General features: G+C 29.1%; 2 protein-coding genes and 1 pseudogene across 4 annotated transcripts; 2 read left to right on the top strand and 1 right to left on the bottom strand.

Annotated features, from left to right (window-relative positions):
- The first annotated feature begins 26,972 nt into the window (after positions 1-26,972).
- LOC142322839 (uncharacterized protein CG3556) lies at positions 26,973-114,714 on the top strand. The gene is made up of 8 exons (XM_075361914.1): positions 26,973-27,151; positions 94,278-94,565; positions 95,918-96,055; positions 98,875-99,035; positions 100,243-100,420; positions 105,161-105,467; positions 111,320-111,474; positions 113,882-114,714. Exons 1-8 carry the CDS (start codon positions 27,040-27,042, stop codon positions 113,941-113,943), a joined length of 1,401 nt encoding a protein of 466 aa, XP_075218029.1. The 5' UTR covers positions 26,973-27,039; the 3' UTR covers positions 113,944-114,714.
- Positions 37,923-89,422, bottom strand: LOC142322838 (uncharacterized). 3 transcript variants are annotated; one of them, XM_075361910.1, is made up of 5 exons: positions 89,272-89,422; positions 87,669-87,795; positions 81,351-81,427; positions 74,934-75,092; positions 37,923-38,202 (listed from the first exon to the last, which is right to left on the bottom strand). In XM_075361910.1, exons 3-5 carry the CDS (start codon positions 81,399-81,401, stop codon positions 38,023-38,025), a joined length of 390 nt encoding a protein of 129 aa, XP_075218025.1. In that variant the 5' UTR covers positions 81,402-81,427; positions 87,669-87,795; positions 89,272-89,422; the 3' UTR covers positions 37,923-38,022. The 3 variants fall into 3 exon arrangements, with proteins under 3 accessions (XP_075218025.1, XP_075218027.1, XP_075218028.1); XM_075361912.1 differs by having other exon boundaries at positions 87,678-87,795; XM_075361913.1 differs by lacking the exon at positions 87,669-87,795 and having other exon boundaries at positions 89,272-89,421.
- On the top strand, positions 102,656-103,722 carry LOC142323054 (uncharacterized; annotated as a pseudogene).
- Positions 114,715-139,496: the final 24,782 nt, after the last annotated feature.

Here is a 139,496-nt window from a genome sequence, read left to right as displayed (position 1 = left end):
TGACGGCATCCATTATTTTAATGAAAGCTACTCTGATAAAACAAGAGCCTTGCATGTTTAAAAATATTAACACATGTTCATCATCATTGTATCTCCCATCACTGAAAATACATTCATAGTTGTTCATGCTTTTGGATATCAACATATGGAGTAAAGATTGTGAAACACAATTTACCATATGGGGTAAGATTCATGTTGCCAATGCTAGGGTAGGTTTGGCGGACTGAAAAACAATACACTTGTCTGAAAAAGTCACTGTTGACTAAATTATTCTTAGGTAAAGAAAACGCTTGGTTGACTATTTTAAAATAATCTAATCTACTGGGAAGAAAATCACAGGATAAAATTAAGAAAATATATGAATGAAATTAAAAAAAAAGATAAAAAAACAGGAAACAAGGCCATAAGTTGTCACTTCCTGTATATATTTTTAATTTTGGATGTTAATAAATGAATTGATGACATGAAAAGTAGCAGAGTTTGAAGAATAGAAAGTAAAAGAAAATTTTCATAAGTTTGGTCTGAAGCTGCCTTAAAAACGAACCAATATTTTTTAAGTGTAAATAAAAATTCTCTTTATTCACACTCTTTTAAGTAAATTCTGATATGGATCAGTATTTGTGTGTAGTTTTTTTTTTTAGTAAATAAATTGATAAGTAAAAGAGATGCTGAATAAGGTAAAGATTTACTAATTACTGATATTTTATTCACCTCATTACAAGTAAATACTTAAAAAAAAAAAAAACAAATAAAAGTAATTCTGATTTTTTACTCACTTTTTCTAAAAACTAGTCATCTTTTTAAATATTTTTAGTGTGTTTAAAATTAGTTTAATACTTTAATATTAATATAATAACTAAAATTCCTATTCAGTGCTCTTGCATTGATTAGTGAATCACCTTAATTACTAGACAATAAATAATCATATTTATGCATTAAACTTTTGTTTTGTAATGTTTCTTTCTTGAAGTAACTTATGAAGTTGTTCAAAGTTAATTTAATGGCTAGAAGTAAAAGATGTCGTAAAACAGCTTATCAGCAATGATGGTAATAATAGGAGGTGCTTTTACAGTAATCCTTTGCTGATTGTAGGGGTTGTTATGTTCTTGCAGTTGCCTGCAAATAGTAAAACCTTTGCTTCATGATAAAATAGGGATTAAGTTTGAAATTATTGAAGTTGTTTAATTTAAAATATTTTGCATCATGGTGTGTTAAAAATACCTTTTTCCTTTCTTAAAAGTTTTGAGGATTATCTTTTAGAAGAATGAAGAATAATCATTGATAAGCCCTTTCATTATAAACACAACATTTACTTTAAATTAAAATTGTATTTGTTTTGTTAAGGTTTAACTAACAGTGTGTTTAAAATACTAAACTAATTATACACACAAAGTAAAAGAAAAAACTGAATACGTGTTCTGATTCTTAAACATTTATTATCGGTTGTTACGATAGAAATAGGAAAATTATTCTAAATTAAAAAAAGGTAAATTTAAAAATCAACAAAACATAAAAAAATCATATTCAAAGCAAAAGAAAATTAAGCTTGCTTAATTTTTTTATAATACAAAACAAGTACTAAAAACTTAATTAAAAGATAATATAACTTTGGCTGTAATCCAAATAGACAGATTGAATTCTTACATTCTACTCAACACGACCTAAACTTTCTTGTTAACTAGCCAGGTGTATTATGCTGATGGGTTGGCTTTTCCAGGTGGAGAAGCTGTATTAAAAGCTAATCTTTTACCAACAGAAAATTTTTTAGTTTGAGTTTTCAGTGTCTGTTTTGCTTTATAAGTATTATCATTTAACACAGCTTATTTTATGTATTTAATTTCAAAGCGTTTAAAATTTTATTTATAAATCATAAGTGATTCGGTGAGAAAAATTTGTTGGCTTAGTTGTCCACCAGTTAAAGGTTTGCAATTTTTTTAATAACTTTTAATTTATACAAATATCACTTCACTTAATGCTACAGTTATTTCAATCTTTTTTTATATTTCATTTTCCTATTCTGAATGGGTCTACCGCAAATCTTAAATCAGATTATTGTATCAATAAATGAAACATTTTATGAGGCAATAAAAGTCGTATTTCTTCATTATATTCTGTATTAACCGGTTCCATTATTAATTCCTGGTATTCTTTCTATGTGGTTTAAATAAAACTACACTGAGTGGATAATATTATTAAATTAATTTGGTAGCCTATTTTAATATTTTGTATGTAGTCATTTAATTAACAAGACTTCCTTAGTTCCAGTGTTTTTATTACATTTCAGAATATATTTATAATTAGTAACAGTGGTTTGAAACATGATGTGGACATTAGTGAAATTTTAATTTCCTTAAGTTTGTATACTATTCAGTACTTTGCTTTAATTATAAATCTGAAGGTACACGTTTATAAAAAAAATTAAATCAATTTAATTGATTTCATAAAAGAGTAATCCTTATTATATATATTTAAAATATTTACAAAATAATTACATATTATGAATACTTTTGAGACTCTCTTATTCACATTAATCGGACATGGGGGAAGGGTGCTCAAATACCATAAATTTAAGATATTTAATATAGTCCTTCACCTTGTTTTGTTATAAACAGTTATAAAACTCTAAAACATTCACAGTAATGGTTGTAACAAAAGAGCAAGCTAATTTTTGGCTAACTTTAATAAAACTATTACAGCATTTAATAATAAAAGAGTTAGAAGTATCTCTACATAATTTGCAAGTTAAATAACTGGGAAAATGTCCATACAATATAGTAAAATAAATACTAATTACACTTCTGTGATATGTGTGTGTATATATATATATATATATATATAGACTACAGTAGATTAGTATATAAAATTTGTCTTATAAAATTATTACTTTTATTCACTTTAAATGATGGTCAAGGGGAATATAATCGCAGCAATTTCATATAACTAGATAGCCCAATGAGGATTGCTTGTTCCAAGTAGGTCAATTCTTACAGATATTAGTGTCCCTTTTAAATGGTTTGCAGACCACTTATCATTGATCTCATAGTTATCTTGACGTTACCCTTCATTTTAATAGAAGTTTTTGGATATGTATATGACATTTTCATCATTGTGAATATGTGAAGTTCATTTATTTCTGTTTTATTACATTCTTCAATATCATTTTCCATTATATTCTTGCATCCTTCAATTTTTTTATTATTGATGCTAGTTGATCGGTGTAAGATGCTTTTGGAATTATACTCTGTTTACCAGCAGATTTTTATTCAGACATCTGCTATATTGTTTAATACTGCCCACAACCATAGCTTTGTTTTGACCATCTTGTGCCCACTATCAATGACTTTATCATTTAGTCTCTGATTTATAATATCTTTACAACATAATGTATTAACATCCAGACTAAATTTTGTTTATTTATTACTGCTAATTGTTGTACCATGAGCTATTACATATAGAAACTAGACATTTAATAGAGTTCAGGTAAGAGAGTTCTTACTGTAAATTACATTTTTTTTTTTTTTTAATAGCTTTAACTTTCAGACAAAATTCACTGTCATCGTTTTTTTTTTTTTTTATAAAATTTTTTTAACTATATAGAAACATTTATTTATTCTACAACCAATACAGAATGACATAATAAATGCTTTCAAATATGCATTTGGGAAATTATACAAACTGTTGAATAATATTTGAGATTTTATAGTTCTGATGTTTTTCATGAAATCCTGTCTTCATAATGTTATATCCCTGATATTGACATTATTTGGGAATATTAACATTATATTATAAATATATTCATACTTAAAAGATTGTTTACATCTAGTTGATTGCTATATTTTCTTTATTATGTTTATTTCTATTGATATTGATTACTATCATAAATAATCTATAAATGCCATCACTGTGTAAGTATTCTTCCAGATTCGTTGTTAGAACAACTTCAACATTTTCCTTTAGAGATAAGTAAAGTCATTGTTATTTCATCTTAAGTCGTGTATGATAGCCAGTTAAATTTGGTCTTAGCTGTTAATATTTCAAAATTTACTTTTGTAGTATGCTACTCTTTAATCATTCCAGATGCAAAGAAATCAGTTTGGCTGTAAGTTGTATAGTTTATCATTTTATCTAGGACTTGATTGATTTACTATAATTATACATCGAACAAAATTTTACTATAAATAGGTGAAACATGATCAGTGAGGGGTTGTTATATTATAATTATTAATTACTTGTAGCTGACATAAATTGTCGTAGGTTGTTGTAAAAAATTACTCTCAAATTCATTTCAGTACTTTAATATAGCAAAGGAGAAATTAATTTGAGATTTATGGAAAATAATACACGACTAATTAGTTGTAACCGCTGTATTTGCAAATGCTTTGTTCCAAATTCAAGCTCTTTCATTAATATATCATTAGCCACGCTTTCACATCTATGTGGGTGTTCATTGTTTCTAGTCATGGAATGTTATTTTACTATATCACATTGAATATAATACATATGCATCTCAAACATTTTATTTTTCTAAACGAGGAGTTTAAATTGATTATTTTGAACTACTTAGGTCTGAAATAATTGATTTTTGTACTTATTTAAGTACAAAATTACAAATACATAGTGTATTTCTAATAATTAAAAATTAATTAGAAAACTTTGTGTTTTATGACAAAATGTTGCAAATTTGAATAGTAATAATCTACTGTTATAGAACAGCATTGTTGTTAACTGCTTACATTTATACCAAAACTAGCACTGCAGTTTGTTGTGTGTGGGCCAGCATATAAATTTTTGATAGAAATTAGTAGTTCATATAAAATGACCATCATTCGCCTGTCCAAGTATAGTAGCTTTACCATCATCTCAGTCCGGTTAGCTGACATGTTAATTGTTTTACTATGATAACAAGAGACAAAACAATTAGTGTTGTGTTCTTTGTGCGTAAAATTGCAAATGCAGCATATTACACCATAACAGATTCAATCTTTTTCATCTCCAAACTTATATAAAATGGACATGATTGTAATCTGTTAGCCAAATCCAGTGCACTTTAGCTGTATAATCTGTTTCAAGTGCCGATGCTGCCAATAACTTTTCAATTCAGTTTTTTTTATGTTTGCAGTTTTTATTTTGTTAAGAAATGTAGTACCACCCCAAATCTTTTCAGTGTGTGTTGTATAAATGAGTGTGCCTTATCTTTTAATATGATAAATTTAGTATTATTTTTATCACATAATAAACACTGTTCATTCACATGATAATGCATATAACATAAACATTCATAAACAAAAACAGGACATGAAGCAAACGTTTGTTTTTGTGGGTGTATCAGAACTCTGTTGGCTATATATCTAATTTGTAATAACATAAAAAAAAAACTGTAAGAATAAATCATTTGTTACTAATATAAACAGGTGGTGTTTTTATACATAAAAGATAAAATAAAATTAATATAAATAGATTTTTTTGTAAGAGTTTTTTGTATTAATGCTTAATACAAGTAGTTTTTTTTTGGTGTGACATATGTGTGGTAATAGTTTGTGTTACAGTGTAACATCACATTCCTTTTTAGTGGCTGTAGCTTTTTTTAATGGAATTTGTTTAGTATCATTGCTTAACTACATAAATTTTAAATGTGATGTGAGCAATAAAAAATTAATGTCATTAAATTTTTTAGGTGTGGTTTTATTATATCTAAGGTTGATAGCATACAGTTAATATTATCTTGGTTGTATTAATCTGTGTGTTTTTGTTTTTAACTGTATTTCATTTCAGTAAAATCTCTGTCAACTGAGAGAGAGGCATCCTAATTTTAGTTTTGTGGAAAATTTTGTAATTTACATGTACTAATTTCTATTGTTAAACAAAATTTTTTTATGTATTTATTGTATGAAACAGTTTTCTGTAATTAACCTCCTAATGAGCAATTACAGCCTGAATTTGTACATTAGAGAGAACATTTTTTTAATTGGTATTGTGCAACGTTCATTACCTAGTAAAAAATGCCAACAAATTTTAGTGAACTACACCAAGTGTTTCTAACTTCCGTGGTCTGCAGGAACAGGTTCTTTAAATATGGCTTTGGCCATTGGCACTTTACCTTACTTCACATTCTTCAATTTTGAAGATGCTTTGAGATTTTACACATGTTGCAAAACCCTAAGGTTATAAGGAATACAGTTATGTATTTTGTATCAGTACAGGTTAGCATCCTACCATGTACTCAAGAGAAAATATCTAAAAATAATTTTGTTTAAAATTATTTCCTAAAATATTTTTAAGAGTTAATTCCTTTTAAGTTCATATAGTGAAGTTATTATTTTCATAGTTATTGCTATCTGTCAAGCATTTCAGCACCAGGATTATTAACATATTTTTCAGATTCTATTCTTTTTTTATCAGAATATGAATCGACCTTAAATTAATTTAACTTATTTTAATACTTACAGAGCCTATAGAGACCTGTTTATCACTTTAAAATTAATAACTAAAAGCTTAAAATGCTCTCGTATATTAATTAATATCTCCATGTGAAATATTGAAGCTCATAAAAAATGAGACAATTTAAAAAGTTTTATGTTAAAAAAAAAAAAGAATTACTTATATCTTTATCATTATGTATATTTTGATATGTTTTATCTTAATTAGAAGAGTATGTTGTTTTCATTAACCTGGTTTTACCATTCAGGTAACTGAGGATTTTCTGTAATTCAGTATTAGCTATTTTAACTAATGTGATTTTGAAAACTAACTGATATTATTGATTTACATTTTTGTGTTGAGGCAAGAAAATTAATGGGATCATTTTTATTTACTGTTCATGTTAACCTTCACATAAAATATTAGTTTGTAGAAAACTATTTTTAAAGCGTTATTTCTGTAGATATTTTAATGAAATTGGGGTTTATTAAGAAGTGCTTTTATAATTTTATTTTCATTTTTATTTAATGATGGTGTTAGCAAGTATTTTCCTATTAGTCATGTTGATTGAGAAAGGCATGAAATTTTACAATAATCTTTTTTCCATTGCAATTTGCATTTATGAGTGTTTCTGATCTTTTTGGTTTATTTTTTATTTAAATTATTTTATATTGAATTATAATTGATCTAAATCCAAAAGATAAGTCTGTACTATCATTCAAAAAAACTATTAGTAATTTTTTATTATTATATTATTATGTAAAATGTGTCATATTATTTAATACAAAAAAGTTATTGAGCTAAATGTATGCATCTGTCTAATTTTTATTAGACAATCTTCCTTTAGTAGCTACAAATTCAGGTGGTAGGTGTCTATTTTTTCTGACAATCTCAACATAGGATATTTTCTTGTTTTTTCATAGGAATTTTCAATCAAGAGATCCGTATCAGTAAACCAATTACCAGCTGTTATGTTGCATCTAAATCCAAATAAGGGCTCAGTCATCCTTTTTACTTCACTTGGCTGGTTGCTGATAAAGAAAGGCCCTTCTGGTTGTTTTCCAACATAAATTTCCATAATAAATGTATAATACATTTTAGCATCAACAAGGGCAAAACATTTTACACTGTGTTTGTTTGGTTTCTATGGTATGTACTGCTGAAAAGGGCAGTTTCCTTGAAAACCTGGAAGCATTTCATCAATTGTTAAATTCTTCCCAGGAGTGTAACTCTTCTGGCAGCTTTGCAAAAATTTATGGAAAATTTCACAAACTGGAGCAAGCTGATCTAAATTTTTTCTTTCTTCTCTTGTGTTTCAGTTATCAAAATGAATCAGTGTCTTGAACCATTTGATATTCATCACAAGGCCAAATGTTTCAATGCTGTCACCGTCTCTCCCCCAAAGTTCCTTGAGACTTTGCAATTTCCTCTGTACGCTCCTGCTAGTTACAGCAATCTAGTAAAAGCTCTTATTTCAATTACATCCATGGGTTTGATGTCCCTGATGGTTTCTGTATACTGGTTGGTATACCTTATTACCATCTCTAATATTTATTCAGTAAATTGGCAATTTCAACAATCATCAGCAGTCTTAGCAGCCCTCGTGTTTCCTTTGACTCCTGGTAAGCAAGTAATCTCCTACATACACTTCTCAGAGGTGGATGTCGATTCCACTTGGTAATCTTATCTTTTTCCTGGTACCTGCATGAGCAGCATCGTCTTCATCGGTCTCCCCCTCCTGTTATGTTTGGCAATTATCATCAAGCTCTTCTATCTTATCCTTGGAAGCAATGTTGCCTTTCTCTCCAAAATCTTCATACAAGGTCAGATCATAATCATCATCATTCCTTAGGAAACCCACTATTTCTTCTACATCTGCTGGGTTGTTAAAACTGTAGAATCTGCAAGATATACTTGCAAAAAATCTGGAACAAATGAAAGGAATAAAAAAATTATTGAAAACCCTTATATTATTTAGTCTTAAAGTGAAGGTAGTAAATAATTTTTATGCAGGTATTTAAAAAATACACATCTTCAAAAATGTAACAAGTTTGGGCGCAATGAGCTTCTCTGAACAAAACTTGAACAACTTCTCATAGTTAAAGTCAAAGACAAACTTAGTGAGAAGGTTGCACTGAGCACATCAAAAAAGGCAGCTAATGGGAGTGTCAGGTGCCAACACCTCCTAGTTGTGTGGCAAGGTGACAAAATGGCTGAGTTTTATTTGTCAGGTCAAATGTGCCCGACGTATTAATTTAGTATTTATTAAGAATTAACTTATTTAGATTAAAATTGAACTATATAAACTATTTGGAAATATGAATATGTGTCCTTCCAATCCAAGAAAAAACATTCTAAGTGCAATGAAACCAGAACCTAGGCAGTGAAAGTTTTTTGTATGATAAACCAAACTTTAAAACTTAATCAAAATTTCTTATGAAATGATAATTCTTAATGGTACATTATCATTTATTTGAATAAAAAAAATTACAATACTAATTTTTATAAGATGTGCTCAATTTATTATTATTATTATTATTTTATTATACAAGCAGTTGCAATGTAACAAAAGATTTTAAAATTAAATTGAAAAATATACACATAGACCTATAGGAATATATATATATATATATATATATATATATATGGTATATATATATAGTTTAATAGAATAATACATAAAATTAAAATAATATAATAGTTATTAACAGAATAAAATATAATAAAAAAATACAAAATGTTTTAAAAAAAAGTGCACTACCTACTACAGTACTTATTTAAAAAATAATTCTGTTTTATTTTGATTATTTTCTATAGTCTAGCTTGTTTTGAACTTTAAAAAATTAAGTTGAAATGATATCAAAAGTGGTAAAAGGAATAAAGGAGATCAGTCTATATTTTATTTTCTTGGCAAATATAACTAGATAGCAATATTAAAGGGGAAAGTGTGGTGATGATGTGAAAAATAGGATATCGGGTATTTCAGGATTGACCCGCCCAATTTTCTTCAAATTTGGCTCAAATATTTTTTTTTATATGGGGCATTGATTGTATTAATTTTTTCAAAATTTGTAAACTGGGTTTGGGGGATATGACAAAAAACTCAATTTTGATTTTATTTAGAGGCATTTTAGAGAAAACTTTATTGAAGCAAATTTTTTACCTACAATGCACGTATAAATAATAAAAAAAAAACTTTTTTTTCAAAAAATCAACCTCAACCTCTTAAAATTGAAATGTATGTTGATCTTTTCCTCTATATCCATTTAGTTAAAACATTTTTTGAAAGTTTATATTTCATATATAAGCTATAAAGAAATGTCTCAATTTTTTAAAATTATAGACCCAGACCTAAATGCACTAAAGTTTTTTGAAACATTTTTTCTTATTTTATCCATTATTGAAGAAGTTAGATTTATAGAAAACTTTACTTGAGCAAATTTGTTAATTTTAAAAGTTAAAAATTAACTCTTAATTTTTATTATTAATAACCTGGAAAATCATTTAATACTTTGCCAGCTTTTTTAGGTAGATTTCATAAGAAAGCTACCTATTGTAATGGGTACCATGATTCAGCTTCTGGAAAATTTCGACATATCTTTGCATTTCACATCCCCCAGACCCTAAAACCACTGTCACCTCAAAAGTTTATATATACATTACATATATATATATTTCACTTTCTTGTGGACATGATAACTGCCGTAATTTTGTGCCAATCACTTTCAAATTGTTCCTTAAAAATAACTCATTTCAAAATCTCGATCAAGTTTTTTAATGGCCAAAATCGTACCATGGGAATTAAAGTGGGAGGGGCTTTTTTGAAAAAACAAAATATATCGCTATAACTTTCTTATTAAGTAAAATATAGAATTCGTTTAAAGTTCGTACTATTCTTTGGATAAGGGCCTAAAACTTATCTAAGTAAATTTGTTTGTATCACCAACCATTGGCCCATGGGGTTGAAAAAATGGGGTTTAAAAATCAAAATAATTCATACCTCCCTTAATAGGTACAGTATCAAATTGGTTTAAAGTAGTCATTAGTCCTCTAAACATTACCTAAAACGTTTGCCTCAAATAATTTTTGATATGACCAATCCTTATCGCAAGGGATAACCAAAATGTTGCTGGATTTGTAAGAAGATGGGGTTTGTTGTATGCTAAACATGTGAATCTTTTTTTCACATGCAACCATTGTCATATTGAGTAAATTTGAAGTTCTTCTTAACTTTAAGGTGGAAATCTTTTTTATCCCCTACTTAGCACCAGTGAACTTTACCTCTGCCTTCTGGAGTGCGAAAATGGATTTTTTTTAATAATTTGTCAGAATATTATAAAATTTGAAAATTATTATTTTTCATGTGACATGAATGCTGCTTTATTTTGTTCATAGTACATTAGTAAACATTTTTTATTCACAATAATACATCTAATAAAAATGTGATTGAAAATTTTTTATAAAAATGTAAATCGAATATCAAAGTTTTTTGGAATGAAGGTTGATTAGTCATATGGATTTATTCCCTTGAAAAAAAAAACAAAATTTTTATTTTCCTTACTAATTTGTAGTACATATGCAAAAAAGTAGCGTAGATGTATTTTTATTTTTACATTTTTTTGTTGTTTAACTTACACACAACATAAAACATGATTGTGTAGAGGTAAAATTAAATATAAAAATGTATTTTTTTTAATTAAAATCTAAACATTATAAATTTCTAAGATTTAAGATTCCACTTCAAAAATCTTGAATTCCAAATTCAAGATTTTCAGATCTTTTCCAAGATTCCATTTTCTGGATGTATTCTTTGATGGCAATACCACAGATTTTTCAAAAATGGACTCTGCTCTTTATTTTTCTTACCCATTATAGGCTTATTTACTTATTACAAAATAAATAGATAATATAATAATGCAACAGAAGCTGTAGGGCCTGCTTGAAAATAAAAAATAAACTAACTAAAAGGCTTAAATAAATAGATACGTAAATAAAACTGACAGCCTTTTATTATTATTTTTTTAAGCTATTTCTTTTTCAACTTTTAAAATAATTTAGGGTTACAAAGAAATATATATACACAAATAAAATATAACTACATCAAAAAGTTGTAGGCCTACTTGAAAAATAAGACATATCTAACGTTACTGATAATTAAATACATAATCTTGAGTTAAAATGTTCAACTAAAATCGACAGTCCTTTATATTAAATTTCTATTAATTTTATTTGTATAAAAATTAGTCTATCCCTTTTTTAATATTCTTTTTTATAGCTTTTTTTAATAGTATGTAAATGCTGTTGGAGATATCTGAAATACACTTGTTCTTCAAAACACAAAAGTTAATTAAAATTTGTAAATTTCATATTTTTTTCTCGTTAACTTTAAAAGTTCATTGTAAGAATAGTCTACACTATGGCTCAAAAGCTTTTCCCTTATACCATTAGTCTAAATTGACATGATCTATATAACATATTTTTATGTACCAATCAGAATAAAGATATATTTTATTAGCTTTTGTTATAAAGTATTTCCAGGATGTTCATAAGTGAAAACTTGTATAGTTATGGAATTACTAGTATAATACTGTTGCATGCCCTACAGTTTCTGTTGCATTATTTATTTATTTTGTAATTACTAAATAAGCCTATAATAGATAAGAAAAATAAAGAAAAGTCCATTTTTTGAAGAATTTGTGGTATTACTTTAAAAAAGTACATCTAAAATATGAAATCTCAGAAAAGATCTGAAAATCTTGAATTCCAAATTCAAGATTTTTGAAGAGAAATCTTGAATGTTAGAAATTTATATTGTTTAGAGTTTAATAAAAAAAAAATGTATTTTAATATCTAATTTTACCTTTACACAATCATATTTTAAGTTGTGCACAAGTTAGACAATAAAAAATGTAAAATAAAATACATCTATGCTACGCTTTTGCATACGACTTGTATTAGATTGAAATTTTACTTCTTTTATTGGCCTTGTTGCGAAACCTGTTTTCATATAATATTCCAGTTCACAAAGATATAACTATAAATGTTTGAAAAAGGTTTGCCTGACATGTGAACAAATTAAATGGAGAAGGTTTTGTTCTAGATGTAAAAATATGTGTAATCCGGTCCTGTGAAACCTCAGTCAAGTAATTTTTTGTTTAATTATTCCCATATCTATCTGGTTCCATATATAAAGGGCCAGGTACAGGATAGATACGTTTTGTGGATTCAAAATGATTAAATGTGCCTGTAAAATTAAAACATGGTAAAGTTTTTATTTTGACCTGGACAGGGATTAGGGAAATATCAAGATTTTTTATTTCTCAATTCAAAAATATTACAAAATGGTATAACTCAAGCAAACATTATAAGCTTCCTTTTTAGTCCCTGTGTGATCATACATATAGAATACAACATAGTAATTTCAAAGTGCATGAAAATTAAAGATATGTAAACTTAGCTGTTGCTGGTGGTAGTAGTAGTAGTAGTAGTAGTAGTAGTATTAGTTAAATTAGGATGTATCAAATTTTTCATGAAACCTAAACAAATACCTTCATAATGAAGTGACTGTTTTGCTTTATGTCTACCAGTCCTTTTATGAACATAAAACACTTTTTACAAGTTTTTTTTTAAATGAATCTTGGTTGCAGTCAAAATTTTAAATTCATCTAATTTTGATGTTTCATTTCCTAGCTTATTATTTTCAGCTTTGAATTGGTCATATTTAGAACAGCTATCTTTTCTAAAATATCCAGATCAAAAATTGTACTCATTGTTAAATATGTTCCTGTAATACTCATGAACACAGTTTTTTCTGGATACATATCATAGTACATATTTTTAATTTTTTGTATATTGAGTTCCTCCGGCAGTTAAGTCGTACTAGATTTTTTCAAGCTATAATGTGAGTTTCACCCTTTCAAAAAAGAGAGATGTTCAGCATCTTTATTTTTTTGTATCTTCATATTTTGTATGTTTTCTGGTTTCATTTTGTATACTTTGCTCAGTTATCAATGGGAGCACTGGTAGTAGTTATCTAAGACTTTTTAGTGGTATTAATAAATTTTCTGGCATATTTGTACCTCTTCAGTTTTTCCATCTCTTAATATTGTTACTTTACATTCATAAGAACATTGTAGAAGAGAGATTGATCTTCTCCTTTTCTAGGACATTGCTTAATTGGTAATACAGATATTAAGCTAGTTAATTGTTGACATTTGTTGTACTCGCCAAGAAGTTTAGACTGCTTTCATGTCTTTGTAATGTTATGTGTCATAGCTCAATTTTTTTTTGTGCAATATCAGTCATTCTACCATAACTTTTATATTTTCAGGTTTAATATTATCATTCTCACAAAAATCTCTTTCACTTATTTTTGTACAGCATCGAACAATAAAAAAAGAATAAACTAATTTTATAAAACACTTAGCTAAAGAATAACATTAGCACTATAAAACTTGGAATTTTTTCCCCTTGTGGTCTTTATGTATGTATGTGTGTGGTGTGTGAATATATTTATATAATTTTAAGTTGTGTAATAATTGTTCATCGCAGTAAGTGAAGGATTATAATGTTTTTCAAATAGCATCAATAACTATACTCATAGCCACTAAAAAGTATTTATTGTTTGTGTTCATTTTGGTAATATTTTATCTGGCAGGCAGTTAATGATTGTATTTCTAAATTACAATATTCTCTCTTATTAAGAGTCTATTTCTTTTATATTGATATTAGTAAAATGTACTATAAACTTGATACATCATTGTTATTAGATTCAATTTTGGTACTTTGTATTAAAATAATATACCCAACACACACACACACATATATATACTATTTATACATTTTGTATAATGTCCAGAGATGTTTGTTATTTCAATATGCAATAATATTGTACTCAGTCCTTCATGTTATGTCAGTTACCTTCAGTTAATAAGCATTACAATTACATTGTATTATTGTGCAATTTTGGTGTCGGATTTTCTATGACATTACTTAATCAAAAATGTTTAAATAAAGGTAACTATAAATTTAATAATGGTGTAGTAGAAAGATGAACTACAGAGTAACTAGAAATTGTAATGGATGTATATGTGTGCTCATATATGAAGGAATAAATTTAATGGACTTTGTTAATTTTTTTTTATTATATAGAGTGGATTTTAAATTATCAGGGGATTTTATATTGTATTAGAGCAATTCACATAACTCGAGATCTTGGAGAAGGTTGTATTGGATGATATGCATTGTTAAATTGGAAATGAGTATTTTTTTTATAGTAATACATAGATCTGTTATTTATAACAGATAATAGCAGATTTTGTTTCATGTTTCATGATTATACAATTAATTGTTTTATTTCTATAGTCTGTCACTCATAATATACTAATATTGTGACTTTATTATTTTCACTAATATTTTCTTTTTTAGAAAAAAGTCGTGCTCTTAAAGTAATAAAAACTGCATCATGCTCTTGGTATAATGTCTGTGTAGAGAAAAAGAATTGCTGCTAATTCTAAGATTGTGAAAATGTTAGGTTGTGAGGATAGAGTTTTCTTCTGGACTGGTAGCTATATACTGCTACTACGCTGTGTTAATAATAAAAAAAGTGTTGTTACCAAAGTAAAGTTTTGAAAAAAAAAGACTTTGATACACTGAAGAAACAGGCTACAAAGATGGTTTTATTTAATTAATAATTAATGATCAAATACATCATTCATTTTGTTTTATAATTTTATTTCTTTATGTGTAAAAGTTGTTCTAGTATTGGTGTTATTTTCATTCTGGAATTTAAAAAGAAAAATGGAAAAAATGATGTATTCTTATCACAAAAATGAATATGTTTTACTTCAGTCTTACAAATATTTCATCCATGTTTCTAAAAATTCCCTTTATTCATTATAAATTACATTCCATTTTTAAAATGTTATCATTCCATTTTGTTTTATAAATACGTAAAATATTTTGACTGTTAACACATTCATTTTTCTTATTTGCTTTGGTGGTTGCTTTGTTTTTTTAAGTCATTGGTTATGAGATTTTTTGTATGGGGCCAATGTATATTACTATAAGGTTTATGCACTGTTTAGTGCAATCATTACACAATTTTTACAATTACTTATCCCAAAATAAGCAGGGACAGTATCCCTTCAACTTACTGGGCATAATATCTACTTATGATGTCCCTTACTTCCTGTAGGCTTAACATGTGCATATTCACACCCATGTATACATGTGTACACAGCACACACATCCACTTTTATTATGGGCAGTTGTATGTATAAGTTTATAGATAAAGCATACAAGTAGGCGTACTTGAATCAGTTGACCTTTGTTTTGTAACTGTGTGTATACACATTCATTAAATGTTTAATGTGATTTTATTGTGAAGAATAAATCTGGTGAAAATGTGATTTGGACTCATAGAGTTACCATACTTAACAGAGAGAGGTTGATGCACTTGAACCTTTGAAGGAATAAGACAACTAATATAAAAAAAATATTTAAACATAAAATCTCATTTCAAAGTGTATGGATTTTTAACTATGCTTTACATTATCAAAATCTTTGGGATTATCTGTTATTTAGGACCCATACTATATCTTGTATTATTTCTTTTAGTTTATGATACCATTGTATCATAATAAGAAAGTATCAAACCTAATACAATTTACAATGTAGAGGCAAGCTAGCTGAGATACAGGCCTTTTGTAGTAGTAATAGTAGAGAGGGTATACTCTGCTTGGACTTGGACTATTGGGTGAAGAAAGAGAAATTCTACAGGTTGAGTAACAGTAAAAATGTAGTAATTATGATTACACTATGCTATAGTAGTCAGTTTCTAGTACGAGTACATAAAATTATGTTTAGTAGCATTGTAATTTATCATATTTTAGTAATTATAAATAAAACATAAAATTGTCAGTATTAAGGGATTATTTTTTCATTTTAATTAAGTTGAAAGTATTTTTTAATAATAGTGTATGTAGTTTTGTGTTAATTGAAATTAAAAGAAAAAATTATTTTGGAGGTATTACTGTAATCTCATGATTTTTTTATTATTAGATACACAATAAATAATGTTCTGTAGTTGTATAAAACACAGTGAATGAGAAAAAAGTTAAGTTCCTCTAATAACATATTTCACAAAAAAGAGGATCTATATTGGTTCATGCAATATAAACAACTTGTCACACATGTTAAAAAGATATAATTTGTAATTTCTATTCAATTGTTTTAAAATCTTTCTCAAGTAACATAGACCCTTTTTTGGCTGATCCTTTGAATTTTATTTACTTTATTCATAGCTTACTTAATGAACTTGTACTTATTTAATTTTTAATGAAATCTGTGTGAATGAAATATTAGAAAGATTGTTTACATTATGTGTTTTGTCTGTTCAGTAAAAAAAAAAGTTGGCATTTGTTGTAAAACATTTGAAAAGGTTATTTTATTATTTTCATTCAGAAATTATCTCCTGATTTAAAGCCAGATTTTTTAATTAAATACAAATAATAGAATTAACTGATTATGAAGTATTACCAGTAATAGTGAGGTTGTATGTTTACAATGGAGGCTTCAGTGTAACTTCTGACTAAGGTAAACCATCTATGCTGAACGACAGCAGTGGAAATTTATGTGTTAACTATTTCCATTATGTATGTTTATGTAGATAAAATTATTCTATGAAACTAGTCAGTTTATTTATTTTATTTTATTATTTATATATGTATTCAAAGACATTGTATTTTAATTATATTATTTATGTTTCTTTAAAGTAATAATCTTTATAAATAATAATGTTAGTTAATAAAATTCATTGATTTAGAGGCTGATTTAAAAAGAAAATTTGTTGTTCCTTTACATTATTATCGACATTTCTGTAAATACTTGGGTGCAATATTATTTTACAATAGTATTATTATTTATAATATTACTTTATAGTTTCATATTGTTGAATTTGTTTTCTGAATTATAATTAATCATTTGTTTATTTATTATATTTTTTATTTATTTATTTTTATTAACAATGAATCATGTACCAAATATAGTTTTTGCTTTATTTCTACAATTACTAGCAATTTTGTATGTTACCTCTTTAATGTATAATGTTAAGATAAATGAACAGAGCTTTAAAAAGTTTAAGTTTTGTTTGGAGTTTATAACGATTCCTTAAACTACACTATCTTGTTTTAAAAATTATTGTATTTTGGAAGTATATTTTGTTAGTAATTTATTTAAATATTTAAGTGTTACAGTACAACATCTGTGAGTAATATTAACATGTGTATTTCTGGTATAATTAAATTTTGAAACAAACGTTATCTTATTTTGTATAATTTTTGGTCAGTTTGGCAGCATATTTTATTATTATTGTTATTATTAAGAAATGTAGCATTGTTGTGATTGTCCACTATCTAATGTTTCTTCTATATAAACTGTCTATTTTTACTCACTGTCAAAATTATACGTTTTAGCATCAGCTCTGCTAATTAATTATATAAAGAAATGATTTTTGTTATGAATTGATAATAAAATTACAAAAAGTGACTTTTTTAATTTTATTGCACCTTTTGTTGTGAGGTTTTTTCCTGTAACTGAAAAAATTGTGTCTATATTAGTGACTTGATTTTAACATGTTCACATGAAATGGTTTTTTTTGTAATCATTTTTACACCTTGTAACTAGGGGTATGGTGACTCAGAAGTTATCCTAACCATAACTACAAATTACTATTGTCAAGTGTGAAAAATTATTTTACAGATTAAACATATTTTTTATTAAAAAAAGCCTAAGATTTTTCAAACAAGTTTGTTTTTGCATATGCGTTAACATCTTACGATTTGACTCTATATATTCAAGCAATATTTTATGGATTCCCCAAAGTTAGATTATCAAAATAAGTTAATCATCTTTTATTACAATTACTAATATCAAAATTTAACTGCTGTGTATTACAGAGTTCTTTAGATCTATGATATGGTTAGGTCCACTATATAATTAAAAACAAGTACTGGAAGTGGTATGTTGGCTGGAGCTGACCCTTACAATGGGTGTCTTCTTCCTTCATTGTTAAAGAAGATAGTATCCAATTTCTTTTATGATCTTACAGCTTCTAATTTATCATTGCTTCTTAAGTAATAAAAGAATCATCATTGAAATTACCAATCCTTATCACGTGCAAACTGAATTATTCAACTTTTTCTTTCCATTCATAGTAAAATCAGGAATGGGTTTTAAATAAGTAATTATATTTTACAATATAATAAAATATTATATTGGAAAATATAATATTTTATTATATTTAAATGCTTTACAAAAGTTAAAAAATTCTGTACATTAGTTAAATAAGGAGAATTTTTTAACTTATCAAAGCTAAATTGAATTGTAGTTAAATATATTAATCGTATATAAAAACAAACAGTCATAACAGATTTAAAATTTTCTTTTTATATATTTGTATGTATATATATATATATATTTAGACACACTGATGTCAATAGAAGAAGAATTCAATAAAACACAGTCAAGAGACTACTACAAAACCTTAAAAAAATCAGCTCCAAAAATGAGAACCCCCAACCCTACTAATAAAGAATGAAAACAGTAAACTGGCCCATAACAATGAAGACAACACAGAAATCCTAGCTAAATATTTCAACAAAATCCTAAATTGCAGAGAACTGATAGAACTCCTAAACAAGAACACCACCAGAAAACATCAACCTTCCTGCAATAAATGAAGTCTACTAAATGCTGGGTGAGATAAAGAATTACAAAGCAGTGGGAGAAGATCAATCTTTCGTAGAGATCTGGAAACATACAGGAAGATCAACAAAAGTTGTCTTTCATTAACAGCATGTCAACATCTGGATCAAAGAAGAACTACTGCTACACTGGACAACAGCCCTCATCCATCCACTGCACAAAAAAGGGGGCAAAACAGACCGTAACAAGAGGGGAATTCACTTCCTACACACGACATACAAAATTCTTTCAAGAATCATCCTCATCAAGATCGGTTTACAATTCGAGAAAGAACTAGGAGAATACCGGGGAAGTTTCAGACCATGGAGGAGCTGTCCAGGTCAGATCATGAGTCCTCATCTAATAATGGATTACAACAGGAAAAGAAACAGAGACATGGTGATATCATTTGTAAATCTCAAGAAAGCTTATGACTGCTTCCACAGAGAATACCTACTAAAAATTCTAAGACACCTTGCACTGCAAACCAAATTAATAAATATGATAAAAGTAACCCTCACAAACACTAAGTCGAAGGTAAAATTAAGAGGCAAGCTCTAAGAACTATTTGAGATCAAAACAGGACTGTGCCAAGGTGATGGCTCTCACTGTTATTATTCAACAGCGCTGTAGAAATGATAATGAGGTAATGGCTCAAAAAATTCCTCTAAAAGTAAAAATAGACTGAAAAATCAAAACAAGCTGTCTTGGTTTTGCCAACAAGTTGGCACTGCTAGCAAGCAACATTGATGAAGCTAAATCATAGATATTAGAACTTCAAAACGTTGCAAATAAAATTGGCCTCAAAATATCATTCAAGAAGACAGAAATTATGTTCCAAAAACCAACATGGTTAAAAGAAGTAAACATAAACTGTAATAAAATCAAAATAATAATCTAATTTAAATAACTCTGAGAAATAGTAACAACAACATAAATGAAAAAACCTTGATCAAAATAAGAAGAAACAAAGTAGCTAAAACTCAAAGACTAACCTGGTACATTACTATAAAAAATGCCTATCAATAAACACAAAAATAAGACACTACGACCAGTTAATAAACCAGAAGCCACTTATGCAGCAGAGACTCTCTTCTACCTGAAAAAACAATCAAAGACATCAGTAAAAAGTACCAGAAAGACAAGCAGTGGTGGATTGTGCCAACAAAGTCGTCGTGTGCAGAGTTAGAATCCATCACCGATACAATGTGTAAGAAGAGACTAGGATTCTTTGGACATGAGAATGCAGGATTCAAGACTTCTGAAACAGCTAGTACAGTACAATCTCAACCCAAAACTACCAAGACAGGATGCAGATGGATCAGATAAATAAGAGAGGATCTGAAGGAAATTGGCCCTACACCAGAAGACACCACAGATAAGATAAAATTAAACAAGAAAATCAGGAATAAAAACATTCATAAGAAAAAACTCATAACACGAACATTTTCTGCACAAAGATCAGAACATATGAAAAAGTACTGGAGGACTGCAAAGCCCAAATAGTCTCATCAAAGAGACTTTGATAATGGACTGACTAAAGTGATCCTATGTGGTGAAAAAAGATAATAATAATAATATATATGTATATATACAAAACTATATTACATAAGAAATTAATTAATTCAATTATCAGTCATTGTATAGATTAAAATAGATTAGCATTAGCTGAAAACTGTTTGAAGGTGCTATATTCAAAATATAAATGTATATTATTTATTCACTTCCTCAGGTTGGAGATAAGAGAAAGACTACTAGCATGATGGTTAGTTGCAAATAAGGAGTTAACCATCATCATTAAGTTGAACAAATAGTTGCAGAGAGGCAGCAGCAGTATCTGAAATATGGTGCTTGGTTCAAACACTACTCCTCAAGAGACAGTTCTTATAAAAATGTTACAAAAAGCTACTATGTTGCAGATAAGTGTTGGTCACTTGTAAATAAGCTCATACCATACCCCTTATGCAGAAACTTGCATGCCATTGAGAAATGATTGGCCATTCTGTAGTTGCTACTGACAGGTGGGTATATGAGGAAAGGACGTAGACAGAAAGATTTTTGTAAGGGGCAACAGCGGTATTGCATTTGTTGAGGGTTCCAGTTAATTTATGGTCAGTATGACAAACCAATAATCTAAAGCGTAATTATTTTAGGCTTTGAGTCCCACATGGCTGAAAGTAATGAAAACTATAGCAGTATATTCAGAAGAAATATTTTCCATTTTAATTAATCTGAATGGTATCTTCTTCCTCTTGAGTAAAGTACTCTAGAGGTATTGCATTCTCTTGGTCAGATCTCTGGGTGAGAATTATGCAAGAGGAGGTCATTAGAAAATATAAGAACTTGTACTTTGAATCAGAGCTTGGAATGTTAGAAGATTACAAAGTGGTAGACTAGATTATTTAAAACAAGAAATTCTTAAAACTACATATAAGAGGAATTGGTGAAATGTAATGTAAAAATCAAGAAGATTTTTGGTCAGGGAGTTGTAAGAAATTAAAACAAAATCAAACATCTATGAAAGAACTATTTTAGTAAGGGTTGGTTTAAACCTCAACTCTAACAATAATGCAGATTTATGTGCCACCCTTGTAAGCAGAAGTTGAAGGGATAGTAAAGATGAAGAAATAAGAGACTAGATGCCATAAGAGGAGAAGAACAAAGTTGGAAATTATTGATAGGTGAGGGACATAAAGAGGAAAAGGACAGAATTTCGCATTAAGAATAAATTAGGAAATTGTGAGTATCCTTTTTAAAATTTCACTAAGAATAAATTAGGAATTATGAATATCCTTTTTAAAAATCATGAAAGATGAAGATACACATGGGTGAGACCAGAAGATACAGTTATTTAAGCAGAAATTTCAGAAATAAATTGTGGACTACAAAACATACATGGGAGCAGGCATTAATTCTAACCACAATTTGATAATGATGAACTCTAGATGGAAGTTTAGAAAAGTATCGAGAAAAAGGATAACATGGAGGTGTGATATAGATGATAATGTAGAGATATGATGTGTGCTAAAGAGAATGATGAAAAGTTTAACAAATCAGGTAAAGAGAATATGCTAGAAAAGAAAACTGTAAGTGATGAATAAAGTGAAAAAAAAAATGAAAGCAAGAAATGAGATTAGGTAGACAACCATGGATTGTGAAAAATATATTATGACTGATGGATTTATGGAGAGAAAGTATAAAAACACAAAAGTGATAGCAGAAAAGTCTATTGACATGTAACAAATGAAATTAGTAGAAAGTACTAAATGGCGACAGAAGACCTGATTGAAGGAGAGATGTATTAATGAGGTAGTGGAAAGGATGATCTCTAGAAATGTAGATATAACATATTGAAAAATAAGAGAAAGGTCTGAGGAAATAAAGCCAAAATCTATTAGTATGGGATTTCTAATGGAAAACCTTTGTTAAAGATGGAAGAAATCTCTGTAGATAGGAGAAATACAAAGAAGAACTTAATAGGGAAGAATCACCTGATAAAAATGATACAGGAAGAAATGAAAATTTATCATTTCAGAGGAAACTATGCAATGATTTGATAGAAATCTGAAAGATTAAATCAGAATAAAGCTACCAGAATTGATGAAATAGCATCTGAATTACTATGCTGTCTAGAAATAGGACTGAATAAGCTTTATACTATAGAATTGAAAACTAATGGGACTGGAGGTCATCCTCAGATTTTAAAAAGAATGCAATTGCTACCATGCAAAGAAATTAGGAGCAGATTATACTATCAGTTTAATCTCATGCATAAAAAATCTTATGTAGGCATGTTAGCTGAAGAGTAGTTTAGTTTCAGAAAGAAGGAAAGCAGCAATCTTGGCTCTCAGACTAATTTAAGAGCAATAAATCCACCTAACTGGAAAAAGTATACGATAATGTAGATTGGAATGAAATATTTAAAATTTCAAGAAAATTACTTTAAAATAATGAAAGAAGAGTTATTTGTATAAGAATGAGGAGTAGAAGATAGTAAAATGCAAGCTCTGATTCAGAAACGAGAAAGAGAAGAATGCAGTCTGTCCCCAGTGCTTTTCTTTTCAGCTTGTATGTATAGAAAGCAGTAAAGGAATTGAAAAATAAGTTCACCAACTTTATCTTACATCCATGTTATAAGATCTTATATGGAAAAACTCTTACTCATGAGTGGATAAAACAATTTTGTTCTCATTCTTCCACAAAATAAAATTAATGTAGATAAAAATAAAAAAAAAAAGCTCAAACGATAAAAAATTGATGTAGAGAATTCCTTTCAGATAAAAACAAACCACACACACACACACACACACACATGTTAAACTTAAGTTCCACTAATCTGCTCTAACTGCATTAACCCTTCAGGGTGTAAAAGCAATAAAATGATCATAAATAAAGTAGTTGTAGTAACACAGAATCAGTATTCACTTAATCAAAAAAGATCACAAATATAGTAATTTCAACAACACTGATATTCTAAATATTAAAAAAAAAACACATTCAATAACATAAAGATTCAAACCCACTTGACATTGGTGTAATAAGTAAATCCATTTCACATTATTTTATTTGAATTGTATTAATACTTGGTCACATCCAACATATATATCTTCCTAATTAAAAAATTACCAACAGTTACTTCAGTTGGAATCACAGTTCAACAGTAATACAAAAACACTAATTTCTGATAGAGCTACACACATGGCTTAAAATATTTTGACAACTTGAATTTATTATCTTTCAAATTTTATTTGTTTTTCCCCAAGAAAAAACAATTCACCAAAATATGTGAGTCATGAATATTTTTCTTGAAAAAAAAACAGTTTGTAAATGTTTATTAAGAACTTTTCTTCTTTTAGTTCTTTTGCAAAATTATATTAGCAGATCCAAGATACCAGGAACCTGTAGCTTAGGCATGGGTGACTAGCTTCTAGAGGAAAAGCAGGTTTGTTGAAATATATATTTAACGTGAGCTCTGCAAAATCACTGACCCATGGGTCAATGATTTTGACATTTTTTAATGTTAGCCAAAAATTACCATTTTCTACTCAGATCTGTTTAAAAGTGCTGATGTGAGGGACTGTAAGCAGCAGGATTGGTATCCACTGCCTGCAATGGGCCTTGAAGTATTCCTTTGAGTAAGGTTAGTTTTTTACTCACGCTTGCTATAGATTCTGATTTGAGATATTGTAAGTGTCAGGCTGGGCACCTACCACCACTTTGGGCGGGGGTTGTTAGTCTGTGTACTTTTTTCCATGTGCAGAGCATCCTTTTTTAACATCACTACTTCTTTAACCTTTATCCTTTGATGGATTAAATTTGGTGTTTAGTTCAGGCTTCTATTAAATCCATACTGAGTATTCAAAGATTTGTGGTGCTTGTATATAGTGGTTTCAATTTCTGTTGTGGACATCTTCAATAGCTGTTGCTGATTTATTCACTATGGTGTCATTTGATATTGTGTTGACAGTTAGGAATACCATATAAATATGTTTGTAAACAGTGGTTAGATATGAATTTTTTTCTGTTCATTTAGTGTATTTTTGTTATATGTTTTTCTGTATTTAATAATGTTCATCTGTGTTAAGAAGTGGTTCTTTTTTGTGTATTTGCAGAGTATGTAGGTTGCACAATTGTAATGTGCTTTTATGAGTCCTACATTTGAAGCTGCTTATTATTTTTCCAGGATAGAACATTGTATGCAAACAGTGAACTGCTGTTTGTTAGTAAAAATAGTAAATACCAGATACACAAACATAAACCCACCGGGTTGGTCTAGTGGTTAACGCGTCTTCCCAAATCAGCTGATTTGGAAGTCGAGAGTTACAGCGTTCAACTCCTAGTAAAGCCAGTTATTTTTACACGGGTTTGAATACATGGATACCGGTGTTCTTTGGTGGTTGGGTTTCAATTAACCACACATCTCAGGAATGGTCGAACTGAGAATGTACAAGACTACACTTCATTTACAGTCATACATATCATCCTCTGAAGAATTATCTAAACGGTAGTTACCGGAGGCTAAACAGGAAAAATAAATAAAGAAACACAAACATATAGCAGCAGCACTAATCCCTAGAGTGGCTGAAAGAGTATGAGGTGTGTTCAAAATTAAAAAAAAAAAAATTAAAAGTCGATCTGAAATTAATTTGGTTTGGTATGTCATAAAAAAAATTAATTTTAAGTACTTCAAAACTACCATGGGTAAACGGATTTCATATATTTAAGCACGTGTTTCCATAATATTTCCAATGCATGTTGTAGATCCCACAAATTACAGTGATTTCTTAAAACATCAATATTGAAGTTAATAATTGTAGAGCTTCAGTTTATCATTTGCAAATAATGTGATGTCATTTATTTCAACTTTTGCCAGTGGTTCAACATACTAAAAAGAAAAAACATAAATATTACATATTTTTATCATTCCTCATTGAAACCAGGCTATGCCTTGAACCCTCTTACCCTCGTAGGGTGTGATAAAAATATTTTTATTATATTTTGGGAAATCTTTGTTTCACCATATTTAACACTGTCGCAGATATGGAATGTCTCTTTCACTTATTAGAATAAATTTACCTACCCATTCACAAATAATGTCAGATTTTCTAGGTTGCTCACCACTGAAAAAAAGGCCTTCGCCTGCATCCAGTGAGGACCACCAAAAAAGATTACTAAATGATTGATAAAGCTGCTGTAATTTAGAAAAATTATTTATATAATCATTTAACAGATTTCAGTAAAAATAGCTGTAAGTATATTTAATAATTTTTTGTTGTATGTAACTGAAAAATATTATTTAATTTGAAGCATAAATCCATACAGAAGTTTTTGTCAAATTTTTCATTTACATTTACTTCTAAATCAGTAGCCAGAATATTTTTTTCTGTATTTACACATTAGCGTATTAAAATTTGACAAATATATCTTTATTTTGTATTTTTATTTAAACCATATTAAATCTAATGAACAATGATAACCCTAAATGTATGAGGATGTAACAGAGTAACAGTAATAAGCACCATTTTTTTTTTGTATTAAATCTTTTGAGAAATAGTGAAATATTGTGAAAAAAAAAATTAGGAAAAATCTATTTAAATTCTCCAAGAGACATGCTAAAAGAAGCTTGGTACAATGTTGTCGCATATTATATTACTGTTTAAGATATGAACCAGTGAAAAATTTTCAAATTAGACAATTAGTTCTTGCAAGTTGCTTTAGAAACTAAAATAAACTCTCTTCATTCATTTGTTCAGATGCCAGAACTTTCTGTCAACCTTTTTTTTTTTTTTTTTAGCAAAAAAAAGATCATCTTACAAAATCCCATGTAAATTTTGGTATAGCATTTAATTTTGGAAATTAAGGTTAGCATTTTGGAAAAAAGACACTTTATAAAAGTAGTACTTACAAAAGTAGTATTTTGGCAGTCTGATATAAATTTACATTAGCTCAATTAATAGGAAAAATCAATAATCTGAATATAACTCTTCCCCATAAAATTAGGGCTAAAGCCTATTTTCTAGGCTAACCCATACTTTATTACAAATTCATCTACTTTTTCTTATTTATCTCTATTTTAATTAGATTCCAAACCGTTATCGTTAGGTTTATCATAAACTCTTTTGATAATATATGCTGTAAGTAATACAGATTTAAAGAACGGTTCAATAATTTTGTTAATCCAAGGTCCTATTTAAAAGCGCAGCGGTTCGTGGACTATTGTACAACTTCCCCGCTAGAGTGTATCCTAAGGACACGGACCATTTTTATCGAGCGGCTGTCCATTTAGACGGCATTTGCTGTCTGCCGCACCCCGCTACGCCAAGCACATCGTTTCCAAACCGTGTTCTTCCTTTCTACACAGTAGTGCGTTTTTTGACCATGTCTAAAAGCTTAAATATTTTTGCAGTATGTATATCCGTAATGTTATTCGGTTTGTGGGGTTCGGTTTTCGGCCGAGATCAGGATACAGCGTCTTCAGAGAAAAAGACAGGTAAATTTTAAGTTTCGGTAGTCTAACGTGTATATTTTATTCAGCTAAGCTATGCGCCTGCATAAGACTAATATAGATTAATTGCAAAACCTTTGTATATATCCGACCGTGTATTAAATTTAATATCACTGAGTTTTTAGAAACATATTAAAGGAAAAATAAACGATTAATTTTGCATGACATGTCAATATCTTATCCACCGATTCATTTTTTATTGATTAATTTCGTGCTCGAATTATCTGATAAACAGGCTACTGATATTTACTAATGATTTATTAATATCAGCTTTATGATTAAAGAAAAAATGTATTTAGTATAATAGATTATTTTACTTATATATTATATGTAATAATTATAATTTATAAGAACTGATATTAAATTCAGAGCCGACTTTATTTAGTAATAATTTTTCCTAACTTTCGTGTACCATTTGCTGATATCGATTTTAGATTTAATTTATTTTTAGTAATGTGTTCAATTGTGTACAACTTGTAAACTGATGTAAAGAAAAAAATAATATAATTTGCTTAAATACCGGTAACGAATAATAATATTTTTAAAAAAATCTTGGTTCTTTAAGAAGATTTTTCTATTATAAATAATGTTTAAAACTTTTGTTGGCCGATCGGAATCGTAAGAAACTGAAAAATTCAGGGAGTAATTTAATACATCTTTACTGATCTATTTAATAAATGATAAAAGTACCACAACTTTACTTAGATTAGCAATATCTTTTAAAGAATAATAAATTTAAGAGAAATCAGGTTGAAATCGTATTAAACATTTTTTTTTATAAAACATTTTCTTCGGCCGTCTGGTAAGGTCACCTCCTCATGTAGTCGACAAATAGTTTATTACTACTGAGTTGACGCCTGCGATATTCTATTCTCTTTCGTTGATCTGTAATTTATTTTTATATTGTTACGGAAATTTGGCCGTGGCGATTTCTGGACGGGACGGGGTTTCCGCAATATTATTTTTTAATATTCTGTAAAAATAAAGTTACTGAGTTTTAATTTTATATATACATTCGTTACTGAGTTTAAATTTGATATTATACATTCGTTACTGAGTTTTAATTTGATATATACATTCTAGCGTTTTTATAATACCGGCTACACTAATTCAAAATTAAAAATTACATAAAAAAATACATTAAATCCCTTCTAATATTTTGACCTTCGTTTTTCAATCCCCCATCAACCTGGCCGACCAGTTAGTCAAAACATAGAGGATATATTTTCTAGTATACATTTTTTTATGGAATTAATGTAGCAATTGTTAGTTGTTCTGTGTTTCTGATGGAAAAGGAACTGCTTACTGGACCATAATTTTTTCCAAGGATATCTTTGTAATTTCCTAAGCTTTATACAACAGTTGATGTTAACATATGTGGGCGGACTAACCTTTTTATGGATTATTGTACGTAAAATTACAGTAATCTTCTCTTTTGAACATTTAAAAGAGTAATCTTTAAATCTAGACTGAAGAATAAAATTTGCTGTTCACTAGTGAAATTAAATGAGTTTTGAAGTAAACATTTTTTCTTATTTTTACATGTACATGATAGATTCATAAGCAAAATATCACTTCCCTAATAAAGTTTGATATAAAGAATTTTTAAACCATTCTCTCTGAAAAAAAGTTTTTTGTGCTTCTTGTAATCAGCAAGATTAAGCTAACATTTAGCCTGCAATCTGTAGGTGTATTCGTAGAAGGAGTATTATAATAACTGCAAATGTGACATTTGATATGAATTGTGGGTTAAACATTTTTTTTTTAATCAGAAGGCTTCGTTAATAATTCTGACTGCATTCTTCTTGCCTGGTGATTATGATAATTAACATCTAAGTCTTCCCCGTATTAGTTACAGTAGATAGTGAAATAATTACTAGCTGTTCATTGTAAATCAGATTATAAAAGTGTTTACTTATTTAAAAAGGAGGTGCTATTAAAATTACAATTGAGAATTTTTCTTAGTTTATTAAAGACAAGAGCAAAAAATTCAATCAGAAATTTAAACCTATTTAATATGCTTAATAGGCTTTTATTGCCAGTAACATAGAAAAATGGCACACATATTAGAACATGAAAAAATTTCAATCTTCGTCATGAGTCACTTGTAGTTAAGGAATTCCCACACCTTAACTCTCACTTTTATGCTGTGTAATACATCTTTAATGTCATCAAAGCTTTATGTAGCAGTTTATGATAATTTTGGAAAACAGCATGTACAAAGAGGTATATAAATGAATGGATTTAATAACTTCTTCCTCATGTAAATCTGATTACAAATTAAAAAAAGTAAAGATGTATAACAAACAGTAAGAGTAAGTAATCTGCAAAGCTTAGGTACATATTCTCCAGGGATGCATTCCCTCTTTGTACAGTCAAAATTTTTACATGTTTCCTGTTTTAAAATAGTCTTCAGTCTTAAATATTCAGAATTGTTTTTAGGAGCATTATGATAACCCCTCACAGCCCCATTACACTATCATAGCCTTACTCTTTGTTAATTAATTTTTTTACATTTTTTAACCGTTTACCTGTTAAAAGAATTAAATGAAGTTACTGTAACAAAGTTATTGGCGTATATAAAAATTAGATTTTATTTGCTGGCTGAGATATCAATCTAAAGGCTATTTAATTTTCAGCAATATATTTGTATTTTAAATTTTAGGAAGGATTAAGAGAGGTCTTGGCTTAACCTGATAGAGAGTTGAGCCATTTGGTATTATGCAACCACTGGACTGAAAATAGAGTCTGTAGGTTGATCTGTTGGTTAGATCCATCACCAGAACATACCAAGAATACTGGAAGGTATTCTACAGAACATGTCAGTTCTATTGATGCTGACATATCTAGTATAGATTTTGCAGGGTCAAACCTATTCCCTTATGACTTATAGTGGAGAATAAGGGGCCAATGATAAAGAAGAAGGTGGTGAGAAAGTGCTATTTGTCCTTGAGAGAACTGCAGAACTATTCTAGTAACCCCACCAAGAGGAAAGCTCAAGGATCCTTCAGGCAGCAGGCATGTACCTTTGCTTACAATCTCTTAGGATATTGGGGCATTTTACCCAGATGAGAACAGCAGATCTCTGGAATTTTGAACAAGGCAGGACAGGGAAGGTATGATGATATAAATTAAAAGTATTCTAGTCGGTAACTACTTCACAATAAGTTTTTAATCGTGTGTGAGAATTGTTGATTTCATTAAGTTATGCGCTCTAAAATTAAATTATTAAATAATAATTCAGAAGTACGCATTCTTTTGTTTATTGATCTGTGTTTCTGATGGAAAAGGAACTGCTTACTGGACCATAAATTTTTCAGCCGGTAATGATGCTTCGAGAATAAAATCTTTCATTGGGCACGTAACTTCAAACATGCAGTCGTGGCCATACACATTAAGTGTCAGTATTTGATTTCCTCACTTCCAAATGTTCTAAATCAAATATACAGCCAACTATAAAAATTAAAAAATTCTTGATGGATCGTGATTGCATCAATATCATCTTTAACTTTATCGATTGAATGAATAAATTTTATTGTGAATAATGAGACAGAAGCATTAACTATTTTTCAAAACAGTTACAACTGATAAAATTATTATTAATTAGTGCATTTGTTGTGGCTGAATGGGTCATTGTAATTTATAAATAAGCAGTTTCCGTAATTGTAATTATGAAGTAGAGAAAAGGATTTAGATTAAGTAAATTGAATTATTTAAATTAAATTATTTAATTCATTAAAAATGAAATAAGTAAAATATTGTACAAAAATTTACCATTAAATTCTTAAATCAATAAATTCTTAAAAAATTTATTTAATTGATTTAAAAAAAACCTTAACGTTTAAAGACTATAGTTCATTCAAATTATTTTTAAATAATTCTTTCTCTTTTTCTAATATTCTTACTCTTCTTTTAACCTTCTTACTTTTTTTTTAATATAAGATTTAGAAAAATTAATTAAGTGAAAAATATAGTAAGTATGAAAATATATATTTTTCATATTAGATTTTCATTCTGTTTTATAATGCTAATGTATACAACACAATTATGTCCATTTCTTTGTTAAAAATTACTCCATTTTACTAACATTTAAAAAAATTTACAAAATTTAATTTTATATAAATCATTTATGTTTTTTTTTTCTTTTAAGAGATGTGACATTTGAATTACTTTTTTTGTTTTCTTTTACATACTTTCACTATCTGCCTTAGATTGCTAGACTATATAGATACGTATATTTTTATTAATGTTTTCTTCATTCTTCTTCAGGACCATTTGAACCCCAGCTCACCAATAAATATAGCAAAATTAGCTTTACTGTTATGAGTTTTACCCACAATTATAACTTATTTTTCCTTACAAATCAGACTATAGTTGATGCATCCAGCTTTGCAGGATGCTATGCAACCACTTGGCCTACATTATTCTTGTTTCTTAATAATACTGATAAATTTTATGATGAAAAAATTGTTTTAAACCAAACTAAATAATGGGATTTACTATTCAATATCTATAGAAAAAAATTTATGCTTTACTTTTATTATTAAAAAATGATAAGAAGACTATTTTGAAAAAATTAATTCACATAATATGAGTTACTTTATAAAATGTCATGCGTACAAGTTCCACCATCTAGGTATCTAGATAAAAAATGGGAAGTTAGATAGTAGAAACTTCAGATATTTATAACTGGTGTACATTTACAATAAAAATTTAATTCTTTCACTGTCATATTTCATAACCAGCTTGGCACTACTCCTAAAAACTGGGTACGTAACACAGAACTGCTTAATTTTCCCCTCAAAACTTTAAAAAAATAGTGGATATGATTTTTTAAAATATTTATGCTGGGTAAGAAAACATAAAAAACCGATTTTGCATTTAGTGAGCCAAGCCCAAGAAAAAACTTTAAAGTAAGATATGTGTCCAAGAATTTAGGCTAAGGATAACTTACTTATGAAACATTAAGATAACTAAGTTTTATTGAAATTGGTTTGATCGTTTTTTGAAATCTATATTATATGCCATAACCACATTGATTGTAGGTAATGTGACATGAGATACAACTTGAAACAAGCCTTGCCATTCTTAAGAGTATTATGCAATTATGCATACTTTGCCCGGCTTACCAAAGAGAGATGTGAAGTGGTTTCCTATTGCCTTCTTTGTTGAACCAAACATACTGTTGTATATCAACACACCAGCCCAGTGAAATGTTGATTCAACCCTACAAGCAACTCCTTCATCCTGTTTACCACAGGGAAACTTGACCTGTGAACATTATTACTCTCTTGAGTATTGATCTCTTGAACATTATTAACTGTCTTGCGAACATTATTACTCTCAGGGAAAGCTACTCTGATTGGTCCTACTTGTATCTCAGGTGCTTTAAATGTATTACAGCAATAAAAAGAGATAAGATCATATAAGAAAGCTAGCATAAAGCAAAGAAATGGATAAATTGAACGTATAAGATTCCATACATTAGAAACACCTCAGAAAGTAGCATTATAGGAATGAAAGGATTTGAGGAAAGAATAAATGCAGTTTGCCCAAGCTGTCTTTTGAACTCTGTTCATACAGGTAAATAAAATTTAACAACTGCTGGATACATTGCTTTTTGGATGGGCAGTTGCATACTCTTGGCATTTAATGGCTAAATTCTACTTGAAATTACCAAAACATAAAAGCTTTAGAGACAGGGTGTGGTTCCAAAAAATTTCATGGAAAGTAACAACAAGAGTAAAAATTGTATAAAAGTTTGTTTTAAAATGAGTTGAGAGAAAGCATATACATTTTTTTAATGGTGCATCTTGTGAAATAAATAGTATATGTCAATCCAGTATTTTGCACGATTTGTTAATATTTTCCAAAAAAAATCTAATTAATCTGTTTCAGTAAAACTGCTTCTATATATATATATATATATATATATATATATATATATATATATATATATATATATATATATATTCGTGTATAAAATTAGGTGAAATTAGTATAATATATTCAATATTTCATTAATTAATTAAACAATAAGTGAGGTAGTAACATAAAATTTTAACAAGAAATTTAGCAGTCATCATTTCAGTAAAATAAATTGTGTTCTGTCAGACAGTTTTAAAGGCCACCTTCATGTTAATGTCAAATCAATACAAAATTATGTCTATGTAGCCTTATTCTTGGCACATCATGTACATTTATAAAAAATATGCCCCTATTTTGAAAATTACTGTAATTTCTATCAGAAAATTTTTAAAGGTCATCTTGTGTTCTGCTGTTTTAAATTAATGGAAAATGATGTATCTTGCTATGGAACACCAAATATAATATATATTGTGGACTACCATTTCGAAATATGTATTTCATATACTTCAATCAAATCGTTTTTATCATTGATTGTTGTATTCAGCTTTTTAAGTGATTGTGTGCAGTAGGAATTAATGTCATATGGTCATGTGCTGGACATTACATTTATTTTTTTGTAAGGGAGATCTGCCCTTACATCATGAAATAGTACCTTATCTAGTATCGTACATCATGATAAATTGAATTCAGTATTTTCCTGTTGCAACCAAGGTATGATACAACAGTTATGGACAAAGAGAGATAGAAATGTAAATGTGAACTTTTTCATGACACAGGAATGATTTGATTTTATATTTACCATTAAAAAAATACTATAGGTTTCATTTGCAATCTTTTAAAACAGTACGTAATTTTCCAATAAACCAACCACATAATTTATCAAAAAGATAGGCATTCTTTTTTCAAAAATGACTAAAATTTAAAATCTGGTATCTAGTATCCAAACATGCGTATCATAAAGTGGTGTCACTTCATCTCCCAACAAGAAAATAGAAGTTTACAAAATAATCATCAAAACGTTTTATATAAAGATTATTCTTAAATTTTTTTCAAGATCTTGAAACAATAAATGGCTTTCATGATAACTTGACAAAGATTTCAGGAGGAAGAAATTTTTGAAGATGGAAGGTGACAAATAATTAAGATGAATGCTATTTTGTTTATGCCAAAAAAATTGTACCATCAGTGTTACCAAGTCATTCTATTTTATTATAAAAAATAAACAATTTTCTTATGCTAAGCAAGTTTACTATAAAAGTTATTTATCTTTTTAGGACTACTTACTAAAACTGTACCAATCTCACCTTATTTTATAAAACATTTATTGTCTTATACTTCCACTATTTATTTTTCCAAATATATTTATACTTTGGCACAGCCACTCCCTTTGGCAAACAGTGTGAAGTTGTCACATTTAGAACAAAACATCTACTTTTATATGGATTGATATGTTAACACTTGAAAATATGGTTGGCTCAATGAAGAAAGTTATGAGAAACCCCTTCAGTACTCAATTTCCTTAGTAAATTTTCTTCTGGGTACTTGTTGGCTTGAGAATGGCTATGCTATTTTTAGGAGTGATTCTTATTTCATGCCCGGTCACCCACAACCTGTATCATTATGTTGCCTAACATATATATATATATTCATCATAAATTTTGAAAAAGTTTTATTTTCTAGGTAAACAATCAAATTTGCAACAAATATATTTCACTATCTGATAGGGAATATAGTTAATTTAACAAGATTAATTGTGGCTTGCATTTTCTTATGGAAGATGTAAAATTCCACAATTTATCTGTTTATTATCTTTGGTAGTAAATTTTTATTCCAAATATTATTCAGTTACTGTTTACTTGATTATGAAGTTGTACATATAGTGAATTATGTCATACGTAAATCTGTTTATTCATACATATGCTTCTGTAAAATGTCAAAATAAATTTTACAATGATTAGAGGAAAATCTGTTTTGGTACTTCACTGCTGCTATTTGGTTTGTCTTGATTTATTTTATTCATTAGTTATGTTTATGTTTTTATAGTTATTTTAATTAGTTCTTTTGTAGCCCTTCAATTTACCCTCCTGAGGGGAGACACTGCACACAATGCATTATTTTCTATAGAAAAGGGATAATTTATTTCTTTTACACTATTTGTCCCAGTATTTCTTATGGGTGTGATGCATCTAAAGCATCTAAGATATGAGAAGAGTTGATTTTTCTACAAGTAAGGATTTTCATTATATAACCAATTGCAGTGGTGAAAAGAGTAAGAGTATCATGTGATTCAGGTGGGATTATCATGCTTATATGCAGTAATATATTAAAATCAGTGAAAAACCGACAACATAAAACCACTTCATTTCTCACCTTCCTTAGTGAACCAAGCATGAGATTCATTTTTCTTGTGATTAGGTATGTTATTTTTGCAGGTACAGGCGCCTAATTTCAGATAACCTACTATCATTTGGTTTCGGCAGTTCATACATATGTTATTGCTACTGATTTTTTAACAATCAAGCTATATTTACACATTTTTATCTTTAAAAGTATATCCTTTATATACTCTTTTGAGCTTTTTTCTTGACATTTTATTTCCCTAACTGTTTAGCAAACTCTTTATTTGTCTTAAACCAAATAGTACATAAAAATTACTAGCATTTACATGTCAGTAACTTATATGATAGTAACAAAGGTTTCTATGATAACAATAATAATCTGTTTTTCTAATATTTTTTTTATTTTTAAAAGGTTTTGTATTTTATAATTTGTTTTGTGTTTGTATTTTGATAATACTTCATACATGCATCAGAATGATAAATAGTTTAATAACTATAGTGAATAATGGATATATGTTAAACTTTAAGGAAGTGATTCACCCAGTACTTTTTTGCAAAGTATACATTTCCAGTGGTGCACTGGCTTGTATAATAGTTGATGGCACTATGGAATATATATTCTAACTGATCTATAGATCTCAATTTATGTATTCCGAGTCTATAAAATTACAAATCATGATGGATGTAATGTAATGCAGCACATCTTTTCTATGTTTCAATGAGTGTACTATTTTTTTTCTATGAAAAGATGCTTGAGCATTTATTATTTTTTTATGGCATTTATTTTATTTAATATAATTATAATCCTATATTCTATATAGGTTGTTGATAAACTATGGCAACACTTAAATAACTTTTCAACCATTAAAAATAGAAAAATGAAATTTAGCAAACGTGCCTAACTTGAAACAATCGTATTACAGTATATCACAAGTGCATCCCAAGCACCCATCTCATACCAAAAAAATAGTTATTTTTAAGGTAGGAGAATTAGATAAATTTAATTTTTTTTTTTTATTGTTTCACTGTTTAGCAATTACTTAAGAGGTAGTGTTGATCACTTTTGAAATTAACTGTGAAAAAAAACTTTAAAACACACTTAAAAAAAAAAATTAAAAAATGGGTTATCCAGTATAGATAAATAGAAAATAATTTTGATTTCAACAAAATAATATATATGAAGTTGTCTATTTTCACAAGACCACAATGTAAAGCATGTGGCGCGACCTCACTTCTATTTTGCACTGTAACTTCAGTTCATCCAAAGAGATTTACTAGTTATTATATATCGAAGCTATCATTTTAATTTTGTATCAGAACCTTTGTCATATTTAAAGAATTTATTTAGATGTTGAATATGAAAGTGCATCCCATGCTTTTCATTGTGGTCTTGCAAAAATAGACGTTATACATATTATTTTGTTGAAAGCAAAATTATCTTCTATTTATGTTTACTGGGTAATCCATTTTTTAGATTTTTTAAAAGCATGTTTTGAAAAATATTTTATTTTTACTTTTTATTAGTATGATTTTATATGCATTTACGAGTATAAATATAATACAGGAGTTTTCGATACTCATACAAGGGTGTTTGAAGCGTTACGTTGGTTGATCGACTACGTTGACGTTTATCTCAAAAACCTCCACATTTGTACTATTGACATTTGAAGTACTCCACCTTCTGTACATGTGTGCTACTCCTTTCCAACTTCTACACATTAAATACATTTCAGCAAGTGGTAACCGGGAACAAACGTGAGCTAAACAAAAAAGTATGTAAAAAAGGTATTAAATAATGGCTATTATTATTTTTTTTTTGCGACCTGCCCCCCTCCAAATGATAGGCTGAGACACTACCACTCTGTCACAGAGATTATCATAATCTAAAAATTTTTTCATCATCATAATTTCTAGATTTTCAATGCTCTTAAAAATTATGTTCTACCCTTTTCATTTAACATTTTTGATTTACTCCCTCATAATGGCTTGGGATGTATAGTGGTCTTATACAAAAAAAAAATAAATTGTTTCAAGGTAAGAGCATTTGCTAAATTTCATTTTTCTTTGTTTAATGTTTGAAAATTTATGGGTTGCCATGCTTTATGATGAACACTCTGTATGTAACATTACTATGGTTGATGTTTCTTTATAATTATGCATTAAATAATCATGCTGGATTTTCATTGAACTGATCCTGGGTTTGATTCCTAACAGAGTTTAATGTTTTACACATCTCATTATCATTATTACTTTCATAAAAAATGTATATATATATATATATATATATATATATATATATATATATATATAATTCTCAATATATTTGTACATGAGATAATTACTCAAGACAATAGTTATAAAAAACTTAATGAAAATTTATAAGAAAACAGTAAGAGTAGTTATTATATAAATAATGCATTACAAACTAGCATTTTAATCACAAGTTCTTTTAACATCACCATCTTTTCAGAATAAATATAATTCTTGTTTACTGTTAATGAATAATGTTTATACATATTTAAAACATTAAATAAATTGAGTCAACAGAGTAGAAAACATTCTTCATTTCTTATATTTTAAGAATAATAATTTAATTCTTTACTTACAATGAAAGATAAAAAAGAAAAATCATAAAAATTTACACTGATATCAATCTTGGAAGTACATAATAATGTAGTATGTATCTCCGCAATATACAACTCCATTTAATATAGCAATTAGACCAGCTGCTAGAATTCGTATTGATATATCCAGTCTTACAAATTCTACAACCATTATTATTCCTGATATAATGAATAAAATTCCTCCACTTCCATTTATAAGTAGAAACTGTAATCATAAAAAATTCATGTTATAAAAAAACACTGTTTTAGCACATATAAAACTAAGATCATTCTGATGTAATTGTACATATAGAATAATTAATTTTGTTATTCTGGCTGAGACGTTTCAATCTTTAAATTGTGTTATGAGAGTGAGTTTAAGTACTCTATTTTTTGAGGGATTATGGGCAGAATGGGAGCACCTTAAAGCAAACCTTTGACTCAGGTTTTCTTTTATACCACAGTACTCGTCTTATGACACATCCTTTTATTTATCAGTGATCAGTTTTTCGCCGGTTTAGGGTGTGTGAGTTCAGATACCTTCAGCCCATATCGAGCATGGAAGGATTTTTAGAACCAGTATATTGTGCTCTTATAAGGTAGAACTCTGGACTTTTCAGGGGACTTTTTTCTTGTCTGTTGGCTGTACAATGAGCCAGTGAACTTAAAGTCAGTGATACAGGTAGAGCTGCTGGGCCTCCTAATTTCGTCGCTTTTAATACAACATGATTTCTACACAATATATGGAGTAGCCTTTGTTGTAATTGATAAATCAGACATTGTAATTTGTTTTATTACAACCTGATTGTTTATTAGGTCAGGGAAGCTTTCTGTATTTCACAGTACTGTAATCTGTGTTCTTATTCTACATTTACTATTTTGTTTCTTCAATTATTTGGTAAGCCACTGATTTTAATAGACTCACTATAAAATTATCTAAAATTTTCTGTTGTTGTCATGCAATATTAATTTTGATATTGAGTTAAAATGTTTGTTTCAGCACAATTTAAATCTAACACACACACACACACAATATAATTATGCATATTAAAGAAAAAAGTTCAAATTGTGAATATAGCAGTGAAGTCCCATTTATCTGAGCTATTGTGGACCAAGATTTCCGTAGAAAGTGATACAACCTTTTAATTTAATAACAACAAAAACATTGAACTAGAAACTTATGTTAATTAAGTATAAATAGTATTATTCATCCATAGTCAATGCTATAACTCGTAATTTTATGGAGCAAATTCAACGTAATATATATATTTAATGAAGGGCCCACTCTGGTTTCTTACTTGAAATCAATTAGTTGAGTACATACTCTTACGTTAAGTTCTATTCATTACACTGTTTCATAAAGACTAGCTCCAAAAAGACTGCATAGCTTTCTGAATAGAAAATTTCTCAATAGAAATAAAATTGTGCAGTGATCTAAACTAGCTAAACAATATCATATTAATTTATTTTACTTTCTTTAAGTTTTATTAACCGTGTGATTATTATGCAAGGAAGTATTTTTTAATCATTACATTGTTCTTCAAGTGTTCCAGATAAAAAGAAAAACTTGGATAAATAGTCGCCTTTTCAATAATTTAAATAATAAATTATTGATTACTGAAAGTTATTTTATAACATGAGCACTTCCAGATTTTTTGTTTTCAAGTTTTTGTGATTTTTATAACCTATGTTTATAATCTGTTTCAACTGTTATTATTTTTTTCAGAACTTTATCTAACTCTGTGAAATAATTATTTGGTCACAGTAAAGTAGAAATTATAACATATAAATAAATTTAACAATTTGAATCCAGTTGTTTATTTATTTAATTTATATTATTTTTAAAAATTTATTTCCATTTACAATTTGTAGTATTAATAGTTATTATTTTTTTTGAATTCATTTTTTTTTAATTAGTTATTAGAGATTACTAAATATATTTTTCTTAATGTTTTCCTCATATCCTTTTTTAATTTTCATTCTAGTACACTATAAGATACATATTAGTTAACAGAACTGGACTACAGTAAAAAACTTTATTTTACTATTAAAATAATTGTGTTTCACCGAATAGTAATTGAACATAAAGATAATAAAGTCTTTATTATTTATAAGTAAACTGATTGGAATACTAATTACTTTCTTTAATGATCCACTGATCACTGATAGATAAGTAAGCATGGATAAAATATTTTTTTATATAGTTTTAAAATATTTCTTAACAAATTTAATATATTAAATTGGAATTTTATTAGTATTTCATTTGTTTATGAAAAAAAAATAAACATAAATATTAATTTCCTTATCCGCCAAATTAGTTTTTTAGTGAGGCAGAGCCTAGTCCGCGTGCTACTTATGAAAAGTCCATGATTCAATTCTGCTCATAACACATTCACAAAAGCATCTCAAGATGTTCACAAAAAAATGCATAATATCAGTTGTTCTTTCATTAGTTCTAACTGAAAAACTAAAATAACAATCAACATATGAATCCATCTTAATGATTAAAAGTACTTTCTAAATAACAAATTGCATGTGGTTTTGACATACTTATCCCATAAACAACACAGTTCACAAAATAATCTCATAGTGCCTTAGAAAATAAAAACACACCCAAAAACTTTTAGTAATTAAGTGTGTTTTTGTTGATTTTAACTGAAAAAGTTGATGGCAATCCTGTTTTTGACACTTCTGTCTCATCATCCTAAAAAAACTGGAAGGATGACAAAATACACAATTTTTTCTCTCCAATGATGAAAACAATGAATTCAAATAAAACTCATCAACAAATTTATGTTTTTACAGAACTCTCAATAACTGTATACGATAAGAAAAATAATTAATGTCATATAAGTTTCTATTTATAGTGAGCAATTTTGAAAGATATTTTAATTGTAGAATCTTGTACAACATCAGAATTTATAAATTATATTCCATCCTTCATTTTTTCATTTTTCTTAACCCTTAAACATTCCACTTTAAGTTTTAAAGTTTCTGGTCAAGTTAAATAATCTCATGGTTTTTAAATATGATACCATATTGAAAAATATTTTACTAAAACTAAGTACTTATTTACATTTTGTAAATATTTAACAAATCATTCTGATTATTTTAGAGTTTATTCAAAAAGGTATAATTTATTCTCCGTGGTATATCGGTTTCCCAGAATATTTTTCATACAGTTTCTACAATATTTTGGTTCTTATATACAAGTGTATGGGTTTATTATGGAACACCCTCTGGATTATCGGAAGAAATTGTGCTCAAGGCTTCAATAAATACTTTAATTTGTAAATACATAACACAAATAAAGATCTATGCTAAATGGTTGCTGCAATAAATTGAAAAACAAGATTATATTCAAAAACCATTTCCAAAAGAAATCTAAAAATAAATTTAACAATCATTAATAAACAAGTAAAAAAAGTATGTATGCAGGCGATTTTCTCGTAAAATACGCACAATAAAAAAAAAATTACCTAAACAAAAGTTACTCATATTGGAGGGGGATACCATATGGTAACCCTGAACTTGACCGTTATTTAAAGGTTAAAACGATTTTTTTTCAAATTAAATGACCTACTTTGACCTCACCAATGAAAAGAGCAGAAAATTTTACATTGAAATATGTGGTTACACATTTGACCTTGAACCTTTTTTGAAGGTCATACGGCTAACAATCATAGTGTTATACGATAGTGTAAAGTCATTTTACGCTCTTTCCCATAGTTTGCGAGATGAATGACCTGAAATATAAATATTTCAGGGATATTGTATGACCTTCAGAAGCGTGTAACTCGTATAACACTATCTCTGATGGTTAGCCGTATGACCTTCAAAAAAGGTCTAAGGTCATATGTGTTACCATGTATTTCAATGTAAAATTTTCTGCTCTTTTCATTGGTGGGGTCAAAAACAGGTTATTCCATTTGAAAAATTCGTGTTAACCTTGAAATAAGGTCAAGGTCAAAAACAGGTCACCATTACATTAAAATCACATTATGAAAGTATAGCAATTAATTGTTTTTTTTTTTTTTCATTAATATTGCTCATCGTACTGTACTTCTCTACATAGTAATTGCCTGTATTGAATCATTTTTCGAAGCGGCCCACGAGCTTCAAAATGCCCATGTCATACTCGTGCTGCTAGTAATCTTGGTAGAAGATTTTACCAAGAACTTCAAGAGAAATCAATTTTAAATTCGATATGATGATATAACAATATTTTTCTGTTTTCATAATCAACCCACCTCAAGTAGTTAGGAATAATTAAGGGTCCTCCAGAACAATATTCTTTTACTGCGTTCGTTTTACAGTGCCGAAAAATGTTATGATCATTTTAGGTTTTTTTCATTCATCACATTAAAACTACATGCAACAATTAAGTAATTATGAATTACACGGTTTGATTGTACAAAAAATATCACCGCCCAAATTCCACAATCAATGGCAAAAAACGAAGTTCTTCCGGACTTTCATAACCTATTCTACTCGTGAAAATAATGGAAAAAGAACGTATAAATATACGTATATCCTAAAATGCTTTGTTTGAAAATTACGGCTAGTGAAAGATTTCTCTCGGATTTCAGCTACCCCGGTGATATGAGGTCGTATTGAGATTTTTAGGATGTTAATTAAGAGGTAGAATTAGTGATTTCTTATGTTTTTTAACTTGAAAATTTAATAAAATAGATCCCAGAACCGTATCTGCAATAGTTTTTGAGAAATCTGGGGTGAAAACCAATAAATTAGGGTAAAAAACTCTGCTTTTTATATTTGATGTAGAATAACTTTGTTAAGTGGATAATAAACACATAAAATTTGTAAACAAAACTTGTAGAGAATTTAATTCTGAACAAAAGAAGTAAAATAAGTTGAATAAAACAAAGAAAAGTTAGAAAAATTCGAATTCTATTTAGAAACAGTACACTACGTCAAAGTGCATTATACTTACCAGTTTATAATAAATGTTCACAAATGAGCCCACCGTTTTCAACACATTTCTTGGCACGCTTCAGTGCTACTTCTGCTACTCTATTTTAGTTCTTTAGGGTTGTTCTTATGTTGCTTAGCCGTATCCATAATGTGGACGATTAATTCCTCACAAAATGTTTTTTTTTTTTTTTTATACAATATTTTTCGTCCTTTCCCAGACGCAAAAATCTAAAGGTTTTAGATCAAACGATCTTGGTGGTCAGGAATATTGACCCCCACGGCCTATCCATTTCTCAAGGAAATGATGATTTAAGTGAGTTGAAACGACACAAGAGAAGTGGGGAGGCGCGCTATCGTGCTGGAAGTACGTATATATTGCGTCTCAGCGTTAGAGGAACTTCTTTAAGCAGCATTCTTCTTCAAGAAAGTGCAAGTAGCCTCAGCATTTAAGAGGCCGGGTTATATGAACGGTCCAAACAGCTGATTGTGAAGAAGGCCGCACCATACATTGACGCTAAATCGGTGTTGAAAATTGCCTTCCACCGTTTCATGAGGATTTACTTTTGCTCATGTATGCTCATTGCGTAAGTTGATTACTCCATCTCGAGTGAAATTTGCCTCGTCGGTAAGCAAACATACTTTTAGAGTTGATTTGTATTCCATCAGTTGTAGTTGTAGAACTTCAGCTAATTGGAACGTCTCCTGGGTGTAATGTTGATTAGCTATTTATGACACGGATAAAACTTGTTTTGTTTAAGTGTCTTCCAAACCTTCGAATGGGAAACAACCATCAGCTTAGAAAAACATAGTGTACTGACGCCTGGACTGTGCTGAACTGAATCGATAATAATTTTATCAATAACAGCGTCGTGTTGGACAGATGTTTCGTACCTTGTACGAATGTAATACTAGATATTGAATCTGTTTCCCGAAGATTGCCAAAAGTCGCGCTAATTTTTTTGGTATCTGGAACATATTCCAGATACCTTCGGACATATTTAATATTCTACTGCAGCAGCTGTAGCATTACCATTACACACACCGCAAATGAATACCGTATCAGCGTATTCCTCTGTTGTAAATAAGTACGGCAGTACTTCATTGGCAAACCGATTCACATTCAAATTAAAATTTACAGAAAACCTTCGCTAACGACAGCGCATTTCACAGTACTCGATGTAGTTAATGTACTTTACAGAATGAGTACAGAATGTACTTTACTTTAAACACTAATGCAGTATTGCGCATTGTTGATCAGCTGTTGTTATTTTATTGCCAACTGTGAAATAATAATTTTTCAAATATTTTACTGTATTTCTGTCATAAATAAAAATATTATTAAATAAGTAATTTTTATTTTACAATTGTTGTGTATTTCCATTTTTTTTTTTAACAGTAAATTTTTTTTACAGATTTTCACATCAAAAAATAATTTTGTTTTTGTTTACATTCTGACAAGTACTTTCTGACAAGTGTAGTAATCTACTGTTTCTAAATAAAATTCGAATTTTTCTAACTTATCTTTATTTTATTCAACTTATCTTACTTTATTTTGTTCATAATTAAATTCTCTACAAGTTTTGTTTAAAAATTTTGTGTATTTATTATCCACTTAACAAAGTTATTCTACATCACATATAAAAAAAAACAGGGGTTTTTACCCTAATTTATTGGTTTTCACCCCAGACTTCTCAAAAACTACTGCAGATACGGTTCTGGGACCTATTTTATTAAATTTTCAAGTTAAAAATCATAAGAAATCACTAATTCTACCTCTTAATTAACATCCTAAAAATTTCAATACGACCTCATTGCACCAGGGTAGCTGAAATCCGAAAGAAATCTTTCACCAGCCGTAACTCGCAAACGGAACATTTTAGGATATATTTTTATGTAAACTTTTTCCATTATTTTCACGAGTAGAATAGGTTATGAATGTTTTAGGAGAACTTCGTGATACACTCTGTATAAATAATCGTAAGGAAGCGATATAAGTGATGTAATTCAGTGATGTCAATAAACAGGTGTACTAAATTTTCGAAGAGACATTACCGGTTACTTTCTAGATAAATCTTAAAATATTAACCGTTCAGTAATTTCTCTTGAAAACCTTTGTATAATCTCATCAAAATAAATCCATTATTAGGAGCTCCATTTGTAACAGTTTATTTGACAATAACCAGATTATAGTTAGAAATTATTTTAAATAAAAAAAAGAAGACTGAAATTTTTACAGGAGCAGGCAATATTAATAATAAGATGGTATTTATTCATAAAAAAGGGTTAATTTTGTTACAAAAGTTTAAGGTTAAATAACAGTAAAAATTACAGAAATGTTTAAATTTTATGAAAACCGTTCACGAGGGAGAGATTGAACTGGAATATTGTTTTTTTTTTAACCTAGTTATATATTTGACTTCGTTGAGATATAAACGTAAATGTTAAACACGAAAGGGGCATTTTAGTTACCCTTTTGACTTTAGCAGTTCTCGTTTAGTTGAAGCCATTCTACCTTTTACAAAATTAAAATATTCCGTTTCTTTTTATGGAACATTAGTTTAATGTAAAAAATAAAGGTGGATGAAACTTGTGTTTTTAACGTTCAATTTTTTATATATTCAAAAAAGTGTATTCTTTACGTAAATTAATAGTTTTTTTTAATTTGGAAAATTAAAAAAAAACATCAACATCAGCATGAGTTTTAAAAGGAGTTTCTGTTCAAATAAACTGATGTCGAAGACACATAAAATAATATTTATTACTAACTCTGGAACAAATATAACATTTTTCTTGAGTATTTAATACATACATATAAAGAAAAGTTTTATTTGTTCTAAACCTGGTTAACAGTAGACCTGCAGTAAAAAAAAGTTAAAAGATGGTGGTTTGTTCTTAAAGAAAAATTATATATATGTTTTAACAATGGTTTTAATTATCAACAATCCAGTTTAGACAGAATTTGGCATTCACATTGTTTTATCTACGACAAAAAAAAAGTTAGGTTAGATTTTGTGCCCTCTCGGTCAATCAGTGTTTCACTAACATGAGAAAACTATTTTTTTACATAAACATAGAAGATAAGTTGCCAGGAAATATTATATAATTACCAACTTAATTTAATATATTTTTAAATGAGTACGAAAAAAGAAAAGTTTTTTAATTCAAATTATTAAAATCTTTTTTAAAGAATATTCATATCTTACCTTTACTAAACATACCAATTTCGCTGATTATTATTTTTTCATTTTGTAGAAAAGGTGCTTCTAGTGAGGCCCTCAGTAAATTCCTTCCTTAAATAAAATTGTTTGACGTCGCTATATTAGTATTATATTGTTGTAATGTAATGCTATATAGTTTGATATCGTTCAGATGTAGAAATTATTTTTTATATGTGAAATTTCAGGAAGATCGGTTGAAAAGTTTAAAGTAAAAAACAGAGAAGTTTAGCTTCTCATAATTCAAAGAGCTCACACACGGCAATATTATCATTACTTTCTTTCTCAGCATTTCTTTTTCTCATTTTCGGCTCGCGTATAGGCATTGCGGAACTGCAGCATCCCCTATCACCATTTGATATTATCGAATATTAACATTTAATAAAATGAGTCCTTTTTTCTCTAATTCTTTCTTTATACTTGTACAATATATAATCTTTAAGCTTAATGTCAGTAGCCATCACCCAGTTTATAAAAAAGATACAAAAATCTTTGTATGGAACTGTGCGCTTCACAGTTCCAGCAGCGTGGTGTTTGGCTGTTGTGCACATGCGCACATAGGAAGCTGCATGCGAGGGAGAGAGAGCACTGTCGCCCCCTCAATGCCTACTCTGGCGTGCTGGTGGAAGGTAGTTTTATTTTTACTCTGCGTGTGTATTAAACGTTCTTTGTTTATTCCCTTTTTTAGTTTAATCGGTGGAAGGAATATGAAACCGGTTGAGTTGTTTTTTCAGTAGTGATCAGAAGATGGCGGAAAGCAATGACTCTTTGATTGCCAAATCTGTCCAAAAACACGCTGGAAGGGCGAAAGAGAAGATAATTAGTAAAAACTAATTACGTATTTGTTTCTGTGTACATAGAAATTTAAATTAAGCATCACTGGACTATATCTTTTTAAGCGGACATTTTATTAAGTTATTAGATAATAATACTAAAAAAATAATATCTGTATTGACATTTTATTATTTATTCGGTTAAATCAAATACGGTTTTAAGCACAATATACTTAAAAACCGTGCACCATATTCTTGAATGTGATAAAGTGTAGAATTAGGTTATTATCCTGTTTCCAGCTATTCTATTTGATTCATTTTTTCGGTTCTTTTATTTTACGGAAAACTTCAATCATGACCTTGAAAAGGCCGAGAAAAAAGTTTCTGGAGCAGCATCCCCACTAATTTTAGCTACGAGCCGCCACTGCTCATTTTTTACAAGACGTCGGTTTCTTGCTTTCTTTGCCATCTTTTTTTTTTATTAAGATTATGTAATATAAACGTAAAAAAAATAAAAATAAAACAGACTTAAAAACGCACTCAAAAGTTAAAAAAAATAATATTTTCTTAATTTTTCTTTAAATATCGACTTTTTAACGTGAGCTCCAAAAGTTAAAATTTGAAAAATAAAAAATAAAAGAAAATTTAAGTCAGATGTATTTTATTTAATCTTTAATATAATCTTTAATCTTTAATATATATATATATATATGTTAAGTTCGTTTGTGTACGGCTTCAAAAACTCAAAATGTTCTGAACCGATTGAGCTCAAATTTTAGCACGATATATAACCCGCATCAAAGATTGTTTTTATCTATTTTTTAAAAATCTATCTATCTATTTTTAATTTGTACAATTTTTTAATAAGTAAGAGGCTAATAAATCAGATGGAAATGTGAACAAAGGAAAATCAATCAGATCAATGCAAGATGGCGGCTGTCAAACACAACGACCAATCACAAAGAGCCCGTATGGCCGTTGCCAATGTAAACAAAATCACAACTGATTAAGTAACAAATTTCTTTGAATTATATTTAACAGCTAAAACATCTGTATTTTATTTAAAAAAAAACCAACAAAACAAAAAGAAAAGCCATCAAGAAGGATGACTTACAGTAAATAAATTAAAACACCCAACTTTCTTATAGGCCAGATAGACTTAAGACTATGCAAACAAAAAAAGTCGAAATAACCAAATACGCAGAAAATAATATCCCTACATAATGACCAAAAAATCCTTTGTTAGGTTATTTTTTTACATATATATGACCAAACAATCGTTTTTTGGTCATTTAGCGTTCTTTGCTATGTAAAAGCAAAGAACAAAATTCACAAACAGTAAGACTGAAACCACACAACTAAGTATTCGTTTTTTTTTTGTTTTTTCTAACCTCCGAAATAACTGTTATGCATTGCTTCAGATGATGATGTGAATGATTTATAGCGTATGAAAATGCCATGCCTGACCGGGATTCCAACTCGGAACCACCGGATTAAAGTCCGAGACGTTACCACTCGCGCCACGGAGGCCGGCAAACATATTCGTTAGAAGCCGAATAAAAACACGACTTACCAATATGGTGTTGTGTGTCAAACCAATTTTATACGGACTATAATTACTTTTGATACGCGAAACCCTTATCATTGTTTTTCTATAACACGGCTGGAATTCTTTTCATTTAATGATAAGAAGCGTTGTCGAAGACAATAACCGAATTCTCTTCCAAAGGACCATAATACACCGCTAAACTATTTCTAAATAATTCAAATTCGTGTAATTTTTTTACGAATCGCGTTTTAATCAAAATCTCACCTTTTTCTCAATTGACCTGCGGGGTTTTGTTTTCTTTGGAGACCGTAATTTATTAGTAGATTCATACTCGAGAATCACGTTGTACACTGAAGCAGCACAACTTCTACTTACGTTAGCAGTTTATTAACATCTGAAATCAACGCCGTTTGATTATTCTGTAATTTGTAAGCATTACTCTGCTTTTGAAAGCATTTAAAATGATGTGTGTAAAATGATGTGTTTTTTCGCACGACTTAAGGGCTTTTTTTCGCAGCCCACAAATCTTTATATATAAAAATGTTAAGTTCGTTTGTGTACGCTTCAAAAACTCAAAATGTTCTGCACCGATTGAACTAAAATTTTAGCACGATATATAACCCGCATCAAAGATTGTTTTTATCTATTTTTCGCATCAGTTGCATACCCGCGACCGCGAGAAAACAGTTTTTTTAACGGTCAGCTGTGTACCAGTGACCGCGCCATCTGCCGGAAGCGAGGGGAACACTCGCCATACTATCTAACGACAACCCCAATCACATGTGAAACAATACCTGTTCCCAATTACATTGTTTATTAACAAAAAAAAAAAAGTATCCACTTGCATCTGATTCAGATTATTATACAATCTGAATTAAATATTCACTTTAATCGAGGTACTTTTGTGTGATCGTGTCGTGATTGAGCTGCGCCTTTCACCAAACTCTGAATTTATTAGAAAACGACCAACAGTGGGATATATGTATTAATGACGCGTGCAACACTGCACATCGAAACCAAATTCGCGCATTATTCGCAATTATATTGACCGCTTGCTTCTCTTCTTCTCCCACAGAGTTATGGGAAAGATATCTATCGCATATGGCTGAGGATATTTTGCATAGAGTACGCCTAGAAAATACCAATATGACCATGGAATTTACAGAAGGAATTTGCAACGAAGCATTGATAAATATTGAAGACAAGTGCTTAGCTATTGCAAATAAAGTTCTTAGTCAATTGGGCATGCCAGCACCCACCCGAGCTGCGATTGTTTCATTTGATGTGGATTTACGCCGTGAACAGAGTTACAACATAAGTGATCTTCAGTCATATGTCCAATCAAACATTCCCAAATTAACGCGTGAACAGAAAGGCATTTATGATCGCATAATGCAAATGATAAATGACGGAGTTGGGGGGACCTTCTTCTTAGATGCGCCAGGAGGAACTGGGAAAACATTCCTCATTAGATTGATTCTAGCAACAGTTCGATAAAAAAATGACAATTATCCTGTTGCGGAATATTAATCAGCCAAAACTCTGCAACGACACGCGACTTGCAGTTAAGAAATTGATGAATAACGTAGTGGAAGCAACGATTTTAACGAGGCCTTTCAAAGGTGAAGATGTCCTCATTCCTCGAATACCCATAATCCCGACCGATACACCATTTTAATTTAAAAGATTGCAATTCCCAATTCGATTGGCATTTGCAATCACAATCAATAAAGCTCAAGGTCAATCTGTAGAATTGTGTGGTTTAGATTTAGATGCGGATTAGTTCTCACATGGGCAACTGTATGTTGCGTGTTCCCGAGTCGGCAAACCAGATAGCCTTTATATCTACGCAGACAGTGGAAAAATAAAAAATATTGTATATCCACAAGTATTGCAAAATTAAACTTCTATGAAACGTATGCTTTGTTTTGTTTCTCATTTCTCATCCATGCAACCACAATGTGCCACAGCGAAGCGTGGCGGGTAGAGCTAGTTTTTAAATAAATTTATGAAGAAAATCAAGCTCTGGTTGACATCAGTTGTAAGAATGACCAATATCTAATAATTGTACGGGAAGGATCACCAAAATTTTAATTTGTTAAAAACGGTTGATTTTCAAAAATAAATAATAGTTTCGGGTGGTCGATTCAAAACCTTTGTTTAAGTACAACAGCAAATCGTACAAATGTTTCCATCTTGAAGCAATTTTTTTTTAGACTGATTTTATTTCTTTTAACCGGTAGACAATACCGCTGTATATTTACAAGACAATTAGTTAAAGGGATTAGAAATTATTGCTTTAGCAGTTAAAAATGCATTTACTAAATGGACTGTAATTACTTAACTTTAAATATTGGTAAAACTATTGTATATGCTTCTCAATTAGACGTAACATTGCGTGGATAGAATTACCATCGTCGATTATAATATTACTTTTACCCCGCACCGTGAAAGTCGCACATCATTCTCACGTTGCTTTTCATTATTACTAAATGCTTTTTTATGATTATTTATATTCACGTTTAAAATATAATATTATATATTTTGACTATTTTAAAAAGCAAAATTAATTTTCGTGATACAAAAATGGGCTGTCAGACTAATCCAATGGTGTTGAAGATCTTCCATCATTTAAAAATAAATATATTTGTAATCTCGCACATTTGTTTAACGTATAAGTACTTAAATATGTATTGAAAATATATTTCCAAATTAATACTCAGTATCTATGTTAGTTATTTTCTTCACGTAATTGTACACTATTAGTTCACGTAATTATTATTTTTATGTATTAATATGAGCAATAAAAAAACCTGTTTTTAATTATTATTAATTAATTTGTGTGTTGGGATGAGACACATCAATCAAGATTTGTCCGTAGTTTTGTCTGTTCCTTCCAGTAATATTAGAGCAGTTTATTTTTATTATCTGCGGCAAAACTATATAATTGGATATCCTAATTCTGATATTTAAGATTATTACCACGAAATTATTTAAACTGATAAAAAGAATTAATGCTTCACGTAACGAAATTAATATTTTATAAAAAAAAAATGTTAATATGAAAAATGAAAATTAATAAAAACGCTTTCTTAGGAATAAATTATTATCTAATTATTATAAGAAACTCATAAAACTCTAGAAAAAAGACCAGTTTTGTGAAACATGTTCTTTCAGGTAATTCATAGTTACATTACTAAAACCAGTCATCAATGAAAAGTTTAGTAAGACTTTCCCGAACGAACATTATTATTAATGTTGTTATTATTATTACCGTTTAATTATATTCCTAAGCGATTAATGATATTTGAACAATAATTAATTAATTTTTAACTATAAACTTTACTTTCACTAAAAATTAATAATTTTTAATACTTGATAAGCTAATTATTGTATATTAAAGTTACATAAATCTTTAAGAGATTATTTTTATGTTTTAAAGTTCCTTTAAGTCATGTGACCATTATTTGATGACCAATCAAATCAATACTCTCATATCAGGTTAATCATAATTTATAATCTTATACGACGTAGGTTCCTTTTCAATATCTGTTACAATTAAAATGTTACACATTTTTTAATTATAAATTTAAGAACATTTTTTTTAATCTGCAGGTGGCATAAATGAGTCTTTTTTATGACTAATAAATCTCTATTGGGGGTCCTACATACACTAATTTAATATAATTTATTTATCTCGTGTTTTGGCGGTTTTATGAGATACTTTTTTCAGTTATTAAAAAATTAGTTTTTTCCGTCATTTTGAGGTCTTACACTGGATTTAAAAATGTATGTATTTTAGTAAACCTTACAATAGTGCGTTTGAATTAACTTGATAGCTTACACCGTCATTGCGTGATGATTATTAAAAAACTTTAATAACTGTGGTGGCCGTTCTGAGGTGAACCAGACGGCCGATTTCAGCCATTCATGTATTTTTGTAATCCTCTAATGATGTATAATCCGAATCCGAAGTCAGTAACCTAAATCCGAGACAAAAAATGTTTTCACACATACATATTGAGTAGAGTAACAAACTATTTGGTTTATTGAAAATAAAATTGTATCGTACATTTTTTTTAGTTTTTTTTTTGAGAGGCATCGACTATTGTGATCATTAGCCCATTTCCACGTAAAAAAAAATAAAAAAGAGAATATTTCTCTCCTCTCTGATAAAATACTAGCGACGTAATTAGTAGATTAATTTTGTCAGTACAGATCATCTAATAAATAGACTTGATATGACATATTACGATTAAAATCCCAAAAGAAGCACAATATGGCAAGGGTGTAAAGGGTCCTTCCCACTTAAAATAACTTAAAACTTATACTTTAAAAAAATTTCAAAACACGCAAAACATTTCCAACGAAATGTTGTCAAAACTTCAAATGCTGCAATAATGTCACACGTATATTAAAAAAAAGAAAAAAATATCATATATTCATTATAAAATTTCTGAAAGTTCATAGAAACTCCTTTTTTAATGCTATCGCCTAGGTTTACTCTTGGTCCATTGTTTTTGCTTTTTTTTTTCCATCTTCGTAAAGGCTTCGATGTCCAACTCCAGGGTGTCAGAGGCCTCGGAGATGGTTTCTTCTGATCCTCCGCAGTAAATCATGGAGGGACTCCTGCTGTCGGCATCTGATGATACCGGCTCGGACGCTGAGGTTTGCAATGCATCAGAGTCGTGATTTGATGCACTCTCCGGTAAAGCCTGTAGGACAGCTGAAGTGCTCCCCCTCTCATTTAAAGGCCTTCGAGCGTTCGGAGGTTCCATTGTCGGTCGTTCAAAGTCTTCTTTCTCCAGTAACTTTACTTGGGCTTTTCAGTTCCCTTTGTGGGAATTCTCTGTATTTAAACTTTTATCGTCGGTATAATTTGTTGAGATATCTTCAGCGGTTTAACATCTGTTTATTCTTCACTTTTTGATTGGTCGAAGGCTCAAGGCCTGGATTGTGTTACAATCTTTGATTTGGAGACATCATGTTTTTTTTTGTGTCGGTTTAGGACTGCTTTCTCTAGACGGTTAACCCTTCAATTTTTCATTAATAATACATTCAACCATACCAGCCAGAGCTGGTGCTAGTTGCGAGACTGCATCTTCTGGTTTACAGGGAGCTGCAGCAACCTGTGCGTAGGACGCAGTGCTTAGTGTTCTGCCGAGTATAATTTTTCTGGCTTCATAGCAGTTTACTTTTGTACTGTCTTGATTTCTTGAACAAATACTTCTTACTTATAATTCTGGGCAATTCTGTGGTCTCACCAAATGACAATTGACACAGACAGTTGGATCTCTGCACGAGTCATCAGGGTGTAACGGCTCACCACACACACAAATCTGCGTCTCAGTACATCTTGCTGCTGTGTGTCTGAATCTCTGACATCCAAAGTACCGCAATGGAGTCGGGATAAACGGACAACGTCCAATCTATTAAATACAGCCTTTATTTTCTCTGAACATTTCAGTCTGTTGAACTTCACACATGGGACGCGGAGGGTGTGACTTCTCCGTTGCGACTTGTGTTTAGTCGCTGACATGCTACTACTCCTTGATTATGAAGTTCCTCGACGATTTCCTCCTCCGTGCAGTTTAGTAAAACCCTGCACAAAGCCATTCCGTTTAAGGTATTTAACGTTCCGTGTGGTGAGACATCGATGTCTATGAAGTCGTAACGATTGTGAATCGTTGAATGTTTCAACAAATACTCCAACACTATTTGTGCTGGAGTATTTATCCTTGTCTCATTTACAATCCCTTCTGCAATTTCCGCGATGCCTCGTGCTATCACGATAGGACTAACCTTTGAAAAATCACTTTCCTTCCTCTTGATCACTAAATACTTCGGAATTGATCCGATGCTCTTTCGTCGAAACTTAGTTCAATTCTTTTTTCCTGGACTCTACACTCTTCCTTATCGCTGATTCTACGCTCTTCCTTCTCTTCGCTTCCAAAGACAAAGGCTCTCTTGGACGAGGGTAGTTACGTAAACCCTCTTCCACGGACGTTGTGGAAGTAGAAATATTCATAACCTATAGAATCGTCAGTCAATATGTCGTAAGGTGCGGGCGAAGAGACGGTTGGGCATGCCCTGGATCATCATTGATCCTACCTGGGTTTCCCCAGTCAGTCCTCCCCCCACAAATTTAACCCGAGCCGAGGGGTCAGGTACTACCTGACCGTCTACATCGACACCTCAGGGCTCGCACGTAACAGTAAGGGTTCCAACACCCTTACCCAAAGGACAATTCCTGGCAAGAGCCGAAGTGACTGACTTACGCTGAACGGCGCAAGACTTCGGCAGAGCTAAGCTCACAGAAGCCTACCCTCAACCCGGCTTCATAACCGGGAAAAGGGATGGGCACTCCCCGTCCGCACTCCGTCCAGCGTCGGTAAAATAGATCACGGTTATGCCTGTCACCACCCCGCTGATAACAGCGAAACCTAGAAGCACAACCGCAACTAGCTCGAGACCACCAATCCCGTACTCCAAAGGGTAGCTCCTGAGAAAAACCATTGCCTCGTTGGCCTACATAAGCAATGAGTACCGAAACATTATACCGTTGCCCGCCCCCGACGTGTGCGTAGATGCTATTTCACGGACGTGGGGTTGGGTTTTATCCGGAGCATTATTATTATTATTATATTATGACGTGGTATTTTACTTCTTTTTATCATTTTTATCAAAATATTATATCAAATATACATACAAAACAATAATGAAGAGAATGAATCACAATAGTTTCTTTCTTGTCGTTTTCTTTATTTTCTACCTTTTCCTTTTTGATTAAACTTTAATTTTTAGTAAATAAAAATTCAGATTCTGAATAGAAAATTTACTCAGAAATACAGTGTTAATTTAATGTAAACATTTTAAGTAAATAATTATAATTTCCTTTTACTGGATAACTACTGTTTAAAATATATTGCATTATAGTTAGATGTAATTTGAAAATGAAAATATTGTACGTAATTCTAGCTTTTGCTAGAGTTTATGCGCTACCTGTAATCGTTTTGAAATTCTTACTTAACATTTTGTAATTGACTTTATTTTAGTTTGGCTATTTTGTAGTAAGAAATAGATACTGTACGTAGTACTTGTAATTCAGTAGAGAATTTTATGTTTACATCGATCTATTCATTTTTTTTAACTATTTATCCATAAATCAGTTTATTATATTTATCAATATAAATATTTTTATTACTAAACTAGCAGCTTCTTGCTGCTATGCAGCGTTATAATTACAAAGTAATAAGTTATATATTTCAAAAGATCAGCTAAAAATTTATTGAACTTACAACACTTCTCACCTCCAACCCCCAGTTTTCTCTCTTTCCTTTCCTACTACAGGTAAAATACGTGCTGAAAACATATTTCCAGTCCGTCCAGACATTCTACTGGACGGATGGGGATGATTTTATTTTTATTTTGCTCGGAATGGCCCGCAGATATGTCATCAAGTATCGACAAACCTTCAAAGGGATTTTTCTGTGAATAATAGTCTTGGAAACTTCCTAAATTAAGGAATAAATTAAGATTTTTTTGAGGAATTCTCAAAGGAGACTTAAGTTTGGAGTCCGATGACACTTGATGACATATCTGTGGGTTATTCCGAGCAGAATAAAGAAAAATCAGCCAGATCTGTCCAGTAGAACGCCCACACGGACTGGAAATAGGTTAAGTCCAATTTTTTTAATAAATAAGGTAATAAAATTGAAAAATTAAACCATTATAAGCGATTTTTATATTTTATAATCTATATTATAACTAGCAGACCCAGCAATGCTTCGCTATTGCTGAGAGAGAGAGAGAGAGTTTAAATGAACACAATTGAAAATTTGATAAACAAATTAAAAAACTGAACTTCACAAATGTTACCTTTCACTTATTCTCTTTCGCCCTTCTCCCTCACCCCTCTCCCAGTTTCCTTTTTACCCTTTCCCGTTTTCCCCTTTTCTCTTTCCACCTCTTCCCCGTTTTCCATTTTCCCATTTTTCCCTTTTGCCCGCGCGTAAATCGGTCCATCATTAGTTTTTTGGTCTTTAGTGGAGACACATACGAACATGCCTTTTATATATATATATATATATATATATATATAGAATAAAAAAGTCTGATTGTATATTTGTTTGTTTGTTTCGTAAATCTCTCGACACCGGCGCCACCTAGCGGGTATAGTTTTTGCAAAAATATTTATTTTCACGTAACTAATATTCATATTCTGAATATGAACCAAATCGGTCCTTAAATTTATTTTTCTAAATATCTCAACCCCAGAGCCATGTAGCGGATTCCTTTTTTGTAGAGATAATTCTTTCCGTGTAAGTAACATGTATTCTGAATATGAGGCAAATCGGACCATAAATACAATTTTTCGAAATATCTCGACGCCAGCGATACTTGGCGGGTCCAAATTAATTCAGAAACCTTCCCTGGCATGCGTCCAACCATTCCCCAAAGTTTTATCGCTATCGGATAAACGGTTTAGGAAGGCATGAGACATACAGACAGACAAACACTCATTTTTATATATATATAGATTATAGTATAATTAATACTTGTTTAATCAATACTATATTTTATTTTTTTTAGTTAAATAAATATGCTCAGAGATAAATGTTTTTTTTTTTTTTTATTAATTTGTCTTGTATAAATTTTATTTATTTTTTTATCTATGTTTATATATACATGTTCCCTTAAATGTTTTACTTAGTTTAGAATATGAATATGTTATTTGAGGACAGTGTATGGTTAAAGAGATGGAAAGGATTTTAGATTTCGTACTGGTGATGGACGTAAGTTAAAAGGATTCTGAACCGGAAGGAATGTTTTTTATTTTTATACATATTATAAATGCTATCTCAAATGAAACTACGCACCAGTGTTTACTAACATTTAATCTAGTATATTCAAATAACAATTATAGAAACGGGAATAATACCTACTAGAATAAATCTTTATTTACAGGAGATGCTCATTATGGTCACCGTTTTGCTCCATTCACCACGTTTGAAAATACACCAAAAGGTTTTGAAGGATCCCATTTACAAAAGAGTGATCCCATTTACAAATTCAGTAATGTTATTTTTTAGTTAATCCAGAGTATGAGGATCTTTCTTATAAACCGAAACTTTCATTGTTCTCCATAAATAAAAAATCTGTAGATCTCGGTTGACAGATGTGCTTTGAAATGAGTCTATCCCCTAAAACTTCACGCATAAAGTTTAGAGAAACATTGTCGTTGCTTTATCTTGTTGGAAGTAAACTTCACCGATTTATTCTTCGTTCAATTAGCCAATAAAGCGTGAATTATTTCAATAACTTCAATAACTTTCCGAGTTCACTATATTCTGCAAAAAAAATTGAATTTTTCAGCTTACGTGATATAGCACACCAAACTCAAATTTTTTTGTCACGTAATATTGCACAGTTACGCTTGGGATATCAAATATTAGATTATGATATTCATAGAACTGTCTGATCGTTAACCCATCGAGTTCATTAAATAATAACTTTTTCGGTTAGTGATGACGTTTACTAAAAGTTGTTCTTAATGAATTCTTTTGTACTATAAATAACTTTGAGTGTCTAAAGCTTTTTCCTAACTGCGATTCCATATGGTAGTATCAATCGAACATTTGGTAAATATATAATTTTAATATCTCCATCGATACCTTTCATCTTGTTAATTTTATAAAATTATAGTATTAGATATTTCAATTTTGAGTTGAGATAACCAATATGAAAAATGTATTTTGTGTATCGTTAAAATGTATCCGTAAATTACTTTTTTGTGTATTTTTTAATAATTTCGGACACCGGTATGGTAAATTATAAATATTGGGTTTCAGGAAAAGTATAGGGACAAGGGAAGCAATTTTAGGCCTCTGATTAATAGTAGAAGGAAGATTAAAGAAAAACAAACCGACATACTTGGCGTTTATAGACCTAGAAAAGGCATTCGATAACGTAGACTGGAATAAAATGTTCAGCATTTTAAAAAAAATTAGGGTTCAAATACAGAGACAGAAGAACAATTGCTAACATGTTCAGGAACCAAACAGCAACAGTAACAATTGAAGAACATAAGAAAGAAGCCGTAATAAGAAAGGGAGTCCGACAAGGATGTTCCCTATCTCCGTTACTTTTTAATCTTTACATGGAACTAGCAGTTAATGATGTTAAAGAACAATTTAGATTCGGAGTAACAGTACAAGGTGAAAAGATAAAGATGCTACGATTTGCTGATGATATAGAAATTCTAGCCGAGAGTAAAAAGGATTTAGAAGAAACAATGAACGGCCTAGATGAAGTCCTACGCAAGAACTATCGCATGAAAATAAACAAGAACAAAACAAAAGTAATGAAATGTAGTAGAAATAACAACGATGGACCACTGAATGTGAAAATAGGAGGAGAAAAGATTATGGAGGTAGAAGAATTTTGTTATTTGGGAAGTAGAATTACTAAAGATGGACGAAGCAGGAGCGATATAAAATGCCGAATAGCACAAGCTAAACGAGCCTTCAGTAAGAAATATAATTTGTTTACATCAAAAATTAAGTTAAATGTCAGGAAAAGATTTTTGAAAGTGTATGTTTGGAGTGTCGCTTTATATGGAAGTGAAACTTGGACAATCGGAGTATCTGAAAAGAAAAGATTAGAAGCTTTTGAAATGTGGTGCTATAGGAGAATGTTAAAAATCTAAAAATCAGATGGGTGGATAAAGTGACAAATGAAGAGGTATTGCGACAAATAGATGAAGAAAGAAGCATTTGGAAGAATTTAGTTAAAAGAAGAGACAGACTTATAGGCCACATACTAAGGCATCCTGGAATAGTCGCTTTGATATTGGAAGGACAGGTAGAAGGAAAAAGTTGTGTAGGCAGGCCACGTTTGGAATATGTAAAACAAATTTTTAGGGATGTAGGATGTAGAGGGTATACTGAAATGAAACGACTAGCACTAGATAGGGAATCTTGGAGAGCTGCATCAAACCAGTCAAATGACTGAAGACAAAAAAAAAAATCTTGTCGCGATTTTTTATATTTAATTTTAAGTATTTGAAAGTAGGTTTGTATCCAGTTAGAAAGTTATGAAATTTGACTATTTTTAAATTTAGTGTTAGTGTATTACGATGCGGTCATTGTTTTATACTACCGAAAGTTTTGCCGAACTGAAAATATTATCCCGATTAATATCTGTGAACACGAGTGCTGTATGGTCGTAAAATAATATTTTATCGTAATTATTTATTAGTAATTTCGTTAAATAATTCAAATAAATTAAATATAGAGCAGGTAGTACCTTGCGATACTACCATAAGGTAGTTGCATACCTTACGGTAGGCCATAATCATCACTGCTACTGCTGTGATTTCATCTCAGGTTAAAGTTTTTAAGGTAACTGTTAATAGCGTTAAATAATTCCATTATTTTACAGTTTGTTTAGTAAACTTTTGGGAGGTATGAAGATATTAGCGAGATTTAGAAAGAGTATCAAGGCTTTTTTACAATTTTTTATCAACGTTATTAAAATTATCTCTACTAGCTTTCTCATTTCGTCTTGAGTGCGCTGAAATTCATATCGTTTAATTTCTAAGAAATTATATTTAATAGTTTAGTTTTTATTAATTTTTCCATTATTTTTGAAGAAGTTACTAATTAAACTAATCGGTTTATGGTTTTCAAGCTTACTAAGGTCTCCGAACTTAAATATCAGTGTGATATTAGTGCTATTGAAAGCTTTTTCGGTTTTAAAACATTTATTTATATGCGTTTGTATTTTCAATCGTTAATGAAGAGATTTGCTTGATACAGTGAAGTTTTTGTACATTCCTGACGAGAAGTTTGTTTTTAATTATATATTTTATTTCCTTATTCTTTATCGGATAGGAAAACAGTGATTCGTTCGGAGAAGTGAATGAATTTTTTAATTTAAATCGGGGTTTATTAATATTTGATATAAATCTTCAATTATTTTTTTGGCGTGAATCATATCTGTGAAAAAAATGTAATTTTTTGGGTTTCAAAGTATTTTTTCGTAATCTATTATTTATACAGTAACAATTTTTTTTTCTTATTTTCTATGCTTCGAGTAATTTTATTTTTAAAGAGATCTGTTGGTGGTGATTTTAGTAATCTGTTTAATAAGCTTGTATCAGTAATATTTATTTTGTAATTTATTATTAAAAAATTGTTTAAATAGGTTTATTCACTTTTTTGCATTTTTGTAATTTTTTTTTTTAAACTACCGGATACTAATAATGGAGTTTTTAATCCACTGTTCTTTGTCCTGTAGGGTACAAGTTGGAAAGTGGTTAAAAAGCGATTGAAACTGATTATAATCACTTTTAATAAGCTTTTTAAAGTGTTAATGAAATGTGAATTTAAATCGTCAACTATGATATAGGATTCTCGATTACATTTTCTATTTTTCATAAAATAAATTTATCTTTAAATTTTCATAATTCATTTTTTTTTGTTTCCTTAGGACTCTTTTTTTATTTTGTACGTTCAAACCTGATATGGAGTGTGGCGCTATAATGAGCCGTTATACTTATTTCAAAAATTGCACTGAGAATGATATTCGGACTTAGATAAATATTTTTTTACAAATGTATGTTCGAGACATGATTTAAAACTATCAGTTATTTCGGTCAGTTCATTTATAAATTTTTTAAATCCGTTTACCAGCATTAAACTTAAATATTCATTTGAAAGTGGTAGAACAAATTTTATATCAACATGTCCGAAACGCTTGGTTTACTGGCTATCCGCCATTTTATAGTTTTAACATAAAAATTTATATTTAAAGAATAGTTAATCAAATCGATCTGAAATTTTGTATACTTCTAGGGTATATAAAGGTTTACATGTATAAAAATAATGAACCTGATCTCTCAATCCATCTCAAAATGGCGGCCATGTAAACTTTTTAATCGTTAATATTTTTTGCAACCGCTTGTTTATTTAAACGTTGTCCTATTACAAAAAATGTTAAGCGTTTTATGATAAAGAAATATGACGCCTTGTTTATTCAGTTTCATTTAAATAACACAGTTACGGCAAAAGTGCTTGAAGTGAGCCACTGTAGACTAAAAACACAGTTTTCATTTCCTCCCGAATAAAATTAAATAACTCGACAGGATCCAACTTGAATAATTTTATTAATGTTATCGTGTAATCGATTATAATGATTTAATAATATTGAAAATATTGCAATAGAATAAAACATTATTGAAATCGTGAAAATATTATAATAATAAATAATATTAATTCTGAAAAATAGTTTGCATTACACGTTTTTCGTTTAATGAACAGACACTGGTTATTAAACAAACTGGTTTTTCCCGATTAAAATTTATTTAACAATAAAAATTGTCATATGAAATAATAAAACATTAATGAAATAAACTGCATTAGCTGTTCAAAATGGCAGCCCTCATTCAAAATACATGCATGCAGGCGTGTTTTCATTGACTGTCGGACTCTTTCAAAGATGTCAGGTGTCTGACGATCCTCTCAATCCCATTTAGAAGTCTTGTGCGCAATTCTTCTATGGTATCCACGGGAGGGGGGTATGGAATATAAGTATCTTTAAATGGCTTCATAAGAAACATCAAGAGGATTGAGATCAGGAGACCTTGCAAGCTATGCTGCTGGGCCTCCTCGACCAATCTATCTGTTTGGATATGCTTCATTTAGGTGATCTCGAACTTGTAATTGTATAGGTAATGAGCCGGAGCCCCGTCCAGTACGAACCACATTTTCTTGCGTGTGTTTAGAGGCAAACAGACGCCTCTAAACACGATTTAAATGGCTGACGAAATTGTTGACGATTTAAATGGGTGATTTTCAAGTAAAAGTGGAAGATCAGCCGTCAAGACCGACCGTAAATTTCTTTCACCACTGATTCGATTGGGAAAGTGTTCCTGATAACAGCCGTCTCGCCTCAAGGGTGTTGCAACGTGCGAGACCATCATTAAATGCATGTCAGCCGTTAAACAGTGCAAATATGATTCACATCATCTGCTATGGTGAATAAGAGAATGATAAAAAATAATTAACTTGTACAACACAGATCGATGTATTCATTTGATCAATACCAAAAGACAAACTGGGTATCGGTTTACATTTATAACAACGACTTGTTAATTACATCTGTTTTAATGCAGATTATTTTTCAGTATTAATACTATTTAGTATTATAATATTTTCGTGATTTCAATAATATTTTATGTTACTGTAATATTTTAAATATTATTAAATCATTATAATTTATTACACGATAGCATTAATAAAATTATTCCAGTTGAGATCCTGACGAGTTATTTATTTTTATTCCGGAGGAAATGAAAAGTGGTTTTTCATTGAAGTGAATCGTAGAATGACTCACTTCAAGATCGTTTGCCTTAACTTTGTTATTTATGAACCGATCTGAATAAATAAGGTGTCATCTTCTTTATCATAGAACGATTAACATTTTTTGTGTAATATAACATTTAAATAAAATAGCGATTGCAAAGATATTAACAGTTAAAAAGTTCAGATGGCCGCCATTTTGAAATGGTTTGAGAGATGACGTTCATTATTTTTATACAGGTAAACCTGTAAATTGAATTTCGTAAATTTGAATTTTTCGTAAATTTTTTTTTTATTTCGTAAATTGAATCCAGAGTAAACATACCCTAGCAGTATAAGAAATTTCATCTCAATACGGTTAACCATTCCTGAAATATAAATTTTATGATAAACGTACAAATGACGGATAGCCGGTAAACTAAACGTTTCCGAATATATGTCGATATAAGGTTTTTTCTTTATTTCGATGTTGGGAACCACCCCGTTTATTATTGAAACGGTTTTTATAAACATTCTGTATATTTTAAAATTGTTTTTAAATGCTTTTACAGTATAAGTATTCATATCCTACTTGTGCGTCTAGTTATAGGAGAAAACTTTTTTGGGGCGAAAAACGTGCTTTTGCATCATCATTGTCCGGAATAAAGACATCATAAATGATATTAAAGAACAAAAAACTTACTTATCACTAATATCACAGCCAGAATCTTAAACAAAGATATACTTTTATTTCAAAAAGTAACAGCAAATAAAGAAAATATAAAATTTAAATAAACTTCAGCAAAGTCTAAAAGGAGTGTAAAAAGTCCCTTCTCGGATAACAAAAAAATTAAAAACTAACTGAAATAAAGGTACATATATTCCATAAAACAATACACAAATAAAATAAAAACAGCATAACGTATACAGGATAAGAAATCAAAATAAAAATATCACAACTGACGATATATTCCTAAGCAACGGATGAAATTAATCGCTTAGTCAATCGTGCTAGCATCGTCACCCAGAATACTCGGTATTGTGGAAGGCAATTTAAACCTGCGACGTAAGACCGCGTAAATGTACACAATTCACAAGAACAGTTAAAAGACAGTACAAGTGAAGAATCCAGTATTTAAAATCAAATTTTACTGGAACATAACTTAATATTATTATTCATCGATACCGAAACTACACACAAATCCGCAACATAATTTTGTTTATTTGATATAATTAAATTTACTCCGTAAATTTATTTGTCTGTTACAATACAGAACTATCGATCCAATTACATATAACAAATCATAAAATGAAGGTGTATTTCGACGGAAAAATATATTAAAATAACAAATAACGTAAATTGAATCCAGAGTAAACATATATATATAGCATATGATCGATCAAATTGTAAACGACCTCTAAATTCTAAGGGGACTTTGTACCTGTTCACGAATCTAGTACTTATATTGATTTTGAAGTGGTGGACACAGTTTCATACAATTTTACTGTAAAGTACAAAGGAAAGTATTCGTCATTATTATTTTTGACATATTTCGTAAAAAAAAATAATAATTTCGGGTTGTAATTAATCAACATAACAGGTGATATATGTATATATACACACACACACATATACATGTGTGTCTGATAAAGTTAATCTGTCTGGGTATCATGAGGTAACAAATAATCATTTTTTTGTTGTTGAAAATAACAAGTTGACTTGGTTCGGTTCTGTCTGATTCAAATGTTAACTTTTTAGTACTTCAAAAAAATGTTCCACGGCAACGTTCAATTCTTGGTCAAAAAGATTTTTTTTTAAATATTTTTTTTTTTAAATATTTTTTTTTTTTTTGTATAACTAATAAAATAATAATACAGTATTTCAACAAAAATCTGAGATTTAGATGTATTTTGTCTAAATAATAATTTGATAATTCAAAATTTTTCAGCTACCGTTAATATTTGAGAGGGCTATATCGACAATATGTAGGGCGTAATGGTTCCCCTACTACTCTATTTACCCCACTTGGTCTCTTCCATTTATATTGTGTAGGCGTCCGTCCGTTGCCACCAATTATCATTACAATTTCTACATTATTTTACTAACACTTTTGTTGTATTAATAAATTTAAAAATACAGCCACGTTCTTTGTCTTTAGCGTTTATTTCACTTCGTTTATTTAGTACTTCATATATTAACAATTTATTTATAAATCATTATATTTATTTATTTTAGCGAACCGTTATGTTAAAATATATCCATACAAGGCGTTTGAGATCCGGTATACATTTAAGAAGAGTTCGCATGCGCAATTGCAACAGGCTAACTGTACGTATATAAAAGATTCTTTTTTAACCGCTTTGCTGTTAAGTCTTTCTTTAATCCCCCTAGTATTTACGCACAAATGGCGTATCCGATATTTATGAAGTTTTGAACCTGATCTCATTAAAAAGAACTCTGTCGCAGTTAGTCAGAAGAGAGAATTTCCGGTTTTAATTAAAAAAGAAAGGATTTTACATTGCCGTAATGATTTTTGGAAATAATATTGCTTTCGGTGTTTTTTTTTCTGTGTTTGTGTTATGTTTGTGTTTTACTATCGTGTGTTCAAAACGATTAAACCTCGAAAACTTTTTTTTTGACACCGGCTCCTTACCTTCATACCAGATCGCATTTTGGATTATTGCAAAACTAAAGTACAGATTTTTTTGTCATCTGCGTTATCCGTGATCGCATCACAAACAGTTTTATTAAAAGTAAATTTTTTCAAAGTTTTTTCTAAAATATTTTTTACTACTTTTTTATTTCAAATATTAAGCTAATTATTTTTCGTTTTTTGTCTGTATTGTTTTTGTCATTTTAAAAATAATGTTTATTATACAATAAACTTTAAAATAGTTAGCTTAATATTTGATGTATACTTATATCAAATGGAGCTGTAGTTTTCATGAAAGCATTAGTGTAAGAGCATGATTTAATTCAGTAGTAACAGATAACGATAAAGTTCCTACTAAAACGAAAATTCGATCTTTTTTGGCTCTACATCCGGTTTCTGTAAACCGATTCCCTTGAAAATCAATTTCGTCAATAAACCACCAAGTTTCGTCAAAATCGGTTAAGATTTGCGTCCGGTAGAGCGGACGAAAAAATCTTATATAAAAATAACCTGTGGCAGTAGCGATTCCAAAAAATATTTTTAGAAATTCGCTAAAAAGCTACATCAATCATTTTAGAGGACGAAGGTCGATCCGGGTAAAGCCAAACATACGGTTGTTTATCTTAAACGCTAAGCTTTTTGTGAAGATTTCTAATGTTCTACTGGGAATTCTTAACGATTCTTGAAATAAAAGCCGTACTATTTTATTCTTATATTTAAGAAAATACTGTAGAGCTTTTATTTCAGTAATTTGATGTATGAAAAAATAAGTATATTTTCATCAATAAAACCTAAAATCCTGAGTTAGTTGATTTACTGGCTTTCTCCCACCACCACCTCATTCGGTCGCACTAAAGCGTAAGACCGAATGTCCGTGCCACGAAGGGCTGCTGTGCCTCAAACAGTTTAAGCGAAAAATATCCTATTTAGTTCCTAGAGCTAACCTAATATCGTGAACGGAATAAGCTAGGTAAATATACCCTTAGTATTGTGTCCAGCCGTTCACTTATCATATATTAAACTAAATTGGGTATCGAGCTGGGATTGCATTATTGGTAAGACACGTCTAGTTTTTGTTCTGCGGTTTTTCGGTATTTGTGATTGGTTTTTTGGTGATTTTCTTGGATTAGTGGATTGGATTTTGTTGGTGGAAGATTGATGGATATGGACACAAAATTTGGTGAGATTTGGACGACGGACTGATTAGATATTTAGATTTTTCTGTTTTTCCTATGCTGCAACATAGAAGTTGGACGTATTTAACCAAATAATTTAGTTACAATTATTCTAAGTTAAAAATAAAAGACTGTGCAAGAGTATTACGTTACGCAATTGAAGTAAACAAGGACTGAAAATTTTTCGTCTTCGAGGCGAAAAATATTCGAAGTCCTTACAGAGGCAATTATAAGGGGGTTCACTTTTTCTCTTTTTTCTGACTCCCTGTTCGTCCCAGACCAAAACCCACCGGATCTCCACCGATCCGGGCCTCCGCTATTTCCTAACCCCCAACCCAAAAAAAAACAAAATACCCCCCAAAAATTCTCGCCCGGCCAAATCCTTCCGTTTCTAGGCGTTTCACGCCATTCCTTACCTATCCGACCCGTAACCCAAAATAACTCCCCAAAAAAATTTTTGACAACATACAAACACCTACCCTCGGCTACGAGTTGGCGGCAATAATAGGCTCAATCAATATGGAAGTTATCAACACGCTAAGGGTCTGTATTTTCGTAGATCGTGGTAGAGGCTCTGTGATTGATATAACTGCTGTTTCGGAAGAGAGTATCAGTAAGGTCACCTCATTGTGCGTGTTACAAGAGGAGTTGACAAGTGATCATCTAGGGATCTTCTTCGAGGTCAATCCGGGCCAGCCGATTGTACAAAGAGAGAGACGGAGATGGCAACCTACGAAAATACAAACACGATCTTTTGTCCAAGCGGTAGAAAGGAAAACAATAACATGCATAGATAGAAATCCGGATATGTTTCTAAACACTATGATCGAAGAGTGTGATAGGATTCGACCGCCACTGGGCCGTTTACAAATAAATATTTATTGGTCAACGTCAGAAATTGCTGAGTTGAGGGTTTCGATGTGGACGGCCCGTAGAAGACTACAAAGAGCCGGAAGGAACAGACTCAATGAGCTCGAACGAACAGAAGTAACTTTTAAAAATTCTCGAAAAGAATTCTGCGCTGCTGTCAAAGAGCTAAGACAGCCGCATGGAAGAGACTGGTTGTGGAATTAGAGGATGATGTGAGGGAACGCTTATTTGGGACCAGATCGAACAAGCGATTACAAAGCTTTTTATTACTGAAGAAGACGACCGAGTGGTTAAACCAGATTTTGACAAGAGAAGATTCTCCATGGATAAATTGCAATGGGCAATCACCCACATCAACCGAAAAAAGAGCCCAGGCCCAGACGGGGTACCAGGTATATTATTAAAAGAGCTGATCAAAAAATTACCGTTGACGGTCTTAGTGGTACTGAATGAGGCTCTGGAGAGGGGAACCTTTCCCACATCTTAGAAGTTCGGTAGAGTGGTGTTAATTCGTAAATGAAATGCGAATAACATGGCAGTATCATATTGACCGATTTGTCTTCTACCAGCGATTGGCAGACTGTTCGAGAGATTATTGACGGATCCAATAAGGAGGAGATTGAACCAACCGGAGGCTATCTCGGTCAAAACATGGATTTAAAAAAAAAGTCTACCGTAGATACCTTAAGATGAGTTGTGTCATGGGCGGATGAGTGCAGAGCGGGCACCTGAAGGACCAGAAAGATTCCATTAATGGTCCTGGATATCTGCAATGCGTTCAATAGTCTTCCATGGGCGGTGGTGGCTGACGAATTGAAGAAGAGAAATGTCAACGTCTACTTGCGGGCGGTTATTTGCGATTATTTCTGCGCAAGAGAACTGATGGTTGAGGTTGAAGACGGAGAATGTAGGTTCCAGATGCGGGGGGCATGCCCCAGGGCATAGTATTAAGCCCGCTCCTCTAGAACATTTCGTTCGACGGCATTTTGAATTTACGATATCCACTGGGAGTGGCTCCAATTGCGTACGCGGACCACCTGGCACTGTTGGTGTCGGAACTGCTTTGGAACATTTTTTACGACCAAGTATTCAGGTTACACTATCCTGAGGGTGTGACTATCGTCAGGTATGCAGACGACGTAGCAATCCTGGTAGAAGACAGGGATATAAACAATTTAGAGAACAAAGCCAATAGAGCCTTGATCCAGATTGATGAATGGCTAAGGGACAATCAACTGCAGATAGCAACGGCAAAATCCCAATGCATTCTGTTCTCGGGCCGGAGAAGAATTAGGAATGTAAACGTGGAAATAAGAGGGGAGAGCATACAATAAGTTAATAATGCGAAATATTTGGGGGTTGTGTTGGACAGGAACCTCAGGTTTAGTGCACATGTAGAAATGATATGCAAAAGGATCGCTCCCACCACCAGAGCACTGAGGGGATTGTTTAATAACAATAATGCAACCAAAACGTCGGTCAGGAGGTTGATAACCTCAGCGGTAATGTCATCGATGCTGTATGCTGCCCCAATTTGGGGAGAGGCAATAAATGTACAGAGGAACATGCGAAAACTGAGGAGCATACACCGTCTAACATTAATAAGAACAGTAGCAGGATTTCGTACAATTTCGTATGATGCGTTGTGTGTTCTGGCGGAGGTGCCACCCATAGAATTATTAATAAAAAAGCGAAGATTGAGAACAGCAGGAATGCTAAATAGTGAGGTGGAAAACATCATTGTGAGTGAATGGCAGAATGAATGGGCTGGATTGCAGATTGGGGCATGGACTAGACAATTGATACCTAATTTAGATGACTGGCTAAACAAAGAAAAAGGCAACATGAATTTTTACATGATGCAGACAATGACCGGTCACGGGTCCTTTGGCCAGTATCTATACAGATTTGGTAAGTGTACAAGCCCTCAATGTATCTACTGCCAAGAGGTAGATACCGTAGAACACACGGTTTTCACGTGCCGGAGATGGGAGAATTTAAGACAAGAAATAATAATAAACAACTTAAATGTGGAAAATCTAGTGAGTTGGCTAACTAGCAACAATAATAACTGGGATTGGTTCGCTAACTTCGCTGCAGTGGTTCTCCGTACGAAAGAGGAAGACGCGAGGCGTCAAAGACTTAAGGCACTGTGTAGGGTAGGGAGGACAGTCCATCCTCGGAGGGCCCGTATGCTGAGGTGTGCGGGTTCCAATGATGGGGATGGAACTCCTGGGGAAACTGTGAGCGGGGAAGGGAAAAGAAAAGACCGAGTCCCGGCCGGCGGTGTTGGTACTGGGGCTCTTCGGAGACTCTGGGGCCGGGATCGTCGGTTAGAGGCAGGCATCATGACCGAGTCCCGGTTCCCCGTAGAGGGGGTGTGGGACGGCATAGCCGGACCTCGCCTTCGAAATGGGGAATTAGAGGCAGGCACTGAAAAGAAAAATAAAAAAAGATCCGAGACCGGGGAGGCTAACCTGCCGTGCCGGGCGCACAACCGGTGGGCGGGGAACGCCTCCTTAGAGTATATGGACACTCTCCCCAACTGAGTATACTTAACTGGATATCCGGTTGGGGAGAGAAGGAAAAAAAATAATAAATAAAAATATTGTTGAGATGACCTCGCATGTGAAATATCTTGGGATGGGGTTACAGCAGTCGGGGAAATATAGCAAGCATATGGAAGAGATTACGACGAAGGCTGAAAAAGCAATAAATACTCTTAGCAGGCTGATGGGGCCCGAAAGAATTCAAATGAAAATTGATTATGGCCGCCGCGACTTCCATAATGTTATATGCCACACCAGTGTGGCACTGGCTTTCGATATTCAGCAGAACAAGAAAAATCTGAATGCGCTGCAACGAAGGATGAATCTTAAGATCACATACGCGTATAGAACGGTGTCTACTATAGAGGCGGGAGTCCTCGCGAGGGTACCGCCGATCCAACTTCAGGCAAGGAAACGCTTACGCATCTATGAAGGAATGAATCGGCAAGATGCAACAGACATGCTAATGCAAGAATGGCAGGCTATGTGGGACACCCCCAAACGAGCAATTTGACATAAAGGTTGATCCCAGACGGCCCCTATGGTTGGAGAGGGGACAAGGGAAAGTGGAGTATTACATCTCCTAGTTACTCTCTGGCCATGGGAGATTCGGAGAATATCTACAAAGGTTTAAAAGAAGAAAATTTAACAATTGTATATATTACCGATATATCGTTTCATCGGAACATACTTTATTCACCTGTGAGAGATGGTCAGACATCAAAGAAAGGGAGCAATGGACGAACATCACTCCGGATACAGTCGTAATTATTATGTTAAGAGAAACACAAGAATGGAAACGGATCGAAAATACGATAACAAAAATTTTGGAAACGAAGGAGCTCGATAGTGATAACTGGTTCCGGGAATTAATATAAGAAAACCGGTTGGTGACCCGGTGACTGAGTAGGGCCTGGGAACGACGTAGTCGGGTCCGGATTACCCCTCTCTGGTCTGTTAGAAGCAAGGCACAAGACGAATTCCTCAACAGATCCGAGCCGACCTGCCTTACCGGACATACAGCCGGCCGGCGGGAGGCTCGTTAGAGTCTAGAGACACTATGTTTGGGCCGAGCTAAGCGTAGATGCAAATCCGTTCCAAGCAGAGGAGAGGGGAAAAACCAAATTGGGTAGGCGCATCCCGTCGATGCTATAATATATGACTATCATAAATATAAAATTTATCTCGTCACCTTAAATCTAAGGACAACAATTCACTGTCACGCCTAGGTCGCTGAATGCCAGCAAGTACCTGTCCACCATTTAGAGCTTGGAGCTATTGGGCGATGGCTGACCGTTCCTCGAAGGTAGCCTCCTACAACAGCTCAAAAGGAGTCTTTTCCCTTAATAAACTACTGATGCCGGTTGAACAACGCAACCGCATCAAGGAACACCCACACGACCGAGAATGCGGCTCACACCATATTGACTCGCCGTTTGTGAGCGGCTAATTTTCCCCTTGACCTCTAAGTTTCAGGGTAACCCGATTTCTGCCCCCCCCCCCAAAGAGCGGGACAGTCAAACATCATATGTTCATTTGACTGGACCTCCTCGCAGACGCACAGCTCATCAGCTGCCAGGCGGAACCTGAACAGATATTGTCTCAAGTTAACGTGGTTGGTGAGCACGTGGACTTCCGTTGCCCTTAAAAATGAAATTGAGGCGTACCATCACCCCAGATCCTGTATAAATTTATACAAAGATCGTCCCTTAGTCATGGTCTTCTATTCCCGGTGCCATGCTTCCATCGCGAAGCTCTGAAGCCTCTTCCGCAGACGGGAGATTGGCAACTGTTCGAAATTTAGATCCGGTGCATTGTGATCACCGTTCAGCTCCGTACTGGCCCGGCACGTAACCGCATCCTAAATACCTCGGCCTCCCGACCTCTTCGCAATCTCGACATTGTTGCCCGAATTTTCACCACTACATCAATTGGGAGAGCCTTTCCCAATACGGTAGTAGCATCGTAGGAGGTTGTTTTTAAGACACCAGTGCAGATAATGAAGGCTCTGTGCTGGGGACTCTTTAAATATAGAATCAGTGCTCTATTCCTGTCCAACCTATGTACCCACACGGGCGCCGCGTAAGTGGTCATACTTTTGAAGACACCAGGGTACACCATGTACAATTGACCGGCCGACTTTTTGAGCAATTCTCCTAAGTTTGTGCATCACAGAGACGGCGTCCGTCGCTATTTGTTTGACAAGGTAGCTAAACAGCAACTTTTCATCAAACAAAACACCTAGGTACTTATGAACTCTTACACGGCTGATTACACAGCCTTTATAATTAATTTAGATAATTTGCCTGCGCCTTTCAGAAGGATATACTTCGTCTTGGACACAAAAATCTTTAAATTTTGATTGTCCATCCAGCCCTCTGCAGCTGACAAGTCTGCTTGCGCTCTTTCTTCCAGCTGCGTTCGTGAATTGCCACGAATTAAAAGGAGGCAGTCATCAGCGAAAGCCTGAGCCGTGACCGCTTCTGGAAATATCAATCCCAGAAATCCGTCAAAACCAAGTTCCACAGCAGAGGACCGAGAACGGAACCCTGCGGGCTTCCCCTGATCACGGACGTTTCCACAACTAGGCGCGCAAATTTAAACAGAGCCGTGCGGTTAGACAAATAGCCATGCAGAAGCCTGTAGGGTTTCTGGAATATTGTGGCGTTCCAACTTATAGAGGACAGAACTCCAACATAAGGAAGGAAATGCTACCTCTCTATGTCAATAAAAATAGCCAAAATATACTTACAGTTGGCGCTTTCCACCTCGGCAAGAGCATTTAAGTTGCAATCCTCGGTTCCAACCCTTTTCATGAAGCCATATTGGCCTCAATTTAGAAAACAGTTCATCTCAGTGCTTTCCTGGAGCCGTTCCACAACCAGCCTTCGCAGCAGCTTACTGAAACCCGGGAAGAGGCTGATGGGCCAATAACGTCGATCTCACTTGGATCCTTTTCAGGTTTTAAGAGCACCCTCACCAAGGCAATCTTCCAACAAGTTGGAAAGACACACCAGCTTAAGCACCCCGAGAACAGTCTGCCAGGTGGCTCTCTTATGACAGGCAGCAGATGGTATATAATATCCGGGTCAAGTTGATCAATCCCGGGTGCCTTTCTCAGTGCCATTCGAGAGACCACCCGGTCGGTATATACGGGATCCACAGTCCGTACGCCAAGAAAGGGTGTATTACCTGCCCGAACGCCAACTTCTGTTTCACCCTCCGGAGCATCTGGAAACAGAGAATCCAGGAACTCCTGGTATGTCGCCACAGGTGTTAAAGTATGGTTTCGACCACCAAATCTGCATCGAACACTGCACAAAACTTGCATAAGGCCTGGCCAGTAACATGATACTGGGAGCTGCCAGGGGTTGCTCTGAACCTCGCGCATGGAGTCCTGCTAGCATCTGAGCTTGGCGAACATCCAGAGTTAGATAATAAACTGTATTAGTGGAAAATTAATGATTGTGAAGTATGGATAATCGCTTGCCATTTTTTAATTGACATGCGAATTTTTTAAATTTAATATAAACTCATCATCCCAACGACTTGAAGATCTCGATGATATTGAAAAGTAGTGGAGTTATTATCTCGGATATGCATTCTAATTTTACTGTTCTCAGTAAAATCGTATAATAGAACGACAAGATTGGAACACGTCGGGTAGCACGTATACATTAACGAAAAACCATAAAAAATATCGGACGGGGCCCGAGTTGAAAATATCAATGCGTTATACAGGAAAAGATGACGAACTTCTCAATTAAATTATTAATGAAACAATACTCAGTGGCATTATAAAAAACCGCTGTGTGTAAAGACAATATGTTACCGTGCTAATCAATGATTAAGGTCTTTTTGAGTCAGTTTGATATCCTGTTCGTAGTTTTCATATCACCAGGATTAACGATTATTGTTCAATCCTACTGTGAAACATTCCGGAAATTGTACCACACTACAAAATATTGACGATTTTTGTAATTCACAAAAGACAGTGTGGTTTGTCACGATAAACATATTCTGCTGCTTTAACGTACTTGTAAAAAAATATATTTTTTTAATCATAAATACAGATTTTTTTAATTATTTCGAAAACTTCAATAATTTTGTTTTATTCCACTTATTTTTTCTATTTTGCTTTTTTCATTTATACCCATAGTTATCTTTTAAATTTACTAATGATGACTGTTGAACAATCGAAATACCATCTACTGTAGTTCTAATTTTTTATTTTTTTAACGGTTCTTGGCTTTTTTTTAAATATAAGTTGAACAAATGAATAAATAATTTATGTATTTATTAATATGTAAAAAAAGAAGAAATGAAGGAGAGACAATCCCCACTCATCAATAGGCTTACTGATATTGTATAAAGGTTAACTGACTAGGGTGTAAAAGTCCAATATTCAATTTCCGCTGTGACGAGAGTGTAATAAAATTAATATTTCCAGGTAAACTTGATTCGTTTCCTTGTAACGCATAAATTTAACATTTTTATAAGGAAATTACAACCCAAAATAGATAGGTATGACAAAATTTGATTAAAAATATTTTGCAAAGTAATTATTTTACAGAGTTGAAAACTGATGAACTGTTACTTCTTTTACTTGATATTAAGAAAACCACCCTTATTCTAAGTCTAATGTAATTACTTTCAAGCGTCTATTAGAAGAATAAATCGGCAAATATTAAGGAAGAATTATTTTAGACTCTGCTGCAGGTAAATTTATGCACATCCGATGAGGCGAAAGGGAATGCTGATACGCTATTCGAATAATAAAAATGTATTTTTGGCGTAATAATTTCCAAAAAAATTAATTATTTATATTAATTCAAAACGATTAAATAATTTAAATTTTAAAAAATTAAAGTTTTTTTCAAGAATAAATTACTTACCAAAGATCTTGAGAGCGGTTCTTGAATTACAACGCTGAAGATTACCAAAATATTTAGTAATATGTAGCCAAAAACCGTTAAGTGAACGATATTTGTTAAAAGTACTTTATCCGTTGGATAAATTGTAAAGAAAAGTATCGCAGATATCAAAGAAAGGATCTGAAATCAAATTTTATATTATTATTTTTGTAAGTAGTACTTTTCATTTATGAAGCATGAATTGTTTTGTAAATGTAAAAAATATTAATCCGTTTACTTCCAAAAGCGCATATTATGTCATACATGAAGATTGAATTAAGAACCAAAAAATTTGGATAGGGACAGTTTTTGAACTATGTTATTTTATGATCTAGTCGCTTACAACCGCGTAAAACATTGTTGAATCTTAAAGTTACACGGTAGAAGAGGTTTAAAGTCTGCTTACTTAATTACAATGACTCAGTCTTTTGAACCTCAGTACAGTTTGCCAAAATGTAAACGGAACGGAACGGTATTCAGGTGTATGTGGTGTGGTGTGGCGGGGGGGGGGGGTGTTTTATCCTACTTATTGCAAAACCTAGACATCTTTCCGTTACTACTGGATATTTCTTATTTCTGTTTAGTCGGCGGGTAGTTAATTTTTTTTTTTTTAAGGCAATTGTATATTAAACTTATTGGTTTTTAAGTGGAAGGAATTTAGTATTGCGTTCCGATGCTTTTAGAACATGGATTTTTGAAAAAGTTTACTTGGATTATTCTAGGGAGAATTGCAAACTTTTTGCATCCTTCTTCCGGCACAATTCCACTTCAGTCCGTCCTTTGAAGGACTTTCGGTGCCAGTACCTTTCGGTTTAGCATGAAAACGCCTGATGGGGCCCTAGTTTGATGGAAGGGGTAATGCATTCTCTTTCCGGAGAAATTTGCGTAGAAAGAGAGGCAGTTGCCTCTCCCCAGTCGAAAAGAAAATACTATAGATTATATTTATATAGTATGACTCAAAACGTTTTAGTCAAGAGACTATTTCTATGGTACTTTATTTTTCGCCGTTGTTTTTCTCGTATTTTAATTTATTTTTTCCGTTTTCATATAAGAAAATATTTTTTTTAATTATTCCGCGTAAAAATTGTAGAATGTTTATAAATTTAAAAAAGGAAAATAAATTAATTCTATTTTTTTAAATATATAAAATATATTTTTAATTAATTTTTTAATGAAGTTGATTTAAAAAATAGCAATCGATAAACAAGCAAATAATCACGACATTCCACAGTGTGTTTCATTCGTATTTTGGCAGTTTTATACTGTTGCCTCAACGTATTGGCTCGTGTAATGTTTTTTTACGTCATCGGTGTTTTCTTTAATGAAATTTAAACAATTATTACTATAGTCAATAGATATTTCTGAAGCAAATGACAGAAAACAGTTTTTGTTACTGAAACTACGTTATAATGGATAAAACCTTAGTGTATTTTACAAACAGGCATATACGATTTTTTTTGTAGTAAACTAGTAGGAAATACTTTTGAAAGTATGTTAGGTTCTCACGAAGTGTACTCTAATCAGATAAAAAAACAACCAATCTGATCTGGTTAATAAATAATTTTAATTAATTATTATTTTCGAAAGTTTGCTGAATTTGATAAGAGTCAGAATGCTTAATTTCATGGTCTTTAAGAGCCTATTATAGAGATCGAAAATGGAGTCTGCAAATACTGTCATAATTTTTTTTTCCTGGTAAAGGGCTGTTGTCATACCTTTGAAAGTGCTTTTTCCACAAAACTCTACTAATATCATTCAAACTAATCGAGGATAATACATTACATTTATGTGACTAAAAATTAATTGGGCCGTTTACATGGTCCATTAAATACTGAAATTTCCATGTAAATTACTCTAACATTTTTTGCTTATATTATGCTCTCACTCGTATTCATTATAATTTTGAGAATTGGAATTTAGAGGTCTTAATTAAAATTTCTTCAACTGTTATTAATATCTTTAAATTTGATTTAAATCAGAATTAAATCTTTGTTTGCTTGTTACATTCACAATATAGTATTAAGAACACTAACTACTGACCTACTTCAGTATATCTGATATTTTGTGTATTTTTTGATTATTTACAAATAAAACATAATTTACTTACTGTATAATGAAGGAATTATTTATTTATGTATAAAACAATAATCAGTTGTAGGCAGATAGATTTTAAAACAAAAGATACTCATAACTATAATACAAAAAAATAAAAAATAAAACAATTAAGTTTGGGAAATCCACAGAAAGATATTATTTGAATGTAAGCCATCTTAAGTAGGCCCAAATCTCATGAGAAATTATTGCTTGGGAGTAGTACCCTGTGATAATGTAAACATTTTTATAAAAAGATAAAAATAGTTTTTAATTTAAAAATTTTTTACTCTATCAAAGGTTTCTTTTCCCTCACCAAAAGGTTAGATTAGTTGTTGAACTAAGAAAAGTTTAACTTTTGACTGAACCTAAACTAAATAGTTTCAACAAATTAAAAAAATATTTGTGCCTGTGTGTGCATGTGCATGTGTGTGTGTGTGTGTGTGTCTGCACATGCTTGTATGCATTTTTCTCATATCTGTATAAAAAAGGAAAATTACTCAAATTTTTACTAACAATCCATCTTAGTAATATTATCGAGCAGTAGTATTACACAGAACATTATTATTGAGCGCTCAGTTACACAGAACACACCAGAATCATTTCTTCCACAACTATGAAAATTATTTGTTACTTATAGTTCATATAACTAGAAATATAAATATAAATGGGTTTTGTAAAAGTTCAGATGTTGAGACTGCATCAAGTATGTTACTGAATTTGTGTGCATAATATTTTTTTACCTTTGGTTTATTCATAAGTTTTTTTTGAGATATGTGATGATGACTAATATGCATGCATTTTTTTTTACATAATGTAATCAATCTGAAATCAGATTTTAATTATAGAAAGCCAAAAATAGATTAAGTATTAATATGTTTACTAGAAAATAATCATGGAATTTCTTTAATTTATTTTTATTAAAGATTTTACTGGGATTTTCTTTTATTCTACATTACGTGAAAAAAAAAAAATTTTTGTAAAGAGTTTAAATGAATTGAGAGAATGTACTTGGTACATTATCAAAGGTAATAGTGGGATATTCCTTTATGATATGTAAATCATAATTTTGCACCCAATCTTGCTTGTTTCAAAAAATAAAGTATAAAAAAAAGCTTTCTCACTATCTTTTTTTAAAAATGTACAGCCTCGAATTGTGAAGCTTTTGAGTCAGATACAATGTGTGTGGGATCCATTGTATTTGATTTGTAAACATGAATTAACAAACAACAGCCTATACTATACAAGATGGTTCACAGTATGATTTTTATTATTGGACTTCAAATTTAATGCTGTTTCTTAGTAAAGATATATAATTCTTAATAAAGCTTATATATATATATATATATTTTATAAGATAAACACGATCAGAACAGAAAATCTGTAAGTATTGCATTAGGCTACAACTAAACCGTTTTGGCACATTATTTTATTAAACAAAACTTATTTATTTTTATATATAGTGAATTTAATTTCCTTCAGCATAATAAGGATATATATGTATGTTAGGTGCTATAACAAAATGCTGATCTAACATGAAACACCAGTAACTCAGTAGTTCAGTACCAGTAACAAGTTCAGGCTTAATAGGGAAAGTTAGAAATGAAGACACTTATCATTCGCTTATTCTCTGAGCTGAATGTAGTGTTGCATATCAGATGGAAAGATCTATAAACTGCATAATATTCTCTTCTACAAGTTATACTTTACTCTTTTCATTGCAGGGACTGGCTATTAAATTAGCATTACTATTTTATGAGAAAGCAACTGTGACTACTACACTTGTGCTTTGAGCTTTACATGAATCATAAAAGATCAGAATAGGTAGTGTAAAATGACAAATTAATTTACCCCTTTCCATTATAAATCAGTGAATGCATTATATTCCCAGTAATAAGTACACAGAAAATACATTTACAACATGTAGCTTTCACTTTATTGAAAATCAAGGAGTAATCAAGTTAACATTTTAGGTGTTTACATGATGGACAATATACAAGAAAAAGCCATCAACTGGCTCTTCATGACTAACATACAAATCACTATTTTCTGCGTGGATTCACTTGTTTTGATAAATAGAATTTAAAAAAGTCCCTAGAGTGTTGTTCTACTGAAAACATATGAACATCATAAATAATGAATAGATTTAGAGCTATTTTTACATTTTAGGGTTGAATTCTATTTATCAAACTGAGTGACAGTCTTTTGTATAACACAGGTAGCATGCAATTTTTTATTAATACTTTTATTAGATTTTGCATATGAAATTTTTGAGTAAAATGTTCTCAGTATTGATAAATCAGTAATTATGAAATGAGTTTTCTGAATACACTTAGTTTTAATTTTTTTAATTTACTTGTACAATCGTTATTCTTGTTATTTGTCAATGAAATATCATTACCAACTATTAAATAGGTTTGGTATTTATTATTTTACACGAGTAGATAAAGTATTTTGTAATGAAAAAAAGATTAAAGTAGATTCTTTACGATTAACGATTACTATTTACACTCTTCTATATACAGTTTTTTCATTCATAAAGTAATTTTGATTCTGATGAATATGCCAAATGAGGATGTCATCAAAGAACCACTTTAACTGGGTATATACTAGTTTTTAAATGTGATTTTGTTGCATTAAATAATTGGGTAACTGCCAAGTGTAGTCGAAGTGTTTATGGAGTGTCAGTAAAGAAACTTCTGCAGCATGCATGTGATAATTTTTCTATATGAACACAGTTATATTCTATCTGATATATACATATGAATATATATATATGTATATGTAGGGTTGAAATTTAACAGTGCCTGTGTTGGGTTTTCATTTGGTTTATTCAAATCTTTCAAAGTAATCTTAAATTTTAATTAAAATTACCATAAATTAAGAGTATTTGATACATTAGTGATTAAACTAAATATCCCAAAAAAGCTGAAGTTTAGTTAATATTATGTAATTTAGTTATTATTATGGCTGTAAGCTCAGTCAGATGAATTAATTTAGATAGAAGCAAAAACCTGTGTGGCATGAAGAATATGTCATTTAACAGTTAAAATTTGTTCTTATAAACTCTGGCAATATGCACTTGATAAATCAGAAAAATTTAGTGAGACATATAACAGACATGGTTGAAAAGAGATTATAGAATTCGGTCATAAGAAGTAGGAAAAAATAAATTATAATGAGAACTAGTGATAACAATTATTCTTATATTAATTTTTACAAATCTATGCAGAATTTTTAGATTTTTACAATTCCATGATAATTAGTAGTTGTTGCACACATAATGTTACATAGAGTAGTGCTAAAAAAAATATATTACTTCATGAAGTTTTTGAGCAGATGTTTAATATCATAAAAAAACTTTTTACTATTGGTTTTTCTAGTTTTTATATGTTAAAAGATTTAAGTTAGTGAGATTAATTTTCATAGACCACTCAATGGAAGTTCTGTCTACAGTCATTACCCCTGGAATGTATGGAAATGATCAACGGAAATGTAAAAGCTTGTTCATAACACTTAAGAAGAATCTAAATAAAGAGAAGTATTTTTTTTAATGTTCAGAATCATTTAGACCATTTGTGAATACCTTAGTATTTATGTGAATATATGTGTGCATAGGACATATACATACATTTACAAGAAAACACCTTACATGCATCTATAGGTATGTAGGGAACCTGATTTTAAAAAATCAAGTAAATTACCAAAAAAAAAAAACCTGTAAACCTCTCTAAAATAAAATTATTTATAAGTAAAAATATTATTCTCTCATTTCATGACTAAAACCCAGGGATAAGTTATAATTTAAAAAAATAAGTTTTTATTAGTGGAATAGTACCACTTATGAGGCAAATAACAAAAGTAGAGGAGTAAATGACCTTGTGTATAACAGTTTTCTTAAAAAATAATATCACAATATTAATGTTTTAAAAATGGAAATGATTGGTAGGCACTGAAAAATCAACATTCTTTGGATATCCCCTAATTAAAAAATGCAGGAAATCTTTTGTTACAATTGCTTTTGTGAGTGACCATAAATGAAAAAAACAAACAGCTGACTAGTCAAACATTACTGGTAGATTTTAATTTCAGCTGTCAGATATTTTAAAACAATGTTACAGTTAATATAAGGATTAAAAGAAACAAGCCATCTCAAAACTGGTTGAATGAAAATTAAATTTTTGATTTGTTATTAGAGCATTGCATTACACACACACACACACACGCACATATATATATATATATATATATATATATATATGTAACATGCAATTTGTTGTTAATAAATTGTAGTAAGATGTATCATACCAATTCTCCAACTTTCAGTTGGAATAGTGGAGAACGTAAGTATTCCGTCATTTTCTGTAGCGGTTTTGGGATCCAACCTGTAACCATTTAAATAATAAATTGTAATTATATTTATTTTTATCAAAAATTCATTAAAAAAACAAAAATTTGACAAATGTAATTTAAAAAGTTTTGCTTGACAATGTGATAAGCATAACTCTTCAACTTAAAATATTTGATTTACCGAAAAAAATAACATATTGCTTATCATATATTCGCACACATTACAATATTTCGTAAAATAATATTACAAATATGAATTAGCAGTATTATAATGCTATTAACTGAGAAGTTGTATTATACAAAATCTAAATATTCAATTGATTATTTACAAAAATGACTTTGTTCAAAGTCATTTTTTGAACAAAAATACTTTTGTTCAACAACTGGTATCAATCATTATCTGGGAGTGTATATTTCCAAGTTGTAAGGAAATTAGGTTAATATCCCATAATATAGTATATCTTGTTAATACTGTTTAAGCTTGTATAATAACCTGTGGTTAACATTGATCAAAACAGCTTTTGAAATGATTACATTTATTTTTAATTTGTACATAGCACTATTCAAGATTATTTAGAAATGAGCTATCTTGTACATTAGGTATGAGTTATCTGCTGAACAGCTATGAACCTCATCTATGTTACCATGACCTAAGCCACAGCAACAGTGTCAAATTGTATTTCATCTAGAATTTTAGTCTAGACAATAGATTTGTTTTCTTACCAGATGTAAATACGAGTGAATAATGATTGGTGCAGTTGCTTGAACAGAAGTATACACAATAAAAATTGAATTATAGTTATTAATCTGCTAGGAGAATAATCTGAGGAATTTTTTTAATTTTAACTGGTTATTGAGCTGTAACTAATTCTTACAAATATTGTATAAGTTATAAAAAAACTGTTATTTTAATGTTGAAGTTCAGTAGGAGTCAAGTTCATTTTATAAAATCACGGAATATTTTTCATTATTAATGTACTGGCTAAATCAAAATGCAATAGCATATATATTAAATTTAAGTAAGTCAAAGCTTTCTCGTGTTTTAAACTTTGAAAACTTTATATATATAAAGTAAAAATTTTAATAATAATTTAAGAAATAATTCTGCATTATCAAGTTATAATTTATATATTTAACAACTGATGGGAAACAGGCAAAGATAAATTTTGTCAAATTATATAAAAAAATTTTGTTTTGGTAATTTGTTTGTTATTTTTCATAAATTTAAGTGTTTTTATTTAAATAGTAAATTTATTTTTATTATAATTTGTGTAGAAACTAAGGTATATTTCTTTTGTAATCATATGTTCAAATCTAATGTTGGTTTATCATTAATGAAAATGTTTGTTTTCAATAAATGGTTTTCATTTTCATTATATCTCACAAATGGTTGATTCTTTTTTGAACAAAAAGCTTAACGTGTTTGTGTAAGGCATACAGCTAGTATTTATCAAAGGCATAGATAAAAGTCTATTAAAAACATGTATTTGCCCATGAAGTGAAATTTCTGAGTGTCTTTCTAAGATGACAGATTCTCTTCTGATGATGAAATTGATTTTGTAACAAAATCAAACGTTACTATTTTGTTTTGAAGAGTCTTAATAAAATGCTAATCTCATCATCATTATTAAATATTTATAAAGCTTAAATATATTCATTTAGTATAATATCATCTCTTGGACTCCCTCGAAAAGTCAGAACAAGTTTTCAAAATACAAAAATGAGCTGTAAGATCATTAAGTACCCGTAAGTATGAATTATGTTGACTGAAAATTAAAAATATTAACCTTTCATTGTGCTTATAATTATGAATGTATGATCTTTATTTAAAAGAATTCTTACTTTTGAAGATAACAATATCCACCTCTACCAAACCAGACAACAGAATTGTTTTTATACAACTCAACACAATACTTCAGCTACAAGAAAGAGCAGTATTATGCTTCTGTTGGGATTTTTAATAAATTGCCGAACCATATAAAAAGTTTTTCCCACCAATTTTACAATTAAAAGATTTTACAAAAACAATATTACTTTGTTGATAAACTTTTGCATAATACTAATTAAAAGATTTTAAAAACTGCATTTTCTGTATCCATTCAGTGTGTAAATAAATATGAGCTCAAATAATTTTCATTAATGCCTTCCGAACTGTGAATTATTTGTTATATCTAGTTACTTCATCATGTATTTACCTCATCATGATTTTATGTGTTTATATTTTAAATAATTAGGATGAACTTAATCATACTAATTTTTTATATTATTATTCATTGTGTATTTTATGATTGTGTTTTGATCAAGGGTTTACTATGGTTTTCCTTGATCCATCCAGGTAAATGATGAGGCAGTTACGTTTTTTGTAAGTGAAGTAGCATTTCTGCCCATTCCTGATGAAATTTACATACAATGTATTAATATGCAACAATCAGAAAAATATTTATTTATGTTATGGTTCACTAACAAAATATGAAAGAATTCATTCCTCTTAATTTGGAGGAAACATGGTAAATTCAAAAGTTTTTTTGAAGATTAACTGGAGTTGCAGTTGGTGAGTTTAATTTTGGGAATATAGTGGTAATTTCTGCAATGAATGTGAAGAAGAGATTACACAAGAAAGTGAAAATTTAGCACACAAATGGAGAAATACCATGAATGGAAAAGAAGAATAAGGATAGAGAAATAGAAAATCTAAAAAGAGAATGTGTAATATATGAAGCTAGAGTTTTAATATTAACATGATTAATCTAAGAAAATTATAAGTACAAGTTTTCTGTAAATTTAATATTTTTTAAATATTTGTGTTTAGGATGTAAATAATTTTTGTCCTATTTGAATGATATTTTTTAAAAAAATTATATTTTCTATGTGGTTCTGTAACCAGTATTTACACTTTTCTAAAATTTTTGGCAAATTTAAAAAAAATTATCTGAATTTGAATTTCAGAATATTTTTTCAATTTTTCAAAAAATTTAAATTTTAAAAATGTATCAAATTAATATATAACAAAATAAAGTACTATAGACAAAAAAATTTACATTAAAAAAAATCCAGAGTACAACATTGAAACTGGCCAAAAAAAGTCTAAATTTTCACTCTTTATAGATATCTAGAGTTGCTATTAAAAATATGAGGCAATTTTTAAAAAAAGTAATTAATTTGTATGTAAAAAAAAATGTATAAGTTCTAAGAGTTTTTTTAGACAACCCTTTCCCCTTAAAACTATATATATATATATATATATATATTTCAACAACTCTTTTTAGTTAATCATTACAATTAAATATTTTAAACCTTATTGAAAACATAATAAGTAAAAAAATAAATAAAGAAGTAAATCATGATACATATATCTAATCCATTTTTTGAAAATCTCTTAGAAGTGTTGTGCAATTCCTCACTATGTTTGAGACATTTCAATGGTTGCAAGTTTTTGAGCAGTCAAAAAATCTGTAAAGTATATGTTTGTTCATTTAATACATAGTTTTATCAGTTTAAACAGCATATTTAAGCACAGATGCAATAGAAATTACTAATAATTTGTAAATGTATACTTGGCTGTTTTTTTAACTACTCAAAAATAATTTTCAATTGTGAAGACATAAGAGGTTAATTTTAATCACAACAGTCATTTATAATTAAAATTATAAACATAATTATAAGTCATTTTCTTATTTAAAACAGTTGCATTAATGCTACTAAACAGTAAGAAATCTTTTATGTAATAGATAAACTAGCATATCAACGGACACTTTACTTAAGAAGGAAATGTTCTGAAGCATCTTACATCCAATAATCTAATAAGTAGTGGTCCATTAAAATTCTTAAGTCATAGCAAATTTTATGATTGGTAAATTGAGTGCTCATCATTACTGGCAAATTAATCTAACATATATATATATATATATATATATATATATATATATATATAATGTACATATTTCACAAGTTAATTGAATTGAACAAGCCAAATGAATTTTTATGTAGTTGTGAAGATGTTCTGTTCAAAAGTAAAATGATGGAAATAATTTTTTTTTTAATTATTTACATACTACTCTAACACATGATTAAGCGTGTGATAATGCTTGTGATTTAATCACAAGCATAAGGTTCAATATAATTTAAAAATATAGCCTTGTAGAATTTCTGATTTTTGTTTTACAAGCACAGTTTAATAAAAATTGTAATCAATTACAACACCAGTATTAAATATTGTTGTAAAAATTTATCTATTGAAATAAAGATTACACTGTATAAAATGAGAATTATTTATTTAGATAAGTAAATAAATATTTCATTCATATCATTGCATAATATTATTATTTACATGAATCATATTAGGAACAAGTTATGCTCCAGAGGTAAAAAATGGAATCATTCCGAGTTTTCCAAAGACAAAGAAAGAAAAAATAATAATTAAAAATTTAAGACACAATAAAGTAGTCTAAAGATTAGTTGTATGTAATAGAATGTGCAAAGAAATATATTATAGAATAATTACAAAAAAAATCATAAAAGTTAAAAAAAGGTATTATAAAAAAGTGATATTTTAAAGACATTTCTGGAAATAATTATATTACTTAAAACTATAAATAGAATATTATTGTTTTTATAATAGAAAATAAATAAAATTTATTATTTAATTTTGAATAAGTTGGTTAGATTTTATTTTTGTTTGGTAATTAATGAAAATAATATCAGCTCATAAATTACTTATAGATTGAAGTAATGTTAAGCTGTGTAAGAGGAAAATCTTATAACTGGTTTGGTGGAAGTGGATTTCTTTTTTTTTGCAAAAGGGTGCTCATTCATTATTTAGATGCATGAAAATATTATAATTATAAATTTAATAGATATTAGTCTATACAAATCACATTTGTTAGTATAGGACATAAATCAGACAATCCATTTTAATATTCTAAAAATTCATTCTGACTTCTAAGTAGCTCCATGATATTGTAGTTGAAGCACCAACCTTCCCATGCAGGAGGTGATATTTAAATAGTTCAGCCAAATCAGTTACATTTTAACAGTAATGGTTCCTTGAAACTGTACATGGTCACTATTTTATGGTTGGATTCTAATTAACAACATATCATGTCCATGTAAACATAGATGTATCAAGCCACAGACACACTCATTAGATGAAGAAGGAAGCCAACTGCCTGTGCCTGAATTAAGAAAGGTGTACAAGATTTATGCCGATTTCTGGATATCGTGTGAACCATTCATTCATACATTAAACGACATTCATAGTCATAATAAGCATTTAATTTATTAATTACAAGTTGACTGCCTAATTGAGATATTTAAAGCAAAATAATTTGGTTTTGTTGCTAATGAAATCAATCAGTTTCTAGGATATTTCTGGATTGTTTAGAGAACAACATATAAAAACAAAAATAATTCTCTTTTAATGAAATAAAACATTATGTTATACTTGTCTTTGATTTATATTATATTAAACACAGTGTCACTTTATTTTAATGAATAGATTACTACAAAACCATAGTTACTTTAATAATTGAAATAGCATTATTTTTGAAGAACATAATTTTATGTCTAATGTCTGTTACAAGCATTCACCTTTTTGTTCATTGCTAATCATGGCTGTTGGCATGACTGCTGGTTTGCTTTTATAGCAGTCTAGACCTAAATGTTTATTAAAAATTCTGCTCTTGTGTTTATTTGTTATCTCATATATTTCTTATCTTAATTTTAAATATACTTTGTGTTCTCAGTAAATCAGGCTTGTTCCAATCATCTTTAATTACTGAGAATTAATCATATTACGCAAAGCTAGAAAGATTTTTTACAAAAACATAGATAATTTTAATTCACTGTTAATAAATAGCTTAACAAATTGTATCCTAGCAGGAGAATATAATTATTTTGTTAAAATTAATTTTTTTCACTTACTGCTTTTCTTTTTTTTGTTCACCACATTTTCACAAAGATCTCTTCTTCTTCAGAATAGAATTTTTATAAAAAAGAAACAGATCTCTGTGAAATTACTAATGAAGATAACAAAAAATGGGAAAGCAGTAAGTGAAAAATAATTGTAAACAAATTATTTTAATTCATTGTATAAGGGAAGTAATTCTTAAAAACTACATATATATTTTATGGTACATAATGCCTGAAGAGATTCTTATTTATAATCATTATTAATGTGTACTTAAAAGCACACTAAGAATAACATAAATAGTAAAAGTTGTTATTCTATGTTAACAGAATCTAATGAATACTTTATAAGATAACTCTAGAATGTGATACCTGTATTACCGTTTTCTTGTGATTTAAAAACAATGAATTTTTTTTTATAAAACTTCAGAGAAGTATATGTTTATACAGCTTTTTTATTTATTTACTTGTTATATAGCAACTTCAGAATCATAATAACCTAGAAAGAATGAAGAATCATTAGAACAATCACATTTCTAGTACTCTTCAGAAAAATTTTTATGTTTTCACAAACTTAAATTTAAAAGAAAAAAAATAGGTAGTTTTCCCTTAATAAATAGAAACAATGCATTATATGTATTGTTTCTTCACAGAAGGGGTACATTAATTTGTTGCATTACACTTTTGTACCAGTCTTTTTTATGGCTAATGTAAAACACCTGAGGAACTAGACCGATTTACTCTCTCTAAAAGTAATGGTGTTTGCTGAACAACCAAACTCTGTTTTGTTTCAACCACTTTAATTCTCATTCTCTTGTAAGCCTGGCATGGGTGATTATTGTTCTGAGAATGACTAAGTCAATTTCAGGACTGAGCGTATCTCTTGTCAGGTAGTCAGTCTATAACCATTTTAGTTATGACACCTAATATACTGCAGTTGCAGTTATAATTCTTTAATCAAATTTGATTTTATCAGTTTATAAAATTCAAAACATTTTATGAAAAATTAGGTAGGAAATAAAAAATCCAAAAACTACATATTTTCTGTTAGGTCTTGAAACTAGATATTGTCTTGAAGAGATAAGGAAATCCATTTTATGTTATTAGTAGCAATGTTGTTAAAATTTATGGTTTTTATAAATTCTATATTGTTTAAGTGTATTGAGTTCATGATGCCAACACCTAGAGGGTAAAATTTGTATGTTATTTTTTATATTTTTGTACAATTTGTATGAGAAAATTCAATTCTAATATATATTGTGTTTATATATTTTAATTGTATCTATAGATGAATGTGCTTCCAAATCTGTTTCTTGCAGTAATATAGTATTTAGTGCAGACACTAGTTTAATTTGTGTACTTCTAGGTTTGTATATGCATATTTCTTACTGTCACTAAGTATACTTCTTATACTTACCTGTCTTTTATGATATACATCTGTAATTCTTGGATTTAGCCACTATTTAGCACATTTTAATGTTGGTAATTTTTAGTGTATACCTGGATGAATTGGTCTGGGAACACACCCATCCTGGAGTAGATTCAAGTTATATATGTTTTATGTTTAGGTTAGTTACAAGTGTTTAACAGTTTTTCAAAACTGATGGAGTTTGAAGGAGTACTTGAGCAATAATCAGTTTTTTGTTTCATTTCATCTATTACAAATATATAATTAACAATCCTTACTACATTTTCATGTGAAATTTCTTTTTTGATTGAATTATTAAAAAAAACGTTTTTGTTTATAATAGTCAATATTTCTAATAAATATCTTTAAACTAGCTTAGTATCTAACTAGTTCAAAAAATTTAAATAAACTTTTTGAATAGATTACTGGAAATTTTTATGACAAGACATAATTAACCAGGTATTATTTTTAAAAAAAACAATATATTGATTATCTGAATTTTATTAAATGAAGTACCATTTGTTTCAATATTATAAACAGTAGAATAGAAAATTAATTATAACTTACCTTGTATCTTTTGGTGAAATGCACGTATAAATCAGCTATTAAAGTTCATTAGATTTTGTCATACAGTGTTCTACAAATAAAACTCCCAAAAAGGGCGTGAGTAAGTTTGCATGAGGTAAAGCTACTTTAAATGTTATTTAGAAATTAAAGATAACAGAGGCACTTAAATCTTATCTCTTCAGCTTATTATGCAACTTTTATAGTTACAAGGATATAGGTATAGTCATCATTCTGTTGAAACTTTAAATAGACAATATTAAGAAATTAATCTCAGATGTGTGTGCACGCGTGCGTGCGGGCGCGCGCATGTGGTAACATCTAAATAAGTTGAAACATAATGACAACATTTATTTAAGAAATTATACTTGTAATAATAATGCTATTTATACTTTACATTGTTTTTGTCTTAATTCCCTCATAATTGATTTTAAATGGAACATACTTCAGGTAAGATAAATCTCTGGCTAGTTAAATAAAAAATTAAATGAATTTGACTAATAATAATATAATAATGCAGTAGAATTGATATATTTACATACACAAACACACATCTTTTATTCCATTAACTCCTTACATTGAAATAGTAAATTTCAATCACAGTAATTAAATTTAAATAAATTCAGCAGGCCCCCGATTCATAACATTCAACTAATGAAAATCCAGAAATATGAAGGGGATGGTTGAGATTTTATTTAACTTCTTTTTTTAAGGGTAGCAAAAAATTTTTTTATTTTCAATTAGAGTGTGGGTAGTTACTCCCTTGATTTATTCTTTTTATTTTATACTACCAAGCAATTCATGATTGGACATGCAATAATAACCAGAAAAAGTAAAACAAACACGTTAAATGAAGATACATTACCATTAACTGTAAAATAAGTTTTTTTGCACATTTACTTACATTAATGTTTATCTTCATTAAAAATTATTTTTATTTTTATTTACATGTATTCTGCTCAAAAAGACTCATAATGAATTATAATTACTTTCATCTCTCATTTCCCTCTTTTGTTGTTAAATATAAATATTATTGTTTATATTTTTAACACATGTTAGGATGTTGTTTTTATTAATTAAATATTGTACTGCTTTCTAAAAGCATAATACAGGACAGGATAACATAACTGATCTTCAGCCAATTTTTTATTTTCAGTATCCTTATACTAATTATTATTATCCACTTCTTACACAATAACATGAATCCAATGGATTCATATTATGGTAATTATATAATTAATATATATATATATATATATATATAATATATATATAAGTATATTATATAATTAATGGATTCATGAATTATTGATGAACAATAAATTATCAATATTAATTTCAAATCATGAACAATTCTATTAACACTTGGCAAATAAGGTTTACATTTACAAATAGAAGGCCTTTTCTTATTAATTGATTTTAATTAATTATTTTATTAAATAATAAGATTTGGTAATAATAAAACATATCACTTTCAAAATACTTAAAATTATGTTTATGCTTCTAGAAGAACTTTTAAAAATTATTTTATGCCTCCTTATTAATGGTGTGGCAGGTTTTAAATTACAAATAGAATAGCTAGCCATTATAAAGGATGTAAAAGAACCATCCAAGTATTCTAAGTAGTTTAATTCCCATAGAAAAGTATTGTCATGTAGATAGATAATAAATTTAATTAATGGTATGAAGAGTAAAATAAATCAGAATTTACTGATTTTTATGAGTGGACTGACATTACATCTTTTTTACATATTTTCAAAATGTGGGAACAATATTCATAATAATGATTTCATGTATTATATGAAATTATAATGTACAATAATAAAAACAGTTATAAAAATTAAAAACACGACTGCCAAAAAATAAATAAATTGAACTAAAAAAAATAAGCAATAAATCAAACCAAAAAAAAAGAAAACAAGATATGGAAGTAATGACTAGACATTGTTATGCAGTATTTAATTAAATAAAATAATAGGTGACCAATCAATCAACTTTCAGACAGTTTTAATTTGTTTAAATGTTTTTTCATGTTGTAGAAATAGCAGTCATTTATGTTGTCTAATGATTAAGTTCTCATCAGGTCTTACATCGATAAGAAAATTTTGTCCTTCAACGAAAATATTTAAATGCAGTCGAAAGGCTCTTTAATATAGAATAATTACTGTTCAGAGCCCTTTAATATAGAACAATTACTATTCATAAACCCCCCCCCCCTGACTGCAATTAAATATTGTTTTATTTTTTTATTTCTATATTGTCCTTTTTTTAGTTCAATTATTTATTTACTATTTATTTGTTAGCAGTCGTGTTTTTTAATTTTTATAATTGTTTTTATTATTTAACACTTTTTATTGATCATCGAGAAAAATTCACTATTTGAAAACTTATGGATATAATGTATTTAACGTACTAGGCCAAATGAGGAAACTTGTAAATATTTCTATTTATTTATTTAATTGGCATATACCAATCTAACTTACAGATTTCTCAAGTGATTGAGATCCTCGAGAGACTTTTTATCGTGTGAATCACACAGCAATTTTCTGGGATGCAAACAACTAATGGCTAAGTTCTTTCATGCAATTCAGTGTTATTTAGACCTGGCCCTTGGCAAATATGCGAGTGCTCAGATCTACAACAGCTCTATTATCTAGGGTAGTCCCTTGTAGTTTATGCACCGTTACAGCCCAGCACAATATTAGTGGCAGCATAGGCCATTCTAATTTGCCCTGTCTCCCTAAAGCATCAAATTCGACAATAGTGGGCTCAATCCTTAATCCTATGGTGACAGCATTACCTCTAATCATACTTCCATCAAACTACAAAGACCGTTCATGGGAGCTAGCCGTGCTCTAGCTGGTGTTGGTGTAGCGCAGGCCACTTGAGTTTTCTGAGAATATCAGTTTATTTTTGTTCTGATTTCATTTCATCATGATCTTGTATTATACTAGCAAATACCCCGTTTGAATTTTGAAAATTGAAAGATTGGTTGCAAAGATTTAACAATATTTCTGAATAACCGTGATCTGTTAGATCGAGAGTGTACCTGATGTATGCAAATGTTAGCTTTCAACCTACTAACAAATACCCCATTTCAGTTTTTAAAATCGGACAATTGTTTGCAGAGATATTATAAGAACACCCCATTATACCTCCCAAAATTGCGCCCCAGGAACATCTCATTTGTTGTTACCAGTTGGTGGTGATTGCTCTAGCCTTGCGCAAGGTGTTCGCATCATCTCACCACTCAAGCCTCACATGCAGTTCCCAAGAGAAGCCCATTATTAGTAAACAAACATTTTTTTAAAATTTATTTAATATTATTTTATTTTATTTAATGTAAATTTAATTCTGCTATTTTTGTAATATTATTCATTTGAATCATTTACTTCAAAGCCAGCTAACACAGAGATAGAGGCTCACAGTTCATTAATTCAATTCATTAAACTTTGTGCTTTAACTGGAAAATCTCCACTACTACATATGTATACATATATATTTATATAGCCTATGAAACTCCTGGTAACTTAATAAGGATTCCAATGCATGGTTTTACATCTAAATTGGTTCAGCAGTCATTGAGCTGCTATGATGGAACAAACTTACATACGTACAGCCTAAATACAATACACTCCTTTTTGGGCAGTCATGTAAAAAAATAATCTTTGTGTTAAGATTTTACTAAAGGCTAGTCTTAAAATGACAGATTAAGTTATCAATTAAAATAAAAATTTTAATTACATTAACTTAAATAAACTGAATGTATATCATGCAGTACCTCATATAAATAATTGTATAAAATTAAAATGCATTCATTGTTTTTAAGGATTTCCCATTTCTTGGACACCTGTTAACAATTAAATAATTATTCTTATATAAGGTAAAATGTACTGATTACAGTGTGTTTACAGCCATTTTGTGCAAAACAAAATTATTCAGACCTTCAGTAAATTGATTATAATTTTATTATGAGCTATAACAATATAATTAGTTTTGTACTGAAGATGTACAAAATCAGTTGTTTTAAATGACTAGACTGATTTTCTTAAAGCAGAACCCACTGTTGTCAGTGGGTTCTGCCACTAAGACCTGACAAAAGTCAGTAATTCATGAAAATGGCTCAGCCATTTCCAGAAGTAACAAGCATTCCACGACAAGTTTTACTAAAGAGTGAGAGATGAAATGGTTTCCAGCTGCCTTCTTCAGTGCACTGTTATATTGTGTATCACCATATCAAGCTGACTGAAATTAAGGAGACATCAAGGCCTACAAATTGTACCTTTTGCTGTGTTCACCATAGGATCTGGCCATAAAGTGAAAATCATTACCATCAGAGAAAGCAACTCTGATTAGTGTCACTTGTACCTTTAATGTTTTATATGCATTACAATCATAAGAAATATTGTGATATATAGTGTAATGCAACTAATTAATGAAACGCCTTCCTGTATGTATTATGCACGTCATATCTACTCAGTAATGAATTAATCTGAAATACTGAAAAAAAGAAAGTTAGTGTTCAAACTCCATCTCCAAAACATAGACAGCTTGCATTATATAATAAGACACATACTTCCTTTGAACAATAAGATAAGTTATTGATTATAAAAACTGATCATATTTAATAAATAACACTAATGTACAAATAGAATAATGAGTATAATAATGTATAATAATGAGTTTTATTATACAAATAGAATGAGTTTTATTTTTTGGTATGTAATACAGGAAAAATTTAATTTGTTACATGAACTTCATTGCTAATTGTGTAAAATATTTTCTTTGTCCATTTTTAGAGAGTTCCATAATATTTAAGAATTACAGGATTTAAGATATGTATTTATATTTTTATTTTTGTGACAATTATTATTAGCAATTATATTTAAATGCTAAATATTTTAACATTCCTTTCTCAATTTAATTTATTTTTTACTCATTTAAAAAATGAATACATAATTTTTATCACCATATATATTTTGTTACAAATGTAAATATTATTATTACAGAGAAAGAATTAGAGCGAGCTCTTCAGTGGCTAGTCTCTCAGCGAGGTAAAGACTGGGGATGGGGAGGTCTTGAGACAACGCAAGCTCTTTTAGCAGTTTCATTGACGAGGACCGGAGATCCCCTTGAGAGAGAATTAACGACCAAACAAATGGAAGTTAATCTTGTACTTCAATTGTGGCGGCATCATGAAACACCAGCACTAACTCCAGCAAAGATTGCCATGTATTCATTGGCATTATCTGCTAACTGCCATGATCCTCGACAATTTCATGGCCATGACTTGATAGGTATATATAATTTTTTTTTAAAATTTATTGGTAGTTAAATAAAAAGATTTATTTAAATAATTAATTTTATTTTTTTCATTTATTCCCTGTTATTATGTGCAGTTAAGAGTACACACATATGGAGATGCTTGTATGGATATTCTCATAAATAAATTAATAAAATAATTATCATATTTTCATGAATTAAAATAAATGAAAGGAAAAAATTCAGTAGTCAGTTTTCATAACAATATAATTACTCAAAATTTAGTTCCTTATTTTTTCACTCTTATAAAAACTTGTGAGTAAATAATGTGTTGCCAAATCTGTAATCAAATAACTGAATCACCATCAATAGTTTCAATTTTAAACGACAATCATTATTTGTATATGAAGAAGAATTGCTGTATAAATGTAAAAACAAAATAAAATATTGAAATAAAAGTAAATGTAGATGTAAAATAATACAAATAAATTAGAATTCTTACAAAAAGCTTTTTTATTTATGTTTATAAAAAAAAATGATATTAGTCATAACAAAAACTAACTGTTAATTAAAAACAGTATTGTAAATCTCTCCATGAACAGTCAAAAGTAACAGGCTACCTTAGTTACAACAGTCAATATGTAATTAATTTACAACTTGGAATGTAGTGTTTTGTTAAGAAGTGATTTGTTTTTTCAATATTTTTCATATATTCATTTATTAATTTGAGATGTTTTTGTTGAATATTTATGTTAATTTTTTACTACTTTTCTGGGTCCTGGTAATGATTATTTAACATTTAAATGTGAATCTAGTTTTGATTTTTATAAGTTCTTCAACATTTCTCACTGATTAGTTTGAAAATTAATTAGCACTCCTCATTCTTGTACTAAATGAATTAGTTTAAAAACAATATTTAATAGAAAATTTTTGTAATTAATTAGGTGTGCAAAATTTATAAATTTTTGTTGGTAAAAGCTCAGTTTTTTTTTAAGTAGCCATGTGTTTGCTTATCTTTTAAAAATTAATTGGTTTATTTAAATTAATTAGGTAATCTGATTACTTATAAGTATTAGGGGATAATAAAAAGAATGAGTTAGGGACTTTTTTTTATATTTAATTACTTTGATTTGTCTGTGGGAACAAATCTTAAGTTCCAGAAATTGCTAATAGCAGAATCAGAACATTTACAGTAATATGTGAATGTAGGTAACATTTAACAAAAATTTAATCAGATAAATCAAAACAATATTAATTGTGCTTATGTATTTTATTACTTTATAAAAATTTAATAGTGTGATAAATTTTGTAATAATTTATACAATTATTGCTTAACAGAATTAATCTCATAAATTTCTTTTATAAAATGATTTTTATGTTACTTCAGGCTCATTATTACACCATGAAGCTGAATCAGACTCTGAATTTGCATTATGTTCATTGGCAGTTTGTAGTTCTGGTGCTCATGTTCGTAAACGTCAAATCCGTCGCCTTCTTGATATTGCTAATTCAAAACATACTGTTGGTAATTAGATAACTTTTATTACATATTTTATATTCAGCATTTATTATTATTTTCATTATAACATGTTCAGCTATTTATTAAATTAAATATTTGAATTAATGCAAAACTAACTTATAAGAATTTTTTTTTATGTTTAATAAAAAAATATGCCATATGTATTTTAACATTACACTGACTATGACTTCAAAGTTTTAGTTTTATGACGTGAATGTAATTTGAAATGCAGTCTGTGCTCTGCAGGATAAAAGATAACATTTTTTAAAGCGTGTTCAAAAATACTATATTCTTTACATTTCATTTAATGTGTTTCACTATCATGTAATCTACAATATATTTTTACTTATTACAGTTTTTTATATGAAGTCACAAAATTTTTTTGACAAATGATTTTACACATACTTCTTTACAGTACAATTAGGTATTTTGTACATTTTAGTAAATAAGTAAGAATTACATGCTAATTACATTTTTTCACTAGTTTTTAGAACAATGAGGAATATGATGAATGAAAAAAAGTATAATTTAATAAAACTTCATTCATTTATGTATTGTTACAACATAAGTTTTTAAGAAAAAAATATTGTACAAATAAAATGGTTAATTGTACAATATTTTTTTTCTTAATAACAGAATATTGTTATTAAGGATTCTACACATTAGTACGTATTGTTATGTGGAATCCTTACTTTATTGACAACACTCTTAGGATTTATAAAATAAGTTCTCGGTATATTTATATCATAAAAGTAATAATTACTGAACAAGAAATGTTTCTATTCACAAGTTGTGGGTGAATTTCATGAGGCAGTAGTGACATATGGATAACAAATCCATGAAATTTTGTTTTTATACAAATTTCTTAATATCATAACTGATCTTCCTGATCTGTGATATAGTTCCTTTTTATAACATCAGATCTTTCATGATAATTCACAAATTAATGAAATCAATAGATTACTTAATACATTAATGATTCTGCTAACATTTTTGGATCAGTTTGATTGGTTTTCAGAGGGTCTATGTTGATCTCTTGGATTGTGAATGATTTCATTCATTGATTTCTTTCTTTTTACTAGCAGATTAAAATAAAGTATAGTTTTCATCTAATTATTTTAATCAATCTCTCTTTAATTGTTTCTTACTATTTTCTTATAAGTAATACACAAGCACAGATAGTAAAATTTCATGAAAGAAAAACATTAAATTCTATTTTAACCTAACCTGATAAAATTTAGTGCTAAAATTCCAATGATGATTTCCTGTGTTACTCAAAAGTTGATTTTATTTTCAATTTCAATAATTATAATATCTAATACTCGTAAAATTAAATGATGACAGAAATATTAAGCCTGTTCCTTGGTCCTTAGTTAAGTAAGAGAGACTATTTGTTTAGGTCATCTAACTGAAAATTCAACATTTAAAATGTGAGTTTGAATTAATTCTATTTACATCTACATACATTCATAAGACTTAATTAATTTCAGCAAGAGAGGGAAATTGTAAATTGATTTCAAAGATTTTCCTTTTTAAGAATGAAGTGTCACAAATCCAAAGGTTAGTTTTCAAGATTTAAAAAATCTATTAATGTGTTCGCCTGCATTACCTATTTACCTTATCTTCTAACCATTTTAATGAAAGATTAAAGCGTATTCTTTTTTAGATGGAGTTTGGTTGTAGCAAGTAATTTTTAGCTGCAGTTTTAATACTTACTTTGTCAGAAAGACAGGACTCTCCCCAGATACTTTCTCTCATGATTCTTGAATCCACCTTTTGTTTTGGTAGAAAAAATGATAAATTTATTCATAGTAACTGTTATAGGCTTTAGCTGTTTAATTTTGGCTGATCTTTAAGATATTACTGCAAATAAATGAGTAAATTTCTATCAAATGAAATAAGTTTTATATATGTTTTCAAGAGCTCTGTTTCTCATTTAACTGACAAAATGTTTTTTACTCAAAATGCTACTGTATGTATATGTAAATTAGTTACCTTGACCTAACTAGATCGTGGATACCGGTGTTCTTTGGTGGTTGGGTTTCAATTAACCACACATCTCAGGAATGGTTGAACTGAGAATGTACAAGACTACACTTCATTTACACTCATACATATCATCCTCATTCATCCTCTGAAGAATTATCTAAACGGTAGTTACCGGAGGCTAAACAGATAAAAAAAAAAAAAGAAAAGTTACCTTGACCTAACTGACCTTTTCTTTAAGAAAAATAAAAAAAGTCATTCAATTTGATTGATTCTTTCAAAGTTACAGATAGAGAACTTAGTTTTACTTTTTCAGTGTTGTATAGACTGATTTCAGTGATAACATTCATTTTAACAGAATAACACTGTTTTTATAAATGTAAAAAATTGATTAATATTTTTGTGGAACAAATAAATGAAACTGAGTTTAAATAAATGAAATAGTTTCATTTTATATCTCTATATGACAATCATTTGGTTAAAAATATGGCTCCTTACAGTCCTTTTTTATTTTGAGCACCATCTGCTGCTATGTTTATTAACCACTGATAAATACCAGTTCAGATTTAGCAGATTTTTTTTAAGTTTAATCTTACTTTTATTGTGTTGTCAGTAACACTGGAACATTGTTATTTTAGATATCATTCACATTGTCCTCATGAATCACTAGTAAATAAATAATTCTGTTTAGCAGACCAAACTAATGATTTGTTTTAAAGTAGTTTCTGCTTTAGTGAATTCATCACATAATTTTCTTCAGTATATGTGCATATAAATAATTCTTTTGTTACCATTGTTACTTAAAATCTGATTTAGCACAAACTGTTTTTATTTTTTAGATTCTTTAGGGGGAGTAGTGTTGGCTCTCCAGTGTATTGTAAGGGACCACCGAAACAGAAACTTGCAACATTATTTAAAGAAACCAATTCTGGCATTAGCACATCTTCAACAGTCTGATGGTGGTTTTGGAAGTCTTCATAGCACAGCCCTTGCAATTCAGGTACCTGGATTAATTTATATGACACTGTTATTAGGTATATTACTCATGACAGATAGTCAGTCACCTTTTAATCTCTATTTGTTTTTACATTATTTAATTATAAAGATACTGTTTACAAGAATATTAATACAATATAATTTAACATCCTTATAATACAGTTTTTGGTATGGTAATTTTTTTTAATATATTTGATTTTTTTGCTCTCTTTTCTCCATGATGAGATCAGAAAATGATTTAAAACTATCAATTTCTAAATGAAAAACCAGAGTTAACAATGTCTACCTGACTGAATAAAACCACTAGCATTAACATCAGGTGACACCAGGGTGAGAACAGTTCAACCAGCCACTGAAGAAGGTCGCATGAGAGATTGAAAATATTGTATTAATAAATTTTGATTGAGTTTGTTCAGAAAGATTACAGTTTAAAATATTTTTTTCTTTACATATAAAAATGTATTCATAAATTATAGAAATTTAGTAATTCTTTGTGGAATCAGACAGATTGCACATTGAGTAAATTTAATAGTAAGTTTTTTACTAGCTATGCTTATTTTCAAACGTTTTGGAAATCAGATATATATATTTTCCCCTCTCATGGAAAAAATTAACTCTTCCTCTAGGCATTAGTACATTTACTGGAAAGGGAGAAGACATAACTTCAAGAACCAGATAGTGTACCATATGTGATACCGTAACAGATGGTATCTGTAGAGAGCCCTGACTAAGGATGATTCTTGAAAGAGGATACCAGTGCCCTTGCTGATGTTGCTGGTTGCTGAGGGTCCTGATTGGTTAATGGGTGTATGGCCTATATTACAGAAACCTGATCCTTAGCATACATTAAGCTTTTAAAATTCTGGACTGAAAGCAATGAAAAATTATAATTGCATTTTGTAAAAAAACATAAGTTTCTTTCTTCTTTTTCCTCATTTTATAGTTTAATATGACGAAATTCTCATGGGTAAAATACTTTGAAGTCAAAATAATTCTTTAATTGGACTTTATCTGTGGACTACTCAATAGGTCATCACAAAATAGACATTACATTCTTTGAGCCAAGGCTTGGAAAGAATATCTGAATATCAGAAATGTTAATAAGAGTGGTAGAATAAATAATTTTGGTGATGTATTATTAGAGTATTATGTATTTTTTATGTATATTTCTCAGAAGAAAGTAGATTATTTTAAATATTTGGTTTTCATAGGCGCTTGGTGATGAAACTGAAGCCTGGAATCGTAGTTCTGCTGTGAGTTGGCTATTAGATCACCAAGGCCCAGATGGTGCCTTTTTTGATGTTACCACAACATCTGAAGTTATATTAGCTCTTGCTCATAAAGGCCTTGGATCTGTGAGAGAAATAGATTGTGATGAATCACCTGTTGGTAAGATACCAGTTTGTGTTTTACCATTATTTATTTATTATAATGAATTCATTTTTTTTTCATTGTGTTCAAACTTTTGAGTACTGATTAGTATGAGGGCTGTCCAGAAAGTAACTTTAGTTTTGAAATAAAAAAACCAACCAAATAAAAAAAAAGAAATTTTATTATACACATTTGAAAGGGACAATCTTAAACTATTTTTCTACATAGTCGCCATTTAAATTGAGGCACTTATCATAATGATGTACAAGCTTTTCAATTCCTTCTCTGTAGAATTTTCTACAGAGGGCACTTGCGGGATTTTCTACTTAAGTGCACATTTCAATAATTCACAACAAACAAAGTAGAAAAATCACAGTCCACATGCTAAGACAGCTTGATGCGTACTTAGTGTAGAAACATTTTGACGCCAAGAGGGTACTCTATCCCCATCCATCTCCACTCTAGACACAAATGTAAGTTACTTCTGGACCACCCTCGTACATCAGTCATGTGTGCAGGTGTTGGATGGTGGAAGAGTAATCATAACCTCTATTATATTATAATTTATTAAAATCAAGACTATGGCCTTGAAGAGTTTAATAAGAAATAATATTTATATATTTTTAATTGTAAAACCATTTTTAGTTAATATAGACTTCTTTCAGGGTTGAAAAAAGCTGCTATTCATTTTCTTAAGAACTGATATATCTTTTAAAGATACTACATCCTTTTCAATTTTGTGAAGTTTCTGCTTTTATTCTTTGAAAAATTGCTAGGACAGATGACATGCCATAAGGTAAAAGATTTTTTATGAAAATATCCAAATATGTGCTAACTACGCAAAACTTTTGAGAATTCAATTCTAGCTTTAGTTGGATAGGTTAACTCAAATATTATGTACAATAAAATTAAATTGTACTTTTTCACGTTATAGTTTCTAAATAAAATGCAAAGCTTATAATCACTTTATTATACTAACAACTATTCCCATCTGTATTATAGTATTATCTATTTCAACATGAAAATTGAGGAAGGAATCGGACCAGTGTTTGGTACCTGTATATATTAAACAGAGAAAATTATAGTAGACTCATATTTAGTAGATAAAATTTAAAAAAAAATACAATAAGGGTTTATATTTGTAGATATACTGCCAAAAAAGTCACTTATTTCTAAAAAAAATTAAAACACACTTCTTATCTAACATGTAGTAGAACTGCTTCATATAACTCAGCATAATACTTCGGTGTACAAGAGTTTTATTAACGTCTCCTCCCATATTTAATAAATTAATAAACTATAAACTCCAGCGTGTTTAACATCAAATTGTCTAATTGAAAGATTACAGTTATAGAATAATATTACTGTGATGAATTTTTAAATAATACTAATTAAAACAAAAACCCTGAATTTCTGCATATTCATTTAATGTATACAAATAGTTTCTATTAATATCTAGTAAATCATTATCTTTTATGTTTATTTTATTTATTTAGTATCTTCATGTTTAGTATTATTCTTTATATTTATTATTTTTAGTTGTAGTCTTTATTTTTATTTATAGTCTTTGGAGATGTTCAGCAACAAATATTTCTAAGTGTTAAAATGTCCAGTGTTTAACTAGCCCATTCAACCAAAATGTCCAACATTTATCCTATTCCTGCACTGCTCTGTGCACTAGGTCCAATGTAATGTAAGTCATTGTATTTAATTTGTTAACTACGAATTATTAACATTTCCAGGTTATGTCAATATAATGTAAATTATTGTATTTCCTACTGTTAATGATACATTATTAATGTTGTAATGATATCATAAACTTACACAAAATTTTATGTTACAGTCACAAACATTGAGACCCATGGCTTCAATTATTTTAACACAAAAAAATAAACTAATGATATTATACAAGCCCAATCTCACAAAATGCCTGTGGATTTTTTATTATCAAAAAATTATAATATTTATATATTATCATTACTTTAATTGGAAGGTGTGCAATGACAGGTACACAACAAACAAGGACTTAGACAAAATACCAATACTTGGAAGTGCATGTACAAAACGTTTCAAACAGAATAAGAAGGTGCGCAAATGCAAAACCTATCGAACAACCTGCTGGAGTGGCAAGAAACAAAATATCACAAGTCAGTAATGAAGAAGTTTTGGCATCACTACCACAACGAAATGGTCTCACTCACCCTGTGTTCCACCAACAAAATTGTGTCCGTGCTCTGGAGCACGGACGAGTTAATGGTACTGGTACCATTAACTTTAGGCCAAGTAGTAATTGAAGAACCATACGCTAATACATTACGAGGGGAAAGTTTTTTTATTTATGGCTCTGGTTTACCCTGTACTAAAAGAATTCTGATGATTTCAACACAAGAAACTTACAACTTCTTTCTGAGCGACATAATTTACAGTGGTGGAACCTTCAAAATAAGTACCTAATCAATTCACTCAACTGTTTACAACACATGGTTTAATCAGAAATTATGTGTTTCCACTTGTTTGTTGCCTCACACTTTGGGCATACTTTGACATATGCTTCAGTGCATCGCGAACTGATAAATTACGCTACAGTCAGTAATCTTGTCTTAAATCCAACATTTTCAGTGTCAGATTCTGAGCTGGGAAACATTGCCTGTTGAGAAGCTTTTCCAAATATCAGTACAACGACCTGTCTCTTTCATTTTGCACAATCCATCTGGCGAAATGTTTCAAATAAGGGGCAGAGATGCATACTGGGACATGCATCATCCACAAATATAAGAGATGATGGCATTACCAATCATTTCTTTGCAAGATTTAACTCAGATTGGGGAATTATTAAATGACCAGTTCGACAAAGATGTACTGGAGTTGGCATTGTACATTGAAGCTACATACATCATTGCCTGGCCTGCAAGAGGTTGGAAGAGAATTTTACCTCCAAGATTCTCTCCCACATGGTGGAATGTTTATGATTTAGTGGTAAATTTCATCAATGAACCAATAATGCAGTTGAAGGATTTCAGTCAGAATTACAAAGGTTAGTTGTGGCCCACCATATACATAAATATGTAATGCTTCAATGAATACCTTCAGCAATAACAAAATGAAACAGAAACATTGGTTACATAACTGTTAACTGGACACATCACTATAAAACAACCGTTAAGCAAGAGATACTTCTTAAACCAACAGAGAGTGGCTGCACTGATTGACCAGTATCAGCAGTACAAGGACGAAAACAACATCTCCACTATTTAAGGACATTCTCTTATCATCTGAAACTTCACAGCAGTCCAACTCAGCAGAATGATTATGAATTATAAAATAAATTCATATTATGCTAATTTGGTATTCAATAGAAATGTCCATTCAATAGCAAATATGACCCATTCATCCAGATTGCCAATATAATGGTGTGTTTTCTTAAGTCAATAAACAGTTGATTCATATTCTGATTTCTTTAACTTCCTTAGAAAATTATTGACATTTTAGCACAATTTGGTTACTGGACATTTTATATTTTTGACATTTGGCATTGTAGGACATTTTGTATGAGGGCATCCTTTGTGATAGGACCATTTTGAAAGGTGGACCATAACCTGTAGAGGACCTTTTCATAGAATAGACCTTTTAGTATTAGGCATTATCTCTGATAACCCTTTTATTTTATGAATATTATATAGTTTGTATTATACAGTATTTTGTAGTTTTGTGATATTACTTTGTTCAACGGTTTTCCACAGTTGCTCTTGACCCATCTTGACAAATGTGGGGAATTTCTTTTTCCTAATCTTTGAGCAGCACACCTCCTATTCATGATTTGATCTGCATAATATATTATTATTTACTGATCAGAATAAACTATAATAAATAAATATATATATTCTTTATTTTTTAATAATCAAGAAATCATTTTCTGCTCTAGATAGTGACATCTATTTATGAAACTGGATTTAATGTGGTTTGGAAAGCTCCACAAATTTATATTTGTCTATTTTTCTTTGACATAGATGAGTCTCAAATATTTAATTAATAACTGGACAGGAAATGCCCTTTCCTAGTCATTTTAATTATTTCTTATTTAATTTTTTCATTAAAAATAGTGTGACCATGGCTTATAATGCTAAGTCCCTACACGCTCCTTTGAAATTAAAATAATAATTATAAAAACTATTTTTAATTGAAATTAATTATATTCCTTTAAAATTTATTATTAGTTTATTCACCTTTAAGATTATAATGTTACATTAAACATTTATAATTGAAATAATTTAAAATAAAAAAATAATAAATAAGTAATGAATTTTAAAGGAGTAAGAGTGAATTTCAATTTCAGTTGAAAAATTTTTTTTCTTAATGATATAATATTTGTTTGTTTCTCTTGTATTTATTTTTACTAATTCTGTCATTATTGCTGATGACTGCTTAACAACTGAAATATGTTTTTTTTAATTGAATCTTTCTTTATATAAATGATTCTTGAGTGAATTCTTAATTGTTTTGTTCCAATAATTGTTTAGCATAACTCATTTTGTGTATTTAGAAATGATTTATATGCTGTTATTGACAACTTTTTCAATATCTAGTTTTTATAATAAGTAGAATGATTTTTATATTATTCAGCTAAATAAAATTTTTTCATCACCTTGGGTGTTTAATTAGTTTTATTCCCTTTTTCATAATACTTAACCATTATTATAAATAAATTTTATTTTAACTTGCTCAATAATAAAGAATCATCTGGTGGTTTTATTTTTGTAGATGTTGAAGCACCTTCAGCTGCTATCATACCTCATCTTAATATACTGCCAGAAGCTAAACCAAATACTACATTGAAAGCAAATAAAACAATATCATCTGCAAGTGATAAACAAAAGAAACCAACTGGTGTGATAGTAACTCCAAAAACAGAAAGTGAAACAGAGAAAAATGAAGATGTAACAGTTTCTTATACTCTCTGGGTGGGCAGCAATGTCACTGAAAATTATACCATCAGCATTACAACTCCACATAATTCTACTTTTTATAATGTAATGCAACTTGCTGCTGAAAAAGATACACATTATGTGTAAGTACCCATTAAGTGTGTAACATTAGGGCTGTTTAATTTTTTATTGAATTTAATAATAATTGCCCTGCTAATTAGTGTTATAATGTTAATTTATGAAATTTAAAATATTTGGTTTTTAGATATTGTACAGAATTAATCTATTTGTTTTACAAGGGATTTCTCTATAATGTAATATTTTTATGGCTCAGAATACCCACTCTTGTATTATTATAATGAAATATTTGTATATAAAACGTATATATATATATATTGACGCCAAATGGCTTCGATGAAACATGGCACCTTAGAACCTTATGGTAGCCCTGTAAAGGGCTATTGAAGTTTGTGGAGTGGTGGCCTGAAAAAGGGTCATTTGTGGATTTTGCAAGATAGCCCTGAGAAAGGCTGTTGGGAAGCTGGTCTCCAGTGATGTCAACGAGGCTGTAGTGGGGGAATCGCCACTTGTCCATTGGAATCAGACTGAGCTTCCCCTCAGCAGCAGTTGGGTCCCTACTACAGCATGACAGTGGTGGCCTCCAGAGTCCTGCAGTGTTAGGTCGGCGTTGGTTGTCTTCCGCCAGTGCAGCTGAGGCGGTTCTCCCCAAGCATTCCTTATCTGGCTCCGTCTTCACTGCTAGGCCTCCTGCCCTAGCAGGCTTTGTGCCAGAGTGGCCAAGGCATTTGAAGGTAGAGCGGAAAGGTAACCTCTGCACACACCAGCTCCCTCAGTAGGCTGGTCAGACCTACTGCTTGAGGGAATGTTGGCATCTGCCAGGAAGTCCCATGATGGATTGGCCAGGGAACTTCTTCCTTTTTCTTCTTCTCCTAGTGGAAGTCAGTGACGGAATCAACTTTTGCTGTACTGGTACTGGTCTTTTAGAGGCACCTGCGAGTGTTGGAGCTGCAATGTCGCTATGTGGGAGAGTTGCGTGGTCAACTGGTTTGGTGGGGAGGAATGTGTGCGCAGGTGCATAGATGAACTGCAAGTTCCCTGACATCTGCTGGCTAGCTTCACACTCACTGATAGAAAGCACAGCATGTGGCAACAAAAATTATATATATTTATATATAAATAAATTAAATATAATATATATAAATTAATTAAATAAATTATATATATATATATATATAAATATGTATATAATTTTTGTTTATATATATATATATAAATAAGAAAAACTCATCTATGTAATCCAAAATTGCAAGATCCAATTCTATGACCACATCTCTCACATGAATTTCATAAGACTCACAAAACAATCTTCACATACATCAAAACTTGAAAAAAACATTGGATGAATTGATGATATCCATAAAGATATATGAGAAATAAACATCACCGAATAAGAAACACAAAACCGGAACACATTTAGAAACAAAATCAAGAATTTCAGTGTGTTTCAAGAACTAACAAAACAAGCCAACAACTTGGTGCGGTCTTAGGCGAGAAAACAGTTCCATTCACAAAAAATGAAAAGTTATTGGTGTAACTTAAAAATAAAAAAATATACTAGTTGTTCATGCAATCCATAAGTGACCTAAATTCAAGAAAAACCTTTATTCACATTTTTGAGAAGAGATACAAGAAAATTTCAGCATTTATGCGAGTATATTACAGTAAAATATTATGAATATGAAATTAGAATATTACATTGTCAATACAGTTAATCGTGACCCTAAAAAAATCTGTAATATAATATTCACTACTAAAACCTTTTGTTTAGTTGAAGTACATATTAAATCTATAGAAACCATTTAACTAACCCTATTTTTTAAGGATATGAATAATTTTTGATGTAATAAAAACAGAAAAACATCTGGTTTGTTCAAGCTGAACAAAAAGGTAGAAAACTTTAACAGCTGTTATTAAAACCTATTAATAAAAGTATATGATTTCTTTTAATTTCTCCATATCTTATATGAAATTGTAAAAACATGGTGATTATTGTAAAAGACCAGCTGATACTTTGGTAACCTGATCCTCACATTAGCAAAAGAAATGGATTCTTTCTTTTAGTCTTCTCATTTTATACAGGAATATTTTATCTCATAAAATGTTTTTATAGGAATATACAAATTTTTAAACCAATATACTCTTTTTTTCTATTTTTAGTACTGCTTACCTTTCTTAGCTTCATTTTTTTATCCCTTGTTGGCACTTTTAGAACAACTCCATTGTCAAAACCTATTGTACTCACTATGATTACAATAAGTTTACAGTAAGTCAACAAGAGGTAAAAGAATGGAGCTAAGAAAGGTCAGCAGTACTAAACATAGAAACTATAGTGATCTTAGCAGAAAAAATAACAAGAATTATTATCTTAACAACAATTTCAATGCACTCTTCAAAATAAATATGAGAAAATAATTATTATGTTTGTAGCCATATCTTCAGGGCTCATTTTTTTTCAAAAGCAGACAACCACACCACTGAAGCAACTGCAATAGGTGAGATATCTGTGAAGAAGTCATACCAAGGAATGATATCTGAAAAGGGACGGTAACCCTTTCAGGAGTGCCAGCTAATTGATTGTCATGACCAGATCAAAATAAACTAAAAGCTCAGCACTTTTTTTTTGGCAAATTTAAACATTGCCAAAAATATCATTTCATATCAGGTAGATTACACAATTAAATTAGTAATGATTGATTATTGATGATTAATGTGAAGAAATTCTGTAATCAAATAATGGATTGTGAAATGTACCCAACTAGCTGTAATGTAGTTATGATGAAATTTCATTAAAGTTTATGAATTTAAAAAGTTATTCTAGAAAAAAGATGGGAAATGGAAAATTAGAAAAAAAATGATATGAGAGTAATTTTTTTTTGTAAACTGTAGGAACAGATTTAGAAATTACTATAAAAAGAGATAATGTAGAAAATAAATGGATGAATTGAAAAGGAAATACTGAAAGCAGGAGAAGAAACAATAACTGGAAAATAGGGCAGATGGGAGCAAAACCTTGGCTAACAAATAAATGTGCCAAAGATGTCATTGGCAAGAAACTGTATTCGGTTCTAATAAAAAATAATAGACTGTGTAAAGTAGCAAAGAAGATGACTGCTTGAAGGGGAAATGTTGTGATGGAGAAAATCAGGTAATTTAAGGAAAGGGAAGTAGCCTACCCAGAAGGAATGTAGTCTATAGAAGAATAAAAGTATGTTGAGTAAATGAAATACAAATATATTAGTAAAGATGTATAGAAGGATGTAAGAAACCTTTTGTTTTGTTTTTTTTTTGAGAGCAAAAAAGGACTATACAGAAGGAAAATATACGGGTTTCAATTAACCACACATCTCAGGAATGTTTGAACTGAGACTCTACAAGACTGTACTTCATTTACACTCATACATATCATCCTTATTCATCTTCTGAAGTAACACATGAATGGTAATTCCTGGAGGCTAAACAGGAAAAAGAAAGAAGAAGAAGGAAGACATAGATGATGATGATGATGATATTTTGAAGAAAGAAGAAAGAGAAATTGATAATAAGTTAAAATATGACACTATATAACTCTCATTTTAACTAATTCTACAAAGAGTATACCAGAAGTAATGCAACAGTGGGCGTAACACTTTTATTAACTGACATTGGTCATTCAGATTGCTACATTGCATTCACTTCTTCACAGCCACTTTCACATAATATGTTATCAAATCATTTTCTCAAAAGAATGTCCTCATTGGACTGATCAGGTAGAGTTCCAAATCCAGGCTGTTCAGTAAATGAAAGGTCAATTACCAGCTTGATTTGGTGATCATCTGATTTGTTGCCAAAGGTGATGTGGTTGGGCATTGTCGTAGTAAATACAGATCATGTCTCTTCCTTCTCATGGTTTCTCTAAGCTTCTTGAATATCTCAATGCATCACTCATTATTGACAGAATAGTCATGTTCTAGAAAATCGAGAAGAATTATAACCTTGTCATTATAACAAAAAAAAAATATCACCTTGACTTTCTGTGCTGATCACAGCTCTTGAACTTCTTAGGCCTTGGAGAAGAAGTGTGGCATTATTCCTTGGATTGATTCTTTGTTTCTGGGTCATAAAGATACACTTAACTTTTATTCCCTGTTGCTAGATCAGAAAAAATATGTCTTCATTTATTTAAAATCCTTTCAGTAGATCAGAGCAGACTTTTTTGTTTCTCTCCTTCAAATCCCATGTAATACACTTCCTTTTTAATAACTTTAGCTTTCTACCATCTTCTGTATAACACTGTGACTAGATTTCAGTAGTGCAACAAGTTTGCAGATTGTGGCTTATTGCACAGCTAGACTGTACTTACAATGCCAGTTCATCCACTCTCTGATCCTTCATGTCTGTTATTACGGTTGGTCTCCCACTATGTCATTTTCTTTAATGCTGGTTTACATTCTTTAAATTTCTTCTTCTACCCAAGCACATTGCTCTTGTCAGTGGTATCATCTCCATAAACATTCTCTTGTCTTCTGTGGATGTCATACAGACTTCAACACTCTTTCATCAACAACTCAATGACAGCACATTGTTTCTGCTTAGAATCCATTATTCAGCTATAGTGAAGAGAACAATTCTGAAACAGGAAAGAAAGTAGTAGAGGATGAGTTACTCTGAGATTGTATACAATTTGAGTGACTTATGTCAGTAATAAATGAAGAAACACACTTTTAGATTACCTTCAGTACCACCTCATGTTAAGACAAGTAAACATTAAACACTAGAAGTTGAAAAATGTTGTTATTTAGGCAGTAAAATTACAGAAGACTAGCACTAGATTACAGAAGATAGATATAAGAAATATAATAAAATCAAGTTAGGATAAGGTAGGAGACCTTTTATAAAGAAGATATATTTACTAATGTCAAACAGAAACAGGAATTGAAAATAATTTCTTTAAATATTTATATAAATTGCAGTTTTCTATGGCTGTGAAGCATGAACAGTACGAATGTTAGAAAGGGAATGAAAAGAAACTTATGAAATGTGGTATTATTGAATAATGTATACATGGTTGCAAATGTTTTACTGAAGAATTGACAAATCAAAGAAAAAAAGACTGTGACAAATTCTTATTAGGAAATGAATTTAGTTGGTAGGTTGGTTAGTTAATTAAAAAAATGAAAGAAACTGTACAGATAAAATCTATAGTGAAAGAGAAAGGTAAGAATACATTAAAAAAATATATTTAAAGATGTAGGATATAACAAATAAATTGAAAATAAAAAGTAAGTATGGAATAGAAATAGAATGGAGCCAAGTGACTGCTGACAAATGATGTGTTCATTTTAATAATTGAGGTTACAATTTTTCAAATTGAAAAACTAAATTTTTCCAATAACCCAATAAGTTAATATGATTTTTCTTAAATTAGTGTAAGAAAGACACAACTGAAATGTTGGAAAACCTTTTTATACACTTAATCACTTTTAGTTATATAATTAAAAGAAGAATACATACTGGTTTTGTAGCAAATGTATATGTATTTTGAAACACAAGATCGTAACTATTACTGATCAGGTCAGTATGAAATGTAACAGTACCCATTACTCTTATAAACATAGAATGTGAATGTATTCTTCATTGTTTGTAAAAGTTTGGTTTTGGCATCATTTTCAAAAAAAGAATTTCTTAGTTTTCATATATCCAAGAAACAACATTTTATCAACTGAAATTATCAAAGTACTGAAATGGTAGCCCACTGCGTATATTCTTTTAGAAAACTATATCACCTTGCTATAGATTCTTAGCCAATCACATTTAGGCTTATAAATGTGGATTTGTTTACATTATAGCCAGTGTTATAATGAATGTTATTTACACATTAAGATATTGTATATGTAAGCTTAAAAATTCTGTAAATTAAACATGTTTATATTAATAGGTTTTCAGCTACTGAATGGCCTAATGGTCATTATGTGCACACACTGGCTGGTTTTAAAGAACAACCTATGAGCTACCATTACTGGCTACTCTACAGGCTACCAAGTTTGCCAGACCCAAGTAATCCACCTGTCAATCAACTTGTTGCTCCAACAGGTAAAGCGGATAGTTTGGTATATATAACTGTATCTAATGTTTTATAATCTTATCAGTGTATTAATTTATTTTATTAACTTTTTGGTTTATCAAATTACATATTGAGCATTAAAAATTAGAATTTATGAAAAAAAATTTTCATTTTGAGGCTCCCATACTCCATTCAAGAAGAAGAAGAATTCGGGTAGTTGTAATTTTCTAGAAAGCAGGTGAAAATTTTCGGCTAATTTTTTTTCAAGAAATACTAGAGTAAGAGCTATCAAAAAATTAAAATTTTTACATTTTAAATCCAATGAGTGATTAGAAAGATGGATTTAAATTTAAAATAAATTTAAAAAAAAGTTTTTTAATTAAGAAAATATTTTATACCACAGATCGGAATGGGATGGGAAAATACTTCTAAAGTGGTTTGAAGGACTATTGATGTAGAAAATATATATGCAAACAATTCCCATTAACTCCTTTTTTGAAACAAGTTATAGCTAAAGAAAAGAAAAATAAATAGTCATTTTTTGGGGAAGGGGATAAATATTAAATAAACATTTTTGTAATTTGTAATCTTGATAAAAAAAACTTCAGCTTTTGTAAGGAAATGCTCTTCAGTAAAAATTTGAAATTTTATTTTGGCCAAAACACCCGTACCTGCTTTCCCTTTTCCAATTTTTGCAAAAATTTAATACAGTCTTTCCCCGTAAACGTAGTACCTATCTACTAAGTTTGAGAAAAATTTGTCAATAGGGTGCAGAGTTGTAAGAATAAATACACAGGCCAACATACTTATGTACAAATGCACAAACATTCATCTGAAAAAAATTGATTTTTTGGACTTTGTAAATATGTTTTTAATTTCTCCTTAAGGAAAATTTAAAAAAAGACCAATTTAAAATTTTTTTTACTGATCTACATACTGTCCCATTATAGCTACAGCTGCTGTAGCCAGGAAAGTAAAACGAATCTTTGTGTTTCTGTTTTTTATATGATTAAAAAAGAATTTATAATAATTACTTCTCAAGCAGCTCCTCTGTCATGATAATTTGTACATAATGTCTGAATATATGTGTTGTACAACTGAAAATGTGCAATATACATTCAGTAGAATTCTATTTTAATTTTCAATTTTTAATTTATGACAGTGTTAACACTATTTCTTTTGTACGATACTGTTTTCATTATTCTTTTTTACTCATACTTATTTTATATTTGATTACATTATACATAATCATTTAATAGTATGTACTTTCTAAATCATTTCATTTTTCTAACTGAGAGCAGCTGTTATCATAGAAATGATAAAAACAAAACAGAATGTGCAATAACATATAAATTACAAATCATTAAATTTTATATTGGTTATCGATATTACTTCAAAAATGGTTATAGATGTTATTTTGGTGGTGCATAAATAATGAGTTTTCTTTAATTATCAAAACTTTTTGTGGAGTACCACTGAAAGAATAGCAACTAAAAATCAGAAAAAAACTATGGTGTTGGTATTGTACAAGTAGATATTGTGAGTTAAAATGTGAAAATGAAAACAAAAAGTTTCATTTATGTAGCTGTTTTCTGTTATGTATAGTTGCTTAATAAACAGGGCTCTGAAAGTGATGTTGGGCCCCAGGGTAAAGGCTTACTGGGCCCTGGCCCTCTTTATCCAGGACATTATAAGCCAATCACTGTTTATTGCTCTTTTAATTCATTTTGAATGAAAATTACCAAAACTGTAACTATCTTGCCTATGAATTATGATTGCATTTTATGTTTCTTATGTTTGCTATCATCTTTTTTCGTTTGCTATCACCTTTTTTCATTCAATTTATATATTAAGTTTGAAATTTACTTATTATCTAATCTAATAATAACACAAGTGTATTGGCAGTGTAAAATTGTTCAAACTATGAGTAAATTATTGCTCATTTGTCTTTCAATCGTCATGAATTTCGTTCAGAGTGATATATTTATCTAATGCGTTATTTCTTTGTACTTGTAGTAAAGAAGTTCTGGTTCCCCTGAAACAAATACATAATTATATTGTTGTTAAGTTTAGTTTCATATTTTAAAAATATAACAGTGTATAGTAAGCAGATATTAAACTTAAATTAATATAGAAAATATCAGAGATGTATTCTTAAGTGGTGATTTTACTTCTTCTGTTAAATATGCCTTAAACTTTTGAGGTAACATGTCATCTCTTTATTTGTTACTTTCAAAATTTATCTACTTGTTCATGAAAATACATCAATTAATTCACAACTAGAAAAAACTGGCCCTGTTTTAAAACCTTCTTGATTGGGCTCAGTTTTTCTTTTCTTTTTTTAATATCTCTTATCAAATAATTCAGTCATAAAATAAATAGTTGTTAAATTAAGTAATAAATTATGACTTTATGTTTGTGATTTTTTTTTTACAGGAGTTGATGATCTCATTGTTGAAGATGGTGAACATTACCTTTTCTGGTATAAAAAATTGTAAATAATATTAATAATTGTTCTATTATATTAAAAAGCCAACCAAAAGTCACTGTACAGTAATACACCACCCATGTACGTAATATCTCTCATAAAATACCAGTGTGAAAAAAATGTGCATAATTTTATTACAGTGCACGTAACCATACAAATACATATACATACATACATTCATTCATATACACATGTACTCACGCTTTTGCGTATTTAAACACTCATATGTATACATTCAAACACAAATACACACAAACATTGAAGCATATATAACAAACATACATACATGCAACTTACACAAATGTACATGTATTCCCTTTTTCCAAAGAAATTACTTATAAATAATAAATTAGCTGATTTACTTTTCATTGAAGTTAAATTCTTGTAACTAATTTGTTTAATAAATATTTAAATTGCCTTAAATACAAGATATTTTGTATTCATTTAAAATTACTTTTTATTAAAACATTAGAGTAGAAGATGTAAAACATAAAACACAGATATTTCAAATTTTTATAATAATCTTACATTTCTTCATGAATCATTTTTATTAAATTTACACAGTTTTATTTTTTACAATAATAGTAATAATGTGAGAATTATTGTTATTATTGTTGTTGTTATCAGTAACATGAAGTTATATAGAATTAGAAATTATTTTGCCACAGAGCTGAGTGTGCATGAACCAGACTCATACAATTAACAAAATAATAATTTATTATTTATTGAATAATAACATTTTTGTGCTTCTATGAAAAAAAAATAATAATAAAATTGTTAACTGTAGCCACTGAGTTTGTCTATTTATTTTCTTTAGTGTTTTATCAAATGAAAAATAGATGGATTTCAATATCCTTAGATTATTAATTTAAAGTATATTTATAAAGAGTAAATTAATATTGTAAATTGACATATATATTCAGTACTCACATGTATATTATGTGGTCATTTTATACAATAAGAAAATAACGTATAGCTTTAAGCTTGCGATCTTTATCCTCTACTATGAAGAGAAATTGGTAAAAGCACATTTAATAGTAATAATAATCAATGGCAAGACTAGTATAGCAAATGTAGTGTTGTTATATGCTTCTATTCAGATACATAAATTGTAAACAAACATATATATTTTTATTTATCATATTTTTTAAAGTTTCCTAAATATTTTTTAAAACTGTTTATATATTTTTTCTTTTTAGCCATTCCACTTATTACTTTTGGGGCTTTTCAGTTTACAATTTATGAAAGCCATTTTTTCATGGAATTTAGGACATGTAATTTTCACATTAAATAAAATTCATTGAACAATATTACTAATCAAGAATGATGGACTTTTACTTAAATTAAAGCATTACCATCCATACTGGGAATTGAACCCAGGATTCTGGTAGTACAGCAAGTAGTAATAATTGCACATATTACTGAATCAGCTGTATATCATATGTTTTAAACGTGTTTGGACAAACAAAATAGAAATTAAAATTATTTCTCCTGAGAGCCTTAGTTATTAATTACTAGATATCAGGTCATTCCTTTGATACTAGAATCAGACAAATACTGGTGGCAGAGACTGGTTACTACTTATAAGTTACATTGTTTTGTGGGTTAATGTTACTAGCTGGTTTGTGAAATTTGTCTGCAATCAACTAAATTCATATGCTTCAATATTTGTAATTCCTAGCGGTCTACCCAGAAGCTGCTGCACAATTTTTTTTTTTTACAGTTTTATTATTGAAAATAAAAATTTAAGTACATAAAGATATATAGATTGATCTACAGAAGTCTAGAAACCATTTTTTATTAATTTCCAATGCCCATACTACTCCAGTTCTTTGCTACACTGTGAAAATACACACAACAGTAATCAAGTATGCAATCCAACATGTAGAAGAGAAATGATATTGCAATGTTTTCATGGTTCAGTATCAACAGATCTTAGCTTACATTATACAGTATACCCATAGAAAATATTAGGAAGACAAGGTCTATTTTTATACATTATTTTTTTTGGAATTAGATAATTTCATCTTTTATATTTATTGCATAAGTGATAACAAGTTTGTTAAACTTGTACATGCTACAGTTTGTCTAACTGTAGCATGCTCTCTTATTTAATATTTAAATATAATAATTATTGTTGACAAGTTAATTTAATAGATTATAAATAATATGAAAAGAAATATTTGTTTACCTGACATAATTTCAAGAATTTAAAAAAAAAATGAGCTCGATTAATGAAAACTTCAAAACTAGAGTTTATTTTTTGCCATAGCACCTGCAATATGTGAATTAGATCTTCCATCGTGTATGGGTTGAACGTATAGACTGGAAATTCTGGTGTTACAGAACAGATATTCTGTTTGAAAAAGGGTTACTTATTTAATTATTTTTATTTTTAATGTTCTGGAATATTCCATTTGAACAGCAGAATTTTAAACTGCTATATAAAAAAATAAAATAAAGAAACTGATAAATCATTCAACTAACGAATGAGATATGATAGCAGCCACTTTACTGTCAAACATTGTTTAATGTGCTTCAACATTGCTTTCTTTAAATGAAATCTAATTGTACCTTACAGAAATTTTATATAAATTTTGAAAACAGTGAATGTTGTGACAAATCATAAGACAATTTAAAATATTTAATGTTTCATAGCTGTGTTTACAGGAGGATTAGAAAATTTCAAAGCCTAGCAGTACTGCATAACATGGGTGCAAATTAGCTTTTCTGGATAATAAAAAAAAAATTTATAAAAATATATTTAATTTTTAAGACATTTTATATTTTTTATATTTTTTTTCTGTATATTTCAATTTGCTTTCAGAATTCTTCATTTAATATTTACTCTCAGTTGAAGCATTATCATTCATATAAACATTTCTCATAATTAATTCTTATTTTGTAATTTTAAGTACAGTAAAACTTTGTGATGTTAGGGCTTCTGTTGTTCTCAAAATGATTAGTTTATAACAAAAAAACAATTTATGTAAAGCGAATAATAGTATATAATAACATAAAGATTTAAAATGCTTTTAAGGGAATTGGTGATTCAAATATTGTCTTATATTTAGGCCAGCAATTAAATAACCGTAATCAGTTTACTGATTATATACTACATGCACTCTTACTCAAAAATTTATTTCACATTAATAGTATATTATTACTGCAATTACATTATTAGGACAAATAATTATTTATTCATAATAAAATTAACTGTTTAGTGAAAAATTAATTAAATAAGTGCCAGCTGTTGAACCAAGTAAGTTTGTTTAGTATAAAATGTAGTTACATCTTTATATTTTTAATGTTACAAATATCATTAAATAACTAATTAAAAAATTTTTATAATTAATTTCTTTTTTAATTGGTGCATGGAATAATGTATATTAGGATAACATTATATAGCCTCAATTATTATTATAAAAGCTTAGTTTATGTACGATTATAATTCTTGTAGCATTGGAGTTTATAATCGCTAATATTTTTAAGTATATTAAATTGAGTTGTAAAGACAAAACAAATTATTATTTTTATTAATATTATTACTACTACTACTATTTCTATAATTATTATTATTATCATTATCATTATTATTGTTATAAATAAAATTTAATAATAAAAAATAGAATGAATTATTTCCCAAATGAGTAAATTATATTTTAAGTTTATTTTTATAACCATATCTGAAAACAACAAATACACATCCACAGAGTTACTATAACATTTACTTTTCTTTTTAGCTTAGTAGTAACAGATATTCATTTTCAATAGTCTGTCAATAATAACAGATAACTTATCTGTTGATTGCTAGCACACACAAAAAAACTTTCTTGACAGAGTATATACTTAAAAATTGCAAAACGCGGCCTAAAACACTTTTGTGTCAATATAATTTATATTTGACTGTGTCTTATTTCGTAAAAATTTATTTGTATTATTTTTATAAATGTTAACATAATTTTGTATATAACAGATTGATTCCATGTAATATTTAGGTAGGCTACAACTTAAAAAAAAATGTAAATACTTTTAATTATCATTACTATACTGTAATTGATTAAACTAATTTGATTCTGTAAGTTTTATAAGAAAGACAGGTGTGCTAATAGCTCTGTTAACATATGTAGAAATATGTCTGTGATACAGTAAAACAAAATTTTTAGTTTTCATTACATTTCATTAATGAGTCTACCAAATGTTCCACTTTTTTCTGTGTATTTCATTCACAATGATGATTATGATTTGAATGCATTTTTTTAAAACAGCTTATGAAAATTGTTGACATTTTCAATTTCATAACAATCATGCTAATTTAATTATAAATGTTCATTTATCAATACTTCTAAAAAACTTCTAATACTATTTTCTAGGCAAAGCTCACATAGGCCATGGAAAAAGATAAAAAGGTAATAAACAATTGATTTTCATGTTTTTCTATCCAAAATATATTTTATGTACTTTTTCATAACAAGTAAATTGTTAATGCTGGGTATATTTTGCCATTTAAAAAATGTTTGTTATAATATACAGTCAACTCAAAATTTCCTGTTTAATGTTATCTGGTGTTGACAATTATTTGCAGGAAGAGTGAAATAGTAAGAATAGAAAATTAAATGAAAATAGATTTAGTTAGAATAAGATGTAAAATAAAATAGTACTGGTTTTGTGTAAACAACTAAACAGAACACCTGTATTTTGAACTACAGTAAAACGTTTTATGAATTATTCCAAGGAGTAATATGAAGTTTGGTGGGTAGTTTACCTGCTAAACATTTCTTAAACTCACAACAATGCTACACAAAGTTCACAACTATAAATCTGAAAAGGTGTAAAAACAGTCTTGAAATAGTAAAGATATTTACTTCAGATCATTAAATTTGAACGTATTTTACAATAAGTTGGACAAATAAATGCAGCATATATTACATAAATGATTTACAGACTGTTGACCAGCCTGACAAACTTATTAGCTTTCATTTATTAATTTATTTAGTTGTGTTAATCTTATTTGTATCATTTGCATTATTAGATTTGATTGTATTACTTGTATTATTCAAAAAGATTGCAGACATTTTAATTAATTAAACTGTTATACACACACACACACACACACACACACACACACACACACACACACACACGAGGATTTATTTTTGCTGAAAGAAACTATTTTTGAGCTATTTTTATCTTCAGATTATTTCCATTTTTCATATAAAAATGTATCAAGTCAAAATTATTACAGCTATATTCTTAACATGTAAAATGTACTTTCATAATTTTGACATGATTGAAAAATAATAATAAGGAACTGAACTAAAAATAACTCTACAAAACACATTATTAAAAAAAAAAAAACAATGCAAAAGTTAACAATTTTCTTACTGATATCTGCTTAGATGGAATTCATCACACTTAATCAACATAATTTTTTCAGTTATTTATTCTAATTTTTCATTTAAAAGATGAGATCCCTTTATAGATTATTCAGGATTGTATTATCCATAGTAGCCTTGCCATCTCATAATATATTTAATTGGAATTGTTTGAGTTGACTGTGCTTTTTGATTTTCTATCTGTTATTTTGTATAGACGTAATAATCTTTTACAAAAATAATTTATAACTGAGATTTGTTAGTTTCAGATGAAGTTTTTATTTACATTAATTTATTTTTTTATAAATGTATAACTAATGATTTATCAATTCGTAATAAATTTTTATGTTATTTAATGTAGTTTTGGAGTAAAACAGAAATAATATATTAAACAAAGTTTTATGTGTGTATGTGTCTTGTGAATGCTTCTTTGCTTACTACATAAATCAATATTTTGCATAAATTTTATTAAAAAAATAAATACATATGATCTAATATTTTTTACTTTATTGTATTTTTGTATTCATTTAACATTTTAAATGCTTTTTAAAGTGTTACTATTCAGATAAAGTTAATTTTTAATCCTACTCAAGTGTGTATGTCACTTTTTTATCAATTTATCTTATGATTACTATACTTTTTAACAAACATCATTCAGTAGTTTATTTTTATGTTCTCCTGAAATAGTTAATTTCTGAGTACATATAAATATATTGTTTTATGTAATTCCTTGAAGCCAGCTACCTTTAAAATATACTATGAAACAAGTATATATTTCAGTTTATGTATACATACTTTTCTTTTAAATTATTTTCTGGAATATTTACTTCTGAAAACCTCTTAATTTATGTGTTGCTGATTATGTTTAAATTCATGAGTATTTTTAAATATTAAAATCTGTTTTATAATTTACACTAAAATTGTTTTGTACAAATGCGATTGTTGCACATTGTTCAGGTACTCAGTCTGTAAAATATTTTGTACTATAGATTATGTCTCATTATATAATTTTATTTAGAAAAAAGATTCTGTGACTGTAAAAATTTTAGTTCTTATTTTTTACCATTATTACGGATAACAGTAGCCGATGTAATAGCCAGAATGATTGTTAATGTATAACATTTTTTTTAGATTTTTTAATTACATTGATAATTGAGTATTTTATTGCATCCAAACACATTGTGTAAACTTTTATTATTATTTTTTTAAATTTATTTTGTACTTAATTTTTATAATTTTCATTTACTTTTAATCAGTATAATATATTAGCTCATTAAAAATTTTAATTAATATACCATGATAATAAAATTAATTAATTAATATTGTTGTATTAATAAATATACCAATGTAATAAAAAGAATTTCTATACAATTCTGTTTTTTCCATTTTAATTTTTCGGTGTATTTTTTCCTAAGAGTAGGAGATTTTCAGTATTACATTATATTTTATAACGTGTGTGTATTTTATTAATTATATGTATAAATTGTTTTTATTGAATATGAGTATCTATAATTTTTGTAATATAATAATAATTAACTATATAAAAATGTTAATGACATATTCATGGTTAGAAAATAATGAATATAATAAAGAATAATAAATAATCTTTGCAACTTTGCAAATATTGCCTGAGTAAATATTGTAAATATGAAGAAATTTATATTTAAAAAAATGGTCAATAATGAGATATATAAGCATAAAAATATTTCAAATATTGAATCGACATAAAAAATTTATGTATAAAAATTCAAAATTTTATTACTGATTTTTTTTTTTTTTAGACTTGAAGGGAGGGATTATTTATTTATGTATAAAAACCTTGAAGTTGTTTCCTTCTTATCATTATCTCTTAAAAGTTATTGCCTATCCTGTCTTACAGCTCAGTTAGTACTAAAGAGGTACACCATTTCTGCTGAACACCATCACACAGTAAGTGTGATTTTCAAATTGATTTGATACCAGTAAAACTCTCTAACAGGCCAGTTTATACCAAAGATATACTAATTATGTAATATACTTTCATTTTAAGTAATTCAATTTAAATGAGATGAGTTTCATCATTGTTCAGCAGTATGAATTACTGAAAGTGGCATTACTGTAATTCTTTTTCTGTCATACCTCTTTAGTGCTTTGTAGATTTTGTATAATTGTGTTGTTGTAGTTTAACATTAAACCTCCCTTCAGACTAGTCATATATTGATGTGTATATGTTATCACAAGATGAGAACATTAATAGTCCCCTTAAAGTTTTTATCTAGGAAAAGGAAACACAAGATCTAATAGTATATTATGAAGACTGTTTTAAAGCCGCAAAACAGCCTTTTCATGTTATTCTATATTAAAAGTTTTCCTGTTAGTCTTGCATTCTCAATAAATGCATGCATGTTAAACACTTTTGCTTCCACCTCCTCATGAGCTACAGAGCAGTGAATGTCATTTCTTACACTGATGTTACTAGCTGTTTTATCCCAACTGCTACTTTTACTCCAACTTTGCATTCAACTATTGTTTTTGTAATGTTTGTATAATAGAAACAAATAGTTAGACCCTCTCACTTATTTAATGTGAATTACATGGTTTTAGTGTAAAATTCCCTGGACATTCTGTACTTACCAGATGATGGTGTAATATTACAAAGCCTACTAGCTGTATAACTGCATGCAAATTTATTAAAGACGTATTTAAATTTTACATTTTGATGCCACTGTTATTAAATGATGAAACATTCTTAAACTAGAATTTAATGCAATTCCTATTATGTAGTAGTAATAAGCTATGTTTATAAATTACATTTCAAGAACTTTAAAAATTTTAAATAGCTCTGAGGATTCCATTTCTCTATCTAATGTTAGTTGCAAAAGGATAGTTGTGAATATTTTTATATTTAAGTATATATTCATTCAAAGACATTCCTTATTACCTTGTTTTATATGACTGGGTAGTAGAAGTACAATGGAAAAATAAACCAAATTATTACAATTCAGCAGTTTATTTGTTTCTGCTAGGACAAAATTTAAGTACTCATCAAAAGTACTCAAGTATAAAAGGAAAAGTAAAGGAAGGAGGATTAGTTTAATTGAGAGTAGATGATTGATTAGGAGAGGTTGAGGATGCCCAGTAGAGTCCTGCTGGAAAGTAGGTAACTGTAGCTTGATGCTGTCTGCTGAATCCAATGAGGTGACTACTAAATGATGGACATCTGCTTCAGCAGTACTGATTGTTAACCCCAGTGGAGTGACTTTTTCTTGTTAATGTAATATTTTCATACGCATTGTGATTTCCTAGCCCCTTATCTCACACTAGGAGTAAGGCCTCTGTGAGTTTACTAATGGAGTGTTCCACAGAAAACCTCTAGGTTGTTTAAGATATCAGTGGTGAGTTTCAGTATCTGTCTCTTGGCAGGAGGTGAACAGCTTTGAAGTTGTTAACATAGTAATTTGACTTGCTTGTTTCTAGGAATTTCAATCTTTGCGTGTTGTGATTGGTTAGCTTGGCAGCAATCATGTGTCTAGCTAATTCTAGAACAGGACATCTGCTTAATACAGTAAGAAAATAGTGGGAAAATGGGACCAGGTTCTAGGTTACAGGAAAAAGTTGGTGCTCACAGCTAGTATTTTCACTGGCCATAAGTATACTCTACCTATGTATGAACTATAAGTTTTCATAAAGATAAATTAATATTAATTATGAATAAATAATTGAGATATTTTAGATAAAGATTGATTATTAAGATTTATTTTTTCTTATTAACCTCTTATTGAAAATAATTTAGCATCTTTATACAATATTTTATATTATTTTATTTACTCTTATTAGCATTTCAAGAAACATTTCATTCATGTGTCTCTTTAATTATGTGAAGCACATAACCCTAGTGTTAGAAGATTACTACTTTTGAAGTATTTAAAAAAAAAATTAGTGAATCATTTGAATAGTAAATTCTACACATTGACCAGATTAGTACGACCAAACTGCTTATAAAGAATATATTTGCATTATATCTTATACATTTTAGTTTCCTGAAATGAAAATGTTTTCTTTCAGATTTGTCAGTTTGATATTAAAATCAGTATTTTAATAACATTTATGTTTACATTTTATGTCATTTTCAATAAAACTGTTCTTTTATTGCCTTTTTTCATTATTATTACAAAATATGACCAATGCTTTTTACTTTTATTACCGATTCAATTAACATCAAGTATAAATGAAATTAACTGAAACGTAAATATTTGAGTGGTTAACATGAGAATCATGTTAATCTTTTTTGCTTGCAAAAAGTGTTGTGCTTACAAAAAGTAATTTACATAATAAAAAAAAAAAATTAAACCTTAGAGTTTATCCACTTGATTTTTTCCTTATAATACTTCTTAAATTAAGGGAATTTTTTATTATTTCATTGAAATATAAGAAATTAAAATTAATATTGATAAATTATATTTCATTGAAAATGTTATATTTTCTTTTAACAGCTACTGTACATTATTATTGTGTTAAGAATTAATTAAAATTAAGTAGAATTTATTTTTAAGGAGTAATCTGGTATAGTAAAAATAAGTAGGATGATTATATTTCATAAATATTAATATATTTATGTTTTTTTAAAAATAATTGATATGGAATTGATAACAGTAAATTTTATATTTTTATTGCAAAAACTTAGCGGCTTTATTTATTTTTGTTATAATCATAAATGGAAACTGGTGTAGATTGTTCTGATCACATTTAATAGTTTAAAAATATAATTTTCTTACATTTGTTTATCAGTGATATTTTGAGGTGGGGGAATAACCTTCCCAGTTGATGTTTAAAATAAAAAAATGATTAATAAAAAATGGTGATTATCCACATTTTTTACTTTGTTATGAGATGCTTGATTTCCCTAGTTTTAGTACAATAATAAATTATTGTTTTTTACTTTTCTTAAATAAAATACTTAAATTCCTGTTTCTTTTTTTCTTATTTATCATTAACAATAATTATTTATTGCCCAAGTTTTTCTATCTTGATGAATAGTAGTTCTTGGAAGAACCATTTTATAAGGAAGCTGTTATATACTTTCTTGAGAAATATATGACATTGTTAGTTGGTAGTAAATATGCTTACAAGAAGCAAAGCTAAACTCTTTTTAACATAAAGATTTCAGCAGTTACTAAACACAAATATAATATTAAACATAAATAATTATTGAGTATAATTCTTATTTTAATACAGAACCTACCCAATTTTACAGGCCATTTTTAACAGTGCGATTAATTGACTGGGCTGAAAATGGTATGTATATTAAAATTAAATCTTCCAGAATTTATTTAAGAAAAATGATTTTCTTAGTTTGTTCAGTAACTTTTATTTGATTTTATATATATTTAAATTAGAATTTAAAATAAATTTAAATAAATAAATAGAGAATAATAATACATAAAGAATAAATAATAAAGTAAATAATAAATAAATTTAATTTATAATAAATATTTAAATTTTAATTCACTAAGCCAGAAAAATTCAATGAATGATTGATTCTTCTGAGGGAGGTGTGCTTTTGTATTATTGTTTTTTTTTTTCGGAAGATCATCATCAGTTTCAAGTCATGAATTAAAATTGTGCATAAAATTTCAGTTTACATAACATATAAGTTGTACTGTTTCAAACAATGGTTTGGTACAGACTGTGATGAGCTACTATTCTTATTTACTTGATAAGTTAATACAGTTCATTTTATTCAAAATCTATTCTATTATTAATGTTTTGTTAATATGAATAAATAACGTTTTTCCTGGTAATCCACTTTTTAAATTTTATTTAAATCTGTAAACTGTTATGAAGTTTTGTAATTTTTAATTATGAGTTTAACTACTGCATATTAAAATTTGTTTATTGTTATTTTTTAACATTTTTAAATTTGTTTCAATGTTTTTCTGACATAATTAGTTCCAGTCATTAGATTTTATTTCCTATGTTGCTTTAAAATATTATATTTATAATTTTTTTTTTGTTAATGCTTAAATATATTATTATTTGGTTTATAAATTATGATGTATTTTTTCTTTCTATGAATTCTAATTCCATTCATAATGTCATTAACTATAAGTAATACATTCTCTGTTTTTTGTGTTATCATTTAAACTTGTTTTCATGTTTACTTCTCTTGTTTTTTTTTTTTGTTTTTTTTATTTGTTTTTTATATACAATTATCAGTATCAGGTCTATAATTTTTAACAAAGTTTTGAGATTGATAATGCTCAAGAATTCTTTGAAATTTTCTCTCTTTTAGGTAAGCAATTCACTCATTCAGTTTACTATTTTGGTTGTCATATATTTTATATTAAAATTAAATTATATAAAATTAGCAAGAAATTGAATATGTTTAAAAAATTTGTACATCTAAATATATGTATATATCCATGATAACAGCATCTGTGTCAAGTGTCCATAATTGCCTTACTCCACTCATTATCTCTGTAACTCTCTTTTGTGTTAAAAGAAAATTTGTAATTTTCCTCAAATATTTGAGATGAAAAAGACAAACGTTTTTACTATGATGCATATTCAGTTACCTCCTAATGATGGAACACATTTAAAATAAATTTATTTTTACAAAATGAAGACCTAGAATTATAAGCTATAATAAGGGTGATATGTGTATGAAATGTCTTTATCTAGACTCAGATAGACAATTCCTGAATCATTACTACTAATTAACAGTAAAATTTCAGTGACTACTGTACACATCAATAACATGAGTTCATTGAAAAAACTTAATACAAATTCATAGAGATCAGAATTAGTGTTGCAATAAGTATGTCATTTTTTTATGTTTTATTTTAATTTCAATATGTGTTGGTCTTAATAGTCATACTAAGCTTTTCATAAATCTTAAAATTCATTTACCCTCTGAATAACATTATTCCAGTAGGCTAGTGTCTGCCCAGCATCCTTTCAGTTATCTGCCTCTTTAACACTCATCATTAATCACTTGTAGGTTGTTACTCTTATTTATTTTTGGCAAGATATAGTTTGGCTTCAACTTTCATAGAACAAAAAAATCATGACTGATGATTGACATGACCATTCAAATTCAGTTAAAATTGACTAAAACTTTGAACTTAAATCTACATTCTGAAGTACTATAGTACAACGAAAAGGCAATAATGCTAAAATAATAAAACAAGTTGGCTTAGAAGCATGAATCAATTCTTTATTAAAAAACAAAATTAAGTGATTCGAGATAATATAACAAATAATGGTGGAAAATAGTACAAAATGTTATTTTAACTACTAATGTTAATAATAATTAATTTAGCTGATGCTTCTTGTAATACATTAAAATTTAATTGTTAATAATCACACTTCCTCAACGTATTTGTTTATTTTAATTATTAAATAAATTTATGGTAATTTTTATTAATGTAAGAATTTAAATAATGATTAAATAGTTTTTAACTTATTGTATATGAATAAAAATACACTATTGCATTTATTAATAAATTTGTATAATTTTATTAGAACTAATATGTGCTTAATGCTTTAATTATTGAACAATTAAATTTACGCTATTTTGTGCACAATAAATTTTGTGATTTAAGTTTATCTGAAATATGAAGACATAAAAAGTCTGTAATGTTGTACAGTTTCCTTAGGAAACACAAGATGCTACTGAGAAATATTGATAATTTGTTAATATAAAGGTCGACTTACTTTAACTGGTAAGAATCATTACCCTCTCAGAGAAGTGTTGGTGGGAGTGTACAGTGATAAAGAAGTCTTGCCTTCAAGTCTTTAATCGGAGCAGTTATTATCTAGTACAATTCTTGTTGAATTTTCCTTACCTGCATCAAGCCCAAATGAAAATCAAAATGACTCATTCATCATAATTTTCATTTTGAGGCTGAGGAAAGAGCCACAGCATTCTTCTCAATCAGAAAAATGAAGAAGCTAGGTAACTGGCAACTTCCTGAGTTTTAGAGCATAAAACCAGTGAATAGTTAGGAATACAACAGAACTGGTAGCTATGTAAGAGTGTTTTCAAAGGGTAGAACAGCAATTTGCTTCATTCTTTGAATATGATAAAATGTGTTGAATACTTCAATAATCTAATTTTATAAAATCATAGAGCCATGGGATTATGCTCCTACATTTTTAAGGTTTAATTGGCTACTTTTAAAACCATTTTCTATTATCAGGTGTCATCAGAATTTTTGTTGTTATTAATTATTATTTATCTCTTTTAAAATTGCTAAAAAATACAAAGATTTTAATAAAATAAAAGTATTATTACCATCCAGCAATCTTGTTTACATTTAAAGTATTTTTCTGCTGTTGACTTGCAAAATTAAAAAAAAAATTTTGATGTTCGATCTTTACTGTTTAATATCCCATGATTCTTTTCCATTTACAGAATACAAATGCAACAGTGCAAATGTACTAACAAATAAATAACAGGTGGTCTGTATATGACGCTATTTGGCAGACTGATATGTTCAGTATAACTTAGTGGTGTTGTATGTTTATATTTTGTTCAATCTTCAAATGACAAAGCCAATGTCAGAAATTTGCATCAGGTAGCATCTTGTTTATACATTTTAAATGAATCTTTATCTGAAGGAATTAAGCATGTGGTGTCAGTATGATGAGCCATGCACCTTAAAAATGACCCTCTAAATTTGCCGTGTGACCTGATGACTTTCAAGCTAAGAGTTTATATTTTTTAGTTATGATAGTGATAAGTAGTACTCATACATGTTATTGCAGGATAAAATTCACCATTAGCTATTAACATAACTGATGATGGCAGAATTGTAAGTTTATTAAGATTTCCAGCAAGTTTGGCAGACTTATGGCATTGCAGTGTTAAATTGCATTTACCTCTTCCTTGGTGATTCAGTAACCTCAGAATTAAAGCTGATGAAAATTAGATCAAATCAAAAAACCCGTACTTGTATGTTTATGGCATGGATTAACTGGTAACAGCTACTGGTAACTAAGTAATATACTACAATCAATGGCTTATAGAAAAAAGCAAAATTTGTTCTTATTAAAAGACTAGTAACTAACTTATTTATACTTTTTTATGTTATTTCTTGTTATTCTGAATAAGTTGTTTTAGTAAAATTTATTATTTGTGTTAATTAATATTATATATCAATAATATTATCACTGCCTAATAATAACATTACTGAAGCAATTAATTGTAGTTTTTGATAAATTCATTTTTGGTATATTAAATCAGTATTTATTTACATGGAATTTTATGTTAAATTTTAGCTCAAAATATATAAAATAATAATGATAACAATAATAATAATAATAATAATAATGAAAAAGCAATATAGGATTGATATCCATCTAACCTTGGATATATACTAATTTTATCTTGATTTTATTATAACTTCTTTTTTCATATACTCATACTTTATTTTTATTATTTTTAATGAAGGTGCGTAAAAGGTCACAGTTGTTGAACTGCAGTATCGTTTTCCAGAAATTCAGTATCATGCCATAAGTAATTACACTATGTCTAAATTCTGCCTGTTATATTTTTACTTCTTAGGCAACATTTGTAATTAGTACTTTGTAAAATCAAATGAAAATTTAAAAAAATAATTTTAATTTTAATTTTTATGTAGTAGTCATTCAATTTTTACAGGAACATCATTTTTATAAAATCATATATCTTAAATAAATAATAGTAATAATAATTATGATAATAATAATAATAAAGTAGTTTTTATTGTAAAAGAAAGAAGTTGTCTTCAATCCCTTGTGTCTGTGGACTGTTGTATTTTTTTGATATATACATTAATGTTATATTAGTAATAATAATAATAATTATTATTATTATTATTATACATTCAAATAAAATTATATATAATATAGTATGTACATTATTTGTTGATATTATGTGTATATTGCTAAATAATATTAAATAGTAAATAATGTGATATTAAGCTTCTTTAATTGTTTATTTTTGGCAATGTTTAATTGCTGTTTTTATATTATTAAGATATTTTTGCGTGATTAGCTTTATTACTTATTACCTGTGTTTATTATTATTATTACTATTATTATTATTATTTGATACTATTATTGTTATTAATAATCTTTTATTGGTTTTATGCTTGATAAGATGCAGTGTTATTTTTAGATTAAAGTAAATTATATTTTTGATGATAATTACTTATATCCTTGCAAAATAAGCTTTAACTGACAATAAATTTGTGAATTAGCTGTTTAGCTTGTGGTTAATATATTTATTTTAAAAATATTGTTGTTGGAATATTTGAAAATAAATAAAAAAAAATCAGCAGTAAACTGGAGAAAAACAGATTTGAATTTTATACTTCCAACATTCACACATGTTATTTTAATATTAATGTTTACTATTCTTTCAGGGAACTGCATTTTTCAATCGAATGAAACAGACTGAAAAAATGGAAACTCTGTTGAAATTTTTGTAGTAACTTTTTTTTTAATCATGTTGTCTTTTACGTATGTGTTATTTTCTTAAACAGTGTTCCATTTCATTCGGTAAAAACTTATGTAAATGTTTGAATAAATAAATAATTTTATGTCACTGTATACTAATCTGTTTCTGTCTGACTACATTAAAAGTGTATTTGTGTATTATTGCCATTACTTATATACTTTTACTTGAATATTATTTCTATAAAGTTATACTTCCTCAAAGTACCTTATAAGCAAAGTGTCACAAATGTTCCCCCAAGAATCTGAACCAGACCACTTTTTTATATTGAGGTAATGTATAGCAACAATGAGTGCAGTTTTAGTGGATATAAACAATATGGTAGAAATCAGAATAATGAAAAGTAGTTTCTTCAGTTAAATAATTACTGTTTGTAATAAAATCATAAAGAATGATCTTATATCAATTAAAAGAAAGTACTTTCAACATCACTTTTACTTTCTTCATTGTCACTTTTTACAATAATTATAATTGTTAAAATTGTTAGGATTATTTTAAAATCTTCATCTTAAAAAATTTTAGATTTTCAGATTGTACACTCAATAAAATAAATACTCTTTTTACCTTTCAGCTATAACTATAGCATTTTTTCCAGGTTATTATTATAAGCAGATTATTCTATTCAAAAACTATCTATATGTTTATTAGTTAGTGTTTATTTTTGTATATAAAAGTCTAGTATTTCTCTACCAGTTATAAATCTGTTATTATTATTATTGTTATTATTATCAAATTATTTTCTATACTGTTCTATTTGGTTGTTTTTTAAAAATCTTTTATCACAAATATTTTTTTTAAAGATTTTATGACAGAAGCCAAACAGACTTTTTGTTTTCATGATTAAGAAGCTGGTAGCACTGACTTCTCTGTTGGTAATTATAACTTCACAGAACCTGTACGTTTAGTCACTCAATGTTCAGCTCTCTGCTACTATAAACAAAGTAAATATACATTCAAAAATATGAACGTTTTAGATATGGCTTTGAATGTACAGTCTTTATAACTTACATCATGAAATTTTCAGGGTTTTTTTATGGTCATCCCAGTAGCTACAAGAGCAAATGTAGCAACTGAAGAAACTTCTTGCAACCACCTTTAACTCCAAGCTCAGTTGAGAACTACACAACATATGTTTTAAAAATTTGATAATTATTAAACTGGCTTTATTTATTATTTTAAAATTTTGTAGTTTTAAATTATTTTTGTTGTTGATTATCATAAAAAACACAGTACTTTTATAATGACTGCTTCATGTTTGTTTACAACAAGAAGAATTATGAAAAACAGTACATTTTCTTCATTCAGAAGGAGTCAGTTTGCAACTTACTGTAGATTTAAAGTGATGAATACTTACTTTTGACAATGTTAACAGTTAGCAATCAGAAATGAGTCTTCTTCATCTTCATAATATTATTTTTTTAAAATGATTCTCTTTCTAAACATAAGTCAGTTCACATGGAATCCAACAAGTCCAGACTATCTTGTAGGTTTTTACAACTACAAATAACCGAAAATTGATTACTTTTGGTTAACTGAAATTACATAGTCTAGATATTCTACTCCTGCAATTTCATCAATTTTGACTCGTCAATCAGCACAGTTCATTTAGTCAACAACTTTGATACTGACACTGGTACTTTAAGTAGAAGGACTACCTGCATGTGGCTCATTGAAAAAAGAAATCTGGTCTTACTTTGATTTAAATCATTATCACCAGACAGATGCTCCATTCTGTGAATAACCTCTGTAGGTTTATTCCTTTCTGAATGAAGAAAAATATCACTGTTCATATATCATTCTTAATGTAAATGGATGGTAGATCACTTAAAATAAAATAAGTTGGTATCACAATAACAGAGAGCTAAACCATAAACTACTATTATAAGCATTATTATTTTAATCTTAAGAGATTATGGTAAGTAATAGAGAAGTTGATGTTATCAACATCCTAATCAAGAAAATAAAAAGAATCTTCTTGTTTTAGACTTTCCGTCACGTCTTTGTATTCTATATAAGGAATAAAATATTTTTAAAAATACAAAAATTAAAAACATCTAATAAAGTAAAGTATATATATAAAAAAAAAATACAAGATTAATACTGGAATTTATAATAAGATTAAAACAGTAAAAACATATATATCTATAAACATGAAAATAAACACTAATCAAAATAGCAACAGACAATTTTTAAATAGGATGACCTAGTTATGACAACAGCATTAGAAAATGCAGTAGTTTAAATAGATAGATACAAAATTCACCTCAGTGTTTAGTATGGTACCTAGTGAAGGTCTTACTAGATTTGATCTAGGAAGAATATTTACTAAAATGTTGTTTTAGAAGTTTAACAATTATGCTGGTTTAAACTTCTGTGCAGTTGATGGCGAGGAAAACAAGTAGTGGTGTTGATCAATGCTTCATCAAATTTTAACACTATTAGAACAATAATACCTTATCTTCATCACATAGTCTACTCACATTTTTCATGTACCTAACAAGTGCACAGAGTTTGGAATGCAACAGTACAAGTATATGTAAACTGTGAAGTCTGATGATGAGATAGCAATCTTAAAAACACTTTCTTCAAATTGAGATACAATTATTCTTACTCATATATTACTACACAGGTGTTATTTTTTTATTTATTTAAATATAAAATATTGCATTATATACAATTACAGTACACTGCAGTATACGCAAATATAGTAGAAACATGGTAAAACAATAATGGAAATAATCACATATAATAAGAAATCTATGGACATCAAAATTATGATTAAAGTCTTACCAAAATACATTAGCTGATTTTTTTTATAACAATAATAATAAGTTATCAATATAAAGCAAACAAATTAGTATAAATTTTGACTCATCACATACTCAAGAATTATTGTATTAAACAACATTAAATGCAAAAAATACATAATTTCTTACAGTTTCAACATCAGTTGGATTACTTTTTAAGGTGTTCAGTACGACAGTTCTAACAATTCTACTTCTCAGTTTGCGGGTATTATATGTGTCACGGTCAGTGTAGCTTAACTGACCACTTTACACCATTCAACTTACCTTGATTAGATAATTTAAATATACATTTTATTTTATCAGTCAGTAATCTCAACATGTTAATACAAGTTGTTGATCTAAGGAGCAGACTATATTTTATGAAGAGAAGGATGCTTAGCTTTACTTACTAACTAAGATATTAGTTTGGCTTTTTATTTCCAGATAGAAAACAGAGTCCTGAGACGGTCTTACCCTTCCACTGCTGATTATGGGCTGCAATCACCACCTCAGAGAAAGGGCTGAGATAATTCCAATGGTACTTATCTAAGGAAGAAGGGATAAGAATAATAAAAGGAGGTGGGAAGAGGAAGGGGACAATCAACTTGCAGAGAGATTGCTGCTAATCTGATTTGAGTAATTTCCTTTCAATTTCAAGACCATAAAGGGCAGACTAATGTTGTCTAATACACATAGTAGACAATAGTAATTTTACAAAACATTCTGTAATTCCCAGGAATTGAAAATTAGTCTTACATGGTGCACTGATATTCCTTTACAAAGTCATTTAAACAGGTTAATTCATTATTTATTTTCTATATCTTTTTCATAGCCTTTTCATAAATATATTTTTATTGTAAATAATTAATTTTATTAGAAAATACATTTTTCCCCATCTCTATTATTTTTCTTTGCTTTAATATGGATCATAATAATTAAGCATAGAATTTTATTGAAAATTTTAAAAATAAATGAGACAAAACAATTAACGCCTAAAAGCAGGTAGAATAATTTTGAAATCAATAAGCAGGTAGAATAATTTTGAAATCAATGCCATACTTAATTCAGTAATTTATATTCTTTGTTATTTCATTATCACATTACATTATTATGGTATTATAATACATTCAAAAATTGAATCCCATAAATTACACAATAGTCATAAAAAATAAGAAATAAAAAGGTGATTAACTAACTACTTTATGTACTTGCAACTTTGTGTGTTATGTTAGAACATGCACATTTTCATCTATTTGCTACATAATTACATAGATTGTTTTGTATTAAGTGACTTCTATTCTACAATATTAAGTTATGCCATCACAAAAAACTATTACTCATGATAAGCATATTTGTCATGACAAAAATTTAATTGAAAATTAATGGATAGCTATTAAGCAGAAAAGTGCTTAATAATGATGATAATTAAGAAGGGTGGAATCAATCAGTACAAGGAAAATTAAACATAAAGTATAAAATAAAAAGTAAAGTATAAAAACCTGCTCCTTGAAAATGGCAAATTCAAATTCTTTATTTCCATTAAATAAATGGAAAAAGAATATATAGTATATTCTACAATTAGTATTCATAAATAAAAATACACAATAAAATGCTAAAAATTCACAATTTAAATAAAAAAACAACTTTTAGTCATGCACATTAGTAAAGAAAAGTGGCTAGGTACTTCATAAATTAAACACAAATGAAAACACTTTGTCAAAAACTGCATCAAAATCAGTTTATCCATTACAAATTTATGAGAAAATAAACAAGATTACATTCAAACTTACCTACCTGTTGTTAACTGAAGGTGTTTCAGTTTCTTCTAAAATTCATTTGACGTCGTTGTTGAAAGAGTTTGCAAGCCTCTGAGTAGCAGAAATTCATACTGGTCATACCATTAAGGCTAAGTATGTTAGCCTTAATGGGTATGGTATAAGTATGTTAGCCATTAGGGCTACTAATCAGCTCTTTCGGTATTTTTTAAGGTTGCCTGTCGAACTACAGGTGATGTAAGATCAGTAACTAAAACTTAAAGCTAAAATTTGAATATTACATGATTGAAAGCAATGAAAACTACATTTCTCAAGAAAATTGTTTATTCTCAACAGCAAGAAGTGGCATTAAATCAGTCAAATGACTGATGACAAAAAAAGATCATAAATCCAGATGTACTATCTAGTTATATTAATGAAGAGTTTTACCTAACTAGAAAGAGTGACATCATTCATAATAGGCAATTGAAAGCTTGCATGAAGTTAGACATTTAGATCCTGTCAAATATTTAACATATTAAGTCTGCAATTTCAAAATTGATATCAAAATTACAGTCCAAGATCAAAATCAGTACTTTAATGTAATTCTTGATCAAAATCATCAAGAAATACTGTTCACTGTTATTGATGACAGTAAATAGAAATTGTTATAATAAGCTGGTACTATGTAAAACAGAAACAACACATTCTGAAAAGTTACTGATGCAAAAAATATATCAATAGTAAATATTTTTTATAGCAATCAAATAACGTTGAAGTAAGATACAGTTCATGTCATGGGTATTAGTCAATTTTATAATTATTAGTATGATGCCCTCAGAGATGCAATTTATGGATATATCTTAACAAGGACAATGAGAAGGATGAAATTATATTGGAAAAAAGTCAGATCTTATTAGAAATTTAACCTGAAGCAAGATGATCTAGAATTCAATATGCTAACCAGTACAAAATTTGCTAGTCAGTTTATTCTGTTCTGGCTTCAGCACTTCCTTATTATTTCATCTCCCTGAAAGATCTAACACTTGAAGAAATTTATGCAAATTTAAACTAGATGATAATATCATGTTTGATTCTCATATTTCTTGATATGTATTATTAATATTTTTATTTTATTATTATTATTTTTTTAAATGTCCTGCACCATGTACTCACTAATTATTGGTTTATTTATTTTTCAATCTCTTTTTCTTCTTTTTTCCAGTATTTCCTCATCCTCTTGGATTGTGCTTTTTTTGTTCTTTTGACAAGATGTTCAGGTCTGTTTTCTTTAATACTTATTATAATTTAATTTAAAAGATTAACAACTACTCTTCCCACTACTATGATTTAAGTAATTATACTATAAAACTAATTGTTGAATATCAAAAAACTTTAAGTATTCCTCAAGTCACTGATTGTTATTTTCAGTACATTAAACTAAATTTGATAATTCAGTATTCAGCTGTATCTTCAATGGAATATATATACAAAACATTTTTGATATTACTAAGAAATTTATCTAAAGCATATATTTAACATTTTTTTGAACCATAGTTATGATCTTAACTTATTTCTTAGTCCTTTATACAATTAACATGATTTAAGTGGTTAGTCAATTTATCCAAACCAACAACAAACTGTGACAAAGACAACAACCAAGAAGTAAACAAACTAAACTATAGTAATTCCATTAAATACCAGATCAGGCAGAGTGGATGTATGTTCACTCATTGAAAAGAAAAATACATCATAACATAAGTACTACATACAACAGCAAAATCAGGTTTTACAAATAATTCCATAAAACCAAAACACACCTGCGAGGATACATAACAAACACAAATCTTATTCTTATTACAAAAACACCAATACTTCAACACACTTGAACAATATAAATTTACAAATGAACAAATATAACATGATGAATTAAATATAATATTATTTTAAATATGTAGGTGATTTTCTAATATTTTAAGGATTTCCTAAATTTGTCATGTAAATTGAAGTAAATTGAAAATTGGTGATCAAAAACAATACTACCAGACACTCCATTGAAGTATCTGTTAATAATAAAGTTAGTAATAAAGCAGTTTAATCATATTTTCTCAAGGTAAAAGATTGCTCCAGTGGTTTATTTACCTATCTCTCTTCTTTCTATGAGAAAATAAAGCTGAACATGAAAAATGATGAAATTTCACTTTTTGGTAATTTTTTTCAAGAAGCAGGAATGGCATACACAGTTTGAATTACTTTTTTATATGTAGGTATATGTTAGTATCTCTGAAAGGCCTTTGAAGGAACAAGTTATATTAATTTGAAAATTAATTATTTATAATTTTTATTAATTTTAAATATATCATTAAAAAAGTTTCATTTTATCAATTTATTTTTCACAGTGGGATTCTGTTTAGTTTTAGAATGCATGGTGTTATTAAAGAAAAAAAATCTGAAAAAAAAATAGTTTGAACTGAAAATTATTCAAAAAATATGGAAACCTATAATAAAAAATTGAACCATGTACCTATCTATATACATATATATATATATATGGTTCAATATGAATATATAAATCCATTTGAAGTGAGCCAAGGGTGGTTGCTTGACCAATTTAAAAAAAAATTGAAATTTACCCACTTATTTCCTACATGTCTCAAGACCTTAAAACTAATTTTTTTTTATTTATTTTTTATTTAAGCAATTTACGTGTGGTGGCCAGTTTTGTTACATGTGCACACTTATTTTTGTGTTGTAAGGGTTTACGGAAAAAATCACAAGTGAAAACCTATAAGTCCTGAAAGGATGAAACAAAAAGCAGTTTAATCATATTTTCTCAAGGTAAAAGATTGGTAATAGGTTTATTTACCTATTTCTCTTCTTTCTATGACACCCCTACACTACTACAAGAAACCCCACTGGAGCACTTATTTAGCAAGTCAACCTGGTATTGCTTTTAACAGGTTTATCATGATTTTTGAGTGGTTATAACATTTTTATTAGTACAATACACAAGAAGTTTTCTTATTTGCCATAAACATCTACAAAAACACTGCAATTGTACAAATTTGAGATTTTTATCACCAGCCCTATCAGAATTATTTGAAGCAAAATTTGAATTTAAAAAAAATATATTTTCAAAAATTCATAAACATTTACAAGTAAATATATCACCATTAATATTATTTATAGTAAAATTACTAACATATACCTACATATTAAAAAATAATTCAAACTGTATATGCCATCCTTGCCTCTTGAAAAAAAATTACCAAAAAGTGAAATTTCACTGTTTTTCATGTTTAGCTTTATTGATAATTTTCTCATAGAAAAAAGAGAGATAGGTAAATAAACCTCTGGACCAATCTTTTATCTTGAGAAAATATGATTTTTTCTGTAAACTCTTGCAATCACAAAAATATGTGTGTGCACTGTAAGAAAAATGGCCGCCACATTTAACTGCTTAAATAAAAAATAAAAAAATAAAATAGTTTTAAAGTCCTGAAACACGTAGGAAACAAGTGGGTAAGTTTCAATGTTTTTTTGAATTAGTCAAGCAACCAGCTTATTTTTTTTTTGGGACACCTAAAATGGATTGACCCATTGAGGGGTTTTAGTTGGTGAGAGCCCGACACTACTGTCTGACAGGCAGATGGTGGCTGGTAGAGCTTTCCCTTCCTTCGACATAAAATAAAAAATTAATACACAACTTTTATTATTTTAGTATTCACATTTTTAAATTTTTATTATGCAATAATGGAATTATTTCAATCATGACTGAGAATGGGGTCCTGCGGAAGTACTTTCATGAAAAATAAAGGTAAGATATGTCTTACCTTAATATTCTGCACTAGGTAGTTTATTTAATAGAATTATATATATATACACACACACACTGAACAAATGTGTTTCCTTTTCTATCAAAATTGATTTTAAAACATTTATTTGCTTTTTGTTTACTTTATTTATATAAATTTGGTCAAAATTAATTTGTCTACAAATTTTATTATTTTATGGCAAAGTTTATTAACAGAGTGTTAATTAAATTTTATAAAAAAAAAATTGTAAAATCAAAGTGATACTGATCTGAATGGCCTTTTGTTAATTATTTAAGTCAAATTAACTTATAAATCATCAAATTTGCTTCATGACAACTATCCAAAGAAATGCGCAGATTGGTATTAATTTGTAAGTATAGTAAGAATTTAGGAAAAATTCTTCAGCAACATGATCTGAAAACTAAACATTTTAAAAATATATATATGCAAAATTTTCTCCATTTTGACCTATAGAATGCATTCCTGAAGTATGTTCATTTTTTACAGGATACACTATATAGTGTCTTAGTGAAAAGTAAATAATTCTTATTTATTTGCTATTAATAGGACAAATTTCTGTGTTCAGCAAATATGTAATAATTATAGAAATAAAAATAACAAGTAATAATATGTTTCTGTCATGCAACAATATATCTGCGGTGGTACATTTTTTTGGGGGCTTGCTTGCTTGATGTTTTTATGTGTACCTGTTTTGTATATTGTGATTTTTGCTAGAATGTTGAATATAAGGAAGCCCATCAAAAGGCTATCTTTATTGTACTTTTCATGTATTATAATTTTTGAGATAATGTAATTATTAATCAAAGTTTTTCTCTTATTGCTTTGTGTTTTTAAGAATGTCAAAAGTTTTTGTTACTGATGTGTTAATAAAGATTTTTGTTTTGTTAAATGTTGCTGTTAAATTATTCGTGTATTGAATTTTTTTATCTCAATTGACCAGTTTTTTATTTAAGGGTTCAAATCTATATTTTTTGTCTAAAAGATTTTTTTTATGCATCTGATTAATTTATGGGAAGGAGTGTTCAATAATTAGGTGTATAAAATTTTTGTTTTGTTATTTTTGGAAAGGCTGTGTGGCAAATTTCTTCAAAGAACTGTTTTCCTGTTTTTGACGTTATGTAACTAAATTTATTAATTACATATCTTTATTTGTGATTGAATGAGGATTAGAAACCAGAATGGCCATTCATTGATTACGAGGTGAAATTTTGATTAAAAAAGCCTTTGAATGCTTTGAAATAATTTGAAAATGAAAACGAGGTGCATGGTGAACTCACATTATACAAACTTATAATTTGTATTTCAACCAACTGGTCATCAAATTAATTATGC

The sequence above is a fragment of the Lycorma delicatula genome, chromosome 4 (assembly GCF_047948215.1).
Source record: "Lycorma delicatula isolate Av1 chromosome 4, ASM4794821v1, whole genome shotgun sequence".
Taxonomy (NCBI): domain Eukaryota; kingdom Metazoa; phylum Arthropoda; class Insecta; order Hemiptera; family Fulgoridae; genus Lycorma; species Lycorma delicatula.
Note: the sequence above shows the minus strand (reverse complement) of the source record. Positions and strands in the feature narration are given on the sequence as shown.

What these genes read in the sequence shown, in the direction of transcription:
- LOC142322838 (XM_075361910.1), bottom strand. Translation starts at nt 81,401, where the DNA reads ATGACGGAATACTTACGTTCTCCACTATTCCAACTGAAAGTTGGAGAA. An exon ending in AACTGAAAGTTGGAGAATTG is followed by an intron (nt 75,093 to 81,350) that starts GTATGATACATC and finishes ATTTGATTTCAG; the next exon opens with ATCCTTTCTTTGATATCTGC. An exon ending in AACCGCTCTCAAGATCTTTG is followed by an intron (nt 38,203 to 74,933) that starts GTAAGTAATTTA and finishes TTATGATTACAG; the next exon opens with TTTCTACTTATAAATGGAAG.
- LOC142322839 (XM_075361914.1), top strand. Translation starts at nt 27,040, where the DNA reads ATGTCTAAAAGCTTAAATATTTTTGCAGTATGTATATCCGTAATGTTA. An exon ending in GCACAGCCCTTGCAATTCAG is followed by an intron (nt 99,036 to 100,242) that starts GTACCTGGATTA and finishes TGGTTTTCATAG; the next exon opens with GCGCTTGGTGATGAAACTGA. An exon ending in GAAAAAGATACACATTATGT is followed by an intron (nt 105,468 to 111,319) that starts GTAAGTACCCAT and finishes TTATATTAATAG; the next exon opens with GTTTTCAGCTACTGAATGGC.